The sequence below is a fragment of the Pithys albifrons genome, chromosome 2, assembly GCF_047495875.1.
Source record: "Pithys albifrons albifrons isolate INPA30051 chromosome 2, PitAlb_v1, whole genome shotgun sequence".
NCBI lineage: Eukaryota > Metazoa > Chordata > Aves > Passeriformes > Thamnophilidae > Pithys > Pithys albifrons.
Window position 1 is genome coordinate 73,915,314 of NC_092459.1, and position 120,182 is coordinate 74,035,495.

The 120,182-nt window shown below is 40.0% G+C and overlaps 4 protein-coding genes across 15 annotated transcripts; 3 read left to right on the forward strand and 1 right to left on the reverse strand.

The window, feature by feature from the left end:
• Window positions 1-1,815: 1,815 nt before the first annotated feature.
• FAM89A (family with sequence similarity 89 member A) lies at window positions 1,816-11,883 on the forward strand. Of its 7 annotated transcripts, none has more exons than XR_011697169.1 (3): window positions 1,816-2,477; window positions 6,780-7,204; window positions 11,613-11,883. XR_011697169.1 is itself a non-coding variant. In XM_071549511.1 (2 exons), the coding sequence occupies exons 1-2, from the start codon at window positions 2,223-2,225 to the stop codon at window positions 6,936-6,938; spliced, it is 414 nt and encodes a 137-aa protein (XP_071405612.1). In that variant the 5' UTR covers window positions 1,816-2,222; the 3' UTR covers window positions 6,939-8,780. The 7 variants fall into 7 exon arrangements, 1 of the variants encoding a protein (XP_071405612.1); XR_011697166.1 differs by having other exon boundaries at window positions 11,632-11,883; XR_011697167.1 differs by having other exon boundaries at window positions 11,635-11,883.
• Window positions 11,884-20,799: 8,916 nt separating this feature from the next.
• ARV1 (ARV1 homolog, fatty acid homeostasis modulator) lies at window positions 20,800-38,742 on the reverse strand. 2 transcript variants are annotated; one of them, XM_071549513.1, is made up of 5 exons: window positions 38,591-38,742; window positions 26,136-26,255; window positions 24,274-24,427; window positions 22,833-23,057; window positions 20,800-22,362 (listed from the first exon to the last, which is right to left on the reverse strand). In XM_071549513.1, the coding sequence occupies exons 1-5, from the start codon at window positions 38,687-38,689 to the stop codon at window positions 22,256-22,258; spliced, it is 705 nt and encodes a 234-aa protein (XP_071405614.1). In that variant the 5' UTR covers window positions 38,690-38,742; the 3' UTR covers window positions 20,800-22,255. The 2 variants fall into 2 exon arrangements, with proteins under 2 accessions (XP_071405614.1, XP_071405615.1); XM_071549514.1 differs by lacking the exon at window positions 38,591-38,742 and adding an exon at window positions 26,584-26,749.
• Window positions 38,743-38,932: 190 nt separating this feature from the next.
• TTC13 (tetratricopeptide repeat domain 13) lies at window positions 38,933-77,759 on the forward strand. 5 transcript variants are annotated; one of them, XR_011697172.1, is made up of 23 exons: window positions 38,933-39,117; window positions 42,738-42,832; window positions 44,418-44,493; window positions 47,243-47,313; window positions 49,262-49,327; window positions 50,424-50,516; window positions 51,554-51,670; window positions 52,490-52,600; window positions 54,917-54,999; window positions 56,969-57,110; window positions 58,225-58,399; window positions 58,805-58,961; window positions 60,028-60,158; window positions 60,478-60,610; window positions 61,228-61,320; window positions 65,452-65,535; window positions 67,002-67,086; window positions 69,419-69,528; window positions 70,892-71,027; window positions 71,371-71,392; window positions 71,745-71,824; window positions 72,888-72,966; window positions 74,044-74,053. XR_011697172.1 is itself a non-coding variant. In XM_071549515.1 (23 exons), the coding sequence occupies exons 1-23, from the start codon at window positions 38,934-38,936 to the stop codon at window positions 77,702-77,704; spliced, it is 2,505 nt and encodes an 834-aa protein (XP_071405616.1). In that variant the 5' UTR covers window position 38,933; the 3' UTR covers window positions 77,705-77,759. The 5 variants fall into 5 exon arrangements, 4 of the variants coding, with proteins under 4 accessions (XP_071405616.1, XP_071405617.1, XP_071405618.1 ...); XM_071549515.1 differs by lacking the exon at window positions 71,371-71,392 and adding an exon at window positions 77,581-77,759 and having other exon boundaries at window positions 74,044-74,123; XM_071549516.1 differs by lacking the exon at window positions 71,371-71,392 and adding an exon at window positions 77,581-77,759 and having other exon boundaries at window positions 69,422-69,528; window positions 74,044-74,123.
• A 4,454-nt stretch (window positions 77,760-82,213) lies between these two features.
• On the forward strand, window positions 82,214-103,971 carry C2H1orf198 (chromosome 2 C1orf198 homolog). Its single transcript, XM_071549520.1, has 4 exons — window positions 82,214-82,676; window positions 90,508-90,558; window positions 99,833-100,375; window positions 102,287-103,971. Exons 1-4 carry the CDS (start codon window positions 82,329-82,331, stop codon window positions 102,341-102,343), a joined length of 999 nt encoding a protein of 332 aa, XP_071405621.1. The 5' UTR covers window positions 82,214-82,328; the 3' UTR covers window positions 102,344-103,971.
• Window positions 103,972-120,182: the final 16,211 nt, after the last annotated feature.

The following is a 120,182-nucleotide window of genomic DNA, read 5'->3' on the forward strand; positions in this document are numbered from 1 at the left end:
TGAGCAGTTAGCCAGCATAAAGATTTCTGCAACAGGAAAGACAGGGCAATAAGGACCCAAGTGTAAAGAAAATGTCCTCAGAATTTAATGAGATCGGGCAAACTGAAAAAATAATAGTTAAGATAAGATGGTCTTGCTAAAATAATAATACTCACAAGCTTTTTCAAATAGCTGTCATCTGGGAAAAAAAGGAAGGGGAGGGGCTGGAAGGAGAACAAATAAATGTATTTGCTAATAAGCAGGAAGGTAATATAGTGTCTACTTTCTTTAGCAAACCAGATCAGTATTTGTGCAGTCAGACACCCTTGGTCTGGAAAAATGAAAGGTTTGTTGACACTTCTAATTACAATAGGAATGATTTAAAATACCTTTAGTTTCATAAAAGCTATCAGCACAATTTTCTTTTACACAATCAACCTGGGCAGAAGCGGCATCATAACTAATAAGGGGGGGGGGGGGAACATCTTCCCTAATCCAGTACACAAAGCATTAAAAAGCACATCAGATTGTCTGAGAAATCAGTCCCTAAAGTGGTGTGCAAACATGAACAAAGACTGGCAAGAGCTTCCTCCACTGTAAGCAGTTTGAAAACAATTGTCACAGAGTCTAATGACATTTAAAACATGAAAAAGCTATGCAAGTCCAGGAACAAAATGGAAAATATGTAAGGGCTTAACTCAAAATCACTGTATCTGCTTATTTCTTGAAGAGAAAACCGCACAAACAAAGTAAGGCCATGGCAATAGGAACGTACCTTTTGACAATCAGGCTTTGCAATGGAGCACATTCCCAGAACTCCATTTTTACACCCTGCCTTGGTTTGGATTTTGAATAATCCAAAACTGCAGTAATTTTTTCAAGAGACTTCAGAGATACAAGGAAAAAAGGGGGGAAACACAAAAGGCACAAAACAAGAGCTGGCACACTGTAGTTGTACTGCTGTGGTACCAAAGCTGTGGCTGCACTGGCAGTGCTGGGGATTCCTGTGCCACAGCCCCTCTCATGCCCCTCGTCTTGCAGCATGGCTCCCTTTCCATCATCTTCTCCGGAAAGCACCTGGTTATTTCTGTAACGCAGAGCAACAAACTGCTTTGTGACTAAACCCTGAGCACAGACTGCGATCTAACCCAGACGGAGAAATGTGACTCACGGAGCTGAGAGACCGAGGTTTGAGTAGTTGCAGTGCTTTGAGATAAAACACTTGGTACAAAACATGGCTGTGGGGATGTAAAGGTGTTGTGGTTTAAGCCCAGCTGGAAATTAAGCACCAAGCAGCTGCTCGCTCAACCCGTCTCTTCCCCACCCCAACCCCGGTAGAATGGGGAGGAGAATCCAAAGTAAAATTGGTAGGTTGAGATAAGAGCAGTTTAATAATTGAAAACAAAGTACAAATTAAAAAGGTGAATATCCCTTTGGCCAGTTCGGGTCATCTGTCCCGGCTACGCTCCCTCCCGGTTTCTTTTGTTTACTTTGTCACTGGTGTACCACGAGAGACACAGACACACACACAGAAACGCGCACACACACACAAAAAGACCCCCCAACCCCCCCAGTCCTTTACTTAGGATAAATACGACTTAGCAAAACCCAAAGCATCAGTATGTTACCAACATTACTTTCGCTCTGACTGCAGACCTCAGCACTGCACCGCTCCATCCCAGCCCAAACCAGGACAGACAGAGACGCCGGACAGAAGGGGGGGGCTCTGTGACGTTATCAGGCCACAGCTGTACCACTACAGCGAGCTGCTTACCCTCCCCCTGCAGCAGTGCTTAATCTGCTTTCATGCTTGCTTTCACTGCCTTTCATCCCTCCCCCAGCACCTGGGCCAGGCCGGAGGCTCAGCCGCGCTGCCGCAGGGCCCTTCTGCCTCCCCACGGCCCGGGGGCAGGCGGTGCTGCGGGGGGTTCTGCGGGGCACAGGCTGCCTGACGGTTCACCGCACACAAAGCCTCCGTGCGGCGACTGCTAAGACCGAGTCCGAGTCCGAGACCGAGACCGGGACCGGGACCGGGACCGGGACCGGGACCGGGACCGGGATCGCCGCCCCCCGAGCACCTGCCGCCGATCCCCGCGGCGCCCCCGCCCCTATCGCTCCCTCCCCGCGACGGCCCCGCTCGGCTCCCCCGCCCCGCCCAGCCGGGCCCGGAGGCGGGACGGGCTCCGGGCGGTGCCTCCCGCGGCGGGGCCGGCGCGGCTCTTTCCGTCGGTCGCCGCCGCAGCATGAGCGGGCCGGGGCTGCTGGGTCCCGGGGGCGGCGCGGGGCTGCCGCCGCTGCCCAAGAGCCTGAGCGGGCTGCTCAACTCCTCGTCCTCGGGCGGCGCCGGCGGCCAGGGCGGGCGCTGGCGGGACCTGGAGCGGCTCTACGCACAGAAGTCCCGAATCCAGGACGAGCTCAGCGGCGGCGGCCGGGGCTCGCCGCGCCCGCCCAAGCCTCCCAACCTGGACGCGGCGCTGGCTCTGCTCCGCAAGGAGATGGTGAGCGGGGCGGGTCTCGGCGGGGGCGGCGGACGTGGCGAGCAGCGGCGGGGGGCGACGCCACCTCCCTGGGGCCGGAAGGGAGCCCCGGCCCCGGTGGGCGCGGGCGGCCCGGGCTGGCGCAGCCCCGCATAGCCCGGCCCGGCGGTACCGGCGGTGGGGGAGGGCTGGGAGCGGGGGCGGTGGGGCCGCCCCGGCTGCGGATGGAGAGCCGCTTACCGCGCTCGGCAACACCCACCGGGGACGGGCGCCCACCGGGACCCGCACCCACCAGACCGGGCATCCACCGGGACCCGCATCCACGCTGCGAGCCCTTCGTTAAAATCAGTGCCAAGTGTCGGCACTGATTCATGCAGCCTCACTGGCTCCGATTAGGCTTCGTTGTCTTCAGGACTCTTGTTTTCATCCTGCAGCGCAGCGTTACTAACAGGGAAAATCTTCCAGGCGACCTGGCACACCTTTTGATTAAACACTAATTGGGTGTTGGTGCTTTGCTGGTGCAAGCTGTAATGACTAATAATAGCTTAAGCCTTGTGTGCTGAGGATTCTGAAGAATCAGTAGAAGCAAGACAAGGAGCTGCTAGAGAGGGTCCAGCAGAGGTCAGAAAGATTATTAGGGGGCTGGAGCATCTCTTTTGTGAGGAGACACAGAAATTGGGCCTGTTTAGAGAACAGAAGAACGAGAGGGGATCTCATTAATGCATATAAATATCTTGAAGGAGGGTGCCAAGCGGATGGTGCCAGACTGTTTTTCAGTGGTGCCCAGTGACAGGGCGAGGAGCAATGGCCATAAACCAAAACACAAGAAGTCCCATCTCAATATGAGGAAGAACTTCTTTATGTTGAGAGTGGCACTGGGACAGACTGCTCAGGGAGGTCATGGAATCTCCCTCTCTGGAGACATTAAGATCCACCTGGACACATTGCTGCTCTAGGTGACCCTGCCTTGGCAGGAGGGTTGGACTAGTTGATCTCCAGACGTCCCTTCCAATGCTAACAATTCTGTGAAGCATATAAAATATGATGTTGCTGAAAATGTGCATGGTTCAAGGCTGTTTTTCTTAGCTTGAGGGCAAGAAACTCAGTTGAAAGTCCCTTCTGTGGATTTAGAAGGACAGTGTGGTGCGCTGAAATCTTAGTCTGCTGTCAGTGTTTCAGCAAGTAGTTTAAATACTGTTAGAGCTAATTCTTAGAACTGTGTGTTAGAATTGCCAGTTTGTATTGAAGCACAGGAAGGATGGGTGACTGTTGACTGCTAAGGCTTTCTTCTGCAATGCTGTAGGGGGAAACGAGGACGTATGGTCTTAGTCATCTTGAGCCTTTCCCAAAAAGCAAAGATAACTCATTATAAAAGTCTAATCTTATTTTCTTCCTCATGGGAAATCAAATGAGAGACTTCTCAAAGTCATTTGACAACTAGGCTTTCCCTTTAAATGTCTCCTTTAATACTCTCTTATCCTTGATGATAATTTGATAAAACACTTCTGACAAAAAAAGAAGTACTTTTGAACCCATCAAAGACTTTCAAGCAACAGGCTCCTCAGTTCTGGGTGTACTTATTTGTGGCCTGTACAAATTAGAGAGACTCTTGAGTACTAATAGGCTGCCTTTCATCAAGAAGGTAATAGCACTTTATTACTGATATTGAACATGCTTTCTTGCAGCAGTCAAAGATAGAATTTCTGTTGAGCAATGAGTTTGTTTTAAATTTTTCATAGTGAGCGGGGAAGAGTCTTTCCTGCCTTATCCAGCAAGTTACTGTTATATAAGTTATTAAAGCTGAGAAAGTGATGGACTTGGATGCTTTGGAGAGGGAGGGAGGAAAGGAGAGGTCACTTCAGGACTGTGGTCCTGAGGAACAGAATTGGTTGAATGGGACTGTGCATTATAGGTTGTGTTATCAAGGATCAAATGCAGATTGGCTGGTATTGAAAACTTTGTGCTAGTGTTATCAGGCCTGGACATTTCTTCAGGCTTTTGCTGCCTTGGGGATTTTACCTGAAAGTTGTGAAGAGCTAGAGGCTGCAATTTTCTCAGTAGACTTCTTGTTTCATTGACACTAGTGGCAGCAACAGAAAAATAAGATGTTAAACATAATCATTTGCTGTTAAGGCCTCTTACGTTAATTCTGCTGAGCAATTTCTGCCTTGAAGTTTGTGCTTGGCAATCAGTAGGACTGAACAGAAAGTGCTGAAGTCCTTTATGGAGATGAAACAGAAGAGTTGCTGGTGAAAATGCTCTCACTTTTCTTGGAAGATAAAGATCATCTGTGTCCAGGTTGAGTTTTTTGGCTCAGCTCACTCCTACTCACTCCTTGTACAGTTCACTGCTATTTTTTCCTTCAAACGTTTAGCTCTGATGCAAGTCTGCTTAGTGGGTCTGGTGTTCACATGTTATAGAGTTAAGTCCAGTTTCACAGTATCCTTTTTTACCTGAGGTGAGCCATTTGTTTAGGTTTCAAAGGCGAATGGAGATGGGTGAGAAAAGCGCCCATCTGAGGTGGTGGAAAGGCTCATCTGTAGCATCCTGGCAGCTAGCACAGTGATCCATGTCTTGTCCTAAAGTTTTCACATTTAAACTGTGCAGGACTTCATGTTTTGGCTTCATGACCTCATCAAGTTGGAGTGGCATTGCAGTGTATGGGAGTTTTTTTCTCCTCCTTCCACCTTCATAAAAAGGAGCTGTTAGGATAGTTCAGCAACGTCAGAGGAAGATCATCATGATAGCTTCTTGTGGTTTTCTTGTGTGCTGAGTGTACCTGTCCTTAGAATTTAGACATGCGAGGAAAGATTTGTGAGGTAAAATTGAGCCTGATGTTCAGGCTGCAGTAAAGGCTACTAACGTCAGTCTTTTTCATCTAATATGAGTTGTAGCAAAAACCATATTTGATGAATCTGAGGTTTACTAGGAACAGCCTGTCAGCTTAACACGTACTTGAAAGATTTAGGTAGAAATGGCTGTTTCTTGAAAATGTAAAATTGGGTAGTGGTTTTAATTTACTTCAAGACAAAATCTAAATTGAATTTGATCTGACTTGGAGAGGTGACAACATCAAGTGAAACCTCCATTTTGTTGGCAGAGAGGGTTGAGTTATGTATGTATGGCCAGACTTTGCGAACTCAGATTTGGGCAGGGCTCTCCCCACGTGGGTGTGCCCTTCCAGCCTGCACAGTGGATTTTTTAGGTGAGGCACAGCGTGTGCAGAACTGGCCCCACTGTTTAAGTCCTCAGGTCCAGCTGCCATGACTGAGGGAGCTTGGACAGTGACAGTGAAGTCCTCAGGACTGTCACAGCACCCGGTACTAACCGGGGCTGACCCTGCTGAGCATCCGAGATGTGACGGGATGGGATGGCAGGGAGGCACTGAACTGCCAGGGGACGGTCCCCCCTGAGACTGGAACTCAGGACCTTGGGATTCCGAGTCCAGAGTGCTCTCCTTTATGCCACGGGACCACCCTTGGGTTGAGTTAAATGACTAGCTGTATTTCCCCTTGCAGTGCAACACACTGGTTTTGTAGCTGACGCAAAGATGCAGGCTCCAGGTTTTTTTAATGGTGCTCCAAATCTTTAATTAGCTCTGGATCTAATATTTGAGAAGTTCGAGAACCAAAATATTAGGTGCTTAAATATAAATCCAGCCTATGCTTCAGTGGCATGTAAAAAGTACTCTGAAGGTTTGCAGGCTACAACATATGTCCTTATCTCACTTCTGCTTCAGTTTTGCTGCCTTCAAGTAGTGTGCTGTGTTGTGCTAGACATACTTGGTCTTGTCGGATGCTTATATATGTAAATACAGAAAATGAAATTGGAGTAGAAATAACTTAGCTGGGAAGTGGAAAACCAGAGTCCCATTTAAAACTTCTACTCCTGGCCATTTCAAATATAAACAGAGTGCCTGTGATATGTGAGAGAAAGATGGTGCAAAAGACACACAGTGTTTCTGTAAAAGTATGTCTTTTGCATAATGAGGAATATCTTTATGAATTTATCTCTAATGCTTCCAGTAGGAGTGGAATTGCTTGGAAATTAAGCATGGCATTGTCATACAACAGCATTTTGAAGAACACTTTGTATGTGTTCTGCGCTGTTGCATTACGTTGTTCCATGTTCTTTTGTCCAGTTTATCCCTTGGGGTGTCTGTCACCTTAGAAAATTAATTTTACTTCCATATTTCATAACTGTTCAAGGTGGAAAGAAGCTTGAACTTCTTGTTTAGCAACAAAAGATATATGGCATTATACTGCCAGTAAAAAACCAATTGTAATAATAATTGTTCATTTGTTTGAATTCTTTCCCCTTCAGGTTGGCCTTCGGCAGCTGGATATGTCATTGCTGTGTCAGCTGTACTCCCTGTATGAATCAATTCAAGAATACAAAGGTGCCTGCCAAGCTGACTCTAATGCAGACTGCTCGTACGCCCTGGAAAATGGATTTTTTGATGAAGAGGAGGAATACTTTTAGAAGCAGGAAGAGTGACCACCAGGTTGACTGAACTGAGGTTCTTTTGTCCTTTCCCTGTAACACACCTCAGCAAGAACAACTGGAATCTGGATCCCTCTTCCTGAGGAGAAATTCCCAGCTACCCCAAGTTACGTTAAATTCACTTATTTTAACAGGCTGTCAGTACAAGTTACTCATGCAAATACCACTTGAGGAAAGTGCTGTACTCTTAACTTTTGAAGAGTCCTCAGACATGCTTGACAAGAGTTTTCAATTTAATTTGCAAGGTGGGTGTTTTCAACTTAAAAACCTTGGTAGCTTATAACTGGAATTTTAGTTGTAGAACAGTGACTTCCTGAGCTATATTAACTTCATAAGGGGGAGGGAAGTCTCTGCTGTGGTGTAAATAGCTATAGGTGATTTTTTTGTGTGTGGGGGAGTGTCAGTGATACTGATAAATGCATTTTGAACAGGCATCTGGATGCATGCACATCCTCAGCACTACTAAGCTAGTTCTGCTCTTATCAGCTGCATCCAGTTTTGTACTGGGTGGATTGTTTACAGGTTAAATTTTTTTTTCTCCTTAGGCTAATTTATTCCTAGCTTACAAGCTGTACATGTGACAGTGAATGTTATCAGCAGGCTTTTTTTTCTGTTGATCTCACTCACTTTCTTGGTACTGCCACTTGGCATTAACTTTTATACTGCTCTCTGGAATTCTTGCATCTGCATAGCTCTTTGACCTGCTAAACACTGTTCTGAAATGGTTTGCTTAGCTTTTACTGTACTGCATAGTAAAAGCACAGATTCAAACATAGTCTGTCTGCCACTATGTGGCTTGGAATAACATGAACTCTAGTGCAAGTGTTCTCCATCATATGAAGAATAAGGAAACCTCTCATATGACACAGTGGGACAAATTGCAATATTTTATACTGGGTGAATTTGTTTCTGTAAGGTAGACGACAGCTCTTTTTAAAAATGCAAAATACGTATTTTGAGCACATACTTTGCATATGTTAAAACTTTTTATACTAACTTGTTCTTTGAAGTATAACTTATTTTTGTTTTCAGAACTTACTAAAGCACTTAGTTAAGCTTTTATTATTTCATAGTATGTACATGTAATGCTTAATCAGCTGAGAGTTGCCAACTATGTAAGTCTTCACCCTTCTCTATTTTAAGTAAAACCAACTCATGCGATTATCATTTCTTAACTTTAATTCTAAAGATGCTGTAAAGCACAGTGCCTGAATCTTGACACAAGCTAATAATTAAGGGCTTAAATCTCAAAGGGGTTTTGCATGGTTCATGTCTGGCATGTGTACAGTTTACAGGAAGAATTGGAGATCACATTCTGGGGTTCCTTCTCTCTTAGTTTTTAGCAAAGCCTAGGATGTTGCAGTGATAAAAGCCAAGAGACTTTCACGGTGCATTCCCTCTAAAGTTGGCTCATTTTAGTGGAATTAAAAGGCCACAAGAGTAAAGACTGTGCTGTAATTGTGTATAAGTTCTTAATCTAGTCTGTGGCAATGGTTGGATGTTTTTTTAATGTTAATTCTAGTCTAATTACTTCACTCACCCAAAATTAAACTGAATGGTAAGAAAAACACAGATATTCCAGATAGCTACATCTGTAATTAAAAAAGTTGTGTGCCTATGTGTGTATACGTGTATATGTACACACACATACTTATACATAACTTTATGCTTTGACTTAAGAATGTATCAGCTTTTAGTATAATTTGCTCTGCTTTTGATATTTACATGAGGCTTTTTCTAGTCTGTTGAAGTACTGCTATTTTCTTGCTCTTCAAAAATAAAAAGCATGATGTTTAGCATAACTTTTTAATGTTGCGTGTATTTTAATTTACCTTTTCAGTGAATCCAAACCCTATCCCCCTTCCCAACCCTCCCATAAGAAAACCAGGACTAGTCATCACCCCTGGACTGAAGCAAGCAATTTTTAAATTACAGTGGAAAAGATTCTACCTACCTACATTTGGAGTGGAATTTCCTACTTCTCTGTCTTAATTGAATTTTACTCCTTTCTCAATTCAACAGAGAAAATCCTGTCTCTACTACTGGAATTAATCATTCTGTTTTACAGATCTTTGGACAGTGCCATTCATTAATAGTCTCACTAGTGAAAATGGACTTGAGCAAAATTCACTGTACTTTCTCTTTTACATAAATTAAACTTAAAAAGCAAAGGGATTGATCATGCTTGTGATTTGAGCAATATGGAATCTTTAGCTAGTATTCCCTGTACCAAGGGAAGAATAAAAGTCTTATGGCATCGCTCCACAACATCTGTACTGGAAAACAGGACAGATTATTAGGACTTTCTAAGTTGTCAGCACCTTGTCCCTTGAAATAACACTGTCTTGCATGGAGAGAAGTTGTAGTCTATATTCCTAAGGCAAAATTCAAATGCCATGAGGGCTGGCCAGCCAGATGAAGGTTTTGAAAAGAAGAAATTTGTTATTAGGTCAATAAGCAGTTGTTCCAGAGGCAGATTTCCATACCTGGCATTGCAGTTCTGAGTTGTATCTCCTTACCACAATGTAACAGCACAAAACAGGGAAATTGCTCTGAAAGAGACGTGCCTGGTGGGAAAGTACAGCTTAAATACTGAGTAATTGTTACATGCTTCAAGTTACAAGCTTCAAGTCAGAGTTTGGCTGTGCACATGATGGAGCAAAGCTGTTACTGCAAAAGCTTGCAGCCCTTGGCTCAAACCACATACCAACACAGCTTTCCCATTTTACTGCATAACCCCAGTTTGTGTTACACGTAACTTTTTAAGGGTATAATGAAAGAAACCTTTGTAAATTTCCCTACCCAGTAAACACTGCAGAACTCTTCCAGTCCTACACAGCACAGCCAGTGATGAGCAAGCCCAGGAATAGACAGGTTTACAAGGAAACAAGGGCCATCAGGTTCCTGCTGCCCAAAGATGGAAAACTCTCTGTACAGCAGTTCAAACGGCAATCTGCTATGGGTAACTCTTCACTAGCCTTTCTCCAAAGGGCCTACAAATGTGGTAAAGCAGTTGGAAATAATTGTTAGGTCTCCATTAGCTGTATTTGAGATGGGGTTTTTTGTTGTTTTTTTTTTTAACAGCATACCACCCTCACTTTATTGCTATGACAACTGCAGAGTCATACTGTCATAATTTCATTTCAGTCTAATTCCCTGGAAATAGTCTACAAAAAAAGAAGAGTCTGGAAGAAGTGCTCCACTCTGAAGAAAGTGGGTGCCAAAAAAGATGAGTGGCTGATACTGTGGCAGATAAAACAGGAGCATTTGGGTTCACCTCCCAGTGAATTCAGTCACCCCTATTGATTTTAGTGGGAATAGGTTTCAAAGCAGGGCTCTTTTCCTAAAATCAGAATTGTTATGTCTCTTCTATTTCCAAGACTCTGGAAGAGCTGCATGGTCTCTATAGTATGATACAAAGAAATTCAAATGCACACTACAAATGTACTACTAAAAGGTACTGCTTTAATGCAGTGAAAAGCAGTAGGTGATCAGTAGAATAACTTAGAAAAAGCATGAGTGTTGCTTCAGAGAAAGAGTTTTCCAATAAAGGTGGGGCAAAATTGCACTCTTTATGCGTAGTTTAGATGCTTGCTAAAGCTGAGTTTTTAATATAATATTTAGGGTATTCATGTGAAATTGGAAGACTAGAATTATGCAAAAATTATTATAGTATTTGTAATTAATTTAGTACCTAATCATAGGTAACGGAATCATTTTACATGCCCTTTATAATAAGTTGATTTTTTAAAATTATGTTTACAATTCCTTGTAAATAAGACACTTTGCAAAATTTTAAATGCAACAAAGACTATCAAAGCCCCCCAGCATCTTTATAAAAAAGTTGATCCACTTAGTACACATTGACAAGTGTCATGTTTAGCCTACATCCTAAGGAAACAAAGCTTATGCAGTAACTCTGCCCAGGCATTTTCGGTCAGTCTGTTTGCTGTAGACTAGGACTAATAGGACAGAAGTTGGAAAGTTGCTCTGTTTTTACAAACCTTTCATGGGACTGCAGCACTTTGGTTTCTGTTTGGCCACCCAGGTGCCAGAAGGCAAGGGCTGGGTGGTCACCCAGCTGCTGTCAGTTCTGCAGTAGCCAGGGCACATGCTGTGTCTTCCACGGTGCTGGATGCCAGTGGGCAGCGTGGGAAGGAGATGACTCTTCAGCACATCTTTTAGCAAGTGAGGATGAAAACTGGGGATACAGCAAAGGGCCCTAGGAAGATCCCAGGTGTTGCCTTTGGGACTAAATGGGATGCTGGAAGGGGAGAGTGTTGTGGCAAGGGATGTCACAGTTTCTGGGGGCTGGAGCTTGGCACAGTTTGGTAGGAGATGCTGAGGTCCTGGTGTAATAAGTGGATTAATATAAAATAAAATTTGCGTATTAAATAGTTGTTAGTTAAATAAAACTTTAATAATTAGTGAAGTGATGGTGTAATTCAGGGTGAGATTGCAAGTTAATGTTCTATTAATATTTGCTGTCTCGCCATGAGTTTCCCCATAGCCTGGCTAACCACAAACCACAGTGTTTTCCTTTTTTAATTTGTGCAGACTTGCTTGGTCAGTATTATTTTATATATCAATGCTTGCTCAGCTTGTATTGTATTGTATAAGGCAATGCTTGCAACATTATGTAATAAAATATAGACTATGCATGTGCAAACAGTAGAGATGACCACCCTAAGACCACCTCGAGACCACCCAGCAGGAAGAAGACCCCCTAGTAACGGGATGAAGCATGCGCAGAAGATGGGAGTGAGATCAAGTGGAAAGTCCCCGAATTCACTGGAGTTGGGAGGATTGAAGAAAAAGAGGAACCAACAGACACTAAAGCGAAAAATTTGTAATTCTTTGCCAGCTTGGGGAGAATGAGGTTCTCTCAGCTGTGCCCAGTGTGTCTGCAGCACGCTGTTTTCTGACTCTGTCTGATTAATAAATTGCTGCTAAAATCTAAATATTGAGTATTGGCTCAATAATTCAGCCTGATCACCTATAACACTGGGACATGAGTTAAGATCCCGTGTTTCATTAGTTCTGCTGCTGACAGGTTGGGAGAGCTTTCATGTCATTTTTCAACCTGTTTTAGAGTCTGGGTTTATGCTACTTGTCATAGATTTTTAACATGCCAGTCATTTGTTGCAGGTATGTAGTTAAGCTTAACTGAAAGAAACGTGTTTTATTTGCCTTGCTGCCTAGCTAAAGTCATTCATTTTGCTTGAGGAATTAGATTGCTGTGAGGGCAAAGGAACTAATTCCCATTCCCCCACTGTGTTGTTCAGCTGATCACTGGGGAAGAATGTGAAATGTGAGGATTAGTCTGGCACATGCTAAAGGGAACCCTATCAGCAGGTCTTTTCTCCAGTATACAGCTCTGTGTCCTGCAGCCACTTAGAAAGAATTGACTCCTGTTTTTCTGATGCCTGCTTGCAGAGGATACATTACCACATTCCTTTTCTTATACCAAGTGCATTTTCTCAGAAAACAGCTCCTCAGAAGTACATTTTTCCATCCATTGTTATCTTTGGTTTATTTGAAGTTACTACATTTAGCTCTAGACAGTGCATAGTGACTTAAGGAAATAACTTGATTGTTTTCTTAGCAAAGTAGTAAAAAGGTTTCTCTTATTTGCAAAGTTATCTTCTACAGATTTCACTGTTTTCTGGGAGTTTCAAAGCTCTCTATTGTGTTAGATCTTCCTGACTATGATCCTGGTGACCCCAACTCTGCAGGTAGCTTTACAAACACCAGGTTTGTGCTGTGGCTCAAAGAACCTGAGGGATCTGTGCAGATGCAGTCTGTGCACAGGGACAAACTCTGCTGAGCTGAGGTGGTCTGGCAGAGCAGAGGTGGCCCCACAGAACCCAGATGTGCTCCAGGGTGTATTAGAATCATAGAATCATATGATATGATTATATGATGATTCTATGATTCTAGGTGGCCTCACAGAACCCAGATGTGCTCCAGGGTGTATTAGTGTGGATTCAACCACAGATGAGGCTGGATGTGTTCTGGACTGGCACCTGCAGCTTGTGGGGCAGTTGTGCCTTGTAAGGGAAGAAGAGGATTAGCAAGGAGTTCTCACTCAGATGATCAGTAGTGAGTTTGGCTATTTGGCTTTAAATGACAGAGCAACTTTGGAGGGGATGAATATTCACTGCAGAAGTCTCTTTGCCTTAGTTTTTTGGCCCCTTTTATCCTTTCTATTCAGGAAACTTAATTAGATGAATGTGGAAACAATTTATCTAATTGAGCCCTGAGTAATGAAGCCCACATCTGATTTCAGAGGAATGTGCTTTTAGCAGTAGAATTTACATTTCTCAGATAAGGTTGGTATGCGATCTAAAAAGACAAACCCATTTGCTATTGAAATACACAGACTTGTGACTATTTTGTCTCTTCTCTGAACTTTTGCCATAGGTTATAAATGCATTTAATGGTAAGACATTATTAAGATACTGTCTTCAAGAGAATGTAATCTTTCAGAATTCCTCAATTTAATCTGAGAAGAGAAATCCTATGCAAATAATGGATTATTACAGTGACCAAAGCACACTGTTTGGAATTGTTAGCACATAGAGAGTTCAATTCCATGTCACACCACTGCCTTAAATTCATGTTAGCAGTTCAATCCTCCTTGCAGTGCTAATGACTCTTTCAGAAATCACAAGCAGTTCTTCCACGAGTCAGAAATGTCCCTGTGGTTATCTGGCTAGACACATGAGTAAGAGTTTGTGAGCTCCTTTCGGCTCAGGATACCAGGCACTGTCACAAACAATAAAGTTGCCTGTCTGAGCCCTACCAGATTTTGCTTAAACTGTTCTGACTCGTCAAACAGCAGAACCTTTTAAGTCATTTACAAGAAGGCAATGCAATAAGGTCATTACTTCAGTTATAAAAGCACCTGGATGACAAGGACAGTACATTTTGTTGTTTTTCCTCTCAACCCTTTACAGTATCTTTGGTTTAACTGAATCTGGATTTTAATGAAGAGCTGTAGCACTAATTATTTGTATTGAAAGCCCTCATGGATATCAGAAAGTTCAAACACTGCATACAGAGGTGTGGTAACAGGGAGTGATGTGAAGTTGTGAACAGGTAAAGTACAAGCTTAAACAGGACCACATTTTAACTTGTTCCATTACTACTAAGCAATATCAAAGACTGTTCATATCATGGAATAAAATTACTTTTTTATATGCTACATTACACAAAAGGTAAATGACTGAATTATTAAAATAATCTGGTATAGGGGAAGAACATTCTATCAGAATCAGCTGAAATAAAAATAATACATCAAATAAAAGTGAAAATTAATTTCTTGTAGTACTAGGACATCAAAGCCGTGTTACCATTTGGTTTTTATCCTGTATGAACACAGCATGTCTATATTCTCTCCAAAGGTCTTGATATCCTTTTTCTTCTGTTAGTATTGTACTGATGATACACAATCTTGACTTGTATCTTGGAATTACCCTTGGTCTTTCTGACTGATACTTACTCACGGTGCTCAGCTTGGGAGAAGCATTTCCTTAACTACCTGGATTCATATGACCTGTATAGAGAACAGAATATATACCACCTATTCACTGTACAATGTATACCTCTATTTGTGTGCATTTTTAGAAGAGGAAAGACATTTATGAACAGAGTTCTAGTGTATTTTGGAGACCATCATTGCACAGTTGCTTCCATAAAGGATTAAACCTTAAGGATAAATAAGAGAAGTAGAAATTCGCAGTAATCTCTGTGGGGAAGAAGGAATTCTGTTTTATGCATTTCTTTTATCCTGTCTAATGTCCCTTTTTGAAGCATTTACTTGAGGTCTGAGTTGTCATTTGTAAATAGGTTTGTCTTGTCTCCAGTGCTTTATTGTGGTTACACAATAGGACTTTTTTCTGCTTATCACTAACCAATCACTCAAAAAGTTCTTTCTGTTTTGTTGCAAATGTAGGTCTGTTCTAGGCTTTCAATGTCCCTTCTTCTCATAGAGAATAATACTCTTTTCAGTGCTTTCAGATGCAGGTGTGTATGGACAGAACACATCAATCAGTATTAGCGAAGCCAAGCTTATCTCGCTATTAGCACAGATATTAATTTGTATAAGCATCTGCTTAAAAACATGCTATGAAAATTTACAATTATCTTTGCAAATTAGAAGGGAGTTTGTACTAATATGTTTATTCTCCAGGAACAGAGTTCTCAATTCACCATGCCCATTCTCTCATTCTGTGAATTGAATGCAGTGTAGGCAGTGATCATATTTTTGTTTCAGCTTAACGGGGTGTAACCCAGTGTGTATGTCCTTGCAAGAAGCCTGTAATAGATCTGGGGAGGTACAGGCTACTTAAATGCTTTGTGGTCTTGCAGCTGAGGCATTTGTCTGATGGCTTAGCAAGGGGGTGTAGCAGGGAGTTGGAAGCATGAAACCTGGAGAATAAAAGTAGAGGACACAAACTTTCTAGATCGAGTCACTGTCTTCACAATGGATTCCTTAGTAAAATCTTGTATTTTCACAATGTCATGTTGCTTGAAAACAACTGGGCATGAAACTGCCACTGCATGCAGTAAGAGCTGACAGGTCTCCTAGTTTAGGAGAGAGGTTAGGTTTGGTCTCTGAGAGCTAGGATCTCTGCCTGCCAGTGAGAACATCTGTCTGGAGTGCCTATCCATCCCAGCAGCTGGAGGAAGGACCAGATGACCTCTGAGTTCACTTCTAGCCCTGTCTGATTCTGTGAAAACAAAACTGTTCCCAGGGGGGTGGCAGAGGCAGCTGCCAGCTCAGGACAAAGCTGAGCCTTCAGTAGCAGCTGCTGCAAGGAGTTTAGAGGAGACAGCACTTTTCAATATAATGGCATGAAATGACAGATGGCACCTTCCACCCCACCATTAGAGTAAGGAAGGATCTGCGTATGAGGGTTTCCTGTTTTGCCATCTATCAGGACATGTTGTAGGGGATTAAAAACCACCTCTCTGAACTTTCTGTCAAAGTGCTTGTGCAGCTGAATTAGATTAGAATCACCACGCTGGCATTTTGTTAAATGAAAATAGCTGAGTAACAAAATAAGGGAAGGGAGACGTGATCTCTGAATGTTTCTGATGCTGTTTTATCAGGGACATGACTCTTTTTTTCTTTAAACTGATACAATCTGTCCTGTTGCACAATAATCAAACTATTGTAGGGAGAGGATGCCTTTCTCCCAGGTGGCCTTTTCTTTCAGTGTATGGTCTTTAAACAAGCAGAAGGTGCACTATTTCATACACAGATAAGGCAGAAAATGCACAGTCTATAAGAACATGATTGACCTTCCCTCTCCTTCCATCTACACACACACATCATTTAGATAAATTCAATTGAGCAGGGAAGTTTTTTAGGGAAAAATCCACTTAAAATGAAAGAAGTGTAAAATATTTTTGAAAATATGTGAGTTTTAATACAAACTAACTCTTGTCATGTGGTTGTGTAAAGAAATGAATACCTGCCATTGTACACCAAAGTTTGCTTCTCTAAACAAAAGGTTTCAAATAATCTGTCCACCATTCCTGAAAAAATTCTTCATTAATCATCAGTATTTTCACTTTGGTCTCTCCCAGGACAAAATGATTGTGCTTTCCTTTCTATAGAAGCCATCTGCCATTTTCACAGTACTAAGGAGAAATGCTCTTATAGGGATTCCTATTGTTGGAAAAATTTATAAGGAGTATGCTCAATGTGATACATTCCCTATCCTGCAAAACTCAAGCTATTTTTCCTGGTGCTGGTATATGGCACATTATTATCTAGTGAATGCTGTTACTGGAAAATGTTTTCTTCCCAGTTATTATTACACTTCTGTTGTCTTTTGATTTCTGGTGATCAAAAGAACGCTGTAATCCTACTGAGAGAGAGATGCTATCTCGGCTATAGCCAAGACATGATATATATGTGGCTTTGAAGGTTAGAATCAAAGCTTTATACTGGAAGTGAGAGACCAAAGAAAGGATCAAAGTTTAGGAGTGATGCCTGTATGACAGAATCAGAAGGGCTGCAGCATGCCTGGCAGGGGATCACTATAAAGGTAACACCCACAGATGCTTAGAGTGAATTAGCAGTTCTGAGGGAAGAGTACAAGGTGAGTATGTGTGCTTCTATGTTGCTGAGATTTTGTTTTCTGGTTTAAATTTGTGTAATGTTATTGAATTTATTTACTGAAAAGATACCAGTGGTTTGTAATATTTAAAAAAATAATTTTTTAATGTGAGATCTACCAGTGCTTTCTACCTGAGAGTCTCAGACTGTCAAATAAAGCACCTTAATTTTTCTTTCAGATAGCTGAAAGTAAGATCAGTTAATGTGCCAGCTCCCTCTCCTCCAAGTTTTTTAACTAATTTCAGATTTACTTTGGCACACAACAGCTGCAGTAACTTCAAATTCATGATAAGGGATTAATGATTTGCTGTATACACCCTAAAAGTCTTCAGATGTATATGTTATTGAACTGTATGCCAGCAAGGCTCAAAATTGAGCTTCCCTTAGTGTAACAAAGACTTTAAACATGTCACCTTTAATATTCACATTCTCTGGCTCCGGGCATGTCTGTTTCATATCTGACATTCATGTTTACTGACTCCCAACAACCTGCAGCTGAAAGGCGTTAATGCTTTTCATCTTTCTATGCAGACATGAACATATTAATTCTCCTCCAAATCCTGTGATGGTGGAGATACAATAATTTTATAGAGCCAAGTGTATGACTTGCTCAAGGTCACAACAGTTGTCGGACTTATTGCCAGGATTAGGATTCAGGTCTTAATTCGTGTCCCCAGTCCTCTGCTTAGATAGCTATGGCACGCAATTCTGTGCAGCTTATGGAAAACAGGTTTTTTGCCTAAAAATGTCCTCAGAATTACTGTTAAGAGATTGTAGAAATCAAGGAGGTCATCTCAATTTATTGCAGCAGCAGCCAACACATGTACAAACTCTCTGAGTTCACACTTTTACGCTACTGTGTTAAGGGAATTTAAACCACATTTTTACCCAGGGCAAAACCCCCAAAACAATATCTATTATCCTAATGAATAGCAATTAAAATCATTGTTGGCACTATTTCCTAGCTGCTTTGCAGACCTGCCTTTGTCTATATAGGTCTCAAAAAAGCTTTAAAAATTTAGGACACTAGATCATGTTCAGGAAAAAGATTTTACAAAGCTCCTAATGTTCAGATCTTCCTTCTAGCCACCTCAGTAATACAGTAAGCATTACTGGAAAGACTAAGAAGGTCAGAACAGCTTTATAAGAGGCAGGAGAGAAAATGGGAATCTTGTTATATACAGCTTTCTGCAAATTGAAAATGCAGTAACCTGGGTTTCAAATAAATTTAGCAACAAAAATCCTATTGATTTTTAGCAGTGGAGGAATGCATTCATTCTGTCTTTTGCCACGTGAACTTTCTCAGAGCTCAGCGAGGCTACTCGGAATAATCCCAGACTGTTTCAGTCTTAAAGAGATGTTGTCCTGAAATAATTTACATTTTATAGCTTTCATGGTTTGTATATGGAATTTATCTTGATACTGAGTCACCAAAACAAGTATTTTGTGACCTTTTCATCACTGATTTCATTTTGACATTTCTACAAATTGAGAATGATAATTTTTAAAAGGTTGGATTTGTGATTTTATAAAACAAGAATTAATCAAAGAATATGTACTTAAGAGTGCCTGTATGTTCCTTCCAGTTTTGAAAGCAATAGTCTTTACTTTGCAACTCCAGATGGCACTGCGGTGCTTAACACCACCCCGCTGGGGAGGGCTTATGGAATGCAAAAGCAGGCGAGCCCCTGAAAAACAAGGGCTTGGTTGTTTTATGAGAAATCAGCTCACAGTTTCTCAGTGCAGATGTCCTATTTTGCTTTCAGTTTGGTGAAGACTGGGCTAACAAATGGCAGCTTATATGCCTGAGATAGGAATTGTGGAAGAAAGGACTCTCTTGTCTGTATTTGCAAGAGGTCACAAGGGTAGTGTAGCCCCTGCCTGCACCAGCAAAGCAGCACACACTAGTGCAGAATGGAGAAGCTCTGCTGTTGCACAGCTCTTCCTATTCGTGGGGACTAGTCCTATCCCTGTAGAAGTGGTAATTCTGCTTTATAAAAGTGTATTTTTAAGGCTGGAGTGCAAACCATTGAAGTAATGAGTTTACTGATACCTTTTCTAGGGAAAGCCGTAGACTTGACTCTTACAAGACATTTTTTGGCATGTATTGTTAATACCTAGACTATTACAAAAATGCCTACAAATAAATAATATTCTTCCTTCATGTTCATCCATTGTAAATTTGGGAGTAGGATGTTCATACCTCTGTTTAATGATACACTCATATGCATCTATAGTGCATGTTTTCTTTCATGTTCTTCTACAGATTCTATCTCCTTAGTTTTATAGTTACCTTAATTTTGTAGGTGTCTGCCAGACTTTAATGCTTCCTAGCTTTTACTGTAATTCTCCAATTTTGAATACATTAGTTTCTAAATCCTTGTTACATGACCTATGGACCCAGTTGAAGTTCCCAGCTCCCACTGCGCAATCACTAAATGATTGCTTAACCCCAGTCTCAGTAACATCACTGGTTCTTCTGTGCATTTCATCCAACAGAGTTCTGGAATTTACTCCATAGGCCACGATATCCCCTTTGATTCCAAGGAAAACTCAGAGTTTATGTGGGTTCATTTGCAGGCTGCTGTATTTTTAACTGAAGTAAATCCTTTCCCATGAGTTAATGAAGCAACTGAAGAAATTAGAAAGGGCAGGCAATTTGTCATACGTCTTCCAGCACAGATGACTGTTTCATTGCAAAAAGTTTATGGAAAAATGGTGAGCTCATAAGGAAAAAAAAAGAATAAAAGTGAGAGAGATATGACTGTTTTAAACAGGCAGGACCTTAAAATAGCCTTGGTTCTCTCTGAAGCACCATATGGAACACTTTTCCAAAAGCATAAAAAATGCACACATGTACACCTGCCCCTACACACAGAGGGTGTCCTTAAGCTCCCCCTAGAGTGATGAAATATTAGTGTATTTGTCATGTTCTGGTAAATGAGTAGCTCTACTACCAAGCAATGCTGAATGTCCTACATTACTAATGACACCTCTGAAGACTCAGAACCTGTACCACACCCACTTTGGTTTCACAGTTCTGTAGCTCTTAATTGTCTTCTCCCACCTCAAAGTTGCATAAGGTCAGTGGTGGCTCCTGACAACATAAGTGATAAGTTATCAGCATATGTGACACAACAGATAACCATTTCTTCTTTTAGAATGTGTTCATGTCCTTTCTAGGTCTTTTGAATAGAACATCTGAAATTTTATGTCCTGAAATCAGTTCTTTTAAATTCAAAATAAAGTTTATTTTAAGAAAACTCTCCTCAAATAAAATTTATATACATTGTATTTGTAATTTTGTTGATGATGAGGTAACATTTACATGTAATAAATTGGGTTATTCACATGTCAGAAGGCTCCATTTAGCATTAGACTGAAACAAGAGCCAGAGCAAATGTCTGAAAAAAACCCCTTTTGTGTTTAACCATGACATATGATGAAACCCAAAAGATACAAATATCTAACCTAAGAAAAACATCATTAGAAAACAGGATCAGCTGTGGAAATCATGTACATTTTCTGGAGACATACCGATTTGTGGTGGGTTGACCCTGTCTGGATGGCAGGTGCCCACCAAAGCCGCACTGTCGTTCCCCTCCTCAGCTGGGCAGGGGAGAGAAAATAAGGAAAGGCTCATGGATCACGGTAAGGACAGGGAGAGATCCCTCACCAGTTACTGTCATGGACAAAACAGACTCAAACTTGGGGAAATTAATTTATCACCAATCAAATCAAGAGTCTTCCATACTTAAAAGGGTTGCAGTTGGGGGTTTTTGCTTTCTCTTTCATGCTCAGTAAGCTGTAAAGTGTAACACAAATGACACAAGTGCTTTCTATCTCTGACCTAATAAAACAGAATCAGCAACCATTTGCTTTTTCTGACCAAATAACTTACAAAGCATCAGACAAACATGTTTGATGTTTTCTGTGGTCATAATCTAGACTTACTCTAAACCTGTTGGGAATTAATTTGAAGGTGTTGGAAAATGTTTTTTGATTCATTTTGCAAAACACAGACAGGAGATGGCATCTGAGGAAAATGAAGAATGGAAGTAATACCTGTGGATAGTGCAGCCTTCCAGAACTGAAACAGGAGAATTAAACATTGGTGGAATGTAATGGAAACTGGTTTGCACCAAAGAAGTGAGTCTGTGCCCCAATTACTGTCCTCATTACTGTCCTGTGGAAAACTGATTCTGCCAGTTCCTTCGTGGGCCATGTAGCCCTCTCTTCGCTTGCTGAGGAAAAGGGTGCAGAACTTCTATAAATGTTTCTTCACTAATTTAGGCCTGAACATGTTTGTTCATTTGTTTGTTTTTTAAAGTACTACTCTCTTGCTGAACAGCCTCATATTTCACTTTCTGCTTCTGCTATACCTGCTGCCAGATGAGGGCTGGTTGTGGGAGATGTGACAATATTAAATGCAGAAATAGCAGTATCCCAAAACAACCATGTATGTTGGAGATCAGAGTCCTTTCACTCTCTTTTCAGCTTTCAGAACAAAGTAGCAGCATTTATGAGATCACATAAAATTTCAAGCCAGTTAAAACTATAGTTCCTAGAGATTACTCTAGAACTAGATATTATTTTGGAGTGTTGCATAAACATTCCAGGGAATGCTGCTTGGTTTTCCCGCTGTAGTTTTACTGCTCAATACTTGCCTTTTCTCTAATGAACTGTTCACACACATTCACTTTCTTCTTTGAAAATCTGGTTCTGCAGAAATATAAATTTTGGCTTTTACGTCTTTCCACTGCTTCCCTTCCTCTTAAGGGAACAACTCATCCTCTTCTTTATGCCAAAATGCAGTGATTGGTAGCAGTGCTGGGTTTTTTAAGTGTACCTTTTTTCTTACAGTGATAACTGCAGCCAGATTTGTAAAACTGTTAGTATAGTGACACATTCCTATTTTTATGGGAAAATCAAAAAGCTAAGGCTGAAGTTTTATGGCTCATCACAGTAAAGAGCCAAACTTCTGAAGTTTCTCATTTGAACTCATCCTAAAACTGTCTAAACTCAACACTACTGCAAGTTTTTGTTGTCTATCACCTTCTTTATCATTATGAAAATAGGGTCTTTGGAGGCTGCTGGCACAGATCATTCTTAGAAAATGATCATTGTGGTGTTGTTGGTATTGCTTCATATCTGGGCTAACAGTTCAAACATCCAATCCCATTTTCTGGAACAAGCAGACCACACCATTTTCCAAAATTAATCCAAAGAAGATGGCAAACCAAGGGAGTATTCGGTTCAAGTTCAGTGTAACTGCAGAAGAAAACAAGACAAATTTATCATGTCCCATTTAAGGTCACAGAAACTATGTCAGAATTCATATTAATTTGCATGTATAAGAAATCACACAGATCTATTAAAAGCCTGCATTCCAAAGCCATGCATAAAATTAACATGAAATTTTGATTTTCCAGAAACTCAAAGAATTCTATTTTATGTTTCAATGATTCATGATGAGTTCTGTCAAATTCTAACTTATGGATCTGATGGATATAGTACAGCATATACAAAGAGATGATAGTAAGATGTGCTTCTTCCTTTTTTAATAAGGTTTTTTGTTTCAATCACTTTCTATTAAAGTCTAAATAACACAGTTTTAAGCTAGAGCTATCAGTCACATATCTGTTATTAAAAATATAGCAACGATAATAATGCCCTCTGTAACAGCTGCAGTCTCTCACACACATTCTAAACACATAATAATAAAAAGCGCAAAAATGTACCTCTAATTGCCTGAGAGTTTGATATCAAGACAAACACTTTTATAAATGCAAGGCACAAAGGCGTGTAGTCGTGTTCCCAAATAACAGCTGGAATTAGCAAAAGCTTTCCATAGGTGGACAACAGCAGTGCTTTGAGAAGTAAAATGAAGTCAGACTTTCTTTTCAGCATCTCAGGTGTCATCCACCATAAGGTGATAAAAATGCCAATGAAAAATGAAGTCTGTTCTAAAAGGGAGTAAGAGAAATAGGAAAGAAAGAATGAAGTGTCAAAATCAAGTCCAATTTGGGATGACTTTCAGTAAAATGACATGTCCCAAATGCAACTAAGCCACTGCTACTTAAAAGACACAGCCAAACATGAATGTCTTCCATCACCTGTGTCGATTTTAAAAGGCAAATATTACTGTTACTTATTTAAACTAATTCAGTATCATGGCATTCAGAATAATTCTATCACAGAATTCTCTCTGTAGGATTGTCATACTTGTAATTTCTGATACCATGTAGCACAGGAAGTTAAGCATAAGGACCTCTTCACTTCTCCTTTTTAACAAAAGAAGTTTGGTGTTTTTTTCAACAGTCAGCCTGTAAAACAAAATCAATACTTGTCTTCTTGGAAAAGGTCACCTTTTCATCCAGCATGAGAAAGAAGACTAAGGTGAAAATACTATTGAGCTACTAGACTTTTATTGACATCATATCCCTGTGTTACACTGGAATTAATGCAGATGTCAAAGAAACTCTCACAACTGTAATAGAGGAGTTACTACTGAAAAATGAGTTTAACACTTTTACTGACATGGTATAAAAACTTACTTAGAGAAGCATTAGACAGTATATGATTTAAATTAAACTCTGAATGTGTAAGAGAAATACTAGTTTTAATCTGCAAATTTGATTTATTAAACGCTATCACCTGAAAAAGTATGAGAATAAATATTAATGAACATAAAAATCTTCCCAAGCCTTCTTAGAGCACAGAAGTGTTTACCCTTGACTGATGATGGCACTGGTCTGTATTTTTGTGTATTTATTGAAAAAACCCCCAAAACAACAGGTACAGCTTCTTTCAATTGTTTTTTTTTATAAAGTTCATCTTTAATGATTAATAAACCTTGAAGTCAACATAAAATATGGAATAAAGCTGACCTCTACATTGGTCTTCAAACTGTGCCAATGGATTCAGGCAAAGATTTCTGAATATTGTCACTTTTCACTGTTTTCATATCTAATGCTGATAATACCAGTCTGAACTGTAATCAGGATCAAAACAAGTATTTGCATTAAATGAAAGCAAATTACAGAGTATGTGTGTAATCGTGTAACTGTACTGGGTTTGACATGACATCCATTCTGCCATGTATTTTTGCAATATGGGCCTGAAAGACTGATGAATTTTGCAATGCATATAAAGCAGACAGGGGCATACCATCAATCTTACCTAAAGAAGCTATGCCAAACATTCTATAGAAATCCCATTCCTTTGCATATCTGATTAAGTCATCAGGATCTGTATTTTGGCTTGAATCCTGTAGCTGCAGCCACCTGATATAAGCTTCACAAAGCAAACAAAAGATGCAGAGCTTCCCATGAATCTGGGAAATGAACAAAGAATAAAAGCATTAGTATTAAATCAGCATAAATTAAAGCATTAGTATGAAATTGAAATACATTTCAACATCTCTACACGAACAAGCTCCAAAGGTGTATTACTTTTCTTGGGAATATAAGCAAAACTACTTCTGTTGAACCACTAGTTTAGCATATCATCCTTTTTTTTAACATCAGTTAAAATGATAGACAACTTACAACATGTAGAAAACTACATGAAGAGTTCCATACAGAAGAAGGACTATTACTGTGGTTTCTAAAGAACTGTGGTTTCTAAAGCCTGATCCATCCTTTTTTAAAATTGGGAAGGCTGTTTCAGCTAGCAATGCAAAACCAAAATTGTGCCATAGCTAGAATTATACTATCCAATATTCCAGTTTAAAGGCAACTATTCCATTCAGCAAACTGGTTTATATAGCCTTGTTGTTCTTGTTCACCAGGACAATCACCATTAGAAGAGACTGATAGTGTAGTGATATCAAAGTATTTCTTAGTTCATGTAAGGGTGAGTTACCAAAAATAAATGGAGCAATATAGCTAAACAAAACTTAAAAATGTCCTCTGACGTGACTGCAAAAATGATGTCATGAGGGCCCAGAGTGAGCATGTTTCCACATTAAACAGCTTATAAATCAGTGTGTGTGTGAGGTGACTTCTGATTTTATATAGATTTAAATTAACAAATGCAATTTCTGTGCATGGATTCTACTTTTTCCATTAGAGGCGAGTTATGCCAATTCCATATACATGCACAAGCTTAGCTAGTTTAAAATTCAACTCAATTTATTTGAATAGATGGAGTTTCCACAGACAGAACAGTTCTTCCAGAACCCTCACAGAAAACATCATTACCAGTCTCCAGAAGCACTGAATTAATAAAAAATATATAGTTAGATTTATGCTTAAAAGACAAGGCAAGTGTGTTTATCTACATTGCTTAAACTGGACTGGCTAAGAGGCTTCAACATGAACACAGCACACACTTATGCTTGGATAGTTTGCTCTAGATTAGTTCCCTTCTCCTGTGAAATCAATCCTTACAGTAAAAATATACAATTGTGTCAGAAAACTGCACCCCTACACTCCAGCCTGGCCAGCCCAACTAAGTTGACTATGTAACTCTGCATCAAAACATTTGATGTGAAAGCCATCATCTTTTGCTACAGCTTTGAGGGTATGGTTAATTACTCTGGAAGAATCTCATGAGAAATTAGTACAGTAGGTTTAATTGACATAGTATTGTTAATATGGTACATTATACTCCTATAGCTTATTTCAAAAAGAATTGTTTCCAACAGAAATTTAATTTGAAATTAATTTGAAAATAGATCTTTCTCTTACAGTGTAATTTAGCACATCATCCTTTTAACATCAATTAACGTGAGACAAATTAGAGGGTTTAGAAAACTGAATGAACAGTTCTATACAATTCCTTCGCTTTAATTGGTAAGATGGCTGCTCTTTTTGCTGGGAATGTGGTGTCTCTACTGTGAAGACAGCAACTGTCTCAGTAACAGCTGGAACTTGAGACTTCATGTGTTCTATTCATGATATAACTGGTTCAGCTTTCTGAAATCTGTGGAAGGGTGGGAGAAGAACAATCTCTAAAATTTTATAACTATTACAATCAACTTAGCAAATTGAAATATATTTTTAACAAAAAAGTTACAAGGTAGGGACATAGCAACTTACATTTATCTTTGTATTGAAAAGAATGTGCCTGTATGCTTGTGCTTTACATAAAACAGCATTAATCAGGATGATAACGGGATCATACTCAATGTATTTGTCCACAGGTTTCTGGCAGGATTTCTGAAAGTCAAAAATATCAAGAATTAGGGAAAAAAAATAGAAAGCAAGAGTTTATGAATCTAATCTTAGCACAACTGCATAAATCCAAAGTAGCTATTCAATTCTTACTAGTCTTTCCTTAATGTAATCTTCATTTTCAATACCTTTTTAATCCATCCAGAAAAATTGCTTCCTTTCCCTTGATATTATAGTTGACACAGACTTCCTTTATAAAACATAGAGGTATGTTATTGATTTTTACAGCCTTCAGATTAGCACTGATAATAAACTATGCAAGCATGGACTTAGTTATCACTTTGTGCTCCATAGATGCAAAAAACCAAACTACCTTTCCAAGACTCAAGAAGTGCACCAGTATCCTGTTAAAGGTTAACAGATCATGGCTCATCTACTGGGTATTTTGCTTGGGTTGTTTTTAATTTTCCTTCAAAAAAGTACCAATTTTTTCTATCTCTTCCTTTTTTTTCCGAGATGCTTTATCCTCCTATCCCACCTTCTTCTTCCTTTCAAGATGACAGTAAATGTTTATTGTCATTGCATTGTTCTTCCATCCTGTTAAATTGTAGGGATGTTTGATCTCCCATCATTGAACAAATACCAATATATTCAGAATACTGATAACATAGTTTTCATACACAGCTATAGCTAGAGTCAGAAGTTGCCCCTAAACAGTGGTAGGACACTAGACTATTACATTTCCCAATACATCTGCTGGTTCCTGCCATGCCTACTAGAGAGGCTGTTTCACCCAGAACATGGAACTGCTTGTCATCAACTTCCTGCTGCTTTATTGACTTACCTGCATGGCTAATCACTCCTTGACTCGAGTTAAATGAGAAGGGCTAACAAAAGGTTGTTATACTAACTATGAGCAGGGTTAATTAACAGTCTTACAAAAGGCTCATCTAGCAGACCTGAGGGGGAAATAACTTCTGGCAGAGAGGTGAGGAGCAGCAGCAACCCCTCCAGCTCAAACATGTGCACTTGCAGAAGGGCACTTGCCTGCAGGTCAGCTTTCTCCTGCTGCCAACCCTCCAGTTCCAACCTCCAACCTGTCCTCAGCTAATTCTGCTCTCTGGGGCATTACCTACTATGCTCAGAGTGCAACACTCATAAAAATTATTTCTATTTCCATTTTAATAAGTGCATGGCTGTGCACTGCCAGAAGAGACATGTATGAACACTGCTTTCTGAAATGCTGGAACAGTCAAAAATGCAGCATTGGACAGCACACACCTACGGACAAACTCCCAGGAAAGAAGAAAAAGTTTTTTCAATTTTATCGGTTCCTTATATCTGTCATACAAACAACTAAGTATCATGCAGCTGCCAGCTCAATTTTCCCCCAGTGCAATGAGGAGGAGATCAGAAAAAGGTAAAAGCCATGGGCTTGAATAAGAGCAGTTTAATAATTGAAATAAAGTAAAATATAATAATAATAGTAATTAAATGGTAGATAAGAATAGAGCTAAAACCCAAGAGAAACAAGTGCTGCACAATACACCACCCACTGATCAGTGCCCAGCCCGTCCCCGAGCAGTGATCGGTCCCTCCCAGCCAACTCCCCCCTGTTCATGTGTGTATGTATGTATGGCCAGACTTCGCAAACCAAGATTTGGGCAGGGCTCTCCCCACGTGGGTGTGCCCTTCCAGCCTGCGCAGTGGATTTTTTAGGTGAGGCACAGCGTGCACAGAACTGGCCCCACCGTTTAAGTCCTCAGGTCCATCTGCCACGGCCGAGCGAGCCTGGACAGTGACAGTGAAGTCCTCGGGACTGTCACAGCCCCCGGTACTAACAGGGGCTGACCCTGCTGAGCTTCTGAGATCTGATGGGATGGGATGGCAGGGAGGCACTGAACTGCCAGGGGACGGTCCCCACTGAGACTGGAACTCAGGACCTTGGGATTCAGAGTCCAGAGTGCTCTCCTTTACACCATGGGACTGCCCCCCCTTGTTCATACACTGGGCATGACACTCTATGGTACCGAGTATCCCTTTGACCAGTTTGGATCAGCTGTCCCAGCCATGCTCCCTCCCAGCTTCTTGTGCACCTGCTGGCTGGCAGAGCACAGGAAACTGAAAAGTCCTTGACTTGGGGTAAGCACTACTAAGCAAGAACTAATGCATCTGGGTGTTATTAACATTATTCTCATACTGAATCTGAAACAGCACTGGATCAGCTACTAGGAATAAAATTAAATCAGCCAAAACCAAGACAGTGTCCAGAGTTAACTTTGTCTTGCTATTTAACAGAATTATTATTGAAGAATCTGAGAATGCAAAATTTCACCAGCAAATTAGTTCAAAAGTCCAATATCTATATCAAGAAAAAACATCCAAAAATTCATAAATTAAACAGTGTCTATGAAATATTGCAACCACAAATCAGTGTTTCTTGGTCCAACTCAAGGAAAAATTTGAATTAAAAAAGAAAATACTGTGTACGACAGTACACAAGTTGGACATAATGAATTCAAAACCTGACTCAATTAACCAAGAGTTTGATAGGTCTAAAATTAAAGTGAATGAGATGGAAGAAAGGACATAATTAACACAAGACCACAGCTACAGGATTTAATAGAGTGCAAAAGAAATTGCCTCTAATTAAAGGCAGTGTCCTGCTTCATTTCTTTCTACTGGGAAATCACCAACAGATATTCTTATAGGTTGTAATTTACATACGTCAAATCTCTGGGTTGATGGAGCATGGGAAAAGTTCAATTTTTCTATTAGGTTTATTCATACAAGCACTGGACAAACCCATACAAAATAAGATAAATCTTCAACACAACGGGTGTCATAAAGGTTATATGAAGGACATCTTACATACCTCCAGATTTATTAAGCTCTCAAATTCTCCTACAACAGAATATTTTTTGACCAGGATCAAAAATCTGAGTAAAGAATATTTTCAATCAGAGGATCCCAATTGAACACTGATCAAAAAATATGCATTTAAGAGGTACCGAAAAATTTCCACTGACAGCTAACATGAATTTTAGACCATTAATGTATATCAGACCAAACATCCAGGAAAAACCAATGATACAGAAATTGTACTCCAGATATATAAGGAGACTGCTAGAAATGAATATACAAATAGTGGTGCCTTCTGCCCCACAGCTTCTCGCAGCTAAATACGAAATCTTCTGTAGCTGTAAAAATCATGTTTAATTTAGTATTTCTGTCTTCTAGAGCTAGATGAGTGCCCTATTCTTAATGTATTTTATATTCCTAATTTACTTCATTTCTATCTGAGTCTCAGTTGTAAGAACAAAAAGTCCTTTGTGCATATCCACCAGTGACAAATCCAGGGATTTGTGAGACCTATAAACCACGTTTGCTGCGAAAGGCTGGCATATGCATTGCCACAGACTAATTGGACCTGATGAAGGTGATGGTTGCTATACCATTAGAATATTATAGAATTAACTTGCCTTCTAGGATGAACTTTTCTCCATACTTGGCCTTTTTTGCTTATTTTTCCAACTGTACTACTAAAACATTGTAAAGTAAACAATATTTAAAAATGCGGAGGAATAAAGACACCACATACCAGACCAATGTGATCAAGCAAATGCCATTTATTACACACAGCACACAGTTTATACAGGGTTAAGGCTACGTTCAATTGGCTAAATTGAATCTCACACCATCAGTCTACAAATCCCAATTGGTTACAATCCATACCTCACAATTTCAGTGTTTTGGTGAAATCATCCTGACTTGTTTTCAGGAACATCTCCGGTGTCCTGAGGGAAACCTGAGGAGTTCTCATGAGAAACTTCTGCAGAGTTGCTGAGAGCTCCTAGGGAGTGATTTCTCCTTTACTGGTCAGCAGCAGCTGCAGCCTGGCTGCTTCTCAGCTGATATCTGCCTTTAATCTCACAGGGTCTATGTAGAAGTGAATTGCTCACCTTTGATTTTTCTGTACCAACAACATCGGACACTAACTTCAAATGCCTGGGAATGAAACCTGTGACTAGAGCCTGACTTCAGCAAAATCAATGGCAAACAGGGCTGATGCAGTTTAAGTACACATAGGTTTAACTGGATAGTTTTATCTAAAGTGATGGAACTTTATGGACACTGATAATCACTAACACCTTCAGAGAAGATTGGTACGAGCAGCTTAGCTATGGAGAATGGCTTGCACATTTACTTCTAAGATTTCGGTCAGGCAGTTCAGAGCGAACTGGAACACTTGTGCCTGTGTCCCATTCTCAGTTGCAGCTCTGCACAGCTGTACTCAATGGCCTGGGCAGCATGAATGAAAAAGGCATGTCTCTAACAAACCCAAGATGTTTCAGTCTTCTCTGGGCTTTCTTGCAGAAATGCCTCAGTTTGCATAACCTGTTCTAAAGGGATAGAAGCAACTGGTTTTCTCGATGCTTTTAACCATTTTTCAATTTCTTACTTAAATGTGTAACTAACATCAGAAACAGGAAGTAACCAGTATTTTTTCTTGAAAAAACAGATACCACCTTGACTAAAAGGTACTTTCAGATTACGCTGCAGAAAAGTCAAGCCTGACACCATAAATTCTATTTATACATCTTCTGAATTTGTAAATTTAAGAAAATTGACAAGAGTTTGATAGCGACACACAAAAGCCCAATAGATACTGTGGTCCCCTAAAAAGGGGTGTTGAAAGTATTTCAATATGCTAATAAATTTAAATGGATATTACTTTAGGAACTGTTTGACTAACCAAGTATTTAGGAATACTTGACAGTGCTTGTCCATTGTTTCATAAAAAAAGCTTCCATTTTTATAAAAAAAAAGCTTCCATTTTTATAACTTAGAAATTTACATAGTTTCTTTCAAAAAAATTTAAAAACCATTCACAAAGGCAGTTTTTTAAAAAGATAAATCTTCAAAAGGTAGTACAAACACGTTCTTCATAGTGTAGTATATCAGATTCTTTTTGATCAAACCAATCCAAAACATTTAAGGAAAGTAACATATGTTTTAACATCTCAGTTGTATTTAATATGACCAAAAAGGTACTAATATGTTAATTCTAACTGCATGTTTATCAGCCTTTTATAAACACTACTCAAAAGACATAACTCTTTGTCCACCAGAGATACTCAACTTGCAAACAGCATTCACAAATGTATGCCCAATGCAATACAATGTACAAATATTTGAGAAAATACGTACTGTCTCTGAAGGATAAAGTTCCTAAATTATATAGGAACATGTCTTTTTTGGAGTCCAAGCTTCATCCTGAAAACCACAGCAGGAATAGGTTTGCAGGTCTCTGGACATTAGAAACATCAGTGAAACAGTCTCATTTTAGTTTGACAAAATGAAGCTACAATTTTTTGCTGGACTACCTATAAAGCAAGTTTTAACATTTATATAGCTTCAACATGAACATAAGTCCATTTACAGAGGTTCACAGGGAAAATTAACACAAAGCCATCCTGTTGTGAGAGTGCCCTTAATCCCAACTGCCCCCTTAAATGTAATTAGCTGTGCTGCGTTCGGGGGTAGGTTCTTTTTTAGGGATGCAACTAAGTGTCATAATAGGCTGAAAAACTGAACAGCCCAGTTTCAGATGCATCCCCTTTCAGAAAACAAATTATTGTTTTATAATTTTTTCCTATATGAATCTTTTTCCAGTAGAGCTGGTCAATAGATAGTTATGTAAAATTAGCATACTTTATTTTCCAGGATGATCTTTGTGCTCTTGACAAATTCGTTACCTTACCACATAAATGCTTTGCATTCAAAGCATTTACAGTCTCTCTGCCTTGCTGCAATAAAAGTGCTTTTCAATTATTTTTTAATTGCAGAAAAGCTAAATGAACTGTGCATTACTCAGGCTATTCAGCTTTCCTATTACAAAACACAAGGGGGATCCTCATTGAGCTCTCCATATTGCAATGAGTAATTGCTTTCCCTTTGTTAGGGTCTGGAATGATTTTAATATTTTATTTTTAAACACAACAACATATATACAATTGAAAATCAAATTTTTAAAATGTTTGCATGCTCTTCCTTCTATTTCTGAATAAGTAAAGTTTGCTAATTTCTTTCTATATTCATTGTGTTTTGCAGAATGTATTCCAGGTTATCTGAATGTATTCCCACCCCCATCCCACCATTAATATTATTGCAGCAATATTATCTGAACAGTATTTTTTCTAACTCTTCTTAATAATTGGTTCGTAATCTATTCAGTGAAGATTTGCTGTATTGTTTACAGATCAATTAAGTTTTAAGGATCTCAAAATAATTATCAAAAATCGCTTCATGTTTGGAATAGGGAAAACATTGGTACATTCACAAACTGGGGCTGAAACCAGACCCGTGAGCTGCCAAGTGACCACCAAATGTCACCTTCATCGGAGGTAATCCCAACATTCCTGCACACCCCCACCCCCTCTCTTGCTACTCCTCAGTTACCATGCTGAAAAAGAGCATATTGGACAAGTCTTCCTGAGGAGGTGAATTTGCTCAGAATTTTATTATCTCTTTTTAAGTGCCTTTAAGTTGTTTTTAAGGGGCAACAGTCCACTTGTCTCTTGTAATAGCACTTCCACGGGCAAGGATATGTATGTATGGCCAGACTTCGCAAACCAAGGTTTGGGCAGGGCTCTCCCCACGTGGGTGTGCCCTTCCAGCCTGCACAGTGGATTTTTTAGGTGAGGCACAGCGTGTGCAGAACTGGCCCCACCGTTTTAAGTCCTCAGGTCCATCTGCCACGGCCGAGCGAGCTTGGACAGTGACAGGGAAGTCCTCGGGACTGTCACAGCACTCGGTACTAACCGGGGCTGACCCTGCTGAGCATCCGAGATGTGACGGGATGGGATGGCAGGGAGGCATTCAACTGCCAGGGGACGGTCCCCACTGAGACTGGAACTCAGGTCCTTGGGATTCCGAGTCCAGAGTGCTCTTCATTACACCACAGGACCACCCTTACAGGCAAGGATATGCAGGATGAGAAAAAAGTTCATCCACCAAATGTGAATCTCGAGCAAGAATAAATGTGCAAAACCAGAGGTCTGGGCTCGGCTTCTGCTGAAACTGGTCTTGATTAACAAAACAGATTTAAAAAGAATTTACAGAACTTGAGGAATTTGTACCAGTTAGTCACTTGGCAGAGCTCTTAGCAAAAGACATGACCTTTCCAACCCAAGCTTCATGGTACTGTGTGGATGTTGAACTTCTATGTTTTATAGAGGAATGGTTTTTTAGTTTCTTCAGTATCCATTGCAAATTTATTCCCAGAGTGGATAGTAACACTTGTGAGGTCTTTGATGCTTGCCCACATTAAAATTACCATATGGAGTTCAAAGAAACTTTTAATTATATTAAGAGCAATAACAAACGCTGCAGGAACTAAACTGAAGGAACATCAGACTGAATTTCCAAAGTTGTACTCTAATATTGTGGGCTTGAAACTCATGTTTCCTAATGGAAGCTTTTAGTATTTGCCTCTGGAAAAAATTCATTCCTTTCTTCAACAAATTAGTAACAGAATACAAAATTGTGGTATTTTGCTTAGACATTCAAATGTAATCTTCCATATGAAAATCACATCCAGATCAGGTGAAACACATCCTAAAAATAAATGTAGGACAGACAGAAGATGGGAGAACCTAGCCTCTTCAACCTTGAGACAATGTTCTAAAAGGTGCTGAATGACAGGGTCATCCTGAGAACAGCACAGACTTTTCAGATGCAGATTTATTAATTTATCAGGGATAACTTTAAATTAGCACTGGGCCAAGTCTGTAGGTCATATAAAACAGTGATGATCTTGACAATGTTCTGCTTGTTTCTAATTTTTTGAAGCAATTTATTTTACTTACCATATGGAACAAATGTTGGGTTGTTGGTTGGGTTTTTTCCTTAACATGTCAATATTTTCAGGTACTACTTGAAAATGGGAATGAAACACAAGCGCTTTTTAACAAAAAACATAGATCTAGATGATGTCCACTGACCTCACTTAGAGTATCACTATACAATCTTTCTATGAACTTTTCACTTTTTCTCTTGTGCTACAATGCAGTAGCAAGTACTCAATGCTCTCACTGCAGAGACAGATCAAAACTGTTCTCAGGCTGAGTGATCACAGCGTCTGATCTCACTCCAGACCTTAAATACCTTTAGCTTTTTGTAAGTTTTTAGAGGTCTACAACAGTAAGTTTTACACATACCTGATATAAATGATATTTCACACTGATAAGTGGGATCTTCATATATTTTGATGTGAAGACTTGTAAGCTTTGACTATTTTCAGGTTAGATTCATCATCAGGAAGATTCATAATACTGACAAACTTCTTATAACGCTACTCCATGAAAGTTTGTGACATTCTGTACTTGACTATTTTTTGTTGTTCACAGCATGATACTGAGTAACTTTTCAGGTCTCTGGCCAGAGCACAGCCTTGCCTGCATGGAGTAGAATGCCTGCAGAAAGCTGGTGCAGTGACAAAACCATCCTTACAGATTTAAAGGAAAAAGTTAAACAAGAATTGCTGTATTAGAAACCATGAGGTCTTGGTAGGTGGAGACAAACAGTGCTGCTTTCCTGCAATGCACAGACAAAGCTGAATTCATATCTGTTCAACTGAAGGAATCTTTTGATCCAGGCAATCCTTTAACATTCTCTTCTACACTATAAACCATGAGCTCATGTGTTTCTTACTCTAGTGCTTCATATTGCCTGTTCCTCATGAGCTCCTACTCTCAGCACTTCCTGGGCAGCCAGAAATTGAGATAAAGTCTTAAAAGATGATATGACATACACCACAAACAAGCAACTAGGACTGGAACTGAACCATGATAACCCACAACATACCTAGAGGAAACAGACTGCCAGGATTAAGTGAAAAATGTTACAGATCTGGACTTGCATGAAGAAAGGTAGACAGGATTCCAATTTGCTATGAATGTGTGATTCTTTGCTCTTTCTTTTTCTCTATTTGTTACTCTTTGTTTGAGTTTGGCAGTTGTGATGAATACAGCAATTGGGACTTAAGTCTTTGATTCTATGTGGGATGCCACATGCCCAGAAGACCAGGATCTTTGGTCCTCAGCTGGTTGAACACTCAGAGGAATGGGTGCCATCTACTGGCTCCCAGTTTGCCTTGGAGATTACCACTGCCAAATTAATGAGCATAACTGATGACCTGGATTTACAATATGTGCTAAATCAATCCAGAGGAGGGCCACAAAGGTGATCAAAGGGCTGGAGGATGTTTCTATAAAGACAGGGTGAGAAAGTTGGGGGTATACAGCCTGGAGAAGAGAAGGCTCCAGAAAGACCTTAGAGCAGCTTTCCAGTACCTGAAGGGGTACTACAAGAAATGTGGAGGGGGATTTTCACAAGGGCGTGTAATGATAGGACAAGAGAGAATGGCTTCAAACTGAAAGAGGGTAGAGTGAAATGAGATATTAGGGAGATATTAATTCCCATGAGGATGGTGAGACACTGGCACAGGTTGCCCAGAGAAGCTGTGGATGCCACATTCCCTGGAAGAGTTCAAGACCAGATGAAGGGGCCTCGAGCAGCCTGGTCTAGTGGGAGATGTCCCTGTCCATGGCAGGGGTGTTAGAATTAGATGATCTTGAAGGTCCCTTCCAACCCAAATCATTTGATGATATGGTGTTGGCATAAGGTTTATACTTGTTCTTCTGTATCCAACTTGTCCTTGATTTCAAATACTAGTGTGAAGCTCCACATGACAGAGCTCCAAAGAAAACCATTCACATTTTTATCATGTGCCAACGATGAATTTTAACATGATTTGGCCACCCACAATCTGATGCAGATCATATCCACTACTAAGCACGACACATTACACTAACACACAAAAAGCAATTAAAAATCAATTTTTCCTTGTAGTGTGCATGTCTAAAGCAAGCAGAAATTAATCTCTATTACTTGGTTTGTCTTTTACCTAAGAAAACTGCTCATCTCACCAGTTTTTGAAATGTCTACAGAGATTTTTGTGTACATTTCCAGCTGGTTTACACTGCACAGTAGGAAGCCATTTAAACTGACTGCTGGGTGGGGAAAAGACAAACATGTGAACCAGCTCTTTTTATTACCATTAGTAATTTGTACATATCTTGTTTTCACAGGTTCTTGTTGATAACAGAAGCTTAGTCTAACACGTACCTCTTTCAACCTGAGCTAGGCCAGTTTACATTTCTCCACATGTAAAGTGGTCACAAAACTCTGGTCACCTACAATCTCTACTTTTGATATAAGAAGTGTTTGAATGACTCCACATTATAAAGTTGTAAAGGAATTCATCACAGATTTCATACAAAGCTTTTTGGTCATGTTATGTTTATAGCTTCATCATTTGTAAATTAATGCCTCTTCTATCAGCATTCTCAAAATGCCAAGGGCTACAAAACCAGGGGAACAACCACAAAGGAAGTTCGAATGATACACAACTAATCCTTACAAAATATTCAACAACTGGTTCAAGCACCAGATTTCCTCAATTTTAGAGAGAGCAGACAGGATGTTGTGAAACAAAGTCACAGATAAAATCAAAGGCTTAGTCAAGATGCATTTGCAGATCCCTCCATTCAATTTTTGTCCCCACACTGAAATACAGTCTTCTAAGTGATCCAAATTTTACACACAACCAAAAAAAGTAGAAAAAAAAGACAGACACTAGAGACAAGTCTACATAAACCTTATTAAAAGTTGAAAACAGTACTTTAGAAATACTTGAAAACACTGATGAAAAAGGTAAATGTTTTTTGCTGTCACTGCAAAAAAAACCCCACAGGAGACACTAACAGAGAAAATAGCTATTTTAACATTGTGAAACACTCTGAAAAAAAGAACTGTGAGAGGCAGAGTGCGAAGGGAGAGCAGTAAATAGCCTAGAGCATGCTGGTGCCATTTTGGATAGTAATACAGAAGTCCTCATACATACATTCATAGAATCATAGGATATCTTGAGTTGTAAGGGACTCTCATCATCACAGGCAGACTCCTGGTCCTGCACAAGACCATCCCCAAGAGTGACACCCTGTGCCTGAGTGTTGTCCAAATGTGCCTTAGTGCTGCGACCACTTCCCTGGGGAGCCTGTTCCAGTGCCCAACCACCCTCTGGGTGAAGAGCCCTTTTTTTAATATCCAACCTAAACTTCCCCTGACACAACTTCAGGCCATTCCCTTGGGTTCTGTCATTGGTCACCAGAGAGATCAGTGCCTGCCCCTCCTCTTCCCCTCACGAGGGAGCTGTAGACTGCAAAGAGATTTCTTCCCCAGAATCTTCACCATCTTTATTGCTTTCCTTTAGATGCTTTCCAATAGCTCAGTATTTTCCTTATTTTGTGGTGCCCAAAACTGCACACAATATTCAAGGTGAGGCCACCTTGACAGCAGGACAATCCCCTTCCTCGACCAGCTGATGATGCTGTGCCTGATGCCCCCAGGACAAAGTTGGCCCTCCTGGCTGCCAGGGCACTGCTGACTCATATTCAGCTTTCCGTCAAACAGGTCCGTTTGAATAATCATCGCTCAGACCCTGACATTTAGGTCTATGGGCATAGAGCTGTGTCCAAGGGCATGGAGCTGTGTCCAGCCATGGAGCCATGCTCAGTTCCCCCTTTAACACGATCCAGGCCTGGCACACGCGGCAGCAGATCCGCTGCAGTGCCCTGTACAGCAGCACACAGGCCAGCAGGGACAGGCTGCCACGCAGGTGCCCTTGAGCAACCTGAGTAAATGACATTGGGAAGCAGGGCAGATGCCAAACTAACAGAATCAAAGAATGGATACAACTGGAAGGGACCACAGTGGGTGCTCTGGTCCAAGCTCCCTTCTCAGGCAGGGTCATGACAGCACATGGCACAGGATTGTATCCAGGCGGTTCTTGAGTGTCTCCAGTGAGGGAAACTCCACAACCTCTCTGGGCAATCTGTTCCAGTGCATGCTTTCCTGAACATATGGAAGTTCTCCCTCATGTCCAGGTGGAGCTTCCTGTGCATCAGCTTCTGCCCGCTGCCTCGTGCCCTACAGCTTGGCACCACCGAGAGGAGCCTGGCTCTGGGCACCCTCCCATCAGGTATTTATACACGTTGATGAAGGTCCCTCTCAGTCGTGTCTTCTCCAGGCTGACCGGGCCCCGCTCCCTGCGCCTTCCCTCCCAAGACACCCGGATTGAGGAAGCGGGCCCAGGGCGCGCGCCGCCAGCAGGGGGCGCTCCGAGGGGCGGCAGCGCACGTGCAGCCCAGGCCGCCCCCACGCGCCGCCGCCGAAGCCTCCCACGTGCACCCCTCCCCTCCCTTCCATTGCCTTCCGTCCGCCCTCGCCCACTGCCCACCGCCGCCCCGACTCACGCAGATGGAGATACGGAGCACCCCGCGCCGGTAGTCCCGGTACAGCTCGGCCGCCTCCCCGTTGCACTCGATGCACCGGTAGGCGCCGGGCGCCGCCATGGCACGCGACCGGCCCGGGTTCCCAAACTGCCGCCTCCCTTCCGCGTTCGGGGCCGCCGCCGAGCCGGGCCGGGCCGCGGTGCATTCCGGGAGTTGTGGTTTTCTCGCCGCGGCTGCCGGCCAGGCTTCGCCGGCGGAAAACTCCATGTCCCAGGAGGCAGCGCGGCGGTGGCCCCGGGGGAGGGGCGGTGCGGTGGGGGCACCCCGTGTCCCTGGCGCGGCGAAGCGCGTGCGCACTGCGAAGATGGCACCTGCCGGCGGCGAGGAGCGCGGTCCGTGGGTGCCGCTGGCCCTGCTCGCCCTGCTCGGCCCGGCCGCGCTCGCCCTCACTGAGCGCTACCCGGCACTGTCCCTGCTCCAGCAGGAGCGGCACAGGCATCGACACGGCCCCGCGGGGGACTGGACGGAGCAGTACTCGGCCGAGTGCGGTGAGTCGGGGGCGTCGCCACGGTGACCGCCCGCAGCCCCGGGGCGGCCGGGACGGGGCCACTGGACCCGCGGCCACCGGGGGATGGTGGTGCTGGTGATGGGCGGCCCGGGACCGTGCCGGGTCCCGGCGGCCCCGCGGCGTGCGCGTTGCTGCCGCTCAGCTGACTCATGCTGGGCACCCCGGGCAGCGGAGCGGCGGCCGCACCGGGCACGGGGAACCTGCCAGGCTGTGCTGCCACACGGGAGGGGTCGCGCTGCCCCACTCGCCTCCCGAGCTTGGCGGCTGCACTCTGCCTGCTTTTAATCCTGGCGCTCAATACGATGGGACAGGCCAGCACCTTGTGGTCATTGAGTTTCTTAGTACAGAAAAGACAAGGAGCTACCGGGGAGGGTCCAGCAGAGGCCACAAAGATGATTAGGGGCTGGAGCATCTCTCTTGTGAGGAGACACTGAGGAAGCTGTGCCTGTTTAATCTAGAGAACAGAAGACTGAGAGGGGATCTCATTAATGCAAATGCTGACAAACTCTTTTCAGTGGTGCCCAGGGACAGGGTGAGGAGCAGTGACCATGAACTAAAACATAAGAAGTCCCACCTGAACATGAGGAAGAGCTTCTTTACATTGAGGGTGGCAGAGCACTGGAACAGACTGCCCAAGGAGGTCTGAAGTCTCCCTCTCTGGTGACATTCAAAACCCACCTGGATGTATTACTGTATCATCTGCTCTAGGTGACCCTACCTTGGCAGACAGCTTGGATGAAATAATCTCCAGATGTCCATTCCAGTGCTAACAATTCTGTGATTCTGTGAGCTGGATGTGGCTTGATTTACTTTCGGCTACATATTTTTCTGGTGAACTGGATGCTTCTCTTTATGAGTGCCAAGTTTGGGTAGCAGGTCTTCTGGTATTTTGCAAGTTAATTGATAGCTTGTAATACAGGCGTGGTTAGAACTATTTTTATGTGCTTGAATATATTTTGCTTCAGGAGCATGTGGCCTAATCTATATGATTTTTGATTTTGAGCATGGTGTGAATGGGCTGGACAAAAATGCCAGTCTGAATCACAATGTACACATACTATAGATGAAGGAAAAGGTTTATCAATTCATTGGAATGTAGACACTAAATTATACATAGAAGAATAACTGGTCATGACTTCTTTGCTGTCACCAGAATTTTGTGATTTCCCACCTCCCCCCCGTATTTCATAAAGCCTCTGCTCACATCAACAATTCCTATGGTCCTTAAGAATTAATATATGACTAGTGTAATCTGCTTGAATTACAGACTTTGTAGAGTCTGAGTTTGCTACATCTTAGTGTTTTCCTTTTTTCTCCCAGTCTGTGTGGTGTGCTTTTGCTTTCACATTGTGTAAGTTCTTTGGTTAGTTTTCGTTACCCATTTTTGCAGGGTGTGGGTGGCTGCAGTGGCAGTGGCTGGACAGCCACAGTGTAAACACTGAATCAGATCCTGAAAGTTATCTCAGGTAAACATTGCTAGAAATTATTCAAATTCAAGCATAAAACCAGGAAAACTTTCACCCAGTGTTGAGATCCAAATCTGTATGCCAGAGAAGTTAATAAATAGCAAAGCACTTGATTACTTCTGTTGGTAGACCTGACATGAATGATTGACTCAGGGTACTCCTTCAGAGGTGTATGTGGAAGGTTAGATTTTGGGTTGATGGCAGATGTTTTTTAAAGAGACCAGTGTAACTGGGATTGACACAAGGAATTTTTATGAAATCAACAGGTGCCTCAGGTACTTTACATGCACTGATAATAAGATAGTCCTTAATTACAGAACAATATACTTACCTTGAAATAGCTGTATACCAATTTACTTCTTGCTATTTAAATCTCGTGACTACATAAATTGCTGTTTGCAAAATTCTCTTAAGCTCTTGGTCTTTCTTTTAGTACAACTTTCAGAGAAGCTGAGATTCTTTTTGTCTCAAGTAGTTTTTTTTGTAGCCTACTACAAGGTTCAGGGTAATTTCTGTGGTTGATGTTTCTAGATTTCATGTTAATATAGTATAGTTTTGATTGTATCTGACTTGCAGACAGAGGCAGATCCATTCTTCTGTATGAGTAAAGCAATTTGTTACCCCCAAACCTGCAGATTTTAGGGGTCCTTTCCCCACTATAGCTTTTAACAGTTCATATTTCCTGCCACCTTATTAAAAAATTCCTTCACTGAATTCTCACATTTGTGTAGCAGATTACTCTGGAGGTAGGCCATACCTGCAGCACTTTGTTTTGGTTTCTGAAGAGAAAATTGCTCTGTGAGTCTGCAGCCAAAAGTCATAACTGTCACTGATTTATTAGCACCAACACGGAACAAGTAACTTGTTAATAACTCTGCCATAGCACAGGAGGGTTTGGCCAATGAGAAGAGCAAAGAGCAGTGTTGAAACCTCATGCTGCCAACTCTCTTTTTGGAAACTATGGGTGGTGAGCCATTGTTCTCACAGGACTTTCTGACTTTACACTTTGACCTTCTGCTTTTTAACACTCTTACTGCTGTTGTAAAACTTCTCCCACTGGTTATCATTTATGGCTCAACATAGCTCCAAGTTCCTATGTACAGGAAATGATTTTAGATGTTGTTTTGAGTTCTCTTTATTAGAAGATTGTTTCTTTTTCTCTCTTAGCTCTGTGATTGTGACAAATAGGGAATTAACTAACTGCAATCCTTAAGAAGTCAAAGTATAAATCACATGCTGCCCCCCAGCCTTTCAAACTTAGGTTCAAACCTACATTTACAAGCATTAGGGGAGATGATAAAATTCGGTATTTGTGACATGGGTTCAAAGAGGTAATACCATATATTTTTTTCTTGTTTACTCTTGAAATATTTCAAGATGATAGATGCTTTACAACCTGAAAATTTAGAAGTAACAATTCTGCAATTAAAGCACTATGTAGAGGAAGTAGTGACTTCTATAGTATATCAGTCTGGGGGGTTGTTGATTATTATTTGTTTATTTGGTGTCTTAAACTTTTTCTCTGCTGTGACAACAAACTGGTTGACTTTTGATAAGTTTAAATCAATCTTACACTTTTGGTAATGACCTTGGTAGCTTACCTGTGGGGACCTTTGTATAACTTCAGTTATGGTTTACTATTCTGTCTGCTTTTTACATTCTATATACCTCTTGTTTCCTGAATTTCCAGCAGCAGCTTTTTCCCTGCCTTTGTATGGTCAATTCCTTTTATTTTCCTCTCTGGGATTGGAATCATAGTTTTACTTGTTATTTCTTGGGCCAGAGAATAGAATCATAATGCTGAAAAGGTACATGTCTACCCAAACTTTTGTTTCCTTCTTGGTTTGTCTTCACCCCCTTTTTAGCACCTTTTTAAAATTTCATTTCTTTTTAGCTAAGAACATAAGCATAAGTAGAGATAAAACTAATTATATAAAAACAGTCATGTCAGCTGGTGCTGCCCTGGCTGTGAGGATACAGGGCTGTGGGCAGAAAGCACTTCATGAAAGTTCTACCCTGTGGAGTGCCCAGTGGGAAAGCTGTTCACCTGACGGTGAGGAAATGTGAGATGTGATAGTAGAATGTACATGTAATTCTACAACTTCCTAAAGCTCTTTTCTCTCTTTTCCCCCAGATTCATCATTTTTGCACTTCCATGAATCGGACTGTGACATAGGAGGGTCATCGTCATGTGAATCTGTGCTTTCTCTGAACACAGAAAAAATTCTGGTATGCTGTCAAGAGTATAATGTACAGAATAGTTTTCATAGATTTTTGAAGTTGCAGATTGCTTTAGCTGCATAAACAGTTAGAATGAAGTTCAGGGAAGTAACTACAAATAGAAGCTATTAATCAGTAGGCATAGAATCAGAATCATAGAATCGATTGGGTTGCAAAAGACCTCCGAGATCATCAAGTCCAACCCTTGGTCCAACTCCAGTCCATTTACTAGACCATGGCACTCAGTGCCACATCCAATCTCAGTTTAAAAACCTCTAGGGATGGTGAATCCACCATCAATCTGGGCAGCCATTCCAATGCCTGATTACTCTCTCTGGAAAGAATTTTTTCTGATATGCAGCTTAAATTTCCCCTGGCAGAGCTTGAGCCCGTGCCCCCTTGTCCTATTGCTGAGTGCCTGGGAGAAGAGACCAGCCCCCACCTGGCTAGAACTTCCCTTCAGGTAGTTCTAGACAGTGATGAGGTCACCTCTGAGCCTCCTCTTCTCCAGGCTAAACAAGCCCAGCTCCCTCAGCCTCTCCCCATAGGACTTGTACTCCAGTCCCTTCACCAGCCTTGTTACTCTTCTCTGAACCCGCTCCAGCACCTCAATATCCTTTCTGAACTGAGGGGCCCAGAACTGAACACAGTACTCAAGGTGTGGCCTCACCAACACAGAATATGGGGGAAGGATCACTTCCCTGGTCCTGCTGGCCATGCTATTTTTGATACAGGCCAGGATCCCATTGGCCTTCTTGGCCACCTGGGCACACTGTTGGCTCATGTTGAGCTTCCTGTCAATTAGTACCCCCAGGTCCCTTTCTGCCTGGCTGCTCTCCAGCCAGGTGCCCTAAAGGTGTAAGTATGAATGTACTCAAGTTGCTCATAAAAGTATTACTTTGTAGTACTTTGTCATGAGTCTGTGAGGCTGTCAGCTAATTGAAGCTGATGTTTTCACTGAAAGCTAACCATCACCTTAGTTTGTCAACCAATTAATTTTTTGTTTTTAGGGACGCAGAGGCTATGCCTGAAACAGAGGAAGGTGCATTAATTTTTACCCAGATTAACTTCCTGAGGTTTAACACAAAACATCTATAACAATAGAATTAATGACTTGCAATCACTGCAGAAACAGCATCGGGCAAAGATCAGAGTTAGAGGCTTCAGACCTTATTTTGCTAAATGTGATGCAGACATGGCATATGGAGAATAGGCCAACAAAAGAATAGTATTTCTTGGCAGAGAGATTTCAATAGGATTATTTTGGACTTTGAGGGTTTTGTGCAACACTACTGTTAGCCTTTTTATCTTGAACAAATATAATCTTTGATCTACATCAGAACACAGGTCTGTTACTTCTTCAGTCTGGTAGAGTCAGGTGTATTGAAAATCTTGGTTAGCCTTATGATACAGGAAAACACCAGCAGTTTTCCTCCCTGGAGAAGACTAGGAATGAATTTGTGTTGTTGCCTTGCTACAATCACTTTAGTCTTAACTTTGTGATTTAAGGCATTCTCTTAAGGATTTAAGACGTGGATTTTCTATTAAATTCTTTATTGTTTTCTGAACACTTAAAAAATATAATGTTTTACAGAGTCAAGCGAAGTTGCTTGCAGAGCAAAAACGATTTCCATTTGCTACTGATAATGACAACACAAATGAAGAATTGGGTAAGATGCCTTATATAAGGTTTGTGCAGGTGAATGATATGCTGATTAATAGCATAACATTTTGAAAATAAACTGATGATTGATTGGTGATGCATTAACTTTAAAGTGATCCTAATACAGTGAGTTTTCCCTGGTTATACAAAGAAAATATTTATGTTGCTAAAATTCTTTCCTGCTTTGAGCAGTAGGGTTTTTCACTGTGGCTGCTTAAGCAGATGTTCAAAAAGCATTTTTATTAAATCCTTTTAAACAGACTCAGCTACTTCCTCTTTCCCTTTTACTATGATTATTGATGATTGAAACTATTCAAACATTCAGAAAATTTTATCAATGTGACGTGATTTTTATCAAACAGGAATCTTGGATCTGTCTTGCCCTCACCACACATACTGCCTATCAACACTTCAGGCTTTTTGAATTATGTCCTAGGCTGCTACTTGACTTTTTTTTTTTAAACATAGCATAAAAAAAAATTGAGACATTTCAAATAAAGCAGCAGGAAATACTTTTCTCAGAGTACTTGAGGAAGGAGTTACTTGAACTACTTCTCCAAACTGGTATCCTCTGTAGGAAACAGAGGGATTATGAGGCAGCAAACAGATCATTCAAGATGTATGTCAAGGAAGGCAGGAGACAATCTTTTATGTAAGACCAAAGGGACATTTTATTCCTGTCTAATGAACTTAAAACAATTACGTATTTTTTTTCTCGACATAATTTCTGCTTTCACAGATTTCTGCAGAGAAATTTGAGGGCATAGTCTTTTTTTCATATTCCTCTTGTACCTAACCACGTTCATAGAATTCTGCAAGGAACACCAAACTTACATTCAGCTGAAAATATCCAATGCTTTTAGCATCTGTTCTGTAGACTTGGAAAACTATGCCAGAAGGTCTCTGTCCTCATGTTTGGCACGTAGGCTGGCACCTACCTACCCACTTTATTCCAAGTATGTTGTGGTGTGAGAAGCCTGGGTCCCTCTTGCTTGTGTGTGTTACTTTTACTGCTCTGAGGAAAGTAAGGGAAATGTGTGGGGCATTCTGATGCAATGTTGGTACCCAAATACTTTGGCTAATGGACCATTGTTAACCCTTTGATTTTTTTTCATAATGATGTACTTCCTTGTATTTTTGTAATATTTAATTAAAGATGAAAAAAATAAAAAAGAATTTAAAAAGAAGCTTATACCATATCAGCTGTCAACCTCTTGCAATAGTTTTACAGACATAGTGTATGACCTCCTGCATTTTGCTGAATGTCTTGGATAAACAAAGTAGTTATGAGCAGGACAATTGAGTCACAATATGAGTCTTCATTATCTTGCTTCCTATCCTTTTTTGAATTGATTTTATTTTGCATGCCAGCTTTCCTGTGTTCTGGGATTCGAACACTAAAGATGAAACTAATAACTGTATAGTTTTGGAGGAGAATGAAATTATGAAAACTCAAGAGCTTTTCAACCTCTTCTTTGCTCTGTCAATTTTTCCCCTCTTTTTGGCAATGCTCTGTACTTGTACCAAGTGAAGTTTTTTATGTGTTGAGGAAAGAACTTACATTGCACACAAATATTTCCTTCTGCATAATAGAAATGCTCTGAGAATGAGACATTTCTGATTTCTTTCTTTTAACTTTTCCCCTTCTTTAATGAACAGTGCTTAACAACACTGTCAAAGCAATGTGGCTCTGCCTGATAGATAAGTGCTTGTATCCTATTAAAAATACCTTTATTCTAACTAACTTGTCTCTTCTTATGTTTGAATAAATAATAAAGCAAATGGGTACCTCTTCCATTCTGTTTGGATGACTGCTTAGTCTCATTATGTAATGGGAAAGATGAATTCCTGCTCTTGGTTCCTCTGCCAGCTGCTCAAACAACCTGCCTGGGGAATAGTTCTTTCTTACTTTCATAGCTCTGGTCTTCAAGATACTTGGATTTTGTAGACACTGTAGGCAGAGCTTAGTCCATAGTTAAGAACTGCAAGAGATTAAAACATGCAAAATGAAACAATCTTGAGATATTCAGCTGTCAGAACTGAACTTCAGTCATGCAAGCTCAACTGCAGCTTTCCAGTTTTGTGATTTGACTGTATTTTTATATCTTGTGGAAATTACAGGAATATGTTTCTAGACCAATGGTCTGTTTCCTTTTCAAACACTTGGCTTCTACTCTAAAGTGGGGGGGATACACAAGAACTTTAAAGCTTTTCATAATTACAACATGGGTAAAGACTGTGGTTTTTCAGTCTCATTTTTATAAATAATGGAATCAGTTTAGCTAATTCAAATGAAGGAAAAACTTAACTGTGAGTAAATAAAGTTTAGCAAAGTGTGTATAAACAAGTGGAAGTTCTCTAATGGAATTACAAAAAAAAAGTTAGTGATAGCCAGGCTCACGTCTAGTTGAGGAAGCACCCAGGGCTACTGAATTGGAATCATGGTATCTTACCTGACCCTAAGTGCTTTAGTAACAAACATAGGCCCTTTCCTGAAAAACTTGTAAAAATGAGGAAAAAGCCATAAACAAAACACAAAAACCCAAGACAATTCTGAAGAGCACAGTATGAATTGAGTAATTAATGAATACTATGTAATGGTCGAGGGAAGTCGGATCATTTTGGTGGAGTTCAGGAATCCTCTGACTACTTTACACTTCAGTGTAATGTAGGAACTTATATTAAATGCAACTGAAATGTAAAATGTATTAAAGATTTTTTTTGCTGTTTTATTTACATTTGTAATGTTTTGTTAGCAATTGCTTACGTGTTGATTGGCAACGGCTTGTATGATGAAGCCATACGACATTTTTCAACAATGCTGCAGGTAGGTTTTCTGTTGGAACCTCAAATACAGCTTCATGAAATTATCCATTGCAACATAGGGCTTTTACTAAAACAAATATTCACTTAAGGATTGTAAAATGATAGTAATTATTCTACTATTTGTTCATTTGCTTTTTCCATCCAAACATAAGCATACTCTTAGAACTGGGTGATCAGTATCTTGGTTATTTGGTGAGTATTTTCTCATCTGTAGGAAAAAAGTTTTTATGGCACTTTGACAAAAAAATCACATGTTTTTAGCAATGATAACTTCTTTAGATTGTCCTCTTAATCTGTAGGCTGAGATATTTTAATGTGGATTTTTTTTGATGATAGTTAGTATGTTGCCATAACATTAAAACAAACCCTGACGGTGCATTGCTTTTACAATGATAAATGATTTTGTGTGCTGGATTTATCCTTCTTCAGTGGTAAGCATTTGATTAGTTTAATATAGAAATGAAACATAACTAATACTTTTTTCCTGATAAAATCTTTGAAAAATGTTTTTTGTTCAAGGTAAAGAATTCAGAATCCTATGCAGTTAAGTAGGAGGTAGTCACTTTTAAAACAAAACCGGCCAAACCAGTTTATACGTTTCAACTAAAGCTGATATACTGTGGTTTTGTTGCTAAAAACCTGGGACTGACAGAAGCATGAATCTGTTTTTTCATCTAAAGTGGTTGATATACACAATTGCGAGCTGAAAGGAATACTGCAAATAATAGCATGTGTTTTTCCTAAAGTGTCATATTGCTTGTTCTTAAATTGAGTGGAAGGATGGCAATTTAATGGAATTATTCCTGGGAATTTATCTGAGGACCAGAGGTATTTTTCTTGTGGTTTTTTTGTTTGTTTGTTTGTTTATGTTTGTTTCATTGTTTGATAGAGGTGTTTAATGATCTCCATCTTTGATTTGGTTTTAATTTAAGAATTTGGGGTTTTTTTTACCCTAACGAGAAATCCTCTTTCCAACACCACTGGATTTATGCATTGTTTCCTGTCTTTATTCAGAAAAAAAACTCAATATAAGTGATAGAGAACCTCTGCAATGCACACATCTCTGTTGAAATTGCTGTCTTGCTTCTAGTGTGCCTGAAAGGCTGTAAAGTGGTCATGATGGTTCACTCTGTCTTCCATAAGGGAATTTTAACTACAGACAAAGTGAATATTAAAACAGTTAATAATAATAACATAGGTTTGCTTAGGCACAGTGTTAAAAGTTGGAAGTTGCCTGATATTGGTGTTGGCAAGTGTAGCCTTGGAAGCAGCTCAAGTGTGGTGAGCTGCTGGCATTGGTGTGCCACGTATTCTATTGTTTTGTCAAAGAGAGAATTTGTTTCTTGGGATAGAGTTTGTTTCTTGGCAATTGCCCCAGTTAAATAAGACTAGGCCCGTGCTACAAACTCTGTTGGTTGCAGGTGTGAAGATGGTGTGATTCCTGATTGATTTTCATGGAAGCTGAGTGTATAGGCATTGTGTCAAGAAAACAGTTTTGCTGTGTAGTTCCTGAAACTTGTATGGGGAACTGTGGTTGGCATAAATAACACTGAACTGGATGTAGGTTCACTATGTAAGTGCTCAAGTAGGAAAGTCACAAACTTAAATCTAATCTAAGGAAGGTTGGTTTGAATTTCGTAGTACTATTTTGGTAAAATACCTCTGGTTTTAGTTGCTGCCCGAATATAAATTTCACAAGGATGTCACAATATCCTGCTTCCAAATTTTAAATCTCAAATTACATACAAAATAAGCTCAGGAACAATTCCATTAAATCGAATTGGAAATTGCAAGCATATGAAAACATGTGATAGTTCATTGCTTGCTACTTTAGATCAGCTAGAATTAAATATACATTGAAGAAAGATAGCTTTAAGAAAACAAAACAAAACAACCCCAAAACAACCTGCACCACAACTGAATATTTTATTTGTTTTAAATCTTAACAGGAAGAACCAGAGCTGGTTAGTGCAATTTATGGACGAGGGATAGCATATGGAAAAAAGGGACTACATGTGAGTAAATAATAATTTAAATTAATATCTGACTGAATTATTTGAATCTAAACAATAAGAAAGCCTGCAGCAGGACTAGATAGACTGATTAGAACTTGATAAGTACACCCCAAGTTCTTGATGTTGTCTCACTTCAACAATGAGTCCATCCCTTGGTAGGTGCACTGTGTAACATAGAGGAATCTTTTAGATCTTACTGTTCAAGCCATGGTTTGATTTTTGAGACTGTGGAAGTAAAGCAGAAGGTCACAAGTGTACCAAAGAGAATATGGGCACAATTGTGAGTGGTAGACAGTAAGGCTGTGAGCCACAGCTTCTGGAAAGAGTTTTCTGTTAAGGTAACAGACAGCATCTTGCCTCAGAAAAGCAGAGGTTTATGAAGTCCCACTGAGTTAATCTCCACATCTAATCTGTATTTTGTAATGTCTTTTATTGCAACTTGGAAACATTGCCAACTCTTCCAGTCTAGTAGGCTTCATATGGCTTTTTGATTGCCTATGCCTCTTGATAAGTATACCACCTTGAATTTGTTTAAAAAAAATTTCAAAGTTAAATTACTTAATTGCAATACTTAGAGTTGCTGCTCAGTTTCCTGAGCAAAAATAAATTTAGAACTTGCTATATAATCACTTTGAATTTTTTTTTCTAATTAAGTAACTGCTTCCATCCTCCAATTTATTGAGGACTGTATAAAAATTTAGGTAGGCAAGATGCTGGTGGCATCAACCACCAGTACTACTTGGATTAAACAGCAGCCAGTGCTAATGAAAACAGTGGTGGATGTGAGTTCATGGGAGAACTTGAACCACCTTTGCTGACAGAAAGGTACTTATAAAGCCATAAACCTAATGTTTCTTTACAGTTACATTAATAAATTATTAGAAGTACAAAACAAAGATGATGAGTACAAGCAAAGTTTATTTTTCTTGTTTATAACAGGTGTTATTTCCAGCTATTTGTAGAATACTGCATCTTGATGTTAGTGTAAACTGGTACACTTTCAGAAACTTAGCCAATCTAGTTGTCCTTTATCTTGAGAGCATATTAGTCTTAAGTATGAACAATTGTTTGCCTTGTTCATTTTTCTCCTTTTCAGGATATGAAAAATGCTGAACTTGCTCTGTTTGAGCTCAGCAGGGTGATTAGTCTACAGCCAGATCATCCTGAAGTATTTGAACAGCGAGCAGAAGTGAGCATTTTTTGTCTTTTTTCAGAATTTTGGAGAATTTGCAATTACACTGTTTTCCAGTATTTCTTCACTGATTTCATGACTAAAGCTCTCCATTCTGAACATTTCTCCTTTTTTTTTAAAACATATATATTTGCTCTCACTGTAAATTGAGGAATGTTTTTTAAAAACGTAGACCATATGGAGTTACTATAACCAACAGAATAGCATATATAACATTTAAGTATACGGTTTGTAACATACTATATAGCAAGGTCATACACGTTTGGGATTTCTTTTTTGTATGAAATGAATTCAAATGTAACTTGAACCTCACTGTTTATACCTGCCATTACCTCAGTAAATGTATTGTTAGTTCTAGCTATTAAAATGCCAAACTTATAAAGTACGAGCTTTTAATGAAATGTTTTGGGTTTATATTTGTTCATGTAAGTTATATATCTTTCAAATTAACTTTTTTTTAAACAAGTTTTGTTTTGCCAAATAAATTACAGAAAATAGGTTTCAAGAAGCAGCTTTGTAGACCAGTTGAAAGCATAAATATTAATAATAGCGCTATAATATTCACAGTTCAGTGTTTTAGTGATGTCTTAATACCTTTGCTAATCTTGATTTAAAAATGTGAAAAGCATTCAAATGTTTGAAAAATAGGCCATTCTCCATTTGGGAAATATTGTTTTCAAAACAGGCTTTATGAGGTTACTTGGATTGTGTTTTCATTTGAGTATGTTGAAATAATTGGAAATGGAGTATTTTGCTTTGACTGACTAGTTTTTAATTTAGAATACTAGGTTTCTGCAAATGTTATTTGTGATGTTCATTTTCACTGGTATTTTTGAGAAAAATACTTTTAGATTTTTCTCTGTGAGAGTTTAAAAGGCATAAGTACTGAAATTTATAGTGGAACTTTCCAGCATATTCTAGCAAATGCAGTTACTCTGTTACAGCTGAACATGGAAAAGAGTAATCTTCATATTTATAAAACAAACATATTCACTCTGTTTGCTCTAAACTGTGTTTTGGTTTTATACTCTTAGATATTGTCCCCACTGGGACGAATCAGTGAAGCATTATCTGATCTCACCAAAGCTATTCAGCTCCAACCATCAGCACGTCTCTACAGGCACAGAGGTACCCTGTACTTCATATCTGAGGTTAGTGGATTTCAGGGATTGTGTTTGGGTTTGGTTATGGGGGTGTTGTTGATTATTTTGTTGTTGTTTGTGTCAGTTGTTACTTTTGTTACGTTCTTTCCTATTTAGTTACAAAACAACCTAACAACAAAAGCTCTGATTCTCCTGTAGTGGAATGTTTTTACAGTTCAGAGGTATCCCTTGAGTATTTAATCTGCATGTCTGTTTAATGCAGAGAATCAGAGGGCAAATGAACATTTACATGCACCTTTCAGATTTTTTTGTGTTTGAGGAGTAGGATATATATAAAGATTTTGACTTGATTTGTAACCTACAGCTGCATTTAATTAGGATTGATAAACACCAGTCTAGAAGAGGAAAAAACTTATGGCCAAGACAGTAGATGCTCTATATACTTAAACCCCCCAACTTCTGACAAAGAACACAAAGCAAAAACCCCCTCCAAAAATGCTAGTATCATATTTTGTTGTGTAATCTATGAGTTGTTTTTAATGCTTTAGTGTAAACCAGATAACTTTATCTTCAAAGATTGAGTGAATACTAAATACCTGATTTACATCTTGATTCTTCTGGTTTCCCTGTGTTTCCAGCTATTTTTCCACTTAATTTACTGTGTTTTATATAGCACTTGCTGTAAAATTTGTAAGTGTGTTGTGTATTCCTTATTCTTTCATATTCTGGCTAGGAGTTGATAATCATTGCAGCTTAGCACCAAGGCTGAATTCATAATTAAACAAAGTTCAGTAGTTTGCTTTTATAAAAATAAAAGCATGTATTCCTCTTTATTTCCTCTGTCATCTAAAATCTCCTTTATCACAGGATTATGCAACAGCTCATGAAGATTTTCAGCACTCATTGGAACTGAACAAAAACCAGCCTATAGCTATGCTTTATAAAGGCTTAACCTTTTTTCACAGAGGACTCTTGAAGGTAAAGCTGTATTAAATAATAGCTCATGTAGAACAATTCCTTCTGTTTGAAGTTACTTCCATAAAATAGTAGAAATATTATAGGTGTTGGTCTATTTATTTTCTCTCACCTAAGGAAGACTCTTTAAGGCAAAAGAGTGCAACCAAAATGAAATGTGCCGTTGCTGACTGTAATCCTTCATGGTATGACATGTAAATACTGCTGGTCTTGCTGGACCAGCTGGATCCTGGTAAATCAGTGTTTACAGAGTGCTTTGAAAGATCTTTGTATTTGACATCTCTGCTAATATTTGTATGCTTATGTTCGGAATTTCAAAATGAAATGAAGATTCTCTAGTTTTTGGGAAGGAGAAAGGGATGAAGACAAAAATAATTTTCAATTCCTCCTTGAATAAGCTAGAAGGTAATCAAGGAAATTGCTGATAGAGAGCCCAGCATTTATGCATGTTTATTTCTGTCATATGTTGTTTCTGGAAAGCTGGTATCTAAATTGAGGAACATAAGTTCTTCCCATACTTTTTGTACTTTTTCACCATTTTGTGGCTCAAAACTTCTCCATGTGTTAGGTGTAGTAATATTGCACCTGTTTCTTGCTTGTAAAGTACTTAGAGATACTGCTGCCATTTTTCAGAGGGGAGAGTAATTAGTCAAGTTGTCTGAAATTCTCAGTTTAAAAAGTGCAGATGCAACTGTGTGATTCCTAAATTCCAGCAGTGAATTCCAACAGTGAAAGGTCTTTTTAAACCTCTACTAATGGGATTTTAATCATTGTGGGAAAAAATCCTGACAGAACCTGGAGGACAACCCAGGACTCCTGAGTTTCAGCCCACTGTCTTTTATAGGCAATCACTTCTCTTTTTTTTTTTTTTTTTCCTTTTTTTAGCAGTCTACTTCTTCACTTTTAGTACCCAAGCTAGTATTTTTTCCATGTTCTCAGTGTGAGAACTTCAGGTAGTGATTGAATTTACTGTCTGTGTCTTACTCTGCAGTCAGATGAGTTACTTGCTAATAAGTCTGAATTTTTGATTTTTGATATAGGCAACAGAGACCTCAGGAAGTGATGGTGAAAATACAGCTGACAAAAATAAATGCTGTCTCAATTTGCAAAAAAGAAGCAAAGTTTTCTTCTTTCCTAGATGCAGATCAACACTTTTCTGCACCACCACCTCCTTTCCCCCTCTTTCTTTTCTCAAATGAAGTATCTTCCCCTTCTAATACTCAAGTTCAGTGAGATTATGACTGAGTGGCTTTTCATAGCCAGCTACACCTTAGCTTTCAGTCAGGTTCAGGCTTCCTGTTAAAGGAAAGCTATGCAGGTCTACTCTTAGGCTTTACAAGGCTTGCTGAAAACTGAGATTTGGGGTGAGGGTAGCAGAGTGAAAAGAGATTGTTTTGGGTCACTGCTTTTGGGAATAATCATCTTTGGTTTAAAACTTATCTAGAGGACATGAGCCTATTACCAATGGTAGGTGATTGTCTTACATTTTTTGTTCAATAATTTTTTTTGTACACAGTGGAGTGCTCAGAATATATTTGATAGTTCTTCTAAATAAGAATATGTAACTCTACAGAAGATACCAGTGATTCTTTCATTTAAATTATTGCACTGTAGACTTCAAGATATTTTTAGGTATTCCTTAGTAATATAAAATAGTTCATTATTCCATCCTTAATTTGAAGTCTCAGTGTTGTCTATGCCAATCAGTTTGAAAAGCTGAATTCTTATTGAAATTCTTTGAAGAGGAATATTTCTTTAACCATATGCATATATTTTTCACTTTTATTTTTATTACATTATATTCCTCACAGCAACAGTACATGCTGTTGTGTGATAACTTACTCTGTAATCCCTTGAGAGTGTTTCCTAACTGCAAATAACAAAGAATGCAATAAAACAATTAAAGGCAGAGTACAGATTTGGAGGAATCTCTTGGACTCCAAAAATTAAGAGGTGTATTATGAACACAGGTAGACTGGAAGAGGAGATTGCTTTGCTGTAGGGACAAGACTGAGCTTTGAAAGCGAACTCTGAAGGGATTTCATCTATTCTATTAAAATGCTAAAAAAATGGCACATTCCATTAGGATATTAGAGAAAGGAATTCCAGCTAAATCTGTCATTACTGTAAAGAATGTTTCAGTATTTCATTTGCTATATGATGATTATTACTCTATAGATTTTGTAATAAATTTAGGCCTTATTTTTTTCCTTCCAAAGTTTTGGATGAATAACTGTAAATCCATGCCTAGTAACTGAGCATGGTGAAACTTAATCAGTGTATTAAGTGGCAATTTTTTCTGGTGGTCCCTTTCTGTAGGAAGCTATTGAATCATTCAAAGAAGCTCTGAAGCAGAAAGCAGACTTCATAGATGCATATAAAAGTCTGGGGCAAGCCTACAGGTAATTGCATTTTAAACTCAGATTTCCATCTCATTGTGTTCTTTAAAAGTTTTATACATTTCCTTAAGTGTATGAAGTTTTAGACACTTGTTACAAAATTGTGCAGAATCAAATGTGTATTTGGTGGCTCCTATAGTTGGTAATGGCTATGCAGGATATGTTCAATATAAGTAAGTTTTAGTTTTCTTTGTATTTTTAATTCAATCTGCTGTATCTCTTTGAGTCTCCCAGACTCAAGGGTTAGTTAAATGGCAGTTTTTATTAAGCAAACGGTTTGTTTGTGGGCTTGTGCCTTATTTATGACAGTATCCAAGTTCAAAACACAACGCAGAATCACTGATTTCCTCCTGAGATTTTCTGTGACACTCGTTGTGGTTTGCAAGTATTTTCAAGGTGCTAAATGTTAGTCAGTAATTTAGCTGAAAGATGAGCAGTTGCTTTCTTACATTTCCAATAAATGCTTTAAGTTTTTTTTTTGTTTTTGTATGTGGGACTTCCTCTCTGCTTCTACCCTCTGCCTGAGAGACCTTAATCTGAATAAGTTTTATTTCTGAAGGAGAGAAAAAAGCAAGCCTTAAAATGTCTTTCTCTTTTGCACTACATTGTTGTTTTACATACTAAAGATTACTTAACCAGAATACTCCTAATCTACTTAAATTTATTACTTTTATTCCCTCTCAATGTCCCATGCCTCTAAAGTTCTTGGATCCTCAGGAAATAATGGAGACAGGAGTGTAAAGAAACTACCTTTTTTAATTTAATTTTTTAAGAACTTAATATACAAAGCACAGGTACTGCTTACTCTTCCATAGGCTTGGCAGTTAGAGAAGCCAGAGGCTAAATAGAGTATTATTTAATAGCTGAGTACACTGTAACTGGTGGCTAACTACCCTAAGTCTGAATTAATTCCTCACAAACACTCAGGCCTTAAAATAGGCAGACGTAAGAATCTCGTTTCTCCAGGATACAATTAACTCCAGCTATCAAGTTCTTCTTCCTTTCTAAAATCTTTTCTCCTTAAGTTCATGCTCTCTTTCTTCGCATCAAGTAAGTTTTAAATACAATGAAGAATTGTTTTTAAATAAAAGTAGACAATTCTTAGCCTGATTCGTCTGTGAAAAATGAGTTACAGCATTTTGCCAATTTAAATCCTGCTTCAAATGTAGTGACTTCAGTGTTCGTGCATTTATTTTGAACCAAAGAGCTGTGGTTAATCACTAATCTGCCTAAAAATGCTTTTTGGCAAATGTATTTAAAACTATTGAATCTTGGGGGTTTTTCCTAGTGTTGCTCTTGTTTGGATTAATTTTATCTAATATATTTGATGTGGAAAGAATTTCGCAACCTTAAACTTGAAAAATTCAGTGTACTGGACTAAAAAAAATGAAGTTCATTTAAGATATGTACTATTTGGATTTTAATTGTCTCAGTTTCTTTGAGACTCTTTGTACTGTCTGTTTACATGTACAGCTGTGCTGCACATGGAGTAAGTTCAGTCAATACATTTTTAGTTAGTTTCAGTTTTCAAACACCATATGCTTTCTTTTTATTCAGCATTTAAGTAGTTAGTAAATTTTAAAAACGTGTTCATACTTACAAGCTAAAAAGACCTATTAAAGGTAGTGTTTTCCAAGAATGCTTTCTCTGGAAGTTTTGTTTAGTTTCTGAAGAAATAGCATAGGTATGTGTTTTTACAGTTTTATGTCTGCTGAGGATTGGGAAGATTTGTGTCTTGTGGGGTTGTATTTCAGAGTACATATTTCTGGGAGTAAAAAACTCTTTGCAGCTCTTTTGCTATTACTACAGAAGAATAGTTGCAAAATTACTGCTCTTGTTATAGAAATTTTCCATTAGTAGTGTTTCTCTTTAATGCTATCCCCGTTGGACACATTAAAGCAACCTTAAATAAGTAATTTTGTTCTCACTGTTGCCTTCTTTATTTTGCACTTCCACTTTATGGAATCACCAGAGAGCTTGGCAACTTTGATGCTGCTACTGAGAACTTTCAGAAGGCTTTGCTGCTAAATCAAAATCATGTTCAGACATTACAGCTCAAAGGAATGATGCTTTATCATCATGGTAGCTTAGATGAAGCACTGAAGAATTTTAAGGTAAGCTGCCCTAAGTAAATACAAAATTAAAAAGTTTTAACAAGGACTTGTTTTCAACAAGTGCAATAAAATGGACAAATTTCAAAGTTTTTCTCTCTGAATGTGTGTGTGCATTCACAGTAAAATTATTTTTTGTGAAATCTGTCCGAAAAGATATATAAACCTTTAAAGTTTTTAATTGAAAATGGAATTTTGCTAAAACTAAGATAGTTTCTCTAACAATTTCATGTATTCTTAGAACCAAATTCTGGTTGAATTTTGTTTGTTAAACTCGTAAGTTTGTTCTTGCTAATATTTAAATTTTAGTTGAAACCTGAAGTTTTTTCGTATCTGATGAAAGATTAAATGTACTAGTCTTTGTTATTTTAAACTTAAATATGTTTCAATGTTTATTTAATTTTTTTGGAGTATTTTTTCTAATTTCATCCAGTTAACATTGACATTTCTGTAGTGCTAGTATTGTTAGAAGGGCCGTCCCGTGGTGTAAAGGAGAGTACTCTGGACTCTGAATCCCAAGGACCTGAGTTCCAGTCTCAGTGGGGACCGTCCCCTGACAGTTCAGTGCCTCCCTGCCATCCCATCCCATCCCATCTCGGATGCTCAGCGGGGTCAGCCCCGGTTAGTACCGGGTGCTGTGACAGTCCCGAGGACTTCACTGTCACTGTCCAAGCTCGCTCGGCCGTGGCAGCTGGACCTGAGGACTTAAATGGTGGGGCCAGTTCTGCACATGCTGTGCCTCACCTAAAACATCCACTGCACAGGCTGGAAGGGCACACCCACGTGAGGAAAGCCCTGCCCAAATCTGTGTTCGCCAAATCTGGCCATACATACAATATTGTTAGAGCAAACATGATCTGTCTTCATAACAATTAAAGTGTGCAAAGCACATTTGCACTGGGAGGGGTTTTTTCCCTTTAATAAAGCTGCAAATAATTTTTCTTACCTTTCTAGCAGTTTAAATGCTCAACATCATTTGAAAGAAAATAGTGATGGAAGTGGATCTTAATAATCAGTAAATCTTTTCATGTGGCCTTGTGACCAGACAGGTTAGATGATTTGAAGATACTGTTTCTCTGTCTTGATTTATGGGTGCTTTGTTCCTCTAATCTCCTAGAGATGTCTACAGCTGGAACCATACAATGAAGTTTGTCAGTACATGAAAGGTCTCAGCCACGTTGCAATGGGACAGTTTTATGAAGGCATAAAAGCTCAGACGAAAGTTATGTTAAATGATCCACTACCAGGACAGAAGGCCAGCCCAGAATATCTGAAAGTGAAATACCTCCGAGGTAAGCTCAAAATGTTTGAGGTTTTTTAAATTTCCTTAAATGCTTCAAGAATCCTAAAATGTGCAAGTTTGTTTGTAGTTACGGCCAATTCAAAGAAACGACTGTATGTTCTTTTGAGCACTGTTTAGTGTGTATGTTAAAAAAAAGCAATACACAGAGTCTTATTGCTCATACAGTTAAAAACTAGGACATAAATACTTTTCTGTGTTATGGTAAAGAATGTTGTAATATTTAGTTGAAAAGGGCTTACTTTTGTCTTGGAAATTTGCTAATAGAAAAATTACACTATCTAAAAATAATGACTTAGTAAAGTCTGACAAACATGTAATACGGTTACTAGTTTTGTGTAATGACATAAATAAACTGATTATGCAAACAGCATTTAATTTTATGTATTTCCTCCAGAGTATTCTAGATATTTGCATGCGCATTTGGATACCCCTCTCACAGAGTATAATACTGATGCAGATCTTCCTGGAAACTTCAAGGACCACTGGGCCAAAAATCTTCCTTTTCTTATAGAAAATTACGAAGAACAACCAGGGTTACAGCCACATATAAAGTGAGAAATTTTTCTTTTAAAGCCTGCTGTAGATATGTGTGCGTGGGGTGTTTCAGTTTGACTTTTTAAAGTGCCATTCCGAAGCAGTAACAGAATAAATATTTAATATTATATGAAAGTACAATTCCACTGAGTGTATAAATCCTTTTTAGATCATAAGAGTTGGTTTTTCTTATAAGAGAGGAAGAATTGAATTTAGGATTATTTTCTTCACCTTTGTCTTCACATAATAATATCCACATGTTGTTTCATATTCTATGGCCTAACTCTTCTATTTCTTTTATTCTTGGTATTAACATTAAGGGATAAGGTTGAGATGCTCAGTGTAGTGTTACGTGACACCCTTATTACAGTTTCTTGTTGTGTGCTATGTTTTTATTTTGTATCTTTAAAGGCATCTGGGTTTCACTGGGAAAATGTTCTCCAGAGTGACTTGGATAACCAATATTTTAGGAGGAGGGTAACTTCAGTCACAAAACGGGGGATTTACTAGAACAGACTTTAAAATTCCTCCTGCTGTAAAAGAGTTTTGAGATATATTGTCATGTGTTCACGTTGTCTGTGTAAAAAAATTGCTTCTTTAAAAATTGATGGCTTTTGTATATATGGAATAGAATCCACCTTCTTAGCACAAGAAGCTTTTACAGAATTATGGGATAAATTAACAAAGTTAATTAACAAAATAAGATTTCCAGTGTCTGTACATATCCTTTTCTTACGTAGCTATAAGTTAATCAGGGTCAGTGTAACAGTGGAAACTAATGAACTGTGAACTTTATTTAGTATCACTTATTATGAGCAAGTCTGGAGATGAAATACTGGTTGTGACAGTAATAAGGTCTGCCATTGAATTCAGTAAAACTGAATTAATTTGAGATATTGAGCGTAGCTGCCACACACTGTGTGTGTTCAGAGGGGTGGGAGGAGGAATCAGTGTTCTTTATACTGCCTTTAAGTGATTCTCACACAAATGGTATTGATTTGTGAAACACAGATTAGTTTGTCTAATACTTTCAGGACTTTTGTTGCCAAGTTATGTCTGATGTCTGTTTTTCTCCTTTGTAAGAGATGTGTTATTTCAGAATTTTGAAAGCTATAAGCCTGATGTGCAAGAACTCATATGTGTAGCTGATCATCTGGGTTCGATGATGCAATATGAGACACCAGGATTTCTTCCAAATAAAAGAATACATAGAGGTATACTGAAAATTCTCTGTAAATCAATGTGATGATAATTGAATGCTATACTTTTGCTGTCTATAAATTAGTTTTATGCTCTGTTTCTTTCAAATCAGATAAAAAGTTTAAAATTAAAATAATCATTATGTCAGCAGTTTCTTGACCTAGCTGGGGATTGGAAGTCATGATTTCACAGAATTCATTGATAACGTCAATTCTTCATGTATAAATACTTTGTTTTCCTGCTTCAGTTTTCCTATCTGTAGCAAAGAGTGTTTGTCTCTAATTTGTTTTCTGTTTCTGTTGTTGGTCCCTCTCTTCTCCTCCCTCACCTCAGCAATGGGATTGGCCACTCTAGAAGTAATGCAAGCTGTGCAGCGGACCTGGGCAAACTCCAAAGTTCGGATGAATGGGAAAACCAGACTGATGCAGTGGAGAGATATGTTTGATATTGCTGTAAAGTGGCGAAGGTAATGGTGAAAGTGGAGAGAGAACAAGGCTTATATTGTTGTAATAGTGATGCATGCTTCAGCTAACCAAAGGGCTGAAGTTATGGAGGAGAAAATGAACACTTGCTGCCAATCTTGGATGTGGCACTGAGTGCCATGATCTAATAAATGGACTGGAGTGGACCAAGGGTTGGACTTGATGATCTCAGAGGTCTTTTCCAACCCAATCGATTCTGTGATTCTATGATTCTATGAATCTATAGCTAGAAAGTGTTTTGATAAAAGGAAAGGATGGTTTAGGTACAAGGAATGCACTTCTGAAAACACTCCACTTTACCTTTTCTATGAAGGCGGGAAAGAGGTGGGAAGAGCATTTTCTCCTTGAAGTAAAGCTGAGAAAGACCATAGGATTTTCCAGCTAAGGCAGATGAAAACTAACAGTTTCAAACTACAAAAACATAACATGTTTGAATTGTATGGATTTCATAAGAAGAAACCCCTGTGTGTCAATACACTGTTATTTTTGTGTGATGTGTGAATTCTAGTTTTTGTCTAAAATAGTTCTGTGAACAAAGCTCTATTAAAAATAGTACATGGAATGAAATACGTACCAATGTTAACATCCTTTGTCTCTGTAGGATAGCTGACCCCGACCAGCCTGTGCTTTGGTTGGACCAAATGCCTGCCCGAAGCCTTAGCAGAGGTTTCAATAATCACATTAACTTAATCAGGTATGAGAGTTTTACCAAACAGCATTCCCACACACACTAAGGGATTGTACCAAAACTTCCCATCTTTTCGTGAAACAGCATCTTACAGTACTAAATGCATATATGCTTATTGTTTAATATTTATTTTATGTTTTCTGAGGAACATTTGGTGTTTTTGCACTCAAATTTTCCCTTATGACATTTCTTCTTTTTCCTGAAATTCACATGTACAACTAAGTTATAGCAAGGTCTAACAAGGATCCAGAATATGTATATTTTTGTGTTCCGTTTATAATTCCCAAATTACATTAAGTGTAAATTTTTTTTAAGTTTATCATAATTGTAATTTTTGCAAATGCTGCTTCTCAAATGGAGTGGCATCAATAATGAAACAATGCTGTTCTATTAGCTTTACTACCAATTTACAATGGAGAGGAAAAACATAGTTCTCTTAGTTGTTTTCAAAGCAGGTCAGAGTAGAGCAAAAATGACAAAATAAGTAACCTGTGAAAGGTAACCATTGCACTTTTAAATAAAGGTAACATTTTAAAGATTCGACCGCTGTTGTACGTTCCATCTTCTCCCATGCTGCAAGACTCAATTGTAGTCATAACAGTGCTACCTCTCCTGAAGTAGTACAAGAGACTCAATGTGGCAACATCACTGTCAATCACAGGAGCAGAGTGTGTTTGTGTAAGTAAATATGTAGCTAGGTTTCATCTTATTCCACCTGCTCATGGGAAATACTGAATCTTTGATCTGACGTTCTGCTTTTATATCTATCTCTTTCTTCCCTGAGAAGCTATATTGAAATAGTAGGAGGATAAGCGAAACAAAGCCTTCTCAAGAATTATTTCAGATAAACAGTCATATTCTAATGTTCACGTGCAGAGGCAAATGAGAATCTGGTCTGCTCTTGCTTCCATTCTGCCAAATGGACCATAGCAGCTTCTGCTTTACCTCATGGAGTGGTTAATGTAGCATTAAACTCCAGTGCAGATCAGTAGTTGCCTTGCAGGATGTCCTCCTTCTTCAACAGTCATATGCTCAGGCTTCTCTCTTCCCTCAAGCCAAGTCTTATATTTGGGCTTCAACCTGTGTCCATCTTTGCTGTTGCTGCACTTCTTTTCACAATGCAGCAGAAACCACAACCATCTGTTTGTTGAGACAGGGATGCATTCCATACCTTACCTGTTTCTTCTTGCTTTTATTTTTAAATGAGGCAGTAAAAGCTTCATTTGTAGGTGATCTGTGCTGGCAGAAAGGCATTCATGTATCAACATTTAATTAACATCCTGAAAATAATACTGACCATTTAATCTAGGGACGTTTGTCCTTGTACAAGACGTCTGTGTCAGGAACTCTCTTTTGCAGTAGCCAAAGTATTTGTTTTCCTTTCATCAGAGAATGCTGGCAAAACTCGGGATGTACTGTTCCAGCTGTTTTGGTCATTTTATAGAAATATCAAATAAGCTTTGTGATTATTCAGAATTGTAGGCCCACAGTGAATCTAATTCTAACCTTTCAGTTTTAGCTCAGCCTTGGCTTTTGGGGATCTCATCAGCATTTTCGTTGTACCTTTTTAATGGCTAGAGAGTAGTTCTTTGAAAATTATTGATTTGGCACCTTTTTGGAAGAAACAATACATTTGAAGCAGCATAATTATGGCTGCCTTAGGAGTTGATCATACTTTAGTACTGGATAGCGATTGTATTCTTTTTGATTCTGGAAACCTGTGCTTGTTTGATTATTCTCCATCCCAAGCAGTAGCTGCTTGCCTTGGTCAACTTTCTGTTGTGATTTGTTTCTGCTTTTGGATTCCATCCCAATGATTTCACATGATGTGAAACTTAAAAGAAATGAATATATTATGTGGTAGTGGAGTTTTTTTTTCAATCTGTTTCACTTTTGAAGCCTGTTCTAGTGCATTATGATTTCTAAATGACAATTTCCTCTTAATGAATTAATGCAGATTTGTATCATCTCCTTCTTACATTACTCAGTTTGTAAAATGGCATCTGATTGAAGATACTAATAGGCTACAGAGCTAACACCTTTTTGTTGATAATTGAGATAATTTTATGGTCTTTTGACTATCTTTCAGGAAGATACACTTTGCTTTATATCTGGGTTATGATTTGAAAGTTATTCTGATTACCTCTATAACTCAGGCTGAGTTCTTTCTATAGAATGGCTTTGTGAAAACCAGGTGTAAATTAGATTTGGGCTGACAAATAGCAGTCTTCATGGTTATATATATACAAAAAGAAAACCTATTCAGTCGAATAAGAACTGTAACAATATTAATCAAGTGTTCTTCTAGTATTTGTAACATATCTAGTCATGCTGAGGTCAAGTAGTATCCAGGTTTTATTTGGTTTGAATTGTACACCACGAATTTCTCCGGACACAAATACTTGGATTAGATGTCTGTTAGCGTAACCTTTTCCTTTACTCAGAATTCTTCGCACCAAGTTCAGTGGTTCTTGTCAAATAAGTCTTCTAATTGAGGTGCTAGCATTTAGTGTCTGTTGAATTTTTTTTTACTTTTCCAGAATGACAAAATGTTTGGACTGTGTCAAAACCCAAAAACTTCTTTTTAGTTTGCTTTGACTCAATTGGAGAAATGTAAGAAAGATCTTGTACTTCACAATGTTTGATAGGCTTTCAAATCTTAATGTTCTCAAGACACAAGTATATTGGCTGTCACTTTCTTTGTTGGCCTATAGACAAGGGCAACTTTATCTCCTTTCTGGCTTAAATGAGCAAAGATAGCAAGCATTTAAAGTTGAGAACATGTTTTTGAAAGCTTAAATTGTTTTCATAGACAAAGCAAGGATTTGGGATCAGCTAAACATTAATGATATACTTAATGTTCTTATAAATAGAAAAGATACTCTGGAACACTATGGTTTGTGAAATCGTGGTAGTAGTATTTACTAAACAAGGAGAAAGAGTAGGAATAAACACAAATCACTTTTGACCACCCACCAAATGTCTTTCTTGGTACTACAGCTCCTACATGCTTTTATAGAATGATGGGTTTGGTTTGAACATTTTTTTCAAGGTGACACTAAAATAAAATCCAGTTCCTTATACTGACACGCTACTGCCTGTTGTACTTTTTTTTTTAGTACAGATGGAAAATGATGGGACGTACAACAAGGGCAAATTATGTATGTGGATTTGTCTTCATCCTTCCGCTTTCCCTACCTCCCTTTCCTGTGTGCAGATATGTGTATGTGTTCTAGTTCTGTTCAGTTTTTAGAGACTGATTCTGCTGATTTTCTGAGACTGGGCCTACTGAGGTGTGAGACTGTTTAGTGAGACATTAAACAGGGACTTAAGCTGCCAAAATCACTTAGGGTGGAAAAAAAGTCTGGGTGTACACACCTTCCTGTGATTGACAGTGATTTTGCTTCCTCAGAGAGCCATAACAATTGCTTTATAAAATCTTGTTTTGTAGACTGGGAGAAGAGGAAGGACTCCTACAAATGCAATAATGGTATGTAATTTTCCCTCTCAGAGTGGTTATAATCCTAACAGGTTTCTACCACATTTTAATACAAATTGTTTTCCTTAGTAGTCCAAAGGAAAAAGCAACATCTTTTTAATGCTTTTGTTTTACAGTTACTACTTGTAACTGTTAAGAGTCAAAACAAAATTACTACAATATAGAGGGACATAGGTGAATAAGGAAAAATGGATGTGGACTGTCAGAGTAGATGAACATAAAATCAAATATATAAATGGAGAGTGTTGTTCTCTAAATAAATGTGCAGATTGAGAATTCTAGTTCTGCAATATCTATGAGTCTGAGAAAGATTTTATATTTCTACAAATTGATAATTATCATATAAATGAGATTTACTGGAATTGGGCACATTGAAAACAGGGAACTATGCATTAAAATGTAGTTTATCAGAGAACAGTAATGCCAGTGATACATGAGTTTTTGTAAGTTCACTATGTAATCTATATTGAAAATGGGGGATGGGGAATTCACACAGATAAAACTCTAGTTCATTCCTTTAATTTACAAAGCATCTGTGCATAAAATTGTGTCAAGTATTAATGAGTAACATATGTGTCTTAGCTCTGAAATGCTGAGTTGAAAAACAAGACTTCAAAAAAACTTCTCTCTCCTTTTAGGGGGCAGGTCATTAACATGCGGTACCTGGAATACTTTGAGAAAATTCTTCATTTTATCAAAGACCGGATCCTTGTTTATCACGGGTAAATTACTGGTGGTTTTTTCCCTGCTTCCCTCCCTTGGTAATGCTGATCTGAAATTTACATAATAGTTATTTCAAAAATCTGAGGGATTTTTTTTCTTAACTTTAGGAAGTTCTAGTTTTCTTAGGTGTCCGTAATTTATTTCCTATTGAAAAGGCAAAATACTATTCGTTGCCACATAAAGAAACTTAAACTAACAGGAAAAAACCCATTGTGGATTACAGTGTATTTAGAAACTAATGACTGTTTTGAATTTGTATCCCCAGTTCTGTCATAATCAGTTTCTTTGGTTCTTTCTAAGTTTATGATTTATTAAAGATGTTTGGTTTCCTTCCGGTAGAATCATGTACACTTTCTCTGACTATTGAGGCTAATTAATTGAATAGTAGCAATGAGGGAAAAAGAAGAGGATATGGAATGTACTTTTTATTGAAACTGGTCTTTGACAACTAGTTTTAAATGAATAGAGAATCTTTACTATGTGTTACATAGATGGGTTGGTAGATGTCCTGGAACTGAAGGCAGTTACCGAATTTTGAATGAAAAAATGTGACAAAAGGTAATCTGAAAATTGGTGTTGGCATCTATTTCAAACTTCTGTTGCTTTTTTGTGAGCAGAATGACTGTCCCATCTGTGACTCAATATTCTGATAATATTAAAAACTAAGAAACTCCTTTAGCTTTAAACTCTATTCTTGTTTTGGCATGATAACCCATATTAAATAGGAAGTCTATTTTTCAATCTCATTTTTCTACTTAAATATCAAAGAAATGAAAATGCATAAAATCCCTAGAGCTGTTGAAAACATCTAAGTTTTAGAAAATTTGTGATAGTTGCTGAAAATACAGAAGTTCTGTAGTACCTGGGAAATCTATCCTCTACTGGGAGGAAGTTTTTTAAGAGTAAGCCAGCAGCACTTGATCTTAAACCACAGCAATTTGCTGTGATTTTTTAAATAATTGTGTTCTTAAAATCTGGGTGTACAGTAATTAATATATTCAAACAGTAATTCAACAGGTATCTTCATGGTCGAGCTGTGCCTACATCTAGAGTATTTACTTGCCTTTGAGGCTACACAGATGCACGTGTTCTGTGGAGAATATTTTTAACATTCTTTTCCATCTTTCCTTATCTAGAAGCCCCTGCCCACATGCACTCATGCAAACACTGTTTAATGCTTTAGAGAGGCCAAAAGCAAGAGAAAGATAAAGTAGTAAATTAGAGAAACCTGAAGACTGAAGTTGAGGTTTGAAGCTGAAAAAAATAAGCTGATCTCATATAGGAGGAGATTACTTTTTGAAAAATAGGGGAGGATGTGGCTAAGTATGAAGGAACGAATTTTCAGAAAGGAATCATTAACTTTCAATAACTTACTTCAGTATGGCTAATTAGGTTAAAGGTAGGTGAATTTGCAGAAATGCTACATGTGTTCAACCATTGTATTCCATATTCAATTTTTTTCCAGTGCTAATAATCCAAAAGGACTGTTAGAAGTTCGAGAAGCTTTGGAAAAGGTACATAAAGTAGAAGATCTTCTTCCCATAATGAAGGTAAATTAAAGAAAAACTTGAAAACACAGTAAAAATAGTAAAATGTGTTGTGGGAGATATCCAATTCCTCAGAATAAAACCATTGTGTATGAACTTAAAATGAGTAACTGGAAATACTAGCTCAGGTTATTCCGAATCTGTAATATGAAGGGTTGGACCTTCCCTTTGATATATGCAGACAGGTGATGTGTATTGAAATCCTTGGCCTAACTGTGAATTGGTAACTAAATGGTGGGAAAACAAAATGTGTAATGGAATTCTTTGAAGTCAACCTTCTCAGCCGAGAGGGTTTGTGATCAGATCCACCACAGTGGGTTCACAGTGGGCTTGTACAGTAGGAAAGAAAAAAATTGAATGAAGTGTCTGAAAGATTAAGACCATCAAAGCTCATTTTGCTTTAGGTTCACTGGTGCAAGTTGGTGTGGGGTGGGGCTGGCTGGGGCAAATGGGGGAACAGTCGCCCTTAGTGACTGGTAGCTGAAATGAAACCCTGGATAATGTTCTTGAGCTTTGGAACACTTGTCTGAAAAGGAGTGGGAAAACTTGCAAGTTTTCTTTGTGCTTGTGGTGGTCTTTTTAGAAAGGCTTTGGATATATGACCTGCAAAATAATTTATACTCTTATCTCAAGGTAAGTATGAAGTATGACTACTGTTGAGCTGGGTTTAAGTAAAAGGTTTTCCCCCTCTCCCAACACTCCTCCAAATTTATCGAGAATGAGCAGCATGTAAACGTTTGGGTTAGGGTAATGTTACAAAGTACATATTTTTAAAGGATTGGACAGAATTTTAGAGTAGAACAAAATTTAGGAAGAAACAGTCATTCTAAATAGAGGCAACCACATTGCTTTCTTGTCATGTGTGTCAACATTGCAATTTTATCTCTAAGCAAAGTTGGCTGCTTGCCACAGAGCAGAGAGAGCTCTCTGAAGCTACATTGCTGCTACTGCAGATAGACTGGGTTTGGATTTGTTCGTGGAATACTGCTCACTCACCTGTGCACTACATATATCTTTGCAGGAGCTGTGTGGCTTAAGCACTAGATTTTTTTTCTATGGGTTTTTGTAATATATATTGTGAATTTGTGTCTTTGAAGAACATACAATAATTTTTGAGGTCCTCTTTATATTACTGTCTCATTCTTGGCCTTGAAAGATGAAGCCTAGTGAATACTCACTGAACCTAAACAAAAACTTGTGCTAAAGAGGTAGTAGATATTGGAGTGGATGGACAACTAACTGTTCCCTTCTGACACACAAATGTGCAAGCAAGGCCTTTGTAGAGCACCTCATATGGATACTGTTGAATTGTAGGCCAGAAAAAACGCTATTAGTGGAGTTAAAAGTATAGGTTACTCCAAGAGAGTGATGAAAATATATAAACATAGTGTACTGTACATTACTTATTTCAAAGTAAATGTCTCAACTGGCAGTAGTTATTCTTCCTGGTTCCCATAACCTGCACATTTTGATCTGGTTTGAGTCTCCTGTGTCCCATTCCAAACTGTGTCAAAGTGCAATGCGGCCTCTCATGAGAGGCTTTTTGTTCCTTTAAAATAAATGCAAGTTCTCTTTAAATAAAACATCCTGAATCACAAGTTCTGTTAAAATAAATAATAGCTTGAGTGATTCATTCAATACTAGTGCATAGTAGCCATTAAAAGTGCCTGTATAAAATGAATGTCTGCTAATAGCGATGTAGTTTGGTTATTTGGGCAGCTTGGGAATGCTGCATGTCAAAAGCTGGGCTTTTGTCTTTACTCAAATGCAGTTTTGCCTGGTTTATACAACTCTCTAGCTACAGTGTTACTCTTAGATAATGTAACTTTCGTCAGATTTTTAAACCTAGTAATATTTTCCTCATGATGAGGATAAACATTATCTGAAACTGGATTACTGTTAAGAAACTGTTGCTTTGCATTGTATTCTGGAATCCACACTTAGACTAATGCAGCTACTTCTTACAGTAAACATAAAACAGGCTTTCCAATTCCTGCTTTTGTATTGACATCATTGCACCAAAAGGTTACTATCAACATGCAACTTGCCTAAAAATCTGTACAACTGGAACTGCTTTGTGCAGTTGCTGTTCATGAACAGTGCCATTTTCTGTTCACTGTATAAAGTTGAATGCCAATATGCTTCATTCAGTATTTATGATGTCTACTCAGTAGGAAATAAAGGGTAAATGATATAATGTAGTTGACAGTAACTTTGTCCTGCTCCCTCAGGTTGTCCATTTTCACTTCTGCCCCATGTATTTTAGATGTTTTAAAACAATAGCTAGACAGACTGTCTCTGTTGCCTCTAATATTACTTTTTTTCCTTTTGAAAGCAGTTTAACAGTAAAACCAGAGATGGGTTTACTGTGAACACTAAAGTCCCCAGCCTCAAGGATCAAGGGAAAGAATATGATGGATTCACAATTACAATAACAGGAGATAAGTATGTTTGCTGTTTTCAGGGGTTTGGGTACCTTAAGTAACGATGAAGTATTAACAACTAATCATCTGAAATGCCATTTCTGCATGCATAAAGTGGGGTTTGTTTTTCACTAGTGTAATTTTTGTAAATAACTAAAGTGTATTCATTTGAGGACGTGATTCCTGTTGTGTTCTCTGACAAAAAGGGGATATGGATAATATTAACAGAGTAGGCCTGGTTGATTTGATTCTCTAACGTATAGCACAAAAGTGAAGCGAGACCTTGTTTTTCACCTTAGGCTACTAAAGGGGAAAAATCTCAAAAATCTCAGTCTTCATCCATATCAAAATACATTTCTGCTTGTGAGACCTTGACTTTTGTATTGACTGAGAAGTTCTGAATGAAATGGAAATTTCTGTGGTCTAAGAATGGAAAAGATTCTCTTCTATTTGAATTTTTGACCTTTTTATGGTTTTGAGATGTTTGCAGGCCTTCTATCTGTAAATGAAAATTTAAATAGTACCTGAATGTGTGAGAATGTCAGGAGGCTTTGGGTCACTCTCTGGGTGAGATAGTAAGTTTCTCACTTTATGGATTCTGACTCCTTGTCTTCCTGAAGAATGAACAGCACTCTGAAGCTCAGAAACTCTCTTACTATTAAATAAAAATTTTGTTATATGAAATTTAAAAGTCTCTTCATTGGAATTTCTCCCAGAATTTGCTTTCAATGAGTGGCATGGAAACCAAGCTTCTCGTTTAAGATGTTAATGTAGCTCGTTTTTTCACTTCACATTCTAAATTATATGCCTGTATACAGCGAAATGGCATTAAATGTATGGTCTCAGTGTTTTGAGGAAAATATTTCTATGTCAGTAAAATGGCCTAACTTAGTTCTGCACAAACTTTGCTCAGTATCACTCAGTCTGCTTTGATCCATAGTTTGTGACTATGCTTCATACCAAAAAATTTCATTTTAGTAGTTTAGAACTTAACAAAACTATGCTTTACATTCTATACAAAAGTCTTAAGCCCGTGAAGGTATTTTAAAATTTTATATTTCTTATTTTTTACCCACAATATAAGTGAGACACTAATGCTTTTCAGGTATTGTTCAGTGGAAATACTTCATCTCTGATTAGATGGCAATCTTTATATATTCTTTCAAACTTACAATGTGATGTAACATTTTTAATTGAGTGATATTTGGGGTTCTTTTAATTAAATGGGAAACAATGCACATAATCTTCTGCTTAAGGAAAACTGATAGGAAAGAGGTGACGTGATCTGTAACTGTAGTATGTAACTTACGCCGGATATTAGATTGTGCATCAAGTTCTGTTCAAGAAATTTCTTACCTCCTTTTTTTTTTTCATGTGCTTGATAGAGTGGGGAACATACTGTTTTCAGTAGAAACTCAGACAACAGAAGAGAGAACGCAGCTGTATCATGCAGAAATAGATGCGCTATATAAGGATCTAACAGCTAAAGGAAAAATCCTCGTTCTGTCTGCAGATCTGGGGGTAAGGCTGTTTCAGTAGAATGATTGATAAAATGCTGTTAGGTTTTTATACTCTATGTCTAACGGTCGCTGTTCTAACAATTTTTGACAGAGGTCTTAAGTAATAAAATGAACTGATTACTTTAACCCAATTATGACCAATATCACAAGATGTTGCTATAATTCTGTTACTTTAAAATCTGCTGTCCTTTGCCTGCAGTAGTAGAGGGTGTCCAGGCAAGGTCTCAAGATTACAGTGTGTTCTCTTTTTTTTTTTCTTTTCCCCCTTTTCCCCCTCCTTATTTTCTTTATTTTTCTCATGGGTCTGTGTTCACCTTTTCATCATCCTGATAAGTACTGTTCAGATTTGGCTCATGGTGGCTACAGGTAAGATAAGTAACACAGATACTTGAGAAGCACTAGAATTGTGTTTATGTTGATTTGATTTGCAATGATAATCTGACTGCATTGGAGCTTGTGCTTTTCCTTTTCCATCCTTTAATTCAGTGTGGATGAGGTATGTTTCATCTAAATTTTAAAGATAAAACAAAATAGTTTGCTTAAGCATCCTTTAATTGGAATTCAACTTCTCAATTTGACATTTTTGACATTTTAAATAGTTCTTTAAAAAAGAATAATATTAGCAGTACTGTAAGACTTTGCAGTATAAGTGTACCTTTACAAGATACTACCTGGCTATTAAATTATCTTTAATTCACTTTTTCTTTCTCTTGCATAGGAAGTAGATGCTGTTTGCAACTTGATCCTGTCACTGGTTTATTACTTTTACAATTTAATGCCACTTTCAAGAGGATCTAGGTTAGTGTTTGCATCCATTGTGGCTGTTACCTTGGATGCATGCTGTGAAATGTCCCTGTGTTGCAGTATCTCACATAATTTTTTTTAATAAAAAATGACTTTGTTGATCTTTATGGGCTATATAGTCTCCCCCTTTGACAATGGGAAAGTGACTTAGTACTGTTTTAAAAGCTGGTTTGTACTAGACTTCAGTTCACAGATTGAAAAATGTAATTTTTAAAATGTAATGCTTGATTTCCTAATCCGTATTGTGTTACCCCGCTGTAATCTCACTTAGGAAGCTTTTCTGAAACATGTATTTAAGATGAAAAGTACTTTGAGATAACTTATCTTAATAAAATACATTAAAATATTAGTTTAGTAATTTATTGCAACTGTTAGGGTCACCAAATGAAACTGTAGAATAAAGTTCCACATGTCACACAACTCTTAAACTGAAATTTTAGTTTAATGCAAAGCTGGTTACATCTAAGACTGTTATGAATCTCTGTTCCACAAAGCGCTTAAGGTCTTTAAAATTATTACTAAATGCAGTTCAGTTGAAAAAAACGCAACACCTGATATTTTGGTTTTATAATCAGATTTACCTTTACCTTACAGGATGTAAAAATTAACAGAAATTCTGTCTGAGATTCACAATTAAAAAAGAAAAAGTGAAAAAGAAATTAAGCAACTGAGCAGCTTTAAAGTGCCTCTACCTCTGTTGCTGTAGAGTTCACAAACTCTGCTGGACCACAGCTAAGCTTCTTGGGAACAGAAGTTTCCTTTGTTTTGAACTCTGCAAAGTCTTAAGAACTCCAAAGTCTGAAATTACGATTCTGACTGATGTAGGAACAGTAGTTGCACTCCATAGGTTCATAACTTTGCGTGGTGTTGGAAAGTAACAGTGATTTCACTTCTTACGCGTTTTGTGCTTGGCTTTGCTTCTAAAATAACTAGCACTGTAGGTTTTACTACCCTTCGATGAAATAGTACTATATGCTATTTGTTTTGTAGTCTAATGTAGCATTATGGAAAGATTTCTACTGTACTTCATTTGTTGTTTTTAATTTTATTCTTTTAGCGTGATAGCTTACTCAGTGATCATGGGAGCACTAATGGCAAGTGGAAAAGAAGTATCAGGAAAAATCCCTAAAGGAAAGGTGAGTATCAAAATACCAGAATACAAAAATACCAAAATACAACTGGTTCAGCCTTGAAGGAGGAACTATTACTTGTAAATGTGGGGAAAGAGCTGTAAGAATCATCAGGGATTGCATGCTTGTTTGCTGGAGATGGTTTAGCTGCATGCTATGATGTCTTGTAGCTTGAGAGAGCATTGAAAATTTCAATGCTATTCTGACAGCAAGTGAGATTTGGAGATGGTATGTGCTATAATTCAGGTTAGTGAAGTTGTAGCAGTTTGGTCCCACAGGAATTACATATTTGCAACTGAAGTATTTCTGGTGTGCTGAGCTGCTCTTTTCAGCTTGCTTTAAGAAGAGTTCTGAGAATATTTGGGCAGAATTAGAGGCTCTTCAGGCACACAGCAGAATTTTTCTGTCTGTGCTCTCATTGTATTCTAGACCATTTAGGGATTGGTAAGTATTAGCAATTTCTCTTGTTTTCTCCTTCCCCTTGAATTCTGCTTAATTTAAAATAAGCCCTAGTTTTTAATGACTACATGTCCATATTATACTACCTTGCTCAAGTAAAAGCTTCCCTTTCTTGAACTGTAGGGCTTGTAGCTGTGTTACCTTTGCTGCATGAAAGGAGTGAGAACACCTCTGTCCCTCTAAAGTATTACCTAAAGAATCAGTAAAATTCCAGTGAGAATCCAGGTTGTTGAAGAAAATATCCTGCATGGATAACTGAAGAAAGGGTGACTTTCCCTTTTGGTCTAGAAGGCCCTTAAAACAGTGAGGTTTGTCCCTTCAGTGCAATGAACTCCTAGTAACTTTCAAGAGCAAACTGCAATTACTCAGTAGCCAAAAAGCTTCCTTTTCAGCACACCCTTAAGCTGGTGTCTTCCCATTCTGTGGGAGTTCCAGCTAAGCTAAAACAGTGATGTGGGTTTTCTTAAGTGTTTACTTAGGACTTAATAGTGTATTTTGCTGACTCAGTTTATACAGGCAAGCAGAATTTCAGGATTACGATTAAGCAGGATTTCTCACAGGAACATTGGGCACATGAAAAATCTGTAATTTCTTATTACTTTTTATATTTTGTTGCATTTTCAGCTGGTTGATTTTGAAGCAATGACAGCACCAGGGTCTGAAGCTTTTAGCAAAATAGCAAGGAGCTGGATGAATCTAAAAAGGTAAATAGTTTTGTTCAGATGAGGAATGGGGAAATAAAAGAGGAAAAACTTTCTATGTAAAATTTAAACATGCAGTTAAAAAATTTTATTTAGAAATTATTAGTTTAGTAAGTGTATCTTATTTAGTAAGTGTATTTTTTAACACTGTTTAGGAATTGATAAGACAAGATTTGTATTTACACACACAATTGTGTGTTTCTATTCTAGTAGAGTAGTTAGTAGTCTAGACATTCACTTGTGTGAGTGTTATCCTCTGAGAAAGTTACCTGTGTTAATATTTTCTTTATTTTATCCAATGGTCAAATTTGCCTTTTTATTAATTTTTAGCATTAGTAAATCTGGCAACAAAGTGGGGAAATTTTTACTTTTTTTTTTCATTCTTATGGATCTCTTCAAACTAGATAGAAAAATATCTTTTAGTACTGTTTTGATTTGGAGAATAAGTGTTTTCAAAGTTGGTGAACATTTTGAATATACAGTATTACATTACTTGGTACAGCTGCATGGCTTTTGTGCAATGCTTAAAAGTTTTGATTTGCGTATGAATTGATTTTTGAATACTGAACACATTGACAATAAATTAATACTATGAATCTGGTGCATTTGATTTGCCCTTTAGTGGTTATTCCCTAACCAAAATCTGAAAATCAGAGGCAACACCAGTTCTAGTATCCTTATTAAGGTCAGGGTCAAGACTTCTAAAGGGTTCTGAGAGAATTTGTGAACATCCTTAATAGGGCCATCTATAATCTCTGAAAGGTGGTGCCCATCAGGGGACATTCTTGGTGATTGCAGGAAGGGAAGTCTTGCATTCATTTTCAGGAATGCCAAAACAACCCAGGGAAACTGTGGGCTGATCAGCGTCTTACTGGTTCCAGGGAAAGTCATGAAGTGAGTCCTCCAGTAAAGCGTTTCAGTGTATATGAAGGAGAAGGTGACAGGAAACAGTCAGGATGAGCTTACCAAATGTTGTTTGACCCAATATGATTGTTTTCTGATAGAAACCAACTAGATTTGGGGCCGACAAGAGACTAATCAATGTTGTTTATTTTTACTTGAGCAAGGAATCCCACAGTACTCTTATGTCAAGATAGTACATTATGGTCTGGATGAATGGACAGCTAGATGGATTAAAAAGCTGTTGGGGGATAATTAGATTTAGAGGGTACTCAGCACTTCAGACCACACCTAAAATACTGCATCTAGCTGCAGTAAAGACTGTGATAAACTGGAGCAAATTCAGTGAAGAGCCACCAAGATGGCCAGAGGACTGGAGCCCATGCCTTAACAGAGAGAGCTGACCTTGTTCAGCCTGAAGAAGAGAAGACTTTGACCTAAAAGCAGCTTTGCAGTACCTGTGAGAAAATGGAGCCAGGCAGTGCTTGGTGAGAGGACAGAAGACAAGGTGCCTGAGTTGGAATAACATTTAGACTGAGCACAATCTTTTCATCCACAAGGTAGTCAAGCAGTGGAACAGACTGCCCAAACAGACTGTGCAGTCTTCATCCCTGGAATTTGCAAGACCTGAGAGGATAAAGCCCTGACACCCTGGTTTGACTTCTCAGTTGACCTTGCTTTGAGCAGGATGTTGGATCACAGACCTCCTGCAGTCTGGTCCAGCCTGAGTTATTCTGAGAGCCTGAGGAACTCTGCAGCTGCTCTTAGTGCCAAGTAACTCACACTGATCAGTGTTGTTTAACTTCATTGTCAGGGATTCTCAGCCTGGTGAATTTCACTAGACCATAAAATCCCATCCTAAATGAAGAAAGCTATTAAGACTCAAGGACATCTTTGCGAAACTCAGTCTAAAAATCTACTTGTACATGAGTTGAATTCAGTATTCATTAAGGAGTGACATTTTTAAACTAGTGTAGCAAGTTGTGTTTTTTATTATAAGTAGTCTGCACAAATATTGTGACATGTTTGTCTTGGAACTGTAAAATGCTTCTGGTTCCCACAATTTTTTTACTGTAAATCTACCAATTTATATACTCTACTTATTTATTAATCCTCTGTTCATGTTGGGTTTGGTTTTTGTGGGTTCTTTTTAAAGACATAACCTTTCCAAAGAGAAACTTCTCTCTTGGCAGCAAAGTCAGCTTAAGCCATTTCAGTGTGTTTCTGACTCCCTCAGTTGTACCATTGAAACTTGTGGAAATCCATATCCAACCAGATCAGGGAATTCGTTTATGTTAAAAATAACCTTGCCAAATTTATTTTTAATTGAGACTATTTCATAGGATAGTACCACCTATAGTGTTGCTGGCTCACTTGAGAGATGTATAATAGGTGAGGAAATGAGCCAGTGGAGACAATGCTAAGGTTGACTTTGCTTGATGCTGAGAAATACATCTCAAGAACTACAGGATGAAGGGCTTGATGTAATAATCTGAGGGTAATTAGCCCAGGTGTCTGTAGTGGACAAATAATAGTGGGTATGGTAAATAAGGCTGGAAGACTTAAAGCAATACATTTTTTTCTTTAGCTTCTGCCACTTTTAAAAGCTCTTCCAAACAATAGTCATTGTTTCCATTCTGTATAGTGACTGAGGAGTCATGAGAAGCAAGAGCTGGTTCTGAACAACGGATTCTTAGAATAATAGAATCATTAAGGTTAAAAAAGACCTTTGAGATCATTGAGTCCAACTGGTAACCCAGCACCACTGTGTTCCTCACTAAACCATGTCCCCAGGTGCCACATCCACACACTTTTTGAACACTTCCAGGGATGGTGACTCCATCACTTCTCTGGGCAGCTTATTCCAATGTCTGAACACCCTTTTGGTGAAGAAATTTTTCCTAATATCCAATCTAAACCTTTCCTGGCATGACTTGAGACCATTTCTTCTGGTTCTGTTACTTACTACCTGAGAGAAGAACCAATCCCCACCTTGTTCCAACCCCCTTTCAGGTGGTTGTAACAAGTGATAAGGTCCTCCCTGAGCTTCCTTTTCTCCAGGCTAAACAAAACCAGCTGCCTCAGCCGCTCCAGACCCTTCACCAGCTCTGTTGCCCTTCTCTGGAAATGCTCCAGCACCTCAATGTCTTTCCTGAAGTGAGAGGCCCAAAAGTGGAGTTGAGGTGTGGTCTCATCAGTGCCGAGTACAGGGGGACAATCACTGCCCTGGCCCTCTGGCCACCCTATTGCTGACACAGGCCAGGATGCCATTGGCCTTCTTGGCCACCTGGGCACACGCTGGCTCATGTGCAGCTGCTGTTGACCAGCAGCCTCAGGTCCTTTTCCATGAGGCAGCTTTCCAGTCACTCCTCTCCAAGCCTGTAGTGTTCCATGTGGCTGATTCTTGACTTCCCAAATTGGTTGGAGAAGGGGATGAAGAGAAGTATAAGTTAATGTGTTAACTTTTGGGTAAGTTTTTGGGTTGGCAGTTTGCCGGCTCAAACCAAGACAGTAAGTCGTAGAACTTAACAAAAGATAATCTTTTTTTCTCTCTTTTCAGTATTTCACCTTCTTACAAGAGCCTTCCATCAGTATCAGAGACTTTTCCAACGCTGAGAACGATGATTGAAGTACTAAATACAGACTCATCTCATTGTCTAAAAAAAACTATAGTTGTTGTGTAATTTATACAAATAAAAGGCCAAGAGGTACCGCTTCATAGATTATTTGAATGGCAAATTATGGTCAAAAGAGTTTCATTTTGTTTCGTTTTTTTTTAATAGAACAAAGTTCCTTGACTACTTATCACTAGAGTAAAAGGAATCTTTCTGTGACCAATAATACTAAAAAGGAAAAAAGTAGAATTGATGTTTCATATTAAAGCACTCCAACAGAAATACAGTTGTTTAGGGCCAAACTGAAGAGCAGTAAGAGACTTCATCACAGTTATGAACCAAATATACTGCAGGTGAAAATTTAAAAAAGTAAACTAATCTACATTGGAAATGCTACTATACTACTACTTCCCACTGATTTTTCTCAAAACCTCTGACTTCTGCATGGAAAACTTTGAGCTCTGCATGTGTGAGTAATTGGTGAATACACAGGCATTCCATGTAATGCAATGCAGTGGAGGAACAGATGTCAGCTTAAAAGAATGGGTTTCAGGAAAACATGTTTTGGAAACAAAACCTAACATTACATATTTGGAGTTTGGATCTTGGTGAGTAAACATCAGAAACACAGCAATTTCCCTTTCTAAGTACCCATTGTTGGTGGTGGTTGGCAAAAGTTATCAGTGAATTGACAGTGTATTGGGAGAACTAGGTAGGATTCCTTGAGAATTGTTTTTGTTGGATGGACTTCGAGGCATTCTGGAAGGGCAGGCTTCTTGTAGGAAAGAGCTCTTTCAGTTCAAATAACATGGACTGTATCACCAACCAATTTCTGATCTTAATAATGATTATGATATTTCTGGTGAGTACTAACTTACACACATTTTAGCTTGAGCTCTGTGACTTCAGAGCTCTTTATCAGGTTAAGTGATTTTAGGAACAGAAAGCAATCATAGGGTAAACTTTTTTTCCTGATTGAATATTCAGTATTTCAGAAAAAACTACAGAACTGTTTTTTTTAGATACAGCTTTCAACTTAATAACTTATCAACCATATTGGTGGTCTAAACTGTGATTTCTGTTGGTGTCATCTTCCATACAAATAGTGTATTCTTTACTTAGCTGCTTTCAGTTTTCCAGAGATTAGGGATTTGATGGGCAATTGTAACATGAGATATGTTAAAGGTTTTTACCTAGGAAGAGGGAAGAACATCTTGCATACTCCAAGTGCACCAATAGCAGTGGTGTAGTTGCTTTTGTCTGATTACAGCACAGTGCAGTCTCAGACCCTTCTTTAATGAAGAAATTCAGCAAAACATCAGGAATGTTGATAGAGGTCACTGATGGTAATAGTGGGATTGAAAACAGGGTGGTTTTGTGGAATGGTGGGTCTTTTCTTGATTATTCCACAAAAGCATTTATTGGGTTCAAAGTGGTCTCTATGTGTGTGAGGTGAAAGTGCCACAAAGTACGTCATAAACTGCAGTGAATATTGACATCCGTTATAGGAAAAGCTGTGTTGGTTTAAAGTTAGGTTTCAGTATTTGCTACCTTATTTGCAGAGTAGGACAGCTATTGGCAGGTAGAAATCTGAGGGTTTCCATATGAAGGATTTTCAGACATACAAAATAAATCCCAGAAGGTGGGTGCATCTTATGTCTTCATTGGGAAGCAGTGCATCCCACCCAGTGTGAGTAGCTTACTTCCCTCATACGCATTTTGGAGGTTTTACCTTTGTCTACTGAAACAGCAGGTATTCTGAAACCTGCCTCTTTGCACTGGGAACCAAAGTGTGGCAAGTGGAGAAAATCAGAGTCACTTCAAAAGTGTTTTCCCAATTCAAATTAAACCAGTGGTGTGTTAAACCTTGGGAACTTTGGGAACTTTTTTTTGTGAATGTTTATATTCTAGGATTGTATGTCGAAAACACCAGGGTAGGGAAAGAACATGCTTTCCTTCCACTTGAAACAAATGTTCCTTCCACTTAAAACAAGTTTTCCTCTCTAGGAACAGACTCTTAAAAGTATTAACATTTTGCCATGCTGAGTTACAGTACCAGACTTGTAAGCACAGCAGAAGTAACATTGTATGAAGCAGATATTTTGTTCACTGTTTTTAATCATGATTCTGATATGTCTGAGAGTAGCTCTAGAATCTATTTCAAAATTTGCATGGACTGTACTGGAGCTGCACTGATAGTAACATGGTTAGATTTGATTAAAAAATACTGACCTAACTTCCAGCCAAGGGTAGAATGATCTAATGTGCAATAGCTTGAACTGTAGAAATCAACATTTGCTTTGCAAATATCAGAAAGCAAATGGTGTGCCCATGTCCAAACCCATTTTTCCTAAAGCCTTTTTTTCTCTTCTGATTGCTTGTTAAGTTCAGGTATATACATCGGATCAGGGATGTGTAACAGATGACTGCCCAAAACACAAGGAAATCTAGAACACTGGGGAAACACTTGTTTGGAATCCAACTTGTATGCCATTAGTGAGCACTAACACACTTTGTAATGTTGCTATGCATTTGCAAGGATAGGTATAATTCTGAGTAGGTAAAATTCATCAGAAAAAGGAAAAAGGCAGAATTTTCTGTGCAGACCTAAGGTTCATTAACCAAGCCATAATAAAGACAAATCTGACCACCTGTCTGGCTTGTACTAATGAACATGCATTTTAAACTTTCTTGATCAGAATTTCTGTAAAGGAGAAAAGTAGGTGTTTCATTCCATGTAGGGATAAAGGAGGCTTGTGAATTTTCATTGAAAGGATTGGGTTGCTGTCCAATTGTGGCAAAAGTATTTTCCCACTTCTGTTGCTTGAGTACTTTCTTCTGCCCCACTAGAAATAAGAGCTATTTGCTTCTTCTGTTTAAAAGTCTAGAAGTTTTAGAAACCTCTACTGGATTTCATTATGGAACTGTTATTTTCTGCATATCTAATACAGAAATAGGTACAGTAGCCTGGAAGAGATAGCAGACTTTATGCCTTACTGTATTCTAATGGTGTGATCTTTCCTTTAAACCTCTGTTACTCATTGAGAAGGGGGAAGTCAGCATTGGCACTTGACCAAACAGTGCTTGAAACTATAAAACAGGCAGTTTCTTGTTTTAGGGATTAAATCAGAGGAAGTGGAGAAGGAATGGTGAGGAAGAAAAAAATTGTCCGGGCAAACAAACCATGTACTCCTGTCTGGGTTTCCTTCTCCCCATTTCTTACTCCTGTGACTGACTTCAAATTTGCCCCATGATGCCAGACAAAAAGATTGATGGGACATCAAGGAAGGGTAGGTGTAACATGTATTACACCTCTATGAGTGCGTGCGTGTGTGTGTGTGTGCGCGCGCACATGTGTTTCAAAGGTTTGTTTCTCTGGGCGTGATGCAGATGACTAAGAAAGCGAGCTCAAGTCAAGTGCTCTCAAACAAGTTTAACAAACAAAACAGGATTATATAACTGGGCTGTTACGTGATGACTTAGGGAACTGTAATTACTTCCTAAGAACCAAATATGTGGAGAAATCTAATTATCATTTTCCATCCTCTTCTGTGCCATCTTAGACAGCTGAGGTCTAGTGATATCATTTGAACTTTTAAATGGGAACATTAATGTATTGCAGCCCCAACCATTTATCTATTAAGAATAATATTAAAGAAGGCTGAATAAGGAAAAAAATGGCTAAGCAATGTAAAACCATTAATCTGAATCTTAATATTTTTGTGACTTTTTAATAAGATAGTAAAATTTGCTTGCAACTACCTAGGCCAAAAGCCAGAATAGATTGAGCCTCACATAAATCTTCTGCCATCTTTACCCGTCTTAGGTAAGCTTGCTTTTTTTTATGGAAAGGAACTATGTGGTCCCACCCCTCCCCAGAGACTTTGGGCATCTTTGGGGAATTTGTGGTACCTCAGTGAATGTTTCGCCAAAGTCAGGAAAAGAGAGCATTTGTATAGTGAAGGAAGAGATCAGCCTCCAGGAAATCTGTTTTACCAGTACAACTAATGCCTACTGCATGGACTCTGTACACTTTGGCTGCAATTTTTTTTTTATTATCAAAATAATACTGAAGCTTTGGACCATCTTGCTCCTCAACCTGTTGAGTTGGATAAAATAGCCCATCCCAGGCATCGTGTGTCTTCTGCCAGTAGCTGCTGGACCTTCTGTCGTGTTAATAAACATGTAAGACTTATTTAGGACGTAGGAAAGGCACGTTCTTGGGTCCGGCACACTCTGCCAGCTGAGGCAAATCGTTCCTTGGTGCTCCTGGCCCCGGCACCATGGGAATACTACAACTTGTCTCCTCTGGATGAGAGGGGAAGGGAGGAGGAGACGCGCCCCGCGGTCAGGAGCAGCGGAGAGCCGCGGGGCCGCTCAGCCCCAGGTCACCCCCGGTAACGGGGCCGCAGCACGCCCGGGGGGGGCAGCTTAGAGACTCCACCGCCCCCTCCATCCCCCGCCGGCCTCGGGGCACCGGGAGGACGGGCGGCTGCCCCGCCCGGGAGCCGCGGGGAGGGCGGGCCGGGAATGCCGTGGGGGCGGGAGCGCGGGGCGGTGGCCGGCGGCTTTATAGGGAGCGAGGGGAGGCGGTGTCTGCAGCAGGGCAGCGGAGGAGGCGGTTCTCTTCCCGTTCCCATTCCCATTCCTATTCCCGCCGTGCGAGTGCGAGGCCGGCGGCGGCGGGGTGGCCATGGCGTCCATGGCGGCGGCGATCGCCGCGTCCCGCACGGCGGTGATGAACGGGAACCGGCCGCTGGACGAGCGGGAGCGCAAGCGGTTCAGCTACTTCTCCTCGCTGAGTCCCATGGCGCGCAAGATCATGGCGGAGAAGGAACGGATCCGCGAGCGCTACGGGCCCGAGTGGGAGCGGCTGCCGCCGCGGCAGCAGGACGAGATCATCGACAAGTGCCTGGTGGAGCCGCACGTCCAGGCCCGCTACGCCGCGCACCGCGGCACCGCCCGCCCGCCCGCGCCGCCCAACTCCTACCCCAGCCTGCGCCTCAACACGGGGCAGAAGGTGGTGCGCTTCGGCGACGAGGTACGCGGGGGCCGGGCCGGGCAGGGCGCGGAGGGGAAGGGGCGCCCGCGGGGGCTGCGGCGGGCGGCGCTCCCATCCCGGCCCCGCGGCTATCCCATCCCCAGCCCTGCAGCCCTGCCATCCCCAGCCCCGCGGCTCTCCCATTCCCGGCCCCGCGGCGCTCCCATCCCCAGCCCCGCGGCTCTCCCATCCCCGGCCCCACGGCGCTGCCGCTGCTCGGCCGTGGCGCCCACCCGGCGCTGCCGAGGGGCGCGGGCGTTCCTCGTGGTGGGCAGCATCCCCCCTCACCACGGGAAGTTGCCCCGGGGAGGAGGTTTATTCCTTTCCCCGCTCCGTGGCTGTGCCGGAGGGCGGGATGTGACACGCGCATAGGGCACTCGGTCGCACCGTAAAAGCGGGGAAGGCGCCAGTGGTGGTAGCGCTGGAGTGGGTTTTGCAGAAGGGAGACTCGAGGAGAGGCCAGTCCCAGCTCCCCCGACAGCGGGGCATGGCCGTGGCTGGCGCTGGACATGGTCCCTTGCTGAAAATGGGCTGTAGAGAATGTTTACACCGAATTAAATCTCTTCCTTTTTGTTTCTAGTTTTAGACACAGTTAAAAATACAACACTGAAAACATTCCAGCTCTTGGCATGTTTGACACCTTAAAAAAATGCAGCCTGTTCCATGTCACATGCCAGGAAAAACAAGGGTGTGGAAAGATAAATGGCAAAAGTATGGATTTTGAACGTTCTGAGAACCATCTATCTAATGGCAAAGCGTGGCAGCCCTGCTGGAAATCCATAGGTATAAGGGTACCCAGACTCGAGCAGTGGGTCATGTTACCAGGTGTGATCCCGTGAAGCGGAAGGTCTAACAATGCTTCAAGAGACCGGACAGGGCTCTTCAGATACTGTGTTTCTTACTCTGTGTATTTACCCTTTGTTTTCTTTTCTTTTACATCTCTGTATGATTACAGAGCCAGTCTCTTTCCCTGTGTTCATATAATAACTGAAAGTGACCTATTGTTAATTAACTTTCTACCAGAAAAAAAAATAATCTGCTTCTGCATTTGTAATCATCAATCCAATTTAAAGAGAACAGTGCTACTTTTAGCCTCCTCTCCAATATCCCTTGCAATGGGATTTGTAGGAAGCAAATGAGGCAGCTCTGTGCTGGAAGACTGGTGCCTGTGTTTCACCTGTCAGGAAGGTGTGATGTTGTGCCACAAGCACATCATATCTAAAGTTGAAGAACAGAGGGTCAAGCTCTGTTTTGTTTAGTCTGTGATACCCAAAATGCTAGGTAAATATTTGCTAGTAATGGTGAAAGAGAGGTAAAGAAGAACACAGCACAACAAATTTGGTTATGTAAACAACCTATGAAAAGAAACTTAAATCTGAAGTTAGCTGTGAAAGAATTTAGGTTAATGACTGTGGAAAGTAAATATGTTCAGCTTTCCCAGCCTTGGAGAGTCTCTGCTGTGCTTTCTGCTTTGAATTATGTGGATCTGGAAGGAAAGCAAGCTTGTTCTAGGCTGTTGAGTTGCACTGTATGGAAATAATAATTTCCCACTTGACAGAACAGCCAGAGATTCAGTAAGTAGTTTTCTTTCCCCAAATGCAGTTGCAAAATGCATAATGTTAGCATTTCTGTAGCCATTAACCAAAGAAGACATGATCAAAATACTTGATACAAAGTGTTTAATTTCAGAAGCATCTGCCTCAACGGACTTCCTCCTTGACTTCTAAGCAGAAGTTAATATGTAATTTCTCTGAAGAAAAGAGATTCCACTCATTTTGGCATCCTCCATTTCCATTTTCATTCTTCCAAATGTAGTATTGAGCCTTGGAGCCTTTCCTAGCTCTGCATCTGATAGCTTCCCCTCCTCTGGTTCCCTTGCTGGCATTCGACCTGATTGCTGGACATTTGCCCTGGCTCACTAATTGTTCCTCCTTGTCCTGCTGTTGCAGAGCTGCTGCAGCCGGTCTCTTACCATTTTGGTTCAGCTTTCCAGGCTTGCCAATGCTTGGACTACAGAGCTTTATTGTCTTCTGGTCTCACAGCTTGCTGAGCTGTGCTCCTGCTGCCTTTGTAAGGCACAACTGCTTCATGTACTGTGGTCACTCAGCCCTTGCTAAGGGCAATTAAATTGATCCTGGTAGCTCTCCCTGTCTATCGGTGTGTGGTATCCTAAGGCAAGGAAATGGAGAGTAGTCTGTATACCTCAGCATCACTTGTTGATGCTGCAGTGCCTTCAGTGAAAGTGTTTTGATCTGATGATGCTCCTCCTGACACCTGCTCCAAAAGTTTCAAGTTTCCAGCCACAGCTCATCTTCCCTGTTAACTGATGTTGAAATCTGTAGTGATCTACCTGTGCTTGCTTAAGCATGGAAATTTTATCTCTTTCACCTCATGTTCTTTGGAGGTCTAGGGAGAAAGCAAACCAAGGATGAATGCTGAAGATACTGATTTACCTGCCCAGGCCTCTCACTGTTTCAGTCCCACTTTCATGCATTTGATCAGGTGGTCCAGTGGATAAACGTAGTGATCTCGTATCTCTGGACAGTTAGTTCCCTCTTTCTCACCTCCACCTATATATCTTCTAACACCAGATTTATCTCCTGAACTCATAGCCCAGGACTGTAAGTTCTCAAACTATAAGCATCTCTTACATTTTCAAAACACCTTTCAGTATGTTGTCTGTGTAGGAAGGGTGTTACAGAAAATAGATGTGCAGTAACAGGACCATGGCATTCTGTAGCCATGATCCAGTCATTTAGTAATGCTAAAGCACTGCAGCACCATGTGTGACTCGTAGCAAATGCTGAGAGTCAGCTGAATGCCACTGCTCCTTTTCTTCCATTATCTTATCCTCATTGTGGCATCACCAGTCATGGAGTTAATAACTGAAGCTGTGCAGGCACTGTGAATGCAGGTCTCAAAGGCAACTGGTGCCAGGGCACCAGCACCTCTCTTTTAATCACTCATCTTGCTGAAGCTATTTTTAAAAGTCTGAAAAAGCTTGATGAAAAAAGTTGAAGTACAGGAATTAGGCTCCCTGATTCCCCAAACAGCATTTCTCTCTCAAGCATGGGATTGGATTGGGTGGCACCCAGTTCTGCTTGCCACTTGTACCTGTGGGCATCACGCTGTCATGGTGAGGATGGACACGAGCACTAACCAGCCATTACGTGTCCACTATTGGCCCCACAGTGTCAAAGCTAAGGCTTCCTATTTGAAATGAACCCCAGAATAATTAGCTCAGTAACCTTGATGGGGTTGCAGGACTCTGAATTTTCTAACACATCCTCCTAGAAAAACTCAACATCTCTTGCCTCACTGTCTTGTTCTGTTTTCTAGAGTTGTGTAATCTAGGGCATATTTTCAATCTCTTCTAGGCTAGCAGGGTCATTTAATGCCCCCATGAAACAAGTTTGTCCTGTTTAACGAAGATTGACTCTCTGCCATCACACAGGAGCCCAGCACCAGGAGACTGTTTGTTGCTTCAGCATAATTTTCTGTGTGTAAACATTTTAGACCTCCTGGCTGAGGGCTTTTGGAGACGGTGACCTTCAAACAGCTTCCGCTTTCCCAACAAGCCTTCAGTTACTGGCATTTCTCCATTTATGTCTAATGCCCATAGCACTAGAAAAGAAGGTTAGCTGAGCTGAGGAGAATCTGGAAACAGAAGCCAGGATTGAATATGAATGTAATATTAAATGGATTATTTTTTAAATATGCCATAAATTGTGAGAACAATAGGTGGAAAACCAGCAGTGTGTAAGAGGCTGCGACCCTTTGCCTGCTTAGCACTCAGCCTTTGTTAAGAGGCTGATTTGTTGTTCCTTGATGCCACTGGATCCTCTCTGTTTGGTTCAGTGAAAGTTTAGGTATTCGGTTTACAAGAAGTTCTCATTGTTTTCTTTACACTGTCTCTCCTTATGCATGTGTGTGACATATACATGGAATCAAGGTTTGATTTTTCTTCTTTTTAAATTCTTTTTTCTTGAAGTGGATATTCAATATTTGAGCACTATTCAGTAGCTCAAAGAGTTGGACTTGAAATAACTAAATTTTTAATTGGAGAAAATACCATATGCTTTAAGAAGTGGTTAACATTTTATTTGGAGCAGAGATAGGTAAGAGACTTAGGTTAGCTCTGGTCATTGTCTTTTAGCGGGGAAGTTTGACTTATCTACCTGAAAGCAGATACAGTATTTGGTTTGCTTACCCTTAAGTACTTTGGCACCAGGCAAAGGATCGACCCTATTACATCCCTAATTAAAAATGCTTTAAAGCAACAAATAGTCAATATAGCAACAACTTATTTTGTGCCAATTAGAGATCTGTGCTTTTTTTAAAAATGAAAAATGCAGGGCAGTTTTTGAGTGCAGTTAAACCCCAAAATGCTGTTTTGATGAGGCTTGGTGGGTTTGTGACTTCCCTGGTTACTGACAGCTGTGCTGAGCAATGCTCATGTCACAAGCACAGGCACATTTTTACCAGTGTCTTCCATTTTGAAATTCAAACATTTTACAAGCTGCCTACATACAGCAAATATGACTGGTGACTTTTTTATATATTTTGCAGCTGGTTGTTGAAGTCAAGTGTATGACCAGATTTTTGCCTTTCTCTCTCTTTCTCGCTTGTTTTTATTTCAGCTCCGAAATATGTTGCATGAGGCCCCATTTCTTAAAAATAGGTTCTTTTTTTAACGCTGGTGAACAGAAGTTTATTTATTTGTCTTCTTTCTGGAAGAAGGCTTTGTTGTCTGCTGAAAACAAAAGCTGATCAGATATGGATCTTTTCTAATCTACATTATGATAAATGGCCTTGAGGCCTTTTTTTCTAGAATTTCCACTCATAATTCACTTTTTTTAATATTGAAATAATTGATTCTTTTGCTCCCAGTTTCTTCAACTGTGTAAGAACTTGCTTATTCTACAGAAAACAAAGTTATTTCTCATATTTTGTTGGTGATAACTTTTGGTAGGCACTTCTAGTAGGAAACAGTTGAAGTTCTCCAGCTTCTCACTTGGTCCTCTGCATGTCCTCTGTGTGGGGGCACAAGAGGTGAGGGCCAAAAATTTCCTTCCCTTCCCCGACAATGGACAGAACTTGTCAAGTATCTTCTTCATCCTAGCCTCAAGTGTGCTTCAAATAACTTCAGACATCAACTCCTTGAAGGTTTGTATCCTCAAACCATGTCTTATCCTACTTCATTCTTTGCTATGTCCTATAGAAGATCTCTTGAAAGTGGACAGAGCTCCTCAGACTTCCTGGCTCTGAGGTGTACTGGGCTGTGCAGTCCAAGATACAGTGAGCCATCCTTTTAAGAAAAAAAAAATCTATAGTTCTTTTCTTTCTGGAAACTGCTTGTGTCTAACAAGTGTCTACTACTTCTGTCTTTGGAAATAACCTATGGAAGTCTTAGATTTTATCTTTGACCTGAACTTTTAAACAACTGGTACCAAAATCCTGTTAATTAATAACAGGAGCTTTTTGCTTGCCTGTGCTGGAGGTTGAGGTTACAAGTTGGGGTTCCAACAAGTGCAATAGTGGTTGAGAAGACATCAGATTCTGTGAAGTGGGAAGTTGACTTGCTCTATCCTATAGGGAATGATGTATCCTGCTGCATGATGACCTCATACCTTCACTCTGCCTCCATGCTGCTTTTCTATCCCTCTGTGGTCAGCCTTTTGTCATCAGGGCTTGCTCACAACAGCCATGTCATCACTGAGTTGAAGGTGTGCAGGGAGTGTTGGGTGAAGAGGTCGCTCCCAGTGCTGTCTACACTTGCCTCAGATATAGGAAAATAAAGAACTGGAGGTCTTGGATCCAGGACAAGGATGGTCCTGGCTTGCTCCCAAGTTTAAAACTGGTTCACAACTGGTTTACTTGTACTGTAAATGGCAAGAAGACAGAGCTTCCTTTAAACTCCTAAGTTCAAACCCGCTGACAGCTATGTCTACATATCTGGAGCTTTAAGGTGCTATGGCTGCACGTGGGAATGTTACAGTGATCTCTGGACTTCATTTGTGTCCTTTACTGCTGTGGTTGAAGTCAGGTACTGATTTATCCAGACCCCATGTGGACAGAAGGGTTGTAGTCCTGCCTTGTGCATGAGACTCAGTCCAGTGGTTGGGTTCTCCCATCTCTCTTCCTTTCTGGAGTGTGATTCCTGTCGTGTGTGCTTCAGAAATGAAGTGCCAACTCCACCAGGTTCAGAGGAAAAGGATATAGTCCTAAAAGGAGTTTGAAATAATGTGACACACCTGTGGTGAGGCATCACACATGGAGTGGTGTGGCTTTCCCGAGCAGTCAGCAGAACACCACAGTGCAAATACTGATAGATACTAAAAAGCAGACTTTGCCTTTTTTTCCTTTAAATTTTAATACATCTGAGTTCCTATTTTCTGGAATGAGAGAACCTGGTACTACATTTGTGTCCTTGGCAAAAATTCCTTGTACCAAATTTCCTTTTTGGTGAGAATGTGTGATCCAGCAGAGTCCAGGCCTTTCCTCTTAGACTATCATTGTCAGCTCAGTTCTTTTTAAGAGAATGGGATCACCCTTATGTATACCACAAATGCTTTGCTGCCAGAAACCCTGTGCTTCACAGATGAGTAACAGTTGGAGAATGACATGTTTTCATGTTTAGGAGATGGTTTCAGACACTTTTAATTGTGATCTTATAGCTCTTGGCCAGCAAAGACTGCCCAGGATGAAATAAGAGATGGCAGGTCAGGAGAATGCTGTCAGATCTCTGAGAAATATATTTCTATAAAGGCAGAGGTCAGAAGTAAGAAGAAAAGCGCAGTCATAGTGAGATGTTGTCTTAAAACATGGTCTAGTTCTGTTATTCTCTGAACAGCAGGAGTGTGAAAGTCCTGGCCTTTCTCTTTCCATATGGTATTCCGACTCCTCTTCCTTCCTTTATGTACTGGGGTGGCCAAGCAATGGTATTCAGTATGGAGCATGCAACTCACTGCCTCTACCAGCGTGACCATCCAGTGTGCCAATGAGACCCAGCCATAACTAGGAATACAAGTGCAATCATTTTGTTGAGACTCTTCAACAAATATGAGAAACAATAATTTTAATTTTTTTTATTTTTCACCCCCTTTTTTTTTTATATGCATCACACATATTTCTGGAGGGCATGCCATGTGCAAAGAGATAATTTAAATTTCTCAAATTTGGATTATTTTCAGAAATATACCTTCTTAAAAGAATCTTTTTGAGATTGGGTTTTAACTCTGTGGATGTTGTGTAGCTCTTTCAAGACCACTGAATACTTATTTCAGACCAGCCATCATTGAAGTGACCTGATTATGTGTCCTGTCAGGGCTGGATCCAGCTGTGGCTTGGCCTGATGGCTGCACAGCTGTTTCACTGCCACATGACTGCCTGGTTGTGCACATGCTCTTTGTTCTGCCAAGGGGAGGAAATGGGACTTTATTTCACTAAAGCCCTTTTCCTTTTGTTATTTCTGTCTATGTGTGTTGCTAGTGGCTACCAAAGAAACGCCTAGTAGAAAACTGGAAATTTAATACATCTTAAAGCTATTCGTAAAGAAACCATTTCAAGAGATTTAGACCAGGTTACATCTTTGTATATTTTGTAGATTAAATTTATGTAGTATTGATAACCTTCCTCTCAGAGAACTTGCTTTCAGGCAGTTTTAAAATGTAACCAGTGCCATCTTCAAGTAGTGCTGTCACTTTTCAGCATGTTCTGGGGTGGTGGTTGTTACAGTTCCAGACAGTGTAATATAATGTCATCCGTATGATGCTTCTGAGCACATAAAGCTGCTTTTCTGATTTTTAGTCATTCTTGAATTTTATTTCAGGACATAACTTGGCAAGATGAGCACTCAGCTCCATTCTCCTGGGAAACAAAGGTAAATATGCAGCAATTTTACTTTTAATGTTGGTTTGTCATTTTATACTTTTCCTTGTGCATTTATTGTCTTCATTTTAATACTTGGTAGGCTAATGTCACCTTTATTCTATGAGAGCTGTGTAAAGTGATATCCTGCAAATGAAACAGGACTGGTATGCTTTGATTTGCATCAAGAGAAACACAAAATGGACTTAATGAACCAATCTTCTGGCTTCAAGTGCAGGTGTAAAACTGACTAATTACAAATTACTTGATTTTTCAGTGCAAACTTTTTAATCAACTTTCCATGTTTAGTAGGACCATTGTCTAAAATACTGTGTAAACATAACCATATTTCTCTTGGAATTCAGGAGCAAACTAGCTAGGAAATGAGGTGAGGAAGATGCAGGTATCTCATAACTTTTTCTTAAAGCTTGTATTATGCTTCATCTTTCTATGATGAACTAGAATACTGTCCTACAACAAATGTACTGAAACTTGGTAACCTGGGACTGTGATAGAAACATTTTATTATTACCTCTCCAAAAGGCAGCTCCTCCAAAAAAGAACATATTTTTCTGTGGCAGGTTGGTTTGGGAGTTGGTGTATTGTTATTTTTCCACCCCTCACTTTACCACTGGTATTTTGTTAAAGCATTACTTATGATGGAATTCTCATTTGCCTAACATGAAGCCAGAGTTCTCCATCCTTCTCAGCCTACACTGTCAGGAAATATGGTTGCAGCATATTTGTGGTCACAAATCAAGCTTAGTTCTTCTTGTTGAAGAAATTCTGTAAGCGAAACCACAGCTCGCTGCCTTTCTCAGCTGGGTATGGGGAGCATAGTAATTTAATAATTCATTTCAGACTTCATGTTTTCTGGCTTTATCTGTCAGAGAAAGCTGCTTCTGCCCTATTCCCTTTTTTCTTTTGTTTTCGCTTGTTTGGTTTTTTTGCCCTTGAACTATGTAGATAATCATGTATGAGCTTATGAATATAATCTTAGCCTAATGCAGAGTAATTATTTGCAAATGCCAGTGAATACTAAATTAATCTGGTTGACCCTCGCCCTCCCTGCTCAAGGTCAGTGCCTGTAGCTGGTGCCCCATCTGTGCTTTGCAGAAGCTGATTAACCTCTAACTTGATGTGACTCCTGGGTCCCAGCAGCCCACAGTGCTATAATTTAAGAGAACCCAATGCCAGTCTTCACTTGTCTTAAAACTCCCTTGTAAGCTGTGATGGTTCAGGACCCAGTAGAGGATTTCCTGCTGCCTGGTAGCTCAGGCAAGCCCTCCTGTCTTTCAGGACCCTTAGAAGAAGCAGTCTCCGTGCCTTTTAGTATAATATCAAAGAGACTTTTTATCATGGGTGTACTTGGGTGAAGCTGCCAAGAAAGGAAAAGCTGTGAGAAAAGTGTGGACCTCATTGACAGTAAGGTGAAATAAATTATATGTTGGAGGCAGTAGTGTTGTGTCTCCCCTACTTTTAGGTGCAAATCCAAAAACTCAGGTTTGGGGACATGGCAGCTGTAATTGTATTTTTATGCTCTGCGTTGGTAAGATTTTATAAGTTCTGAATGCTTGAACTTCGTGGAGATAATGCTTCATGTAATGCACTGACCAGTGATCCACGATGAGATGCATCTTCACTTGAATGGATTTTCTCACTAATCGATGCTTCTCTTTTCTTTTTAATGCTTCTATGTCTAGTGAAGTATTTTTTAACCCAGCCTGTGGTTTATTGCTTGCTGATTAAGGGTATTTCTGCTGTCCTTCTGGTGTCTTAAAATGAGGGACTAAAGTGGATAGATGTGCTAGTTTCATCCTTTACTGTAAGGAACAGAGGAGCACAGATTGATATGAGAACACTCCTGTGGCTGCTGAAGAGAACTGAGATGGGGAGGAGGTTGCTTTAGAAGTCATTGTCGTGGCTGAGGAAGCTGTGCTTCCCTCTTTCCTCCACTCTCTGCTTGTAACCAGAGATGAAAGCTGCGCCTCAGCTGTAGGTTGAAAAGTTGCCCATCCTTTTCCTCCAGCAAAACTCTAGGGAATCCATGTTGTCTGGGTTTACAGGATGTGGGTTGGTTGGTTGGTTTCTGTGGGTTCTTCCTTTTTGCTTTTAATTTGATTCCTCATATTGTATCAGTCTTTCAGCCAAGTCCTTCAACTGCTGAGTCTTCCTTTTCCAAAGCGGGAGATCTTGCTTTGTGCTTACTCTTTGATCTCTTCACTAACTCATACTTTAATAAGGTGCTACTGGAAGGCAATTTTTCCATGAGGTACCAGCTGAGGATAAAGTATCCTTACTGAACTGGTCCCATGTGAGGAAACTTGAATGAGCTGTTCAATAAAGTTGATGTGTTGTAATGCATGTGTGATGTCTTGTGAGCCAGCTCTATTCTCTCTTATTATTTAAGGCCATCAGGCTCTTTCCATTCCATGAGCTCTACTCGAGGAAGGATTATTTTTTCTACAATATTCTTTCCCCTGGTCTCCCTTTAATGACTAAATGTGCATGAATGTGCTCTGGTTTACCCAAGGAAGGGAATGTGGCTTTTGCAGAGCAAAATAAAGTAGAGATGTAAATCAGTAAAACCACTAGGCTTTTTTTTTTTTTAACATTGAGACTCAGATCAGTAAAGCAGCAAAATTAGTATTTGTCTGTAACTAACATGAGGGAAACTGAGAGGGTAGTGAGAAGAATAGAGAAGAGGGGAGAGCATGTTTTTTTCCAAGCTGAAGCCTCTCAGCTGTTCTAGTGTTGCCAGTGGGGATTAGGTAAGCACCAATTTTTCTTACGGTAACTAGTGAAATGGATTCCCTAATTCCATGGCTGACAAACTTACCCAGAGAACAGTGTACTAAATTGTGGTCATTTTGGGCTTCAGAACATTGTTGAAGGGCTTGATAACTTGTGTCAAAAATAAGCTTTCTGTGTTCTCATTTTAAACACAAATGTGAGATATGGCTTAAGTCATCACATCACAGCAAACACTTGCATGAGTGTCTTCACTATTTTTAGCTGTTTGATCTGTATTTCTTGTCTTGCCTCTGTATTTTTAAATCCTTAAACGAGGCAAAGTAGAAACACAATGTAAATTGCCGAGTTAGCTATTTGATAGCATTTAAAATAATACTTTCAGTAAATAATGGTATCACTTCTCAGAAGGGAAATTATCCAGGAAGCAATGTGTTCCCTTGGCACTGCAAATAGGCTGACATTTTAAAACCAGAGATGGAATTGGAGGGAGTGATTTGGTTCATGGGTGGAGCCCTCATGGACATACCATGTCTTGAAATGTAGGTTACATTTTTAACTGGAGCTCTAGCCAGGTTTATGAATTCAGATCATTCTATTTATGGCTTCAGGTTTACGTGAGATGAAAGATGACATTTTAGCTGAATTTAGCCTTTGAGGTTTCTTGGTTTGTTTGAAGTAAAAATTTGGTGAAACTCAGCAAGGACCTCATGATATAAATGGAAAACAGGAATCATGCCTGCATTGGGAAATAAAATTTCTCTGAAACACTTTCAGAACATAATGGGTTTTGGGGATTTGGTGTTTTTTTGTTTTGCTGGGGTTTTTTTAAATTAATTTAATAGTGGGCAGAAAATATAATTTCAGTCTGCCACCTCAGTTAACACACTGATTGTACTGAGCAGCATGGAAATACATTGGAACCTATTTCTATTTCACGCTATTAATGAAAATAGGTTTTATTCCAAATGCTTGAAATTGACACATGCATATCTACAAATTTGGTTTTCTTGATACAGGTAGAGTAGTTGCCAGCTCTCCTCTATTTTCAACAGACCCTCAACTACTTGTTGAAAAGAAAAGCCTTCAAGATGTGTTTAAAACAAACAAAAAGCAAAACAAGGAAGTGTCAAGTTTCAATCCCTTCAGTAATCTGTTTGCTGCCTCCTTGTCTGAATTCCCTAATTATATTGCTACAGAAGTGTTCTAATCCCAGCAATGATTTAGGAAGAAAAAAATTATGTTGCAGTTATAAATAAAAATGGTTTTCAAACTGTTTCCTTTATTTGAAACTAAAAGACAGTCTTCAGTATCCTTCTTTGTACAAGTCCTAGTTGTTGGGGGTTTTGTTTTGTTTTAAATAGGAAAGAAGTGTCAGAAAAGAATTTTTTCCTTCCTTCCTTAGCAGCCTGATATTAGAATTGTTTGTTACAAACTATAATTTGGTGTGATTATATTGACCAAGCAGGCATAAATGGCAGTGATTCCTTGGGAGGAAAGAAGAGTGATCCCTGATGCTTGAGGATTAGCCTTCCCCTTTAAAACAGATTTAAAACACAGTGCTGTAAAACCACTGTTGACTATTAGTTCTTGAGCAAAGAAACCCACCAAAGAGAAGCTGTGTTCAATGTTTGTTTTATTCTGCATGGCTAAGTGTTCTCAGCTAAGATCCAGTTACCTCCATCAACCTTTACAGTTGTTCCTGAGCACAAAACCAGGCATGTACCAGATACTTTCAGTATGAGCTGGCTCAAACTCGCTGGTAGCAGTGGCAGACTGGAATGCAGTTCATATCACTAGAGAGTATATAATGTTATTTCCTCTGAAGATCCATGCTATATATCTTTGGCATTGTCTTTCTGTGTAGGCTAAAATTACTTAGATTGGGTTTGAGTGCTTTGCTCTTATTTTTGCCCTTGCAATTTGCCTCTGCTGACCTAAGGATTTCTTTCTTACTCTGAAAAGATTCTGAAAACACCCACAATGTGCACAGGAAACACAGCAAAAATTGCAACGACTTTGGGTCCCATATTTATTTTGGTTTTGTCCATTCAGCAAAGCAAAGTCATATTATAAGTCTTTTTGAAGTTGGCTTTCTTACCTCTGCATTTATCAGACTGTGCTTAAGACAAGTTGTTTTTGACAGTGTTTCTGCAATTTTTTCTCAACAATTTGGATTTTTCAGCCTGCCAAGGAAAACAATTTGTTTTGGCTGTATTTGCGTGACTGCTTAGTAAAATACTACACATTCCTGATGAGTGAATAAGATGCTTAAAAAGTTCCTGGGTTCTTTGTGGTCATCTTGTTTTTAATACAGTCTTATGAACTGAGATATGATCTTATACAGTATTATTAAATCATGACATTCTCAGTGTGTGGTGCCTGTCTTTTGGAATACATTGTTTCTCATGAATATACACAGCCAGTATGATGATTTGGTGGATTATCTCTGACTAAAGTTTGGTCTAAATTTTTTAATCCAATAAAGAAAATTCCTAAATATCTTAATATAGTCTTTTTAAGGAAAGACAGATATGCATCTTCCCAAAACCTGCAATTTATTATAATATTTATATTTATTATTCAGAAAAATGGTCAAGACAGGGCATCCTTTATTTGAACTCTTGCAGTGGTGTGGGACCAGAGGGATAAGACCAAAAAGAACACAGACTTCTAGTTTTACTCTGCCTCAAAAATACTCCTTTGTGCGTGCTTTCACTTGCTCTCTCTCCCTGTTTTCTCCTAATGTGTTGAGAAAGACTAGCTCTTGCAACATTTGGAAAATGCTATTGCTGTTAATAGCTTTTATTTGAATTCCGATAACTCCTAGAAATTGCAGTTGGGACTGTAGTAGCCTGTTTGTAAACTCTTGAGAGTTTCTGGGCTGAACAGTTCCCAAAAATACAATTTGGACAAATGGTAGGAAAAAGAAAATATTTTTATTCCTCAAATAGGGAATTATAACTAGAGAAACTGCAGCTCATTTAAAGTCATACAAAATCTATGAAAGCAGCAGGGGACTGAAACCCTGTCTCTAGAATCCCAAATGGTGCCCAAGTGACAATTCACTTTTGACCATGGACTCGTGCCCCAGTGGTCAGTGTTTGTTTCCCCAAGGTGGCAGCTGGTGGAGTGGCACAAGTGCCATTCCACTGGTGAATGCTGTGTGTGCCAGAGCAGCTCCCAGAGTTCTACCTCAGCCTGAGCAAAGTGAACATGCAATGTGGCTCCTGACAGGTGAGTTGCTACCCTAATACTCACTGGGCCAGGAGAGAAGTGCATTAAGATATCTCATGGCTGGCAAACCTAAAGGAAATATTTTTTGAGGGGGTAACTGTCTTTTAAATATCATTTCCTTTTTGTTCCTGCTGACGCAACCAATTGCCAATTTGCAATCTGATGTAAGGAATTGAGAGCAGAACACTAATTAAAATCACATTTGTAGTGTCTAGTGACTCATTAGAGTGTACAGCACTACTCATTACTTAGATGTCAGCATAGGGTGTTTAACTCATGGGTCTTCTCCCGTCTCTGTGTGAAATTATCTTCCTACTTATACTGCTGTACTACTGTTTGGTTTGTTTTATCTTGCAGGGGAGGGTGTTTTATTGCCAATTTTTTGACTTGAAAGATACTGCCTATTAATCATTTTCTTTCATCAGCTACATTTCTTAGGGTTTAGATGTGTTAAATAACCTCGAAAGTCAAATAGAAGCATTATATATTTCAAGGAAATCTGAGTATCTTGTGACTGGTCCATGGAAGTTGTTGCCTTCCCAAGCTAAATGCTAGAAGCAAAATTACACATCTGACCTCTCAGAGCTGTATTTACATCACGCTGAGACGCAGTGCTTTCAGAACCTGTCGGGGCAGTCGTGTCTTCCTTGCCTTCCTTGTGGAAGAAGCAAACTCCTGAGGAAATATTTTCGTTCTGATCATTTCGTATCAGGTAGTGAACTGTTTGATCTCCAAAGCATACTGTGACACAAATATGCAGGCTTAAATGTCAGGTGGTCCTGTCTCCTGAAAAGGAAAGGTATACCCTGTGGTCTCTCTACTAAGAGGACATCTTCAGAACATGCATCCACAAGCAGGTTGGAAAGGCACAACTGCCTGAAGTTGTGCTGCAGTGCCGTGCTCTTCTGTGCACTAGAAGTAATGTGCCAGTTCCAAACCAGACTTATGAGCTGATTTGGACCCATAAAAAAGAACATAAAATATCACCACAGTCAGTGGCTTTAGCTCCACACCCTAAGAACTTCTCAGGAGGCCTGGCTTTGCTTGTTTGTATTGCTGATGTTTAAATGCAGTCATCTTGTCAGTTTACATTTTCTAATTTTTGTTCTAACAGACCCATGCTTGCCTTCCATCAGTGTTTTTCCTGGATTTTATTTCCAACACTGTCCTGGTGGATCTGGGGCTGTGAAAGCCCCTTTTCCCTCTGGGCACTGACCTCTCCTCTCTCTTGGGCTGGGGGGAAGGAATCACGTTATTGAAAGTGACTCCTGCTGTGGTGGCCTCTAGCTACTGTCATCCCTAGAGTGAGCCCTGGGACAGGCTACTCAGAAGATGGCTGACTGTTGAAGAATAAAAAGTAGCATTGTTTTAATTCCTATATGACAAGTCTTACACAACTAAAGTTTTCCAAGATGGATTTTTTTTAATCTGTCTTTCATTTTTTTTCTCTTGCATAGTGGGGAAGTGTATGTCTATTTCATATTGTGCTGTTGGGCTTTTAAGCTGGGATTTTATCAGTTCTAAAGTCATAAAGCATCTTAACTTCAGGGTGATAAATCGCTATTCAGTAGTGCTGCCAAATGAGCTTAGGGAAATAAATCCCCATATTTTAATGTAGGGAATGGCAGTCACTGTAAATAATCCTCAACACCATTGCATCTATAGTTTGTTTAAGCAAAATTTATGTAGTATAAATCTTCTGCTCTTAGCTTTACGTCATGACTTTTGTTTAAAAAAAAAAATTGGAGCACTAGGGTTTTCATCTTAGTTTTTTACAGGCAGCGTGGGGTGTTGAGCTGTTTGGTAAGAATTGTGTGTATCCGCACACTCGCCTTATTCTAGCTGAGATATAATTACTTCCAGCTTGTTTATGTTCTGCATCTTTTGATAACACAGTATATTCTCAATGAAAAACACGAAGCTCGGTGCTTCCTTGCCTATAACCTTGGAAAAATAATATATTTAATTCTTTAGGAAGGTCAGATGTAAGTCCATGAATCAAATTATGTGTAGGCAGCTGCTGAGTGTTTTAAAAAACATTGGTTTATAAATAATCAGTTGCTGGGTTAACAGTTGCTCTTTGATGAGAAGTTTCTGAATATTAACTACTAGGCGTGTGAGACCTGCTAGATGTAGAGTCCCTTTGAACTTAACAAGCACAATAATGTAGGACTCGAGATCAAACACTTACAGTGAAAATGATATGCAACTAGGACTTGGTTTAGAATCAGGCCCTATTGCAGCTTAATTCAGGAAAGGCTGGGTAATGACGTAGATGGGGAAAAACATCAAAAATCTGTAATGAACTTCTAAAGTATCTATTAACCATTTGTAGGAAAAGCCACAACTTCTCTGAGTTTTTTCAAGCCCAGTGAAGCCCATGATGACAACAGCATAGCTCTAACAGTAAATGCAATTTTGGCATTATTTGTTCCATTTTACAAACAAAAGTCTAGACGTTAGGTTGTTCTTTCCTTGCACTTGCTGTGGTGCTGTACTTCTAAAAACGCTTACAGGTTTCTCAGAGTGAAGTAAGGCTTAACATTTATTAACCTGAAAGGTATCCAGCTAGTTGACAATCACTTTACTGAAGTGATGGTAAGTAAAATGAACATTTTGAAGTACTGTTTGCTTTTGAGTGACTTTTGCAAGATCTGTATCATGCATTAACTTGCTTCTTTGAGCCAGTGTTACCTCTCAGAAATGAGTACAGCTATTTGTACTTCAAGTGAAAACAGAACAAGATTTTGGAGTAGGTGAAAAACTGGTCCTGCTTGAGCTGTTTCTTTTCCTTCAGAGGGGCATTAGAATTGTAAAACTACTTACCTACGCATGCCCATTACATCTAATCCTTTATCTTGGAAGTAGATGGAATTGTAGCCAATTATTTCAAAGACTGTAATGGAAGATGGTCTTTTAAACTACACTGTGAAGCTTTTTTTACTTAATATTTTCATGTAAAACATCTGTGTCTTTCAAAATGCTTCTGCAGCTGTTCTGATGTTTTAGTGTCACTATTCTATTGCTGTGCACTGCTATCTTGGATAGCCCTGAGTACCTTGGATATGATTGCTTTCTCTGGCTCCTCCGTAGCAGATCTAGGACTCTTACATTTGCTTGCAGTTCAGACTTCTAAAAATTATTATTTTTATGAAACTACAAAAAGAGACAGTTATTGAGAAAGTAAGCTTTGCTGTGGTATTTGTTGTCTGGGGGTTACCTTTATATCAAGGTCAGAAGGTCAAAACTGAATCTTTGTGAAGGACTTTGAAATACTGTTTTTCTTTAATCCTGAACAGAGTCAGATGGAGTTCAGTGTTGCATCTCTGTCCATACAAGAACAAGGTGGTGCCCAGCTGCAAAACGAACAGAGGCAGCCTGTTAAAACCACACCTGGCGTCCAAGTCCCTAAATCTTCTCAGGCCAATAAGACCCCTGGATCTGATGGGTTGATAGCACCCAGAAAGGAAGAGGAGTCCTCTTTCTGGAAGATAAATGCAGAGCGCTCAAAGTTTGAAGGAGACAAGTCTGAGTTCCAGTCCCTGACCCCCAGCCAGATCAAGTCCATGGAGAAAGGAGAGAAACCCCTTCCCTCTTTTTACAGACAAGAGTCTACTTCAAAGGAGATGACAAAAGCTGAGAAGCCCAGCATAACTAAACCAGAGAAGTCAGTCACCCCCAGCCTACCTTCTGTATCTCTCGAGTGGGAGAAACCTCGACCTACTCAACTCCCTACTAGTTCTCTAGATGACTTCTTTCTTCCTGACCCACCACAGGATCTGGCATCTTCTAGGACAAACAAGGAAGATACTGATGGTACTATACTTACAGACCCTGTACAGGTAAGTACTGCTATATCCAGTGTCCTTAGAGTTAAAAACTGTATAGGACATTAAAATCTGATAGGGCTGCTCTGAAAGTTAAGGGACTCCATAAAGCATTAAACCATAGCTAAGCTTGCTGGCTTTTTATCTTTCAAATGTGAAGATGTCTATTTAACCTTTTATTTAGAAGTCTGTTTAACATGTTAACTTCAATTAAGTATTTTTAACACGTAGGATAAAGGTATAATTTAAATACAATGCCAGAAATGCTGACAAGTGGCTAATTGACAGCAGGCTACCTAACAACTTGCTATATCAAGCAAAAGATGTTGTGAAGAGGGATTGGGGTTGGTTGGTTGGTTGGTTGGTTTGGTTTTGAAACAGCAAAATACTTTATGGAAAGAATAAGGTTTTTAACTTGAAAAGTAGATAAACTAGAGTGTAGGCAGGATACTTAATTGGTACACATAGCACAGTGGTAAATAGTGAACTAGTTTCTCAGCTGTTTCAGGCAGTAGTCTGACAACCACTTCCCAGTGTTCTGTCCCAGGCAGCTGGGCTGCTTTCAAATGCATTTTTTATTAAAGTCCAAAATAGAAATAGAATTAGCTTCCAGAATTAGCCTTCTCAGTGTTTTTTTTTAATAAAAACCCCCAAACAACCCAACAACAAAAAATAACCTTAAGCAGCTCAATAGGCAGTTGAAGCTATTTTAAAAGCAGATGCTGATCTATGAGAAAAGAAAGGGAACGGCAGGGTATGACATAGTGAAGGAAAGTGAAGAAAGAGATCTGAAGCTTGAAAACTGTGAAGTAGAGGAGTGTTTCTTCAAACAGACCAGTGCAGTTCTGTTTGCAATCTGTGGCATCACTCTGGCAGTAGCCTGACACATTACTGTACACCTTCAGCCCATGGCACAGCTTTTTATCTACTATATTTTCCCAACTGTAATTGTTTAAATTCCAAACAAGAGAATGTAAGGTCAGAAAGATACAGGATGAGGTAATTAGTTACAAGAGAAGTGGCAGCACTTAGGAGAGAACAATACTTAAGCCACTTCAGTATTTTAAGCCCTATGTTTAGTTATTTTTAGTGAAACTAAGAAATAATGCTTCTTGAGCTGTTTGCCTACAGAGTAACCATGGTAGACTTCTAATTTAATTAAAGGCTTTATAATGTTTTCCTACAAATTAATGATTTGCTAGTTTTAATTCCTTTGTGATTTTTTTCAAATTAAATGAAATAGTTTGAAAAGCCTGATTTTTCTCTCTGTGGAAAAACAACCCTTCTATGTCAAAATGTGAACAGAGTAGTAGAGAATTTTATGTATTACAGACTTTTCTTCATTTCCTCTTTTCTGGATTATCTTCCCTGTTCTGGGAAGCCATGCTCTAGGAGGAGATTCCAGAGACTCACCTGTGCCTCCTGAATGTTCTTCCTGAACACTATAATCACTTTAAATGTCATGGCTGAATGTGCAACACTTCAGGAGTAAGCATTTTCTTGACAGTCTAGTAAATAATTTGTCATCAAAGTTTAAACTGTGAACTTTCCTGGAAAAAAATGACTGTAATTGCAACAGACGACCTGTTGAATTAGTGATGCTTCTGTGTTTGTTCCTCTGCAATTCCCACTCTGGTCTAAAAACATTGATCTTTATGAATTTTTCCATGAGGGAAAAAAAAAGTTTTTGCCTGCAGCCCACAAGAAAAATTTATTTTTATCTGGAATTGCCTTTTTTACCATTGTGAGTATTTTCCATGTCTAGCATTTTATGGTGTAGGTATTTAGGTGTCCTATAGCAAGGTGAGATACTTGAAATATTGGCAGACAACATTTTAAATTTTATTTTGTAGATATGCTGTTAAATACTGAGGTTTTAATACCATAATTAACAACTACATATTATTTCTTTTTTTTCCCTTGCAGACTAGTACAAGCAATGTTATCTTGAAGACTGGCTTTGATTTTCTAGACAACTGGTAAAAGATACTTCAAAACAGATTCAAACCAATTTTGAGGAAGGAGTGAAATACCTTTCTCCTTGTATGTTAATTTACTAGCATTTGTGTCTTTTTCTAGAAGTAACTTTCAGACTCTTAAATGTTGCCTTTGTATAAACTTTTGTAACACCGTATGCATTTTTGTTTTTTAAACAGTGATAGAAGTGTGGTTTCATTTGGATATTTTTTTAATATCTTAAATTTTTTGGTAGCTACTGTATTGAGAGGATGGGAGAAGTTACCATACACATGTTAAAGAAACACAAATGAGAGTCTCTGTATCCCAGAAATGGAACCTACAGGACCAGATTGCTGTTTTCAATTGAAACGTTGCTAGCATGGCTTGTAAGAAATAGTGTTGCACATGCAGTGGTTCCCAGTAAGAAAACCATTCCATACTTCAAATAGCTAAAAAAAACAGTATGAAAAACAAATACACAGAATTGAATTGATTTGTAGATTTTGGTTTGTTTGAAAGTAACTTTTGTACCACTTACTGAAAACACTTTTCTTCTGAAGAGAGCAAAGGCATCACCTAAATGATGGATCCAAAGAAGCACTGTGTTTGTACCCTACAAATCCGCTTCAATAACATAAGAGTGTTAGAAAAATGACCTGCAGAAATGACAGGTGTTTCTGGTCTCTGGGTTAAAGACTTTGGGCTGGGTAGAGAGGAACGGGAGAACACCTAGTGAATTGGGGAAATTCTTCAGGGAACACAAGACTAACAATTTCACTGCCTCCTTACTAGAGCAAAGCTCTTTGTAATATTAGTGCTATAACTACAGCACTGAGAATTTCTGGAGTGTAGATTACCTTTGAGTCAGGAAACTACTATGTTTATGGGAGGTCATAGCAGTGTAAGGTTTTTTTTTGTTTTCAAGCAGCTTATCGTCTCAAGGACTCATCAACTTTGGTGCTTTTTCCTCCTTGTTGGGTACATTCTCTTTAGCATTTAACAACTGGGTTACATTTGTTCCTGAGGGGCAGAGGGCCATCTCAAGGTGGCCCTCGGCAGGCTTGCCTCCAATTCTGCTTTTGAATGATCTTTGGTGTTTAAAATGTAGAGAACAAGAGTAGCTGTTGTTTGAATCTGTTGTCTCTGAAATGCAGCATGATTTACACACTGATTCTCACTGTGTTTACCTCACCTTGAAGCCTTAATTCCCCTACGCACAGCCAGTGACTGGTCTGCTCCAATGCCAAAGGTTTGACTTTTCCCTTTACCTCCGCAATAGTCCCATAGCATTTGTTTGGGGTAGAAGGCAAAACACAGGGCTCTAATGGGTCCCAGCCAAGGCTATAAGAAGGTCACCATCTCCTAGACCATAATTGTGCTAGGCTTCTCATGGATTGAGAAGAACTTGACATTTGGTTCAGTGCCAGGAACACTTAAATGTGCAGAATTGGATATGGCAGGACTTTTTTTGGCCTGTTACAGGAAGAGTTTGCTATGTCCTGGAAGAATCCTGGCCTCTAATTGGTGTGCCGCTTGCTCTGAACAAGCGGAGTGTGCTGATAGAGCATTAAAACTTACTTGTTGATAGAGGAAAATGCTGTAAGCATGTCCTCCCTCTCCCCCAAAATTAGAAAAAATAGAATCACCCCCAAGCCCAAACCCTCCAATTTTTCTAGTGTTTTCTTAAGAGGTTTCTTACCTAAAGGGCAAGATTGCCACAGAGTAGAAGTCACTGCGTAGTCTTATTTAGAGACTTCTGAAAGCTCCTTTACGTGCTTCCTGAGATGTACAAACTCCTGTAATTCATGGATATTATTTCTGCATTGAGCAGTTCAGAAAATACTTGTTGCCATCATGGACTTTACTGCTGGTTTTTAATTAGCTTCACTTTTTTAGCATTTGCTATAAGCATCCAGCATTAATATAGCTTAGAACAACTTTAGCACAAATTCTTTAGGTGTATAATTAGCATTGACTTGCACCTTCTTTCAAAACTGACAAACGTTAATCTTGGAGTTTACAGTTACCAGGGAATCAAGTTTTCTGTACCTTCAGCTGTTGAAAAGTTGTAAATCCAAAATGAAGATGCACATTTTAACCTTATTGTTATTTGTGGAGATCTGAAAACAAAGTCTTCTACTATTGAGGAGTGTTACTTTAAATCTCTGCTAAATACCTTAAAGCTTCTTAGGGAAGAACCTGGGCGGCCAGTCTCCCATCGGCTAACTCAACCCTAATACACATTGGGACCAGCTGGTAGAACATGCTGCAGAACTTTTTACTTATCCTGGTAGGTTTTCCTGTGCTTTGACAAGAGTTGATGCTCTTTCTTTCTTGAATATGTTTTTATTAAACATTCTTACAAAAAAAAATTGTACTTGGTCACATTTTATATTAACAATGTTTTAATAAAGTCACTTTAAATAGAACGTTCAAGGCTTTTGTGCTGCTTCTTGTGTTGTCCCTTATACTCCTCTTTCCTCGGTGCAATTGAAGTTGTTTGGGAATCTTGAATCTGCCTGAGAGGCAGTCAAGAATGATTTGATCTAGAACTTACAAAGTGAATTTTTGAGATCACAAAAAAAATCAGTTGACATGCAGCAATTTTTTCAAGCTTTTAAGTGAATCTGTTGGGGAAGTGTCCTTGCTGTATCATTTCATCGGACAGCTGGCAACAGTGTGAAATTTTGGAAAGACCAAAATCTATTTGTACTTCACTATAATAGACTTAAACCTAACACATACTTTCCCCCCAGTATCTTCAGGTAATCCAAAGCAGTATCTGGATCATTACTGAGAAAGCAATTTGAAAACTCATGTCATGGTTTAGCTCCAGCTGTCAACTAAATACCACACAGCTGTTTGTTCACTTCCCCCAAGCAAGATGGGGGACAGAATGAGTTATATATAGATTTTAAAAGCATGTCACAAAAAGGAAGATGCTAACAGGGGCCACTGGGTAGTCTCACTTTCTGCCTTTTGTCCTATGCAGCAAGTTCTCAAAGTGTAAGAGAATCAAATGCATGGCTACAAGGATAGTTTTCCTTCTGCATGCTCACATCTACTTCTTCCAGAAATTTATTGTGAAAAATAATTAAAAAATAAATTGGAAAAAATACTTGAGCTGAATTTCCAACAACAACTAAAAAGGCATTTGAACATTAATTTGGCTTGAGAAGACTTGACAGCAAATTAAGGGGTGGTATACCAACTAAATTTAGGATCTGGCATACACATAGTTTGCTTCAATCTTGTCTTAAGCTCCATCTTGACTTTTAAAGTTCTCTCTAATAAAGGCAAATCCACAGCATCTGGGCACTCTTAGCATGAGCAGTCAGCAGGGCTCATGACTGAGTGAAGACTTGTAAAGGCAGAGTAGAAAAGGTGCTGTGTCTGCCTGTCGAAGGATAGTGATTGAGTTATTCATTGGTTACTTCAGTCGTAGTTGCTGAGGTTCAGACAGCACAGAGCTGTCTTTAAGGTCATGGCTGTGGGTACTGGAGCAGCACCCAGCAGGCAGAGACCTGTTGATCACTCAGCAACACTGTCCTCCAAAGAGCTCACAAGTCATGTCCCTGAGATACAAACCTGACTTTGTAGGCATTATTTACAGACAGGCCTCCAGGCTTTGCTGTCCAAGTTTGCTCCTGACCCACTTGATTCAGTATGTTCATGTGAGGACTAAACCATCATTTGGCTGTCACAGAATGACAGACTATTCTGAGTTGGAAGGGACCCACAAGGATCATGGAGTCCAACTCTTAAGTCAATGGCCCACATAGATGATTGAACCCATGACCTTGGCATTATTACAACCAAGTGTTAACCAACTGAGCTAATCTCAGGGTGTCCTACATGTGTGAGTTAATGAGCCAATGCCTTTACAGACCAGGTAAGCCAGGCACAGACAATTCTTCCCAACAGGGCGCTTTCTGTGTTTCTTTTGGAGGTCTCCATTATTGTCCCCTTTTCACAAGTGGGCTTTACACCTCAACATATAATATAACCAAGTAGTTAACCACAAAGATCTGCATCTTCATCTGATCTCCCAGCATCTGGGGAGCTTGGACAGCACCCTCAAGTCATAAGTGTGGGGTGGGAGGTGATCGAAGATTTGTTTGAATCCCTAATTTGCAGATCCCCAGTGGTACTGAACTGCACCCAAGATGCTGATCTGAGACCAAGTTTATTTCATAAATGGAGCAGAGAAGAAAATCTTAGCTCATACTTCTTCAACAGACCCTTTGTCCTCTGAGATACTTTTCCCAGGAGCGTTACTCCTTCCTGTTCTTCCTGCTGTTCATAGTGAAGATCACAGGGAGAGGTTGCAGTTCATCTTGCTCCTCACAAGCATCATGATTTTCTTTCCAGGACAAGTTCGGGTGCTCAGCACAATAAAGCATTCTTTTAGAGCAGCTACTAAGGGGGTCAACTGCCCATTACCCTTGAGCCAGGCCTGAATGAAGAATGGCAGCCATGTCTTTACTTAACTTCAACCTAACACTTTACTTGTAAAGCTTACTGTTTTAGAGTGGATTTTACTCTAAATGTCTTCTGGTGCAAAATATTCCATTAGGCAACCCTCAAACACAGCATATATGAGCTCTGCTGCCTAATGGCTGTGAAACTTGGACCTCATATAGGACCAAAATACAGAGTTAAATGCTCTTGGCAGGTCAGGACTTTACTGGGATGCCAGCAAATTGAAAAGCATGTAGCTGCCCTCAAAACAGCTTACAGCAGCCTTCCTATAATGCCTGTCTCCAAAACAAACAAGGGAATGGAACAAAAAATCAATGGGGGAAGGACAGTCCTCTGTGACTTTTGGATGGTTCAACTTCAGTGATCAACCAGAGGTTTCCACATAGGCCTGACCTCAGCCCTATTTTCTCTTCTTACCTGATGTGTCAAGAGTGCCAGTGACCCTGAAGTTCCATGGGTCATTTGTCTCCTGAGCTTGTTCTCTGAAGTCCAATAACCAGAGTTGAAGGCAGTCTATGAAAATCTCCCACTTGCAGTAGGTGCAAATTATGTTACAAGGATTTTTTTATTACTGTAAAATGCCAGCTGCTATGAAAAGATGTAGTGGCATGGGGATGGGAGAAGAAGAAAAGGTGACAGAAGAAGCCACAAAGTTCAGATGGGAGGAAAAAATTCACCATGTGGGTCCTCTCCACCCTGACATTTCCAGGCTATGTGAGCTGAAGCACTGGCTCCACTAAGCTTGGTGGCAAAATTTATTCTGACTTGTAGGAAGCCCGGACTTTATTACAGCTGTTTGTTATTAAAGGCTTGACTGAACATCCTGCTCTCCTTGCCACATTTTTCAGAGCTTACATCTGCCAAGAAAGAAACTTCTGGTGTGTGCCTATAAGCTTATGTTTAAGAAGCCCTGCTCTGGCCCAAGTGTTTTACCAATCCCTTTAGGTTCCACCCCTGTTTGCCTGCAGCTCAGTTCCTCCAAGTCACAGAATACTGCAAATGTTTGTGGTCAGTAATTACAGCTTTTTTTTTTGACTTTCTGTCCTGGAGAAACTAAGCTGCTGTGAGTGATTCAGGACACTGAGGAGCTTCCAGCAGACTAGCAGCAGCTCAGACAGTGACCGGTGACTGCTGGAGGGACTGAGTGCTGGTAGCTGCTGCCTAGGGCTGTGCTACTGCCTCTAAGCCCTTCAGCTCATCCCATTACCTGCAGTCTAAGACACACAGCTGACTCTGAAAACTGAGGCCAAAGTCACTGCAAAAGTATGAAGAGATGAAAGTTTCTTGGTCCACTGCCTTGCCTGCACAGGAGTCCTGCTTCTTGCTTGTCCTCTGTTTCATCCTCTCTGGCTCATCTCACCAAGACAATGGTTTTGCTGTCATGGCAAGTTGTGCAGTGTCTTATGAGTGAGAAAATGTAAAGTTGCAAAACATTTTAGTAACACAGCTAGGCATCAGGGACCTGCTTTTACTCTGGCATACCTGGCATGTTAAATTTCATTATGATCTTTGCTGCTTTTCCTCCAGAAACTCCACAAGGTGTTGAGAAAGGTGGAAAAAAAATCCCAGATCAAATAATTCTGAGTGCTCAATCTTTGGTCAAGTTGTACTGTATCTCTACCACCAGCCTTGACCCAAGTTTTGAGTGAACCCACTAATTCTGGTGTCAAATGACTCTGGAATTCCCCCAGCAGTCCCCAGGAAACTTCTCATCACTAAGATTTCTCCAGTAACATTTCAGGAGCACTGATGATTAGGAACAAGCTTAGTGAAGAGCAGAGTACCCTCTGTATGTTCTCTCCATCTGCTGGTTCAAAATCAGTCCTGGCTGGAAGCAAGCAAAGCTTGCTTATGAGCCAGATGAACCAGTTTCTACCCTGTAGCCACACGCATTTCCCTGTCACTGATGTGTCCAGCACCTCTCTTCCAGGAACAACACTCACTCTCCCCATTCCCAGCATGGTATGAACGTGCCAAAGCACCAAGCCAGGTCCTTCAGATCTATAGCCAGTGGAGACCTCTCCCTGCCCAGACAGTCACTGGCCTACGTCACTCCTAGCAGACAGCTGTCCATTTTGGGCTATATGGGCTCTCCAGGGCTCAAGGGGAGGGTTGATGGTGATGGCTGAAGCAGAAAACAGGAGTTGGCAAGGCAGGCACTAGCTTGCCAGCCTTCAGCCCAGCCTGCTCCAGCACTGGGCTTGCCTTTTTAAAGGAAGGTTTCCCCTCCCAGGCTGCCAGCTAGTTCCCCAGCAGCATGGATTGTTATTGCAGCAGCAGCTTAGCAAAAGGCCCGTGCCAGGAGAGGATGCTTTCACTTCAAGGCATTTGGCTGTCAGTAGCTCATGAGCCAGGCACCAAAGCCCACCTGCAGCCCCCCAGTGCTCAGGGTGGAAGCCTGTGCTCAACCCTCAGTGCAAAGAAGCTTTTCATCTTGAGCTATTATTGGCTCCCCAGTTTTTTGCCTTCCTGCCAAAGCCCCCACCCCTGCAGCAAGCACCTCAGTGGAGAGGCCACAGGAAGGCTTTGCCAGATACAGCAAGGTCTCCTAAAACTCTCAGTTTAAAGTCCCCTGTGTGAGCTCCTCACACATGCCTGGAAAACCAGGCACAGAAGTATTTTCAAAGCATGGACATTAAGAGACTGCTGGATTTTTGTGGGCATTCTTCAAATATGTTATTTTTGTCTTTCTCTACATCTTTTTTTTTCTCTCTCTAAAGGGTACAGAGTCCTAAGATGTTCAGAGCCAGCTGTTGGTCCCTCTGCTGGCATCAGCCCACCTGCCAGGTCACCAACTGCCCCCTGCCTTTTCCTCAAACTGGATCCCAGCTCTTTTCTCTCTCCAGCACCATTCCCTGAAGCCAAATGACTTTCACCAGTGTAGAGCCAGAAAAGTAGATGGAAAAACTGGGTTGTGATGGTAATGTCCTGGTAAGTGAAATTACATGATGATAAAAAGCAGAATCAAGGGTGGCTTCTGAATCTGGTCTCACAGGTTTTACCCAGCAGTGAGTGACCTCAGTTACAGAGGACTTCAACTGACATGAAAAAAAAATCCAAATCTTGAATCCTTTCAACTGTACAGATTGAGTTAAAATCCATAACAGCAACAGCACTGAGTCCTTCTTATTTCATTTGCAATGAGTCCCTCAGGGCATTACTTCTGCTAGAAATGCCATTAGCATTTACAGTTAAGTTCAATGGGAGGCACTTCTGGTTTTAATTATATAGCCCTTATAATGCTTCCTCTGGCACTCTCTTAGTATGGAAAAAATAAGCCTAGGATGTAGAAAGATAAAAAAGCTATTAATTCCAGGGCTAACAATGCCAGATCAGTATAGTTACAAACAGATTTCTCTCTGTAACCCAGCCCAAACAGCTGCCTTTCAGTGCTCAGATAGGAATGCACCAAATATGACAAAAATGTCTTTATCTGGGGAAGCTAATTTTAGACATTTTTTTTTTTTGGCTAGGCAATAGAAATACTTAGAGAAGAAATGATTAAATTTCCAATTAATAAAATGTTTTTGTAGGATACATTGCACCCAGTGTTTCAGAAGCAGCCTCCCTGCTACATCCATCACAGAGACTCTTGAGTGGCTGCTGTGCCACATTGCTGCACCCAGCCAGTGGTGACCATCCATTCTGTCCTCTCTGCAGCTTCTCCCTGTCCCTGTAACACCACCAGCCCACAGACCAGGATGGACCAGAGCTCTGTCCCTCCAAGTACTCCTAGGACACGCAGCCCAGCCTGACCAGCAACCAGCCAAAACACCCAGACTCTGGGGAAGTTGCGTTTGCCATTGGCTCCCATAGAGTTGAGGGAGGTGATTGCCACCACACATGGTGTCTCAGCTTCCAGACCAGCACTCATCCCATATCCTCATTCACCCTGGGGGGATGAAGGTCAAGCACTGAACCAGTGGGGGAGAAAAACAGGTTCCTGCCCCACAAAAGAGGAAAATCCAGCATTTCAGAGCTTCCCAGTCCCTCAAGATAGGTCTAAGGTGTTTCACAGTTTAAATTAAAAAAAGGACTCAATTGCTCGAGCATCTTTCTGGCACACAGGTGATGGGGCTCAGTCTTTGCTCTGCTCACAGCTGAGCCACCTGTTCAAGGCTGAGAAATTCCAAACCCGCTCCAGTGAGGGCAGTGGCCCTCCTGAGAAAACAGATGACCAGATCCCTGCTGTCAGACTGGCTCAAAATGAGTGGGGCAAGACATGCAAATGCATTCACCACACATCACTTTGTAAAGACAGTGATTATAACCCAGTTAAAGAGAGAGGGAAAGCACATGGCATGTAAGTTGTTACTGGAGAGATGCACTGAAAGATTTTTAATTGATCCAGAGCTCTGCTGTTTAAACATTCATAGGCTTCAAGTTACTCTGGCCACGTTTAAAATTGCTTTTAACAGCCTCAGCATTTGTAACCAGCTACCTGCTGCAAAATGTTGGTCAATTCAAAACCCCTCATGAGTAGCTGATCCATTTGTGTGTAACATGTTCTCCTGCAGGAGACAGCATGACTCAGAGTCAGTGGTGGTTTAGGGAAGAGGCATTCATGCTCCTTAAGGACACCAAGTGTTGACAGGATGTGAACAAATATATCATGTATTTTTAAAGTCACGAAATTGGGGCTTAGAAATGCTCACTCTTGATAACACAACTGAAACATTGAAATCTGCCAGCAGTTCTGCCTTCAGCAGAACTCCAAGGATCAGAGTCAGCTCCATCTGTCACGTTTCCAGAGTAGATTGTGGCACAGCCTGGCTCCTTGCTGTCCCTTTTGGCAGCAGCACTGGGCTTCCACCCTGAAGCACCTCCTCTTGCTCCAGTGCCAAAGGGGTGATCTGGGAATGGAAGCCATGAACAGCCAAACTACAGGGAGTGAGGCAATGCTGTGGGACACTTCTGCTCAAGTCTTTGCCTCCAAACTTGATGTCACCTGAGATCACTTGCTTCACCTAGAGATGCCCTTACAGATTGTCCTGAAAGGATGCTGGTCATGTGTGTGTGTGAAGCACATACAAGCCTAAGGACAGTAACACTGACACTTGTTGTCATCTTTTGAGGACCAGCTGGACAAGGATCACGGAAGACTGTGAATTAGGTTTCTTACATATGAAATAGAAAATGAAAATAGAAATAGAATATGAAAACTTCCTGGCCAAAGCAGTTGCTAATAACCATGGTAAAAACAACGTGCTCATTGCCTCATGGCCCATCTCAGCCTCAGTGAGACTAGTGATGGCAGTGTTCCCCTTCCCAAATTACTTGCAGCCATGGTTCTTCACTGCGAAGAGCCAAAGAGAACACCGCTGCCTCAGCTGACTGTATGAGGTATAGTCCAGTGAAAGAACTGGCCAATTTTATTACAGGACATAATTTGTCCCAGCATTGAAGTTATTTCAGAGATCTTTTCTGCACTAAAATCCTTCAGATATTCTCTTGATAATGCAAAGTACATCAAGATTCCTGTTCCAAGACTTCCAGTGAAAGCAGTGGGCTGTAATCCTGGTGTCACCTCAGGCTGAATGCCAGCACATAGCTCAAAGCATTTTAACCTCCTGAAGAGCTGCAAAAAACATCAGCTGAAGCCCCTTCGAAGCAGCATCATGGTGGGAATTGAAGAAATAGACCTTTGTAAGTCACTTGAGATGGTGCCAAAGATGTCTTTGGGACACCAGATGAAGACAGAGGCTAGTGGTGGAATAAATGTCCCCACGCTGTGATAGGCTCCATACTGAGGCCTGCACAGGAATGCTGTGGTATGAAATCATGGCTGGCCAGTTTACCACCAGCAACCCAAAAGCATTTCCCACACTGAGGTGTCCTGCAGAAGAGGCGCCCACTGGTATGCAATAAAGGCAGGTCTTTGCTGGAGGAAGTATTTCTCAGTACAGTTTAGGGAGAAACTATAAATTCAAAATATGCGTACAAACAGAAAAAGCGGCCCCAGTTGCCAAATGCCTGAGAATGAGCTTTTGATAGGCCCATGGGTGTTTCAGGATGCTCACACATAGTAGGATTGGAGTTGATGAGGAACTTGATGCATCCCAGCTGTGCATATGTGGTGACCCTTCCTTGGGGAGGGCTCTCAGCAAGGAAGCAGGGACCCTCTCCCTGATAGCTCTGTGCACTGTGTTTCTGGCAGATGGTTGCTGCCCTCAAATGGAAATATTTTCCTGCTTGGAAAACAGGGGCTCATTGTGCCTCCAGGGGAAGGCAGACCCAGCATTTCACCCTTGTTCATGCTCACCCAGGCTGACAGAAAACATAGCACTTTCAAAATGCCTGTCGCTCTGTGCACATGGGCAAGCTCACTGTTGGATGCATGTTCTACTCCTTTGGAGTCACTGTTGGATGCATGCTCTACTCATGGATCTAGAGCTTTCTCTTTATTTTTAAACTCCTTTGCAAACACAACTGAATATCCTGCCCCTTGCCCAGAAACAGTAACAAGGGTCCTTGACTAATGATGTCCCACTGAAGGTCAGTTTTGCAGCTTCCACAGCAATCTGCAGAGCAGACCCCCTTGGGTCAGGGGGACAGTGATCGGCTCTGGGAGTCATTCCACTGCAGAACGTCTCACCCCGGTGTGACAGGGGGCACGGCCAGCTGGAGCAGAGGAGTGTATCCTGCACTGACAATGCCAAAATGCAACTGGCATATCTAATTTTAGCCTCCAGAGCCCTGAAAGCCCTCTTGAGTTGCCACATACCTTGATAAACCATTTAAGTCGACGCTGCTTGGCCTAAAGCTGGCTTTCAGATGGGAAAGGCTAAGTGTTGAATGTTGAAAGGAATTTTGACTGGAGCTGTAGTAGTTACTTCAGGGTGTCTCCAGCTTGTAGGGACTGGAAATTAAGTGAGACACAAAGAAGAGGCAAAAATGCCGATGACATTTTTGTTTTGTTGTCTTATGCAAATCTGACTGAGAAGAAATCTACATGTGCAGTGTATATGCAGGGTGAAAGCTAGAAGTATGGAAATAAGCAAAAAATGCCTGCAGGATGCAGAGCATCCTTCAGGTCTATGTGTGGACACCAGGAAAGCTAGTTCCTTGTTTCAAGAAGACCAAGCACTTTGAAGAGGCTTCACCAGCTTACACAACAGAAGGACCAACTGGAAAAAAAGGCATTTTACTGGGAGCTCTGCATTCATTGTTGCCTGCTTGGCCCAGCCTCTTGGACAATATTTAGAGTTTTGAAGTCTGGCTCCCACTTAGAGGCAAAATAAGTGGTGCAAGACTGATAGGTCTTTGCCATGACAGGGTTTGTTGCACCGGCCACATGGGGCTCTTCCTTACAGTCGCCTCACCCATATGGGTTGGGCACACATACACATATGCCTATGTGTTTCTCTTCAGAGGTCCATGAAACACATGGGAATTTTTTTGCCTGCCATGTTACTGAGTAACTGGAGAAACAGAATTTTGCCCCTGGGACAGAGATGAGTCTGTGACTGCAGGCATTTGTCTGTGCAGAGCAGGTTTGGGCCTCGGTACTGTTTCCCAGTTAATTGTGAAATTGGATAATCCATGCATGGAGAACCAAAAGTTGGCTGTCAGTACCTTCAGAGGGTGAGCTGCCTCACTGCTGGGGATTGTTACTGAAGCCTTGTATACAAGCTGTTCTACATGTAGGTAAAATACACGTATGTGTATATATCTATATATCTATATATCTACATCTATATATAATTATTTCTATCATATATTTTATAAAATGTGTATAAACCTAGCATGCATATTGATATGCCTCTGAAGCAGTAGATTTCCTTTTCTCCCTCCCTTTTTTGTGCATCTGAGAGATGTCCAAGAGTAAAGAGGCTACAGGGAGTAAAGAAATACATCTCAGTTAAACAATGCAGCATTACAAAACTAATGTTAATTCTTCAAAGGTCTAAACAACAGTCCCACTCTTGGAGTAGTTTGCTGTTAATGCTTTTCAAGAACTGCTTGTTAGTGATCAGGAAACTACTAAATTAACAACTCTGGAAAGTTAATTGACCAAACACTTTCAATCATTTATTAGGGAAGGAAATCCCTGCCTGTAAACAAAGCCAGTGTAGCATTATTTCATGACAGAAGCAGTAACAACACATCAAGACATTCCCAAACCATGAGTTAGGGCCACTAAAATTATTAACAGGATTTAGACTTCAAAAATAATAAATTGGGATTGATCTTTATTTGTATTCAGTTTTCTGAAGCTTTAAGACCTGCTCAAATGCCATTTTAGAGATAATCTCTGTAATCATAAAAGCTGAAACTTCCAGTAAAAAAGCTGACAATTCTCACTTTCTCAAAGGCTTCTGGAGAAGATGAAATTCTATGGCACTGATAGCACAGATGTAAAGGATGCCAGAAAAGAAGGCACCTTTCTACTTCAGACTGAAATTCTGAGCAGCAGTGGAGTGATTTACACTCCACATGAGGCAGAGGGCATCTTTCCAGTGAGTCCAAATTGTGGGTCATGTCTTTCTGCCATAGCCAGGGCAGAGGTGCCTTATCCGGTGTCTTTTGGGCCGTCTTAGGTCCCAGATGTTCCATGGAAATGGCACCTTCCTGGAGAAATTTCTGCAACCAATGGAGGGAAATATGGACAGGGTCACATTTGTGTTATGCAGTTGCATTGTCCCTGTGCCTTGGGTGTTGCGGGTACATCCCTGCAGCTGCCCACAGCAGTGGGCTCCAGCTGCTGCTTGCCCAGCCCCTCATGCTATCCTCTCTAGGGTGTTTGGGGTGCAACATGGCTGCATGTTGGCAGCAAAGCTGCTCTGTGTGCTCAGCTCTTCAAATGGGCTTTGACATTGTGGAAGTGTTTTTGCTCCCAAATAGGCATCTGTTTTTAGGCAATGTAGAAGTTTGAGGATATGCCTTGAAGAGCATGAGGGCAATTTGAATGCAAAATTCATACACAATTGGGAAAGTTTCTTTCCAATGCTGTCCACAGGTGTTAGTTTAATCAGATTAAATGGTTTTACTGGAGTTCTTTGTAGGCTAAAATAATGAAGAAAAGTTTCCCATCCCCCCAAACTGCATACAGATAGCCTTTTTTACCAAGAAGGACTTGCCCCATATAGCCTTCCTCTACATTGGGGGGCTCTATGGGACCCTCAGTCCCTCTGAAAAATAGGTCTCTTCTCCTTAGCACCACTGGAGTGGGCATGGAACCTTTGCTTCTGGTTCCCAAAGCTTATATCCATTACCATTGTGGCTGTTAGTGTCTCACACACTTTCATCACCCTGGAAAAAGGGAGCAGTACATTTGCTTGCTAGTGAGCTAGGCAAGCTGTACTGCCACCCAGTTAAGCCAGACTTGCAATGAAGTGTTTGCAGACTGCAGTGTGAGCTGCTGAGGGAGCCATTGCTTTCCATCTCCTTGCAAATTCACCATCCCACACTCAATACAGTGCTCATTTTCTTTTCCTCACACTGAATTACGTATCTTTTCCCCAGGGGTTATGCAAACTGCACAGTGACTCTTTTTCAACCGTCCAGCACCTGTTTTCAATCAAAATTTTTCTACTGTAGCTCTTGCTGGCTCAGAAAAGTGCTTTGACAAGCTTGAAATTTCCTGCCTCAGGAAGGAATAACATCTCTCTAGAAGAGTGCCATGAGTTCTGTTGGAGAGGTATCAACCATGAGCTGCAGAGAAGGCTGGATTTACTGTAAGACTTACTATGAATCAGAAACTTTAACAGCCTTTGTGGTGGTAGGACTAAAGGTGTCCCAGAGCTCCTGGCTCTAAACTAAGTCACAACTTGGGCCACTGCCATTGTGGCAGCTTCCTTCTCAACCTCTGTTTCTTGTGCTCAAAATTTTGCCTACCCCAGTTCAAGAAAATATAGCATATATGAGGTCACTGTAAGGAATAAAGTCAGAGAGCCTTCAGCTGAACCTGGTGGGGCAGAAGGCTAAACTGAGGCTGCAGCTGATTGTGGCTCATCCACTCCCCTTTGCCCAGAGACATGAGGAAACACTACCCAAAATTGGAAAAATATTTATACAAATTTCAGTGCTGGAGAAGCAATATGTGAGGATGTCAGTTTTTTTCAGTCCCTTGAATTTTTTCTCCACTCTCCTTGACCTGTATCCTGATAAAACTTGCAGTAAGCTATTTATCAGGTAAATAGATAAACCAGCCATCGTCATATCAACATATGGTGACAGTGACTGAGGGCTGCCCTATTAATTATTGACCCCATTTCTATTTCAGTCACTTGGCATGTGCTCTAGGAAACGAATGAGATCAGTCATCATAAATCTATTCTCTGTGGCACAAGATAATCTGTTTTCAAGCAGGAGCACATGCTGAGATGACCACACTACCTGCTGGCTGACCAAGGGGGTTGTAGTGCAATATGTCTGCATCCCTGAAGACTTGTGTTGGTTCCCCCTTGTACAATAAATGGTTCTGCTACACTGTACTGTGTCCTAAAATTCCCTGCTGATCTATCACAGACTGGATCAGGTTGGAAGGGACCACAGTGGGTCCTCTGGTGAAGCCACTCTGCTTGAGCAGGGTCATCCAAGAGCACATGGCACAGGATTGTGTTCAGATGGCTCTTGAATATCTCCAATGAAGGAGATTCCACAACCTGTGTGAGCAGTAAGGTCCCAACAATTAAATCCTGGGATAGCTGACAGCCTTGCTTTCAGGTGTCAAACTGATGCAGAAAGGCTTAGCATCTAACAGCTAGAGGAGACTGGAGAAAGGTAAATGCTATTTGAATTGCTCAAGGGTTTTGAGCCCAGATTTTCCATTTCTGGGGTATGAGGCACCAAGGTGTGGTGGTAGGGGTCTTCTCAGCTCCCTGTGCTGGAGCTACTCTTCTTTGTGCTGAAACAAAGCAGTTCTTTGAGAAGTCAAGGATGGCAAAAGGAGTATGTAAGTATTTAAAAGTATGACCTGCTGTTCTTGCTAATAGGACAAGGAGAACATTTGCCATAAAACCCTTAGCCATCAAGAGGCACAGAAACTGCATCCCAGCAGTGGGTGCCCTGAGAGCTGGGCTGGAGAACTGGACACAGCTTTGCTCTCTGGCCCCAGCAGTGCTGCCCAGCATAGACACAGCTGCAGCTGAGGGGCATGAAGAGCCAGGTCTGTGCCTTCAGCCTTCTGCAGGCAGGTGTGGGCTGCCACTCCCTTGAGCAGAGGACAGCTCAGCTTGGACCCTGTCTGCCAGAATCCCTTCCCAAAGCCTTGCACATGCCATCACCCTCACTCAGGCCCTGGCACAGCCCCACAAAACTGTACACAACTGAGTGAGGAAGGGATTGGAGCAGGGAGTGCCCTCCCAGAGCAGAAGTTTTCCCCCGGGAGATCTTGTTTTCTCTTTATTTGTGTCCCTGGGACCCAGCTGCTTAGCAACTGGATAAAATTGTCACAAAATGCTGGCATTGCCCTCCTTACCAAGACAGGGGCTGGACTGTGTCCTTGTGGGGCTGTCTGCCAGGCAAGGTGGCCACACAGCACTCATGGGGGGACCCCCACTCCCATCCTTGTTTCCCAGTGGGCTGTCCAAGGGAATTTGATTCTCATGTATGGCAAATGACACATTGCAGGCAAGGCACGCAAGCAGCTCCGCCTGCCCTGGCTGCTCACAACCCAGGGACAGATGAAACATGGACAATCTTTGAATCTGAATGGATAAATGCTTTTTCAATTCTGAAGGACCAGGGAAAAAAGCACAGTTTAAGTAATCTTGTGAAGTACTGGAAAAGGAAAATATTCACCATTCTTGATTCTATATTAGGGAGAGATGGGGATGAATACACCATCTTACTTTGATTCAGGGCATTTTAACTAGAAAAAAAAAGAAAAAAATGGCAATGAAGAATTATGGTTATATATTCTTTGGACCAGAAGAAGAACAGGCATGTGTCTAATGCCTGCTGCTGTTCTTGCCCTTTTTTGAGTCCTCTGCCTCTGCAGATAACACTCAAAGAGTTATCCAGGCTGCCCAGGAGGCCAAACCCTGCTCAGCAGAGCTCACTTCCCTTGAAAGGTCATGCAAAGGGCAAGGGATGAAAATTAGAGATTTTAGAAGAGCAGTTTATGACACACTTGCCCTTATAAGTGGCTGACGTGCAAAAGATAGTTGTTGGCAATTGCTGACAGCTTGTGTGTTTATCTCAATCAGCAAGTATTTGTAATTAATTTTTAAAATGTTGAAGTTCCACTGGGAACATTACAAACTGCCCTCAGCACTCTGATGTGCTTCCAAAACATATACTGCCACAAGTCAAAAAGCACAAAGACTCAAATATTTCAGCATAGAAGTGGGGGAGAAGTGGGGAGATAATGCAGTTGAAATGAAAATTATTTAGGTAACTCAATATCTATTCACAAATATTTAATTTTCATGACTGGAAGCAACCACAACTGTTGTAAATGGGGTGAACTGCTGCATGATTTCTGGCATCTCCCCTTCCTGATATCACAGCTCCACAGCATGGAGGATTTGCCAGGAGAAGGATGGACAGACTTCACCAATTTTTCTCTCCCATCCCCTTTGACCTCCGCAATGCCTCATGAATCCTCTGTGTTAACACATGAGTTTACAGGCCTCCTAAAGACCTAGTGGGCTTAAAATAGGCCTGTAAAAAAAAAAATTTTCTAATCAAGCTTTGCTGCCTAAAATGCAGCACTGCTTAGCCACTCCCTGGGAGTTTTCTGAAAAAGCATGAGGTGTCTCTGCCTAAAATGTTTATTGACACTTTCTGTCCCTGCAGAGAAATAGCAGACTGCAATTTCACTATTTTTCAGTTTCTTTAGATTTTTATGGCTGTTCTTCATGGTAGTTTTAACTGACTTAAATCCCTTCTGGCCTCAGCAACAGGTTGGGAAGAAAACCTACTTCAAGACAGGAAAATGCCACCAACATAACAGGGTAGTAGGGTGGTGGAGGTGCCTGAGCTTTGGGGAAACTCCAAATGAATACCCTCTCAAAAGGCTCACGACTTGAGTTGGTGTTATTCCTTTAAACTAAGAAGTGTACCATGTTTCTGAGCGCTGCTCAGCATCTTGGGGAGCTGAAGTGGCTCAGAGGGCACAGGGGAGCAGCAGAGAGACAACCAGCTCCAGGGCAGCGGCCAGCCTGTGCTAACATCTGAACTGAGGCTTTAGCAACAAGTTTAGAGAGAGATTTTTTCATTCTGTGAAGTAGTGGGAGAACACGCTCAGATTGCAACCCTGCAGCTAAGTGATTCTTAGTTTTTTCCAGTGGTATAATTATGACAAATTACTCTCATGTTCCCCATTAAGGTTGCTATTAGCAGACAGGCAGGCCTTCCCAGCATGAGCCAGCTCTTGTTAACAAGATCTGTGTGTACCACATTAAGGAATGTACCACTCACACAGCTTTCAGAG

Bases quoted from the DNA above. Each gene is read 5' to 3' on its own strand.
- TTC13 (XM_071549515.1), top strand. From the start codon at position 38,934: ATGGCACCTGCCGGCGGCGAGGAGCGCGGTCCGTGGGTGCCGCTGGCC. The intron at 39,118-42,737 runs GTGAGTCGGGGG...CTTTTCCCCCAG, and splicing joins GCAGTACTCGGCCGAGTGCG to ATTCATCATTTTTGCACTTC. The intron at 51,671-52,489 runs GTTAGTGGATTT...CCTTTATCACAG, and splicing joins CCCTGTACTTCATATCTGAG to GATTATGCAACAGCTCATGA.
- FAM89A (XM_071549511.1), top strand. From the start codon at position 2,223: ATGAGCGGGCCGGGGCTGCTGGGTCCCGGGGGCGGCGCGGGGCTGCCG. The intron at 2,478-6,779 runs GTGAGCGGGGCG...TTTCCCCTTCAG, and splicing joins CTCTGCTCCGCAAGGAGATG to GTTGGCCTTCGGCAGCTGGA.
- C2H1orf198 (XM_071549520.1), top strand. From the start codon at position 82,329: ATGGCGTCCATGGCGGCGGCGATCGCCGCGTCCCGCACGGCGGTGATG. The intron at 90,559-99,832 runs GTAAATATGCAG...AATCCTGAACAG, and splicing joins CATTCTCCTGGGAAACAAAG to AGTCAGATGGAGTTCAGTGT. The intron at 100,376-102,286 runs GTAAGTACTGCT...TTTCCCTTGCAG, and splicing joins TACTTACAGACCCTGTACAG to ACTAGTACAAGCAATGTTAT.
- ARV1 (XM_071549513.1), bottom strand. From the start codon at position 38,689: ATGGCGGCGCCCGGCGCCTACCGGTGCATCGAGTGCAACGGGGAGGCG. The intron at 23,058-24,273 runs GTAAGATTGATG...ACTCCCTTTTAG, and splicing joins GTTTGGCATAGCTTCTTTAG to AACAGACTTCATTTTTCATT. The intron at 22,363-22,832 runs GTACATTTTTGC...TTTCTTCTGCAG, and splicing joins AAACTCTCAGGCAATTAGAG to TTACACTGAACTTGAACCGA.